Source organism: Haemorhous mexicanus, chromosome 18 (assembly GCF_027477595.1).
Source record: "Haemorhous mexicanus isolate bHaeMex1 chromosome 18, bHaeMex1.pri, whole genome shotgun sequence".
Classification (NCBI taxonomy): Eukaryota; Metazoa; Chordata; class Aves; order Passeriformes; family Fringillidae; genus Haemorhous; species Haemorhous mexicanus.
Genome location: NC_082358.1, coordinates 13,840,287 through 13,981,698, shown reverse-complemented (window position 1 = coordinate 13,981,698; position 141,412 = coordinate 13,840,287). Strand labels below are relative to the sequence as shown.

General features: G+C 47.8%; 3 protein-coding genes and 1 long non-coding RNA gene across 9 annotated transcripts; 1 reads left to right on the top strand and 3 right to left on the bottom strand.

Moving 5' to 3' along the window:
- Positions 1-13,183: 13,183 nt before the first annotated feature.
- Positions 13,184-21,141, bottom strand: LOC132335827 (uncharacterized). Its single transcript, XR_009488743.1, has 2 exons — positions 20,821-21,141; positions 13,184-13,636 (listed from the first exon to the last, which is right to left on the bottom strand). It is a non-coding gene; the product is annotated as an uncharacterized LOC132335827 (long non-coding RNA).
- Positions 21,142-50,650: 29,509 nt separating this feature from the next.
- On the bottom strand, positions 50,651-84,778 carry BCAS1 (brain enriched myelin associated protein 1). 6 transcript variants are annotated; one of them, XM_059862881.1, is made up of 13 exons: positions 84,624-84,769; positions 83,998-84,107; positions 80,687-80,795; positions 80,514-80,595; positions 77,389-77,882; positions 72,299-72,451; positions 71,750-71,794; positions 68,911-69,051; positions 66,527-66,562; positions 66,104-66,304; positions 62,404-62,571; positions 56,181-56,429; positions 50,651-51,776 (listed from the first exon to the last, which is right to left on the bottom strand). In XM_059862881.1, the coding sequence occupies exons 3-13, from the start codon at positions 80,753-80,755 to the stop codon at positions 51,702-51,704; spliced, it is 1,713 nt and encodes a 570-aa protein (XP_059718864.1). In that variant the 5' UTR covers positions 80,756-80,795; positions 83,998-84,107; positions 84,624-84,769; the 3' UTR covers positions 50,651-51,701. The 6 variants fall into 6 exon arrangements, with proteins under 6 accessions (XP_059718864.1, XP_059718862.1, XP_059718863.1 ...); XM_059862879.1 differs by having other exon boundaries at positions 80,687-80,760; XM_059862880.1 differs by lacking the exon at positions 83,998-84,107 and having other exon boundaries at positions 80,687-80,760; positions 84,624-84,778.
- Positions 84,779-104,761: 19,983 nt separating this feature from the next.
- Positions 104,762-116,746, bottom strand: LOC132335892 (1,25-dihydroxyvitamin D(3) 24-hydroxylase, mitochondrial). The gene is made up of 11 exons (XM_059862852.1): positions 116,567-116,746; positions 116,212-116,305; positions 115,461-115,557; positions 114,256-114,347; positions 113,226-113,337; positions 111,784-111,929; positions 109,934-110,100; positions 109,676-109,754; positions 108,460-108,654; positions 107,878-107,989; positions 104,762-105,882 (listed from the first exon to the last, which is right to left on the bottom strand). The coding sequence occupies exons 1-11, from the start codon at positions 116,719-116,721 to the stop codon at positions 105,869-105,871; spliced, it is 1,263 nt and encodes a 420-aa protein (XP_059718835.1). The 5' UTR covers positions 116,722-116,746; the 3' UTR covers positions 104,762-105,868.
- Positions 116,747-124,968: 8,222 nt separating this feature from the next.
- PFDN4 (prefoldin subunit 4) lies at positions 124,969-127,452 on the top strand. Its single transcript, XM_059862755.1, has 4 exons — positions 124,969-125,122; positions 126,107-126,214; positions 126,641-126,784; positions 127,042-127,452. The coding sequence occupies exons 1-4, from the start codon at positions 125,099-125,101 to the stop codon at positions 127,171-127,173; spliced, it is 408 nt and encodes a 135-aa protein (XP_059718738.1). The 5' UTR covers positions 124,969-125,098; the 3' UTR covers positions 127,174-127,452.
- Positions 127,453-141,412: the final 13,960 nt, after the last annotated feature.

Genomic DNA, 141,412 nt, shown 5'->3' with positions numbered 1-141,412 from the left:
AGAATAGAACAGGAAACTGCAAATGACACCAGCGGGGTGGATTGCACGATTAAGTAACTGCCCTCCTTTTTAATGAAGTCACTGGAGAACAGCTAAACAGCAAAGCAAAGCAGGAAAGTCAATAGAGTTAAAGTCTCTCCGCTTTAAACAAGCCCGGCCAGTTTTACGGCTTCTCCGAAAATTGCATTTCCACCCCGCACGGGAGATTTCGTTCCTCGGAACGATTGGAACAAAGAAATGCGAGCTCAGAACGGGCTCGGTAAACAACCGGGGGGTGTAAATGATCACGTCTGGGATGGTTAATAAACAAACAAAATAAACGGAGTTTCTGTGCCCGAGGAGCGCAGCTCTGAGCGCCCTTTGTGCGGCCCGGGCCAGCACCTATTCTAGTCAGGGATTTCTCACCTATTGAAAGCAGCATTTGCAAGTGACTTACCCTTTGAAACCCTCAGCTGCTGAGGGGACTGATGGGCTGGCACCTGTCCTCAAACCTCTTTTATCTATTCACCGAGGCCTGACTGAATTAACCCTTTTCAAGGCGAGTTTTGGCATCCTGGGTTAACCCATTAAAGGAGCAAGATCCCCGCTCGCCGCCCTCCCTGAGCCTTTGCTGTTTTTAATCTTTCTGCATCTCTGCAAGAACCGATGCTGTTCAAACCCCGAGTGTTTCCAGAGCGCTCTGTGCACCACCCCGGACCTCTTTATTCAAAGTAATTCTCGCTCGCGTATTCCTCCCGTGCCCTGATGCAAAGAAATAAAGAAATTAGACGGTGACCTTTCGTCTGGGCAGCGCGGTGAGCAGATCCTGTCTGCTCCCACTGTCTGCAGCGAGAGGGACGGCGGGGAAAGCTCTGATAAAAACATTATTTATATATGTTCAAGGAGATGCCGTGATAAGAGGCCAACGGAAAAGTACAGGCGTGGATTTTATTTCATCTCTTATTATTCTGCTCCTTCCGTGGAGGATTTCAACTAGCCCATGGTTTTACAGGCAGCAGAAAGTCTTTAAGTTGTTCTGGCAAAGCAGGAGGAGCTGGCAGCCATAAAAAGGAAGTTGCATGTCATATTAAAAGTGAGCTAGAACTGTCTGGGGTATTAATAGACAAACAGAACAAGGGGAAACAGCAAACAAAACATTACCCGGAAAAGAGAAAAAAGGAAAAGAGCTCTCGAAGCAAAAGCAGAACTTTTGAAGGGTTGGACCCTCAATGTGCAGCCATGGCTAAGAAACGGCCAAGCAAATCAGTGAACTGATTGATCCAGGAGCAAACTGAACCTTGTCAGGGACTTGGGGCTTGCAAAACAGGCCGGAGGGAAGGCAGGCAAGAAAAAGGAGTAGGAAGAAACCCTTCCCTTCTCAGAAAATCTCTTGTCGGGTCTGAGGTGGAAATCATACAAGAAACCCTGCTTCCACTTCAGGAAATAGAAACATGATTTCTTTCACTTAGATTAAGATCTGGACTCATTTCTGTAGGTACTGAAGCTTTACTTTACTATAAAAAAATAGAATTATTAGTCTGCTGCAAGTTGAACTGATGTAATTCTTAACATTCAACAGAAAACCTTCTGTTTGCTGGAAGGAAACAGGAGAGACACCAAGCTGGGCTCTACAGGTGCAGCGTCTCTGATTATCAACGATGTCCTGATCTAAAGGCACAACTGCACAGAAGGGCAAATTCCCAGCCTGGAAATGTGCTCAGGGCACCCAGACCCCACCAGGAATGAGCAACGAGGCAGCCACAGCCAGCAGAACACATGGATCACTTTACAATAAAATTTGCATTTTTGTTTTGCCCCCATACAGCGGAATAGCAGCAGCGGTGTGGGATTCAAACTGGGGGGAAATGGGGTGTGAACTGCAGAGGCCCCAAATCCCCCAGCAGGGATTCACACGGGCTAATCCTGATTTCAGATCTCCTGGTTTTTGCTATTTCATTTGGGAAATTCTGGGGAAATCCTGACTCCTGTGGCATCAGTAGCAAAACCCATTAATTTCAAGAGGACGGGGAGATTATTCACACCAAGCCTGATCCCCACAGTTGCCAGGTTCCATCCTCAGGGCTGTATCTCCAGGATGATGAAATTTCAGCTGAATTCAGACATGTGTGATGTTTATTCAAACCAGATGCATCAAATTCCTTACAAATGCTTACAGTAACTATTAATCAAGTATTCCAACTGTGCTCTGTAATCAAGTGCTCAGAGCTGCACTCTGCTTCATAGATCAAGAAACAGGGATTTTTTTAGACCTTCTTTCACCAAAAAGGGATCAGAGTAAATGATGGTGAATGACCTGGAGCTGCCATGAGCCACCCCACAGAATCAGCCTGGAAAATGCCTACATGGAACACAATAACAGTGCTGATGTCTTCCATGGTTTGGGTGGTACAGAGGGATCCCAGAGGTGAATGACAGATGGGTTTGAGTTGGAAGGGACTTTAAAATAATCCTGTTCCACCCCTGCCATTGCAGGGACACCTTCCACTGTCCCAGGCTGCTCCAGCCTGGCCTTGGGCACTGCCAGGGACCCAGGGGCTGCTCTGGGCACCTGTGCCAGGGCCTGGCCACCCTCACAGGGAAGGATTTCTTCCTGAAATCCAACCTAAATTTCCCTTTTCCAGTTTGACAGTCCTTGTGAGAATCCTAACACAGATTAAAGAGCTCCTGGCCAAGAGGCACCACAGTTTACAAGGCTCTAAATATAAAACTGCTTATTGAGGTGTGCTTTCTTCAGCAGACAGATAAGAAAAGAGCTCCTACAAGACAAACACGTGTTCTTTCCACCCCCCAGCTCACAGCTCCATGCTGGAGGGAGCTGTGAGGCCGAGGAGCTCAGCTGAGCAGTGTAAATACACCCTGCCAGGCTGATCAGGGCTAGCACACCCCTTGCTCAGTGTTTGTGCAACCCTGAACTTTACAGACAAGGCAGAGCATGACAGCAGGCACAGGCACAGGGGAGAGCCCTGCCAGGGATGCAGACCATGGCAAACAACCCAGCTGGCCTGGGCTGCCTTTGCAGGAATATGTCAACAAGGTGGCCCTAAACCCCCCGAGTTTACCTGTGCTATGTATTTACCTGAGCACCTCTGCTCTGGAACAGCCAAAGCCCAGAGCCTGCAGGAAATCAGAGGGGTTTTTAACAGGATGTTATCAGAAGGAAATAAAAGAACTCATTTTGTAGCCACTCATTCTGGTGGTTGCTCTTAATTTTCGTGAATTCACCCCAGGAAGGTTTGGCCATCAGCCTTGAACAGGATGCTCTGACACACTCCTGATTTGCTTTCAGGCCAAACAGGTAGTGAGTCTATTATGGGGCTAATTAGTGAGCTTAATTGTAAAGCAAGCTGTTTACATAAGGACACTTCACCCCAAAGCAGGATGAATAATAGTCAGTGATATCCACCAATTCTTTAACTCAGATAAAAGCCCAGAGGAGCTGAGGATGCTGAAAAACTCCTTATTTCCTCTCAGGCCTTGGCCTCTCTTTGGAAATGTGGAAAATCAGATTTCTAGGTGAATGTCTGTTACTGCAGGTGATTTCATGAGTTTAGTGGTGCAAAGCCCAGGAGCAGAAAGAGGAGGTGCCCGTGTGGGCTGGCTTTCATCACATGCATGAAAGTATTTCTTGGAATTTAGCTCTGCGTGAAGAAATTCAGATATTTCAGATATGCCATTGATCACTGCATAGCTGAATCCAAATCGTTACACCAAGGGATTTCTTTATTCTAATTAATTTGTTGCCTCATTGTTACTCCCAGTTTTTGTACTAAAAACAGAATAAAAATATTTTTGTTCTGCTGAGGTTTCTCTATGTGACTCTTTACCCTCGGGGAGATGATTTGGTGACTTCTATTCAGTGGATTTGTTTTGTTCTGGTTTTGTGTTTTGTTTTTATTTTTGTTTTTTTTTTTTTAATTTTCACAACTGAAACTGAGTGCATGGGCTGGTGCAGCCTGACTCAGCTGCCAGGTATGTACCTTGGGTGTGACTGCTCTGCAGTCAGTCTGGCAGAAAATATAAAATCAAACCAGAAGTGAGTGTGAAGGGCACTCTGGTGCAGAAGGAGCCCATTCCCAAGGCTCCATCCCTGATTTCCCAGCAGTGCCCCTCAGCCTGGCAGGGTCACCCAGGTGATCACCCAGACTCCCAGACAGAGGATTTCTAGTAAATAACCTGCACTGGGACAAAGTGTGATGTTTTTGGGGGTTCCCAACGAAGGGAGGAATTGATGAACCTGACTCCATGTTCTCAGAAGGCTAATTTAATATTTCATGATGTATATGATATTCAAGAATGCCATACTAAACTACACTAAAGAACAGAGAAAGGATACAGACAGAAGGCTAAAAGATAATAAAGAAAACTCATGAGTCCTTCCAGAGCCCCAGCACAGCCTGACTGGGATTGGCCAAGAAGTCACAACAATTCACATGAAACATGAAATTCCCAGTTGGTAAACAAGGTCCCAACCACATTCCAAAGCAGCAAAACACATTAGAAGCAAACCAGACAATTATTATTTTCCTTTTTCTCTGAGGTTTCTCAGCTTCCCAGGAGAAGAAATCCTGGACAAAGAGATTTTCCAGCAAATAGGGCAGTGACAGAAAGGAGCAGAGAGAGCAAACCCTGCTGAGGTAAACAGGAATAACCTGCAGGAGGTCAGGGCTGGAGCAGCAGCCCCAGGGGCTGCCACACTCTGGGTTTGGGGTCGTTTTCAGCCCCTCCCAGCAGTGCCCCACTGCCTGTGCTCTGCTGGGACACAGAGGGTCTCCCTCACTCCCACCCAGCCCAGAACATCCTGGGAGAGGCACTGACACCCTGCAGCTCCTGCTAAATAATTAAGGAAACTGCTCTTCCTATGAGGCTCGCTCCAGGCTGTCAGAAGAGAATTTAAAAACTTTTAACAGCACAAAAAAGTGAGAAGAGCAAAATCTCTCTGAAATGATTTTAACTTAGACCTGCTTTGAAAGCACACAACCCAATGGGATCACAACTTTTCACTGAATTTGTTGCTGAAATTGTTCCTGAATTCTGGGCTGTCATTGCTCGGGCCCCTGAAAATTTGGCAGCAGGAAGAAGTCTCAAGGATATAAATTTCCACTTGCAGCAGGGCTGTGTGTGCTGCCCACAGAGAGCCCAGCCCAGGGCTGGGAGCACGCTCTGCATTGTCACTAGACTGTCATCAGGGCTTGCACTGGGAGCTGAGTGGGGAGACCGTGCCAATTATTCTTTTTTTCATTATTTTATTTAAAGCTAAGCACGTGTTTCAAGTGCTCAGGGAGACAGGACTGGCTCAGTGTCTCTGCAGGGCAGGGTTGGTGGGACAGATTGCAGAGTTACCACAGACCTGACACAGAAATGGAGTGAACACTTCAAAAAGGTTTCTAAACTCAAACCAGCTACAATACAATCTTTGTCTACACCAAAGACTCCTGGCTTTGTAACAAGCAAACTGGATTTTTATCACATGCATTTTCTCCAGAAAGTTAACCGTGCCCTTGTAGCATTTTTGTTTGCTCTTCTGAAAACAAATCATAACATTTCACTGATGTGGTTGTGACAGTCTTGGTACAGAGCAAGTGGTGACTTTAAACCACTCCAGTGACATCAATATTGAGAGTCATTGGTGACTCCTCACTTTGGAAAGCAGTCAGCTCAGGACAGCTGTGTAATGGAATTCAGTAAAGCAGAAAAATTGCCTGTGTAGGCAAATCCGGGTGGTTTCCACCCTGGCACATCACCCCAGGGGCTGGCACACAGGACTTGTCCTCTCCTTTTGGCATTCTGCAGTGTCTAGCTCAAAACTCCTGATCTGTGATGCATGGGTTAATCAATATTAATAATTAATATTAATATTTCCATCATTGGGAACATTATTAATTGGGAAGCTGCAGCCTGTCCCAGGTTATTTCTCCCCTGCAGCCTGTGTGGCACATTCCTGAGGGACAGGAGGGGGCAGGAATACACAAAAATGAGGGAACAAGGATCACAGGATCATTCAAGCTGGGCAAGACTCCAAGGCCATGGAATCCAGCCTTCAAAAGAGGAGCAGAAAAGGAGAAGCCTCTGACCTAGACCAGGCTGTCCTGACTCCCTGGCTGTCCTTCCAAAGCAGAAATGAGATCTTACAGCACATCCTGGGCTTCCCTGGAGATGTGTGAGCTCAGCAGGGCATTTTGTGGGGGGGGTCTCCAAATTCCCTGCCCAGTATCCCAAACCACCCCCCCTAAGGAAAGAAGCAGGTCGGGAGTGGCCACCGGAGCTTTTAGTGGCCAAAAGAGAGGGAACAGCAGCCCCTGGCAAGGATTCCACCAGCTCAGCCCCAGCCAGAGCAGCACATTTGTCCACAACCCGAGTCCTCCTCTGCTGCCAGCCCAAAGAGAAGTCAGTAACTAAATTAGAGGTTGTTGGGCAGCTTGGCTACATTGCTTTCCCTCCCCAGCACTGTGCTGCTTCCTTAAGGGAACAGCCTTCCTCTCAGAGGGCTGTTGGTTTCCATCCATCAGTGCCTCCCTCCCTCCTGCAGCCCCACCATGGCAAACACCTGTTCCTGCAGCAGCTGATGGCAGAGCCCAGGGCTGTGCACTGTAAATAGTCAGCAGCTGGAAGTGGTGATGCAAATCATACCTAAGTGACTGAAAGAGCTGACAGAGCCTGCTCTGCTCTCGTGGCATTTCACTTCTCACAAGCCTGGCTTTGCTCAGGCTCGGGGCTGGAAGTAATTCCTCATCAGATCTAAGAATCTGTAACACCTTATTGCTGTGGTTAGAGCTGGAGAGTGATCCTCTGATAAGGATTGCTGCAGCCTGGCTCCTGTCCCAGCCCTGCCAGGGGCTGCAAGGCAGATTTGCAGTTGCAGTGGTAGAAGATCAGTGGAGCTGCCTGTTCTACCTGAAACCGGTGCCAGAAATGTCTGTGGTAACACCAGGTACCAAAACCAGCTGGAGAACAGATCAATGCAGGCTAAGGGCCTCCCCAGGAGGGGTTTGGCTCAGTGCTTGCTGGGCCAAAACAGGGAACAGCTTCAGGGGAGCACACAGGGGCACATCCCTGCCCGGCAGACTGGGGAGGGAGCTGCTTTTCCAGGGAAATCCCTGGGGTTCTCAGGGAGCTGCAGCAGGGCTGCAATCCTGGCTGTGTGCCAGTCCCAGCTGTGTGCCCCATGCCAGCTGTGCTCCAGTCCCAGCTGTGCTCCAGTCCCAGCTGTGTGCCACTGTCCCAGCTGTGTGCCACCATCCCAGCTGTGTGCCCCATGCCAGCTGTGTGCCAGTCCCAGCTGTGTGCCCCAGTCCCAGCTGTGTGCCCCAATCCCAGCTGTGTGCCAGTCCCAGCTGTGTGCCCCAATCCCAGCTGTGCCCCAGTCCCAGCTGTGTGCCACCATCCCAGCTGTGCCCCAGTCCCAGCTGTGTGCCCCAGTCCCAGCTGTGCCCCAGTCCCAGCTGTGCCCCAATCCCAGCTGTTCCCCAGTCCCAGCTGTGTGCCCCAATCCCAGCTGTGTGCCAGTCCCAGCTGTTCCCCAGTCCCAGCTGTTCCCCAGTCCCAGCTGTGTGCCCCAATCCCAGCTGTGTGCCAGTCCCAGCTGTGTGCCAGTCCCAGCTGTGCCCCAGTCCCAGCTGTGTGCCCCAATCCCAGCTGTGTGCCAGTCCCAGCTGTGTGCCACCATCCCAGCTATGCCCCAGTCCCAGCTGTGAGCCCCAGTCCCAGCTGTGCCCCAGTCCCAGCTGTGCCCCAGTCCCAGCTGTGTTCCAGTCCCAGCTGTGTTCCCCAGTCCCAGCTGTGTGCCAGTCCCAGCTGTTCCCCAGTCCCAGCTGTGCCCCAGTCCCAGCTGTGTGCCAGTCCCAGCTGTTCCCCAGTCCCAGCTGTGCCCCAGTCCCAGCTGTGTGCCAGTCCCAGCTGTGTGCCACCATCCCAGCTGTGTGCCAGTCCCAGCTCTGTTCCCCAGTCCCAGCTGTGTGCCCCAGTCCCAGCTGTGCCCCAGTCCCAGCTGTGCCCCAATCCCAGCTGTGTGCCCCAATCCCAGCTGTGTGCCAGTCCCAGCTGTGTGCCCCAGTCCCAGCTGTGCCCCAGTCCCAGCTGTGCCCCAGTCCCAGCTGTGTGCCAGTCCCAGCTGTGTGCCAGTCCCAGCTGTGTGCCCCAGTCCCAGCTGTGTGCCAGTCCCAGCTGTGCTCCAGTCCCAGCTGTGCTCCAGTCCCAGCTGTGTGCCCCAGTCCCAGCTGTGTGCCAGTCCCAGCTGTGTGCCCCAGTCCCAGCTGTGTGCCACCATCCCAGCTGTGTGCCAGTCCCAGCTGTGTGCCAGTCCCAGCTGTGTGCCACCATCCCAGCTGTGTGCCAGTCCCAGCTGTGTGCCAGTCCCAGCTGTGTGCCAGTCCCAGCTGTTCCCCAGTCCCAGCTGTGCCCCAGTCCCAGCTGTGTGCCAGTCCCAGCTGTGTGCCCCAGTCCTAGCTGTGTGCCAGTCCCAGCTGTTCCCCAGTCCCAGCTGTTCCCCAGTTCCAGCTGTGCCCCAGTCCCAGCTGTGTGCCAGTCCCAGCTGTTCCCCAGTCCCAGCTGTTCCCCAGTCCCAGCTGTGCCCCAGTCCCAGCTGTGTTCCCCAGTCCCAGCTGTGCCCCAATCCCAGCTGTGCCCCAGTCCCAGCTGTGTGCCACCATCCCAGCTGTGTGCCCCAGTCCCAGCTGTGCCCCAGTCCCAGCTGTGCCCCAGTCCCAGCTGTGTGCCCCTCTGGGGACGTGGGGAGGGCGGGCTGGGGCATTTCCCTGGGTTCCTGCTGCCTGCAGCCCTGGCAGGGGCTCTCTCTGGAGCTGCTGAGGCTCACAGCAGTTCCCAGGCAGCTCCTCAGCCCTGGGCAGCTCAGCCCTGCCAAACTCCCCACGTGGCAGCCCCTGGGCTCACCTGGAGGGATCCCTGCTCCCAGGGCAGGGAATGGGGCTGGCAGTGGGGCACCCCCTCCCTGCCCTCCTGGCACAGCAGGGATTTGAGGGTGAGCACAGCTTTGTGCCAGGCTGAACCCCAGTGCCACCCAAGGATGTCACCCCCTGCACTGACAATGTCCCTTCTGAAGCCCTGCCCCAGACCTTGAGAGCACCACACGTGAATTAACTAAACTCATCTCAAGCTGGAGATGGTGTCTCTGCACCATTCACTGCCCTGATCAAATATTTATGAGCAGGGGTTTTATTATTGCATTATTTGTTTTTATAAGGCCTAATTTGAAGAAAGCAACCCATAAAATAGGAAATTACATTTTTAGGCACACTCCTTTAGCAAGGACTGTTAAAAGCTGGAGAATTTTACCTTTTAACCAACGATCCATTATCTCTGACAGCACAAAGCCACCTAAAACATAATTACTGGCACAGCATTGCTTGCCATCCTTTTTACACTAAATATTGTTAATTTAAACGCTGCTTAATTAATTTAAAGTCATAAAATTCATGCTCTAAATAACTGTGTTGTCTAACATCTTTAAGCTGCACGTCTTCTTCCTTGTGGCTGCCTCTTCCTCCTCCTCCAGCAGTGTCAAATTGCATTGAAGTCAATTAAGAGCTGCTCATTTATTATACACACCTTGTTAAAGCAAGCAGCAGAGCTGAATGCCGAGCCTGCCTTTCCCTCACGTCCGTGCCTCAGAGTAACACGATAGGTAATAAGGATTTTTGAGATTAGGTGGTTTATAAATAGATGCATGGAGGTTTTTTAAAAGGCCCCATTGTCAGAAGTTCCTTTGATTTGAGCTATTGGAGTGTGCCTTAACCTGTGGGGCTGATGCTGCAGGGACAGGGGGATTAGGGACTTTTCTTTTTTCCTGAGTTTCTCCAAGTGGAAGGTTTGGTTGGTGGAGGAGAGCAGGGAGGGTGGCAGAGGCAAAAAGACAGCTGGGGGATGAATGATGAGCAGAGCCCTTTGTGCCACCATTTGGTTTCTGCACGGGGCTGCTGTGAAATGGAGGCTGTGGCAGCAGGGAAAGCTCCCAGCTGGGATCCCTTCTGCTTGGAGGGGTGGGGAAAGGACAGGGGAACAGAATCCCCCAACAGCTTTCTGATAATGGTTAAAACTATCAGAATACAGAGTTAAAAATGAACTTCTCTTTCTCTCAGCCCACCTGTGCTGTGCAGACCCAGAGCACCAGGGATGAGCCATGAAAAAGTCTCACACGTCACAATTCCAGCTCAATAATTGCATTATTATTGTTCAGTAATGACATTTCAGGGATTCTGGAGTGGTACCTTGGGCCCAGACAGCCAAATTCATGGAAACAACTTTGGTTTTAGTGGGGAGCAAAGGCACAGCCCTGGTGGGATGGGAGAGCTGCTGATGGGTGGGCATGAGGAACCATGACATTTCTATTGAAGTCTCCTTTTATCAAAATCCATTTCACAAGTACCTTTTTCCAGAAAAGGGGAAGGAATTTAAAATATAAAATATATAAATAGGCATTTCCTCCCTACCAGGGCCCATTTTCATTCTGCTCTTTCAGACCACTTTCCTATGATGCAGAAATCACCTGCTCCCTTTCCCCTGCCCAGGACCTCCCTCCCTCTGTGGAAACATCTCCTCCAAGGTTCCTTCCTCCCCAGCCTCTCTGAAAGCTCCCCCAAGGTTCCCTCCTTCCCAGCTTGGCTCCAGGTGACTCATGGAAATACCAATTTAAGGCAAAACCAATTTAAGTCATTCCTCTGCTATTTGTGAGCTGAACACAAAATCCCCAAACAGAGTTGGACAGCCACGACCCCAAACTAGAGGAGTTTGTGATGCACTCACTACAGATTTGTTGTGCTGCTGCTGAGAGTGGAAATGTGCTCCAGAAGTTTTCAAATATTCATTCTCAGGTGTAGTAAAAATTAAATGAAATAATAAATGGAATATAATAATAAATGTAATAAAATAATAAAAATAAAAGAATTGAAATAATGAAATAAAATAAATTAAATAATAAATAAAAGAAATTAAATAATAAATAAAAGAAATTAAATAATAATAAATTAAACAAAATAATGAAATAATAAAATAATAAATGAAATTAAATAAGAAGTAAAATAAAATAAATAAAATAAACCCCAACCCTCTTGAAGACCGTTTGCCAGTTCCACATATCAGCTCTCTGGTAAAGTTAAATAAGTTGGATTCTTTCCAACCAACACCGAGCAATTAGGCTCGATTGTGGTTTAATGATTCTCCAAATGCCTTTTTTTGTTCTGTCCCTTTGTCCTGAGGGTTCTTCCTCTCACTTCAGACCCAGCCAAGGGCGATGATAAAGTGCCCAGGTTTGATTGGGAGATTTGAATAAAAACTCCTTCCTAGCAGCTTCTTCTCCTCAAGGAGAAGAAAGAGTGGAATGAAATAAACAAACAAACAAACAAACAAGCGGAGTTAAAGAAACTGCTTCTAATTTCATTGAAGCCAGTAGAGCTGATTGTTATTGTTTGAAAATAAAATAAAATAAAATAAAATAAAATAAAATAAAATAAAATAAAATAAAATAAAATAAAATAAAATAAAATAAAAATAATAGTAATAGTAATAGTAATGATAATGATGATGATGATGATAATAATAATAAATAATAAATAATAAATAAAACAATAACAATAACAATAACAATAACAATAACAATAACAATAACAATAACAATAACAATAATAATAATAATAATAATAATTTCCCTATGGCCCTCATCGCGGCCAGCCCCTCCTGGGCAGCAGGACGGTGTTAAAGGTTTCCAGCGCTGCTGTTTAAATGTTTAAATGTTTCCCAGGAAAATGCTAATTGCCGTGGCCCAGGCTCCCGCCCTGCCGAAGCCGCAGTCTGCGCACGGTGTGTTTAGCGGATCCTATAAGGCGATGACAGCTCACAAGGAGTTGATAAACGCCATTCCTCGGGAAGATAAATGTAAACCAACCCCTCAAACCTCCGGCAATTTATCCACAAATCCAATTATTTACACCAGCGTTTTAAATGTAAAGGGATGGGGAATTTTTGAAGGAGCAGCAAGGACTTGGGCTCGGGATTTATTTATTAGCGGGGAGAAAGGAGAGATGGAAAAGGCAGAAGTGACACAAAAGGAGGTGGGGAGGAAGGCATTAATATTCCCTCCTTGCGAGGGTCCTGGCTCCTGCTGGGAGGGCTTCCCTGCTCGGGGCTGCAGCGCTCACAGCCAAGGGAATCCCAATCTTTTTCCAGCCGTGCCTTTAAGGGATGTGCAGGGCGGATTTCAGAGCTGCTGCAGCTCCGGGGCACTCACAAACTCCTGTCCCAGGTTCCCGGATTTGGGAGCCCAGGGCTCCCACCTTGTTGGGATACTATTTTGTCACGAGTTTGGAAAGAGCAAACACTTATTTTCAGGAATACTCTCCCTAGGGAAAAGGCCCACTCTGTAAATAAAGTGATCTCGGAACGATATTCCTAATTTTAAGAAGGATAACTGTGGTTTGGGATACAGAACTTAGGAGCTGGGACATCAGGAATGAGACTGGGAATAACTGAGACATGCAATAAAGGCTCGGGGTACCCAGGAGAGTGTCCTGAGCCACGACAACACATTTGATGAAACCAAAGAAATTCCAGCACAGGTAAATCTGGCACTGGGAGGATCCATGCAAACTGTCCCACTGAAACGCTGGCATGTTCCACCTGCATACACAATTCACCACCCCAGCATCCTCAGATTCTTCCTGGGCTGGTTTTTACTATTTAAAAAAAAATTTAAATACTATTTTCACTCTTTATAAAAATCCCTGGAGCTGCAGCTGTCCGTCAGAGCCGGCTGGGACAGCAGTGACACGGCGCCACCCCAGCCCAGAACACTCCCACCATCCCGGGGTGAAATCCCCCGATATCCCTGCTCCTGCAGGGCTGTCCCCAGTTAAAACACGCTTTTTTACTGATTCCCCAAACGGACAGCTTTACAGAAGTGCCTTTATCTGCTCCCGCAGCCACCACGTGAGGCTCAGGCAGTGCAAACTGTGGAAATTGATGAGCTCCATGGCGAGCTCCCTTGCCAGGCAGAACCACATCAGAGGCAGAAGCGTCTCCCCGGGGTCCCCAGGAGGAGCGTGTGACACAGAACCCCATTCTCCCATGGCAAAGCCTCTCCTTGGGCTCTCCAGGAGCCCAGACAGGTGAGAGCACCTGCCTCTGCTTCCTGCAGATCTCAGCCAGCATTGTCTGAAACCTTTTAGACATTCAAAACTTCTTGGTTTTGTTTTTTCTTTTCATTCCTCCCCCTCCATCAGCATCCTAATGACTCATCTGGAGCTCTGGCACACAAAGCCCCCGGAGCCACGACTGACAGGAAAATGTTTGCGGCATGTGCCAAGGACTGCAGAATGGGCGCATTATAATTTGTTAGGAGAGGCTGGGCAGGATTTCTGACTGGGACGGACTTGCCACTAGCTGAAATATTTTGGGGTATTTTCGCTGGGAAAATTTGCCGCGTGTTATCACCCCCTGCATCTTCCCAGGGAAGGGGAATTTCGTCGTTCCCACCGATGTTCAATTCGTTCAGCTGCAAAGAGCGTGAAGAGTGGGAGTTTGGTTTGGCCAGAGCTCTGCTGGAGTTCAGCGGTTTTATTCCACATCGTTCCCCCAAAGGTGCTGCGCTCTTTGCTCGGGAAGGGTTTGTGTCCTGGGAGGCACCACCGCCCTGCAAACACCACGGAAAATGCGATTTTCTCAACCTCACGGCGTAATTCGGTGTCACAGAGCGAGATAAAGACTGCCCGGCTCTAGTTACAGACTCTGTGCAGCAGTGTATTTTAAATTCTATTTATTTGGTGTGTCCCAAGTGCAGTGTTTATATTCTGAATAGGGTGTTCTCCCAAATTGCAGCGGAATATTTTGTCACACTCAGGGCACATTTTCCTAAAATCCACATTCCTGCTCAGATCTGCTCCTTTTCTAAATATCCACCCTATTTCTTTATTATAACACCCAAATTCTCTGTAGCTGTAACCACCCTATTTTCTAATTATTTTTTCCCCCACATATTAACACTTCAAACTAATGGGACTTCTGGCAAAAATTAACATTTACACCCTGATTTATATTATATCCTTTTCTAAATATCCACCCTATTTCTTTATTATAACACCCAAATTCTCTGTAGTTGTAACCACCCTATTTTCTAATTATTTTTTCCCCCACATATTAACACCTCAAACTAATTAACACCTCTAGCAAAAATTAACATTTACACCCTGATTTATATTATATCTATTTTACTGCAATATTGCTAAGAATGGAAATAGAGAAATAGCTACATGCCAGCTGTAAATTTTACATTTCTTTGCATAAAATCGTTATTTATGATTGCCCAAAACTTCCCACACATGAAAATATTTCTTAGCCCGACTGTGCCTCCAGAGAATATTTATGGAAAAAGTTCATTTTCGACCTGGGAGTGATCCATGACTTTTGTTTCCTGCCAGTACTGTATGGAAGACTGTGGCTGTTCAGATCCTGGGTGATGGAAAGGAGAGAAAAGGAGATATTTCCATATCAATGGAACGCTCTCCTCAGGAGTCAGGCCACGGGAACAATATTTGCATCTACAGTTTGTTAACAGCACAGGCAAAACCGCCAGTGAAAATTCTTAAATTAGGGTTTAATGTGATGGTCGGTGCTTGCAAAAGAGAAACAAAAAGCCACCACAAGCCCCATGCGCTCAGGAGCGGCCGGCTCTGTGTAAATACCTCTGTAAATCACCAGGAGAGAGCTGGACCCCTTTTGGCCGGGCCCAGAACAAACTCCCGGGATAAAAAACTCCTCCAGAGCTGTCCCTTGCACTCCTCCCGGGCTTCCAGAGGGAAACGAGGCAGCGACACGGGAGTCATGGCTCAAAACGCGCTAAATTGGGGCCATCACTGAGGAAATTCCTATTGCGTGGGGGGCCAGGAGTCAGCACCCCAATAAAGCTCAGCAGATAAACATCTCCCTAATAAATATATCCCGAATAAACATCTCCCGAATAAATATATCCCGAATAAACATCTCCCCAAGGCTGGCCCCTTCCCAGTCCGGGACCCTGTAAAGAAAGATCCCATCTCCGGCAGAGCTGTTTCCTAACCCACATCTGTTCCTGGCTCTCTCGAAGCTGTAATTCCATTTCTTGCCCCATGGCTATTTCTGATACACATCTAACTTTTTCTCTTTGGCTTCCAGAACATCTTGTGATAAGGAGTCCCGTGGAATATTTGTGTTGCACTGCAAAAACAAATTCCTTTTATCTGTTTTACACGCGCCACTCATCTCTCAGCCACCCTTATTTATGGAGAATTTCTGGCTGGAATGGGACTGAACCCGGTATTCCAGCTGACACCACAGCATCAGCATTTTGTATTTTATTTTCTAGCACAGCCCTTATGCTAATATTTAAAAGAATAAATCAAAGTCTAACATTTTAAAGAAGAAATTGAAATCCTGAGTGGTGAACACAGATCCCTTTAAACTGCCTCAGTAATTCTCCTGTGCTTTTTCACACTTAAGAACTCCCTGGAAAAAAAATAAAGAGACCTTTTCTGTGGGACCACATGTCAGTGGACCTGTTAACATACTTGCTATCACTAGTTATATTTAAAGATGTTGTGAGAAGGAGAACAAAAATCAGAGTTTTTCACAAAGGGAACTGATTTCTGCAGAGCCTTTGTCTTCCAAATCATGACCCCCTCCTCAGGACCAAAAAACAACAGCAGCTGAAGGAAATCCACTCTTTCTGAATACAAATACACAAATTCAGGAAAATAAATGCAGAATTAAGGGACTGTGCAGTGCCAGAGGTTTCTGAAATCCCTTGATTGGGTGATTTTATGTAGTGCCAAGAACACAGCTAAAATTGAAACTTTCAAAGCATGAGTTCAGGGCCCAGCTCCCAGAGTGATGAGCACACTTTGCTTCTACAAAAGCCACTGTGGACTATGGCACTTTATAAAAATCAGGCCCCACGTTGTTTATTTAATTTATTTTTAAAAGATTTTCTTTGCTTTAGTCCACTAACAACTAATTAAGCTGCCTCCAGATTAAGAGGCCGAGCCAAGAATTACAGGATATACCACATGCTTTCTCAAGGCAAATATTTACAGTTGTTTGTTGGGCTGATGTCTTTGACATCCATCTTCTACACACAGGCCATGAAAAAAAAAAAAAAAAACAAAACGCAGCATCACAAAAATCACCACAGGACATGATGTGGAAGATTTGCTTTTTGAAAAGCAAGATGCACTCGACGCCAGCTTTGGGAATTGTTTTGCAGATGCTATTTCTATAATGCTGGCATGGCTCCTCCGAGTCAGGGGGGCCAGGGGGAGAGCAACATAAAAGACTGAGATCAAAGATTCTCCTTTGGTAGGCAAAGGCTTCTGGCTTCTTTTTCCTAATAGGAAAAGTTTGTGATATCAGAGGAGACCGCCCATCAAGCAGGGTTGTGCAGCCCAGCTTTCCCAGTGCCTTTATTCCTGCCTGCCTCTCCCTTGCTGCTGGGCTGGTGCTTCTGGGGCCTCTGGGATTCAACAGGGCAGAAAGTGCTGCAGAAACTCACACTGGGTGATTTGTTTGGCATTTCTGCATCACAAACCCGGCACTGATCGCTGAGAGGCTCCCAGGCCTCCTGAGGGAATCACAAATTCTTGCCTGAGGGTCATCAAGGCAGCCCCGAGGGGCAAAAAGCTCTGCCTGAGCCTCCCAAAATCCTGCTGGTGTCTGGAGCCAGCAGAGCTCCCAAGGGCTGGCTGCTGGGGGAGAGTCAGGCAGGTCTGGGGGGAGGAACTGAAGGGGAGCAGGTACAGAGCCAGGCCTGCCCAGAGCATCCCTCAGTGCCAGGTGCTGCAGCTGGGATGGATCTCCCATCTGGGATAAATCCACTTTGGGATGAACCTCCCTTTTGGGATAAATCCACTTTGGGATGAACCTCCCTTTTGGGATAAATCCAGTTTGGGATGAATCTCTCATTTGGGATAAGTGCAGTTTGGGATGAACCTCCCTTTTGGGATAAATGCAGTTTGGGATGAACCTCCCTTTTGGGATAAATCCGCTTTGGGATGAACCTCCCTTTTGGGATAGATCTCCCATTTGGGATAAATCCACTTTGGGATGAATCTCTCATTTGGGATAAGTGCAGTTTGGGATGAACCTCCCATTTGGGATAGATCCAGTTTGGGATGAACCTCCCATTTGGGATAGATCTCCCATTTGGGATAAATCCACTTTGGGATGAATCTCTCATTTGGGATGAACCCAGTTTGGGATGAACCTCCCTTTTGGGATAAATCGAGTTGGAGATGAATCTCCCTCTTGGGATAAATCCACTTTGGGATAAACCTCCCATTTGGGATAAATCCAGTTTGGGAAGAATCTCCCATTTGGGATAAATCCAGTTTGGGAAGAATCTCCCATTTGGGATAAATGCACTTTGGTATGCTCTCCCATTTGGGATGCTCTCCCATTTGGGATGCTCCCCCATTTGGGATGCTCTCCCATTGGGGCTGGCTCTCCCATTAGGGATGCTCTCCCATTAGGGATGCTCTCCCATTAGGGCTGGCTCTCCCATTAGGGTTGGCTCTCCCATTAGGGATGCTCTCCCATTTGGGATGCTCTCCCATTGGGGCTGGCTCTCCCATTTGGGATGCTCTCCCATTTGGGATGCTCTCCCATTTGGGATGCTCTCCCATTAGGGCTGGCTCTCCCATTTGGGATGGCTCTCCCATTTGGGATGCTCCCCCATTAGGGATGCTCCCCCATTAGGGATGCTCTCCCATTTGGGATGCTCCCCCATTAGGGATGCTCTCCCATTGGGGCTGGCTCTCCCATTAGGGCTGGCTCTCCCATTAGGGCTGGCTCCCCCATTAGGGCTGGCTCTCCCATTGGGGCTGGCTCTCCCATTGGGGCTGGCTCTCCCATTTGGGATGCTCTCCCATTGGGGATGCTCCCCCATTAGGGCTGGCTCTCCCAGTGCCCAGTGCTGCCTGAGGAAGGGCTGGCAGCTCTCCCAGCAGGATGCAGACCTGCAGCATGGCTGGAGGGGCAGTTCCCAGAGCCAATCCCCCGGAGCAGGGAGCTCCCCTCACAGCCAGCCCAGCACGTGGAGCCTGCCAGAGCAGGAACTATTAAAGCACAAACCTCAAACCCCGGTGGGAAGGAGGTGACCAAGGACACCAAGCAAACCCAGGCTGACAGTGCAGACCTGGTTAGGAGCTGGAAGAAGCACAGAGAAGATTTTTCTCTCGCTCAACCCCAAGATTTTCAAGTGAAGGTCTTTGAACTCCTTTATCTGAGCACTTTTATTTTTATTACAGGAAATTAAGAGGCTGAATGATGTGTGATTCAACTGTGGATCCCTGGACATGAAATGAAGCCATAATAAAACATTTTCATATGAAATCAAAACCAGAAACTTGACTCTCTCCTACTTCTGACCTCTGCTCTATGGCCATGGCAGGAGCCAACCACTGCTCCTTGTGGGGTTGCATTAGTAAATATTTAGATGGGTTAAATGTTGCTTTAAATTATATTCTTGACCATGGGATCTCTAAGAACAGACGCCTGAAGGCCTCCCAGGGGTCCCTGGCCATGACAGGGCTCTCCTTTAGCACCTTTGTGCCTGGCTGCATTCAAGCCCAAGGCTGTGAGTCCCACTCTGTTTGTCTACTTTGCCTCCTCCTTCCACACCGAGATCCAGGTCTGGGTTTATCCTTTAGCAGGATAAAGCCAAGAAATGAGGCTGGGCCAGAGAAGGTTGCTCAAAGATGGTTTTTGCTTTGAAAGCTGCTGCTCAGGAGGAACAAATGCAGGCACTCAGTGTCCTGCTGCTGCTGGCTGAGCTGGCAGAGACAAACATGTGAGAGCTGGAAGCACCAGGCAAAGAAATCAAACTGATGCTCTAATCAAGTACAGCTCAAATCTGTGCTGCCCAATAAAAGACAATCAGCACGGCTGGAACTGTGCCAAACAACCCAACAAAACAGGTTTAGTTTTCCAGGGGTGGCCTCTCGTATGAAAGTACAGAAATTAACAAACTGCAGTCAGAGGTGCACCCGTGCAGGGCGTCACCCCTCTGCTGCCACCCCCTTCCCTGTGCCAGCTCCTCCACAGGATCAGGGCCAGGGAGCTGAACCAGCCAAAGCCAAACCCTTTTCTCTGACACTCAGGCTCCACGAAATGACCAATGCTCAGGGGTGAGTCTGGGGGGAAGGAAAAAGCAATGATTTCCTTCAGACCCCTCCTGGCAGTTAAAGAGGACACATCTCCCTGCTCCTCACTCTCCTGGCATCCCTCATCCTCCACGGCACACTTCTGCTCTGAGCTGCTCCACATCAGGGAGCAGGTCTTCAGGGCAGCCCTCTCCTCACTTTGGTGTTAAAATGGAAATAACAGCAGTGTTGGACCAGCCTGATGCCACCTGTGTGAAGAGTCAGCAGTAATGGTTCCAAAGAGCCAGAGCAGCCCTGGCTGTCACTGTGACATGGAGCTGTCACCTGGGCACAGCAGAGCTGTGAGTGCAGGGGTTGTGGGGACACCTGAGGGACAATTCCACCTTACACAGAGCTCCCTGTGAGGGAGGGCACACTGCCAGCCCTGCCTGAGCTGCTCAGAGAGGCCACAACACCTGGGTGTCACACCTGGGTGACAAAGGTCCCTCCCCTGGGCTTGGGGAGAGCTGGGTCAGCCCTGGAGAGCGATACCCAAACAGGGCAGAGCCAGCACTGGAGAAGGGGCACAGAACCAGAAACAAGGAAAACAAAAATGAAACAAAACCCCCTGAAGGTCCCCTGAAGCTGCTCAGACCTGAAGTGAATCTGCTCTGGTGCTGTGGGGTCATCACAGGGTCTGCAGCACTCAGAATCACAGGCAGGAGGTGGGAGGATGACAAGGACAGGGGACAGGGACTGCTGGCTTGGGGCAGCACTCCAGCAGGGTTTGCTGGTTTGTGGCCATGGATCTAAGCAGGAGAATGGAGCAGCTGATCCCCCAGCACCTCTGCCCTGCTGCAGAGCCAGCTCCTCCCTGCCAGCCTTGGCTTCCCCCTCACTTTTGGGAGGGTGTGAAATACACAGGGACAAAAGAGCATCAGAGCAAGTGAGCCCAAGGAGGAAAGCAAAAGAGGAAGTGAAAGGTTTGAAAGAATAAAAATACAACACAGCATTGGACTCTGCCAGTATTGCTGAGACATTCAAATGGAGATGGTGCAGTTTCAGTGGAGGCCACCCCCATCTCCACTGGGAGAAGACAGCAGGACCTAGGAATTCCTGGGAGCACCACCTGGAAAAGGCTGGGCCATCACCAGCACACCTGGCCTGTGCTTAGGAACCCACAGCTTCATCCACAGCCTTGGCTGTGACAGCCCCCAGAACCCCTGGACTTGGCTGAGCACGGTCTCAGACATCCCAAATCCTTCACAAAGAGGACTTGGGGAGAAAATTCAGGTACCAAATGTTTGGGGAATCCTTCTCAGTTCATCAGCAAACCATCTCAGCTCAGCCCGGGTTATTTGGGTTACCAGGGCCCTGATCTAATCAAACCTCAAGAAATAAACAATGAGCATTGTGACGGTTGAAATAAACAAGTTATTTGCCCTGAATTTTCATGGATACATGCAAGATACACGGGCTTTTTACCAAAAAAGCTACATTCACATAAATATTTATATTTATATCAAGGGGTGCTCTAATTTTAGTTACAAATGCAACTCCCAAACACAAGCACAGACAGAGTCAGCCCTATGAAATAACAGTGTCACCATAACCAAAAGTTGAAGTCATGAAGGGATTTTCCCCTAAGCAACAAACAACAAATGGTGCTTTTTTGTTAAACATTAAAAAAAATGCGTCATCAACTCACATGTTAATGGTGGGACATTCTGGCACCCTCCAGACTTTCCTGCCTCTTGGGGTGATGCAAGAAATTACAGGAAAAGCTTTCACACTTCTTCAGAGAGGATAAAATCCCTGTTGCTGTTCAAAAGAAAATCAAAACAAAAAGAGGAACAATTAAAAGCAAAATACTTTTGGAAGTGCCTGTTTCTCAAAAGAGACACAAACTAAAGCTCAACAACTCTCCTTTGGCCACTTTTAAAAACTGATTCTTTCTGATTATAAAATTGCAGCCTTGGCTGATCCTTTCAGAGTATTTTCAGTTATGCTGTATAAATCTCCAGAACAAATCTCCTGCATTACCCAACGTCTTTACTTAGGAAGCATTTCTGAGGTTATTTCTAGGAAAAAGAAACTAGGAAATTACAATATTTGCTGTTGTTTCAGTACTGGTTTGGTTTTTTTTTTGTTGTGTTTCCTCCTTCTCCTCATGTGGTCATCCTGAGATGACTGGAATGTACAGGAACACCCCAATACCCAGAAGAATAAAGTTCAAAAACAATTTTATGACAGAACTCAGGGGGAAAAAAAATGCAAGGCTGGTAATTTTTCCTAATTCCTCCTGCCACGAAATAGAAATGCTTTCTGGTTCATTGAGCAAATTGGTGGGTCTGAATTCCAGAAATTCAGATTTCCTCACAAAGGCAGCATTATGGCCAGACAGGTTCTGTGCTGGCAACCCTGGCCGGGTGCCACTTTGTTAATAAATACAAGTGTTGAATTCAGCTGGATTTAAAGATTGTGTTCTTTGCTTGAGCAAGCCTGAAAGTGCCAGAGCTGTAAAATTATCCTTGAGCTGGAGCTTTGAAACTCAGAGACAGCAAGGCAGAGAAGAAGAGTCTGATCCTGCAGGGAGAGGGAGATGGGCAGGGCCAGCAGTGACCAAACACTGCAGACACAGAGGCTGAACAAATGAATCACTCAGATAACCCACAAAACACATTTCATTTGGCTTTTCATGGGTTTAGTTGGAATTTTAGTGACTGAAGACAAAGCAGCAAAGAGCAGGATTAGAGATCAGAGCTGAAATTGCTCCTTTTTGGGTCTCCTGTGCTCTTCTTCATTAAAAAGAATTTACTTTGCTTCAATAAAATGGGAAATATTCCATTATCAGCAACAACAACCAACTGGATTTACAACAAAATGGCCCAGCATTTCAACAAAAATGGCCCAGCATCTGGGGGGGGTTTGGGGTTTGTTTTGTTGCTTTTTGTTTTAGTTACAGTTGATTGATTGCTTAAAATAAATTATATCTTAATCCCACAGGATAACATTTATATTTTATAGGTAGAATGGCAGCTATCAGAACTGAACAATTCCAGGCACGTGTTTTGTCATCCTGCCTGCTGCAGTTCATCACAAAAAATCAGAATAATTACTCAAAATATCTCTGTTGTTCTGAGTTAAGCAGTAAGCACCATTTCCAGTGGCTCATAACTAGAAAGTTGTGGTTTTTCCCATGTTTGCAGATTAAAACCTGGGGCACAGGGAGGCACCTAAGGCAGCCCAAAGCCAGCAGCACCTTCCACCTTCCACAGGTGAGGACGGGCAGGGTCCCTGCAGGTGCCCACCTGAGCACTGCACACCTGGATTGTGTGCAGGCACAAACATCCACCCAGGGTTATCAATTTCTCCATGTGCAAAGCTGCTCACAGCTCCATTTTGGGTTCATTTCTTGTTTTCCTACAAGAGAGACCCAAGGCTGTGCCTGCACTTGAGCAATTCCTCCTTCAGAGTCCAGGTGAGCTGGGCCAGCTGCTTCACTCTCCTTTTTCTGAGCATGGAGAGTGAGCTGGTGTGAGCAAGGAAGAGAAACTTTGCCCCTTCTCTCCAGTTCTGGTTTTAGATTTAAAAGTTTGACATTTAGAGCCGAGTGAAAGCCTTGTTTCACGAGAACAACAATGATTTAATTTGAAATTACTCAGCTGACGAGTCAGTTCTGAGTGGTTTGGGGACAGCTCTTCACAAAATCTTCTTGTTATTAGCAAGGAGAGTTTATAATAAATAAAAAACGAGCCCAACAAGCAACACCTGGACTGTCACTGTGTGCCAGAGGTGCTTGGCACTTCTCCCTCTAAGCCCTGGAGAGCTGGGACAGTGGGAGGTGTCCCTGAGGGGGTGGGCTGGGATGAGCTCCATCCCTCCCTCCATCCCAAACCATTCTGGGATCCACTTGGGATCCATCCCCTCCCTGCTCTGACCCCCCCGGCCCTGGGGGGGGGCTGAATGCCACCTTTGCAACCTGCACTGCCAGGTGCAGACAGGCACTGAGGGGGTGTTTAGGAATTCCCTATTTTTCCATACCCTGAAATTGCTTAAACATGGCAAGGAGAGATGCTGAGCATCTCCTGGAAGGATAAAGTGAAACCTCCAGTGTGGAATGGGCCCAGAAATAAGGATCTTGCTTTAATTAATTAATTTAAAAATATAAATAAAATACGTAATATATAAAATTATCTATGAAAATAAATTTTCTACATATTCATATAAATTATAAATACAATTACTTAATTATAAATAAAATTTATATAATTTATATTTTATATTTATAGACATATATACACGTATACATATATATGCATATACATATACACATATACATAAATCTATAGAAATAAATATAGAAATAAATATAGAAATAAATATAAATATAAATATAGAAAATGTACACAAATATACAAATCTATAAAATTATAAATATAAATATAAATACAGATATAACTATAAATAAATAAATATGAATATAGAAAATGTATACAAATCTACAAATCTATAAAATTATAAATATAAATATGAATATAAATACAGATATAAATATAAATATAAATATAAATAAATATGAATATAGAAAATGTATACAAATCTACAAATCTATAAAATTATAAATATAAATATGAATATAAATACAGATATAAATATAAATATAAATATAAATATAAATATAAATAAATAAATATGAATATAGAAAATGTAGACAAATCTACAAATCTATAAAATTATAAATATAAATATAAATATAAATATAAATATAAATATAAATATAAATAAGTATGAATATAGAAAATGTATACAAATCTACAAATCTATAAAATTATAAATAGAAATATAAATACATATATAGCTATAAATATAAATATAAATATGAATAAATATAGATAAATAAATATGAATATAGAAAATGTATATAAATATACAAATCTATAAAATTATAAATATAAATATAAATACAGATATAAATATAAATATACACTTTTTAAAATTTTTTTTTTCCTTCCCTAGAGGTGTTGCAAGGGTTTAATTGCAGCAGCTGGATGAAGCTCTGCCATGCCCCCTTGCTTCTCCCCCTGGCTGCGACACACAGGGCTAGGGAGGGAGGAGGAAAAGCAGGAAAACAACGCTTGGCTCGCTGCTTTTCACGGCACTGTGCGAGCCAGCCTAGTCAAAATAATCCAAAATATCCCGTGCAAGGGAGGAGTGACTGCACACGGAACCTGGCAGGACCCTGCCTCTCCCCTCACCGCCCCCTTGGGAGATTTCCACCCTTTTCCCCAAGGCAGCAGACTGAAATCACAGCCCCTGCAGCTCCCTGAGATGCACACGTGCATAAATTCAATGGAAATGCACCAAGCAGCCCCGTGCACGCCGTCCCACGCTCCCTGAGCCCTGCTTGCAGAAGTGCAGGCACGTGTTTCCCGAGCTGCTCTTTTGCTTCTGTGTTTGTACAGCTCAGAAAAGGAGCAGGGCAGCTCTGGGGGGGTGTGTATGATTTGGGTTTCAATCCCCGGGAGATGTGTCTTACAACATCTCGTGGCACACACCTTGTACTGGCATTTTCATCCATTAAAACGTCACTCTGGAGAGCGGCCTCACCGAAGTGCTCTGTGCTCCTCAGTGAGATCAGCCACAAATAAAAACTGCTCTGGTGTTTAATCAAGGCAGAGACAGCCCCGGGTGTTGGTGCCTGTCCACATCGGGGTGAGAGGGATCCATTCCCACGTCAAAAACAGATGGGGAAACTTCCTGGCTCAGAGCTACAACAAAAAGCTTTCATTGCCTCTCAGCTGACTGGAGTGCACACCACAGGTGTGGGCAGCCACAGCCCCGTGCCTGCTTCTGCTCTCACATTCACCTGCAGGGCTCAGCTCTTCTTCTGCACCTCCAAATTCGCCTTCTGCTGCTCGTCCTGGCAGAGCTGAGCAGGGAATCAGATATTCCAGACAGGCTGGGCAGCTCTGCTATTCCAACTCTGCTGTGCTATGCCTTTAGATGCAGCTTTTATGGCTAACCTTGAAAAATCTCTCACTTTCTCCCCAGTTCTTATCCTAAATAACATTTTCAGTCTGAGCACCGCTGTGTTTAATGGCTGTAGTCAAAACAGAACCACAAAGATCTTAACAGAGAGCCAAAAGAATGGCTCTTGTTCCTCCTCTTTCCTCAGCATCTAAGTCATAAAATGTCCTTAAACGAATCAAAGAGCGTTTTTAGGGATGCAAAAATGTCCTGAGCAAAAATACCTTTTGAATTTAGAAGGTTTGGATCAAATTATTTAAATTCACTGTGAGAAAAAGGAGTTTTGCAATGATTACACAGAGCTGAACCTCTTCCCCAAAGAACTTCTCACATCAGAGCAATCTTCAGCTCCAGCTGCTGCCTGACAATTTCTTGTATTCTCTTTTTTGCTCTTTCCCTCCACCTGCTGAAGTTGTGCCCACTAAAGCCACACAAAAGGAAGGAAATTATTGAAGTTTTGAGAGTTTTACCAAACAGAATGTGAGATTAAGCTGTCAAACGTTCAACCCCTTGCTCAGCTGAGCACCGAGCTCATTTTCTGCTACTTTTTCTTCAGGAAGTGCAGATTTTAAGCTCTGGCAGATAATAATACACAGAGCCAGAGCTGTGTTTTTTACCCGTGGTACAAAGGAAGTGGTTTTGTTGCTCGCAGATACCTTGCTTGGGATATTCAGATAATGAAAGTTCATCACTGCAGACAAATTGTAACTGCAGCCCATCCAATCTGACCTCAGGCCGAGTGAGTGAATGAGAAAAGTGCATTTGTAACAGCCCTAAACCTCCAATAAATCACCTTCACCTCCCCAGAGCTGTTAGAACTTCGATAGACACAGATTTAGAGCAGGAAACAAACAAAAAAAAAATCTGCAAGAAAGAGAGGTCTCAATGGTGCTATCTGCATGCAAATCAAAGGCCAGTTCAAACTTTAATCTCCTTTAGCTTTTCTTTCCTCCAGCCATTGCTCCCTGATTTTAACAATCACGCTCTAGATAAGAATGCACCGGGAGGGATATCAGGAGGCAAATTTACTCCAAGAGCTCGGAAAGATCGCACACTGACCTCTCATTCTGCAAGGCTGGTCTTTCACCGCCAGAAATGCAGATTTTAAAGTGGTGTAGGAAATACAGAAATATGAGCGTGTGTTTTAATCGCGGCAGCTGAAGAGCTGGGCTGAACAAATACCAATAAAGGCACTCCCAGCTCTTGCAGGCACATCTATAAAAGCTCTTCCCTGGTGGTTTTGGGGTTGTTTCCCAGTGCTCAGAGGGGTAAAACACCCTGCAGCACACCCGGGTCACCTTGCTAAAGACACTTTCCCTCCAAGCTGAGATAGTCACTCTCCCCGATTAAAACGGGCACAAAAAATAATTTATGTTGGTGCTTAGAGATTAAATAGTCTGCAATGCCTCAAAAGCCTGTTTACCTGTGATTTAAAACCAGTACCTTCTGATCAAAGAGATAAGCTGTCTCCACGCTGTCTGCTGATCACTTTCCTAAGGTCTTTCCCCCTCCAGGTAACTTTGCGTTTTCCTGACGTTTGAGAGGATGCAAGTTTCAGATTTGTCCCCGTGCATTTGCAGACACTTTTGCCTGGCTCTATCGTCCTGCACGGGAGATAATGTTTCAGCAATTTAAGATTTAACAGCTGCTGCCAGGAGCTGCAATTGGATAATCTCGGGGCTGCTGCTGCTGCTGCTTTGAAGTTGCCAAGTCCCAATAAACCCCCCAGCTCTGAGTGCTGCATTTGGGATTGTTACCACTTAATTGGGAGGTCTTTTGAAAATATTGAGCACGCCAAGATGCACTGGGATAGATTTCTGCTAAAGTCAGCTGGAAACAGCAAAGCAAAACTTTATTCTTAAGGCCAGCGTGGCACAGAGAGGGAGAGAGGAGAGCCTGACATGCTGAGGTGTTTGCTGCTACCACTGGAGCAGAAAGGAGCTCAGGGCCTGGCAGCCACTTCCTGAGAGCAGAAAAAATAACCTACATTTTCTGCAGGTTGTGCTGAGATGGGGCAGCTCTGATAGCCCCCCTCATTCCCCTGGGCAAGTGCTGGAAAAGGGACGTGGGACAAATTCCAGCAGAGGAGACAAGGAACCCAGAGCTGGGAAGGATGGAGTGACATATTCCCTCCTTGAGAGAAACCCTTCTCTCTGGCAGCAGCAAAGAATTTGTTAAATACAAATATAAGAAAGGCTGAGGCTGAGCTGCTGGGGGGGCATCAGCACGGAGAAATATTTACTTGAAAATATCATCAGAGTAGAAAGTGAATTGAAATGCTGAAGCTTTGTTTGCTTCCCCTTCCAGCACAGCTGAAACAACAAAACCAGTCAGGCAACTTTGCTTTTTTTTTTCTTTCTTTTTTTTTGGTCAGGTATGTGCTGAATTACTGACAAAAAGCTTTGGGGTTCTCAGAGCTGCAACACCCCGGGGACTTCTCCAGGCAGTGACTTCATTGAAGATCCTGGGTGCTCTTTGTGTGCCAGGGTTCGGTGTGGAGACCCTGCAGGGACCCTTCCCAACACACCCAGAGCTGTGCAAACAGGAGTTGGAGGCTCTCAGCTGTGAGGGTGAGGGGCCTGGCTTTGTTTTTGCTGCACACCTCCCCCCTGCAGAAATGAGGAGCGTGGAGATAAAAATTGTGTGCTCTCTGCTCCACTCCCTCCTCTGTTTGTCTTCTGGATAAAATGAAATTTCTGAAATTCCACGGTGGGTTGTAACATTCTGTAGAATGCTCATCTTTAGTAACTTCGGGTTTTTACATATTTAATTTTTTTTTTAAATGCTTTTTACGGAGTAGCTGCAATTACAGAAGTGGAATTCCATGAAGTGATTCCACACCTCTTCTGCACAAGGGTTAGTGCTAAATTAGTGCCACAGCCTTCATTTTACAGCTGGAAAATTCAGCACAGACCCTGCAAGGCACCTGGACATTTATCTTCCCACTGCATCCCAGCTGTGCTGCAGGGCTCAGGAAAGCCTCCCTGAGCTCAGCCCATCCTCCTGGCCTCACCTGGCTCTGGAAGCAGAACCCCAAGGACACAGGGGGAGGAGCAGGTGTAAAGGAAAAGGAGCAATGCCTTGGAATATCCTGAGCTCTGAGGATTTTCTTCCTGCTGACTCTGCACATTAATATCAATTTACCTGTGTTACTTGAGCTAAACCCAGCAGCAGCTGCTCCATCCCATAATACTATCCCCTCACTTTGGTGTAAATGCAGGTGAAGTTCATAGTTAAAATCCTGATTGTCTGGGCCCAGAGTGATCCAAACAGGACAAAGCCCAGAGGTCAGTGAAGAAACCTGAAGAAATGAACTGCTCCTGTTCCAGGGGGTTGTGGTGGCAGGGAAAGGGGGAACGGTTTCAGACCAAAAGAGGGGAGCTTTAGGTGGGATTTTGGGAAGGAATTCCTGGCTGGGAGGGTGGGGAGGGGCTGGGCTGGAATTCCCAGAGCAGCTGGGGCTGCCCCTGGATCCCTGGCAGTGCCCAAGGCCAGGGCTGGAGCAGCCTGGGACAGGGGGAGGTGTCCCTGCCATGGCAGGGGTGGCACTGGGTGGGATTTAAGGTCCCTCCCAACCCAAACCATTCCACAATTCCCAGTATTCCCAAAATCTTCCAGCTGAGGTGAGGGCAGAGAGCTCTGACCCTGCTGAGAAAGGCAGATTTTGGAGAAGGCTTTGCTCCCACACTCAATGCCCTGAGGAGCATCCCGTGTGCCACAGACAGCTCTTGTTCAGAGAGGTTTTGTGCAGGACTTTTCCAGGACAGGTCTCTCAGCCCCCCTTTTTTCAGTGGAAATAAATGAAGCAAATAGAAATGATTGTGTTTCTGATGACAATAAAGATCCTCTTGTGTTTCACACACAAAATGTGGCGATGCAGAGCAGGATGTGGGTGACACAAAGGTTAGTGCTCATAGGCAAAAAATACCTGTGAGCGATGGGGAAATGAAATGGACAGAAAAGACACCAAAAAATTCCTGAAACTTTCATGGGAAATCCTCACCCACGCAAAACCAGACAAACATTCCTGGTTTTTTGCCTTTTTTTTTTTTTTTTTTTTTTTAAGTAAAGAGCTTTTAAATGGCTGAAATAAGAATAATCAGCAGCACCCAGGAGTGTCTCTTTGATTGCTGTTCCATGAGGTCCCAGGTAAGGTTTTCCCAGTGCTGCACAAAGGGGCCATTCAGGGCCCCACACTCAGCACAGACCCAGGCAGGAAACTTTGACCCCACAGCATGAAATCATAAATTGATAGCATTTGGGGACAAATGTAGCATCTTATCCCACATTTACTGCCACCAACTGCAATAAAGTAAAGATAAATGGGAGGGATGAAAGGCTCCTGGTGGAGCTGATCATATCAACACCTGAGTGTTAGAGAGAGTCCAACAAAGCAGAGTCCAAAGAAAGCTCAGCCAGGGTGTGCAGGGACAGGCATGTGTCATCTGCCTTCTAGACAAAGCTCTCAACATATTAAAACCACTTAATATTCAAAAGAAGAACCCTTTCATTCTCCTTCTGAGGCTTCCTGCTAAGGCAGATCTACACGCTGAAAAGTGAAACTGCAAGATTCACGCTGTTTCTGGGGCTGTTTTTCAAGAACTCACAGCTTCTTCTGGGACACAACAGAAACTCGAGACCAAATCTGAAGAGCTCTGAGTTTCTCAGGTTGTGTTCACAGGAGGCTGTGGTGCCTTCAGAAAGGGCCTTGGCGTTTTGGAGAGAGGCTGTAGAGACCTCCTGGCGTTTTGGTTTGCAGCATGCGTTTGCTCTCTGGCTCAAAGTGCTCCAGGATTTCTGGAAGGGTGGGAATGGCAGATTTGTGGTGCATTTTTGGCCAGAGCAAACCCCTCTTTTCCATCTGGGTAGCGTGGGGGGAGATTCTCCACCTGCAGGTGAGAAACTCCAAGTAATGGGTGGGTGGAAAACTCTGTGGGCACAAAGCTGCAGACCAAAAAGCACCACCTCAGAGGGATAAACTGTGCAGTCAGGAAAAACTGTGCTGTAACAACTGATTTTAATGTCATGAAGACATCAAGAACGGAGGATGAGGAGGGCACCTAATGATTTATTTTCCTAATTTCAGAATGTCTCTTGTACCTTCTTTTCCCCTGGTGAGAATCCATTATTAATATTTACAAGCAATTCTCCTGTAAGCAGGTGAAGGCTCATCATCAAATCAAATTACTGTGCTCCTGATGGCACTTCATGAGATGAGCACTTTATTAGGGAACAAAGGCTTCCAGAGAGATTATTTAATGAGAAGTACATCAGTTTCTTTAATACTTTAATGGTAATTGCTAGTGAGACAATTATTTTCCTTGCCCAATGATTCCTCCTCCCCTCGTGAGCACTGTGGTACTCAATGCTTAGAGCATGATATAATTATTCAGAGTTCATTAACAGGCAATATTTCTTGTCCTTTCATTAAAGCAGATCTGTGCATCTGTTTGAGTAAGAATATATAAATCAGCAGGCGTGCAGCACAGTGTATATTTATTATTATTATTATTATTATTATTATTATTATTACTATTTAACTGGTAAGGAAAGAACAGTGTGAGCCTGGCACTCTCCAGTAAACTGAGGAAACCTGACCCTGCTGGTGTGAGCAAATCTCTGTCTCTCAGCACCTCTGCTCCACTTCACTTTCCCACCAGCCAGGCAAGGACAATTATTCCCCAGCCTCGCAGGGAGCTCTGAGAGTTTAGAGCTGAGCAAGAATAAATTACTAATACTCTTTTCCAGCCCCTGCCAGGCAGCAGGGAGCAGTGATAAGACACCCTGATAAGGCCAGAGGGACTCTGGGGTGCCCCTGCAGTCCCAGGGGGTTTGGGGTGCCAGGAGGGGAAGGGCTGTGGCAGTGACCATCACTTTGGGGTGTCTGCTGCCAGTGGCACCCCTTTCCACCACTCCTTTGAGACTTCTGATCCTGCTGCTAAACATGAGCAAGGACTGCTTGGAGAAGCCTTTCCAGCTGGAGAGCAGCAGCTCCTGCTGGGTTTGGGGGGATGGAGGCACCAGGGAAATGTCCCAGCCCACTGCAGCCACCCTCCTGCTGGGTGAGGCTGAGGAGAGCCATGTCCAAAAAAAGGGAAAGGGCAAATCAGGGAGGTGCTCCCTGGGAAACAGACCCAGCATCAGCTCCAGAGGGAGCTCAGCTGCCCCCTGAAATACCAAACCAGCCTGGCCCCTTGCCTGAGCTCTGCAGGTCAGCAGGATCTTCATCCATCCTGTGAGTAAAGACTGTGGGCACCAACTTCTCCAAAACCTCTTCATTCCACTTAGGACAAACATCCAGCTCTGAAGCCCCTGGAGCCTGTCTGCCCCAGACCTTTTTCAATTCAAGCAACCAGAATGGTGGGAGGAGCAGAGCTGATGCTGGGCAGGAAAACAGGGGAACTTCTGCTGAGTGTTCCTTGTGGGAGCAGGACTGGCTGCCAGGAAGGAGAGAGGACGAGGTCCCAGCTCCCTGTGCAGCTGATCAGTGCCCAGAACACTCCGAGTTTCCCCGGGATGGTTTTGCATGCAGGGGCTGATAAAGATCTTTTCCTCCAGTTTCATGTTTGCCTGCTATTCTTGTGTAAGGGCCAAACCTGTTTGGTTACAGATTCCTCTGTCTGGCCTGATTAATGTCCTCCTCTCTGGACCCCACGAGGGAATCTGGGAAGCTTTTGGTGCTTTTTAGGCCATTTGTTGCATTGTCTGGGCTGTCATTCTCTATTCTAGCTCTGGATTGCTCAAAACCCACTGGTCTGTGCATTGCTTAAGGTTTTGCTCAGCTTCTCTGTTCTCCAGAGCAGCTTTTCTTTGACTTGCTACTGAAACCAATTTCAGCAATAATCAGCTGTTACAGGAGTTTAACAGAGATATCCCAGTGCCTCTTCAGCCAAGGATTTCAAGCCCTGCATGTGCAGGGAACCAAGCAGAGCACAGCTGTTACAAACTCCAGATAATCTGGGCTTGTGAATTCCCTGTCAGCCTCGCAGCAGTGAGCAGGAAAACTGGGATATTTGTCCAGTTTTAAAAGGAGGAGACAGCACCCAGCACCCAGCACAGCGAAGAGCACAGTGTGCCAGCACGCCCAGTGTGGCAGCAAAGTCTCTCCTGGGGGACAAAGCCACTCCCAGAGTGGTTGGACATTCATGAATTCCCCAGAAGGTGAGGAAAAGTCAGCACAAAGTGAGTCACACCTGTCCTGTGGAGCCTGGAGAACCTGGGCACACAGGGCACGGAAAGGTGATTAAATAAAGTCACTTTATGTGACATCCCCATGGGGACTGTTGCTGCAGCAACAAGACCTTTAGTTCCTCAAGTCACTTTAAGATAAATAATAGCAGGAAAAAGAGATTCTGCTTGGCAAGCCCTTGTGAAATGTTCCAAAAAAGCACATTTCACCTGAGAAGGTGAGGGTGAGTGTTGCACACGTCCAGCAGGTGTACAGCCCTGCAGGGCTGCAATCACCACCTTCCTCCTGATCCTTATTCTGAGGCAGCTCATCATCCTCTCCATCACCAAAAAACACCAGAGGAAAAGCAACCAGTGCATTTGGCTACAATGTACTGCTTGAATGGCTAATAGAGAAATGGGGGTGGCACATGAAAAGTGTATTTATTGCTGATTCTCACTATGAGATTTGACAGATAGCATTTGCCTCCAACCTTTCAAGCCAGAAGTGGAGCAGATGTTCATGAAAAGCCAGTTAATTTCCTGCCATTTGTGAACTGATTAGAAACTGAAACATTAACACGCTGACGCTTCTTTATTTTTAATCTTGCTCGTGTTTTGAAAGGAAAAGAACCACCAGGAGCTAAGGTCTGGCTTTCAGATAGGAATAGCTGCAGAGTTTTATTTCCTCTTTTAACCCCAAACCTCCTCCCCAAAAGGAAATGGGAAAAGCCAACCTGAGGCTGCACGGGCAGTGCCAACTCAGGGCTGCCCAGTGTGCCCTGGCACAGCTGTGCCAGGGAATGAGGAAGAGGAGGCTGAGCTCCCACACACCCCTAGCTCTTGTTACAGCTGCTCAGTGCGAGTACAAAGGCTCTACAACCGGTTTCCAACAGCTAGTAAATGGGCTGGTGTGCTGGTACAGGGCATTGTCAGAAAGGAGGAGCAGGAATGAGGAACCCTCCCGGGTGAGTTTCCAGCAGTGCCCTCCCTGAGCCCCTGCCTGGAGAGCTCCCAGAACAGATTTCAGGCCCAAACACAAATGTGGTAGGGGCAGGTTTGATTCCATTCAGAACTGAATGATGGATCTAACTCAGGGAAGCATTTATGGAGTGCTGCTGATCCCAGTGGGAGAACTTTGGGTGTGCATTATCAGTTTTTCATACTCTCCTGCCCCTAGAGAGACGATTTTACTCTCTTGGGTCAGATGGAGCACGTTACTCAAAACTAAAGCTGGGCAGAGGGATTCTGACAAAGCCGGGTTTTGTTGGGCAGTCACAATTGGCCAAGGCTGGGATGTGTTATTTAAAACATCCTGGCTTTGACGAGCAGGCACCCAGGCTGGGGCAGGTCCAGCCAGGCCTGGGGCAGCTGCTGGGCCACTCCAGCTCCTGCCTCTTCCCTGCTGTCCTTGTCAATATTCCTGGAGGGCTGTGGAGCTGCTCTGCGGCCAGATTAAAAAACTTCATCTTCCCCAAAGCAAGCTGGAAGTGAGCAAGCAAACAAAAAAAGGAAAAGGAAACCTTGTGAATTGCAAACCCTGCTTTTCAAGGCAGCTGCACTCAGGAGTAATGACAACCAAAGGAAACCAGAGCTCTGTGCTTAAAACCAGGATTTAAGAGGAAAATCAGGAGAGGCTCTGCCCCAGGTCAGCACGCTGGTCAATACAATATATATATTTTTCCTGAGCTGCACTTACATCCACAACTGGAACAGGACATGATTGCAAGTGTGGGATGCAAACTTTGCTTATCAACAGCCCCAATGTGCTCAGAGGATGCAGGAGCAGAAATGAGCAGCCCAATGTGCTCAGAGGATGCAGGAGCAGAAATGAGCAGCCTCAATGTGCTCAGAGAGAGGATGCAGGAGCAGAAATGAGCAGCCCCAATGTGCTCAGAGAGAGGATGCAGGAGCAGAAATGAGCAGCCCAATGTGCTCAGAGGATGCAGGAGCAGAAATGAGCAGCCCCAATGTGCTCAGAGGATGCAGGAGCAGAAATGAGCAGCCCCAACGTGCTCAGAGGATGCAGGAGCAGAAATGAGCAGCCCAATGTGCTCAGAGGATGCAGGAGCAGAAATGAGCAGCCCAATGTGCTCAGAGGATGCAGGAGCAGAAATGAGCAGCCCCAATGTGCTCAGAGAGAGGATGCAGGAGCAGAAATGAGCAGCCCCAATGTGCTCAGAGGATGCAGGAGCAGCCAAGGCTGGGCTCAGCCCAAGCGTGTGTGCTCTTGTGTCCTCACACGTGTGTGTGCACCAAGGCAGGGTGTAAAATTCACAGGAACGCAGAGCTGGCACCTGGGGACAGCGTGCAAGAGTTGGGAAAAGCAAAGTTTTGTTCCCCGACCAAGCCGATCCTCCATCCTTCCCCCGAGGTGCCTCGGGAAAGGCTGGGGATGTTTGCTGCCGAGTTTCAGGATTTAGTAACAGGTGGTTGGGTTAATCCCCGGCCCAGAGCACAAAGGCAGGCTGGCTCTGCTGTGCCCCTAAATCAGCACACACCCAGCTGGAAGGTTATGAAAGCTCGCTGAAACTGCGCCGTGTGCGAGCAGCAGGGGATGTTACACAAACCGGCTCTGCTCCATCCCAGACCTGCGGCCACGCCTTGCTCCGATCGATGGACAACGAGCTGCTGCCAGCAGGACAAGGCTCCTTCAATTAAAGTCAATTCCAATTAAAGCAGCGGGCTGGCTGAAGGCAGAGCTGCCGCTGCCTCCCGGAATCCAGCCCTCCTGCTAAAACTGTGCAGTTCCCCTTTAAATTCCTCTCCTTACTCCACTTTCAAGTTGTCTTTACTTTTTAATTCCTTTCTTCTTCCTACTTCTGCCACCACTCCTCTGCTTCCTCCCTCTGCTGGGGGAGGGGAAGGGAAGAATAAACGCTTTGTTGCTGCTCCCTTCCCCCAGCCTGTAAAGTTTGCCTCTCGCATCCCCCTGGAACACAGCACTGGGAGAAACCTGCCCTCTGTGATCGACAGCTGGGTGATGGGAACACAGACAGGAAGGAAAGGCAGATTTTAAGGGGTTTTTGGGGGGGCTTTTTGGGGTTTTTGGGTTGCTGGGCACGTGATGGGGAGCGGGACCCCCATCCCTCCCAGCGACCCCGAACCCCGCAGGGGGACAGAAGCGGCTCCATCTCCCTCTCTTGGAGGCCTCCCGAGGAGCGTTTTGCCTCTCCCTGCGGCAGGAATTTCCTATTCCCGGCTATTTCTGGAGCGATCAGCTGCTAAACAATTCCCAGTGACAGGAAACCCCATCACTGCCCCGACAGACACTCGCTGTTTGTTCCACGCGGAGGAAATACAGGGCAGCCTCCCTGCCCGCCCAAAAACCATCCCAACAGCAGGTAAAATTCCAGAAATTTAGGGAAAACCCCCCTCAATTTGATCTGAGGTCCTTGTGCTTACAGCTGGTGTGTTTTCACCTCTGGCTATCAGAGTCCAGCATTATCTGCCCCCTCCTCTGCCAGCCCCAGCTCCTCTCCCGAAGCCAGGCTATTGTTTGGAAGGAGCAATTTATGGTCTCACATCAATCAGAGGTGTGCTCAAATTAAATCACCATCGGAGAGCCCGGGGAAAAAATTAACACAAGTCACTGACTAATTTTAGAACCTTTCAGGAGCTCTGAAGTGGCAGGGAGAGGATTGTTTGTTTTGTGTTTTTTAAACAAACAAAATCACACAAAAAAACCCCCTCCAGGATTAATTTGTGCAATCTTTAGACAGAATTTAAACCCCCATTCTCAATTCTTTCAATTTAAAATACTCCTAATATTTCTATATGAACTCAGTTTGATTTTTAGAATTCCCCCTTCCCTCCCCTTAATGCCCATTTGTTAATAGAGCTCTATTGCTAATTCAGGGAATAGAAAGTAAATTAAGTAAGTTAATATATTAAAAAAGAAGACAACAAGACAAAGGCTGAATGAGTGTGATTTGAGCAAATTATGACTAAGGGAGGACATGACAACAACCTAAAATATTTGATGTGTGTCAGCTTTAGAGGCTGGCACAAAATGAAATAAGGCTGGGAAGCAGCACGAGGGTCCCTGGATCCCCCCAGCAGGAGATGAGGGAGGTGCTGACAGTTCCCTCCTCTCCCAAAGTGCACCCAGCTCACTCCAGAGAGGGAGGGAATAAAGCAGACAGCACCCAGCACATCCCAGAGGCAGCTTCTCCACAGACACAGATCTTATCCCAGCCCAGCTGTGATCCTGAGGGGCAGAGATGATCCCAGGCTCTGGGAAAGCCTGCAGCTCTGCTTCTGCACACTGACCTCAGGGCAAAACTCCTCTCCCCAAAAGGGGACCTCGTGCAGCAGAATTATTAAATAAATATTTTCTAGATTTATTTAATAATTCTGATTTTCATGTATAAATACTTGATTTTCATGTATAAAACTTGATTTTCATGTATAAATAATGTCACAGGTTCAGAGCACTTGATTTTCATGTATAAAACTTGATTTTCATGTATAAAACTTGATTTTCATGTATAAATAATGTCACAGGTTCAGAGCACAGAAGAATCCTGAAATGACAGGGGAACCAAGTTGACCATTTTCCTAACTCATCTCATTTAAAATTTACATACAGAATTTTAAAATTGTACCTACAGTCTATTTAAAAATGCTACTTAAAATCAGGGTATTGAAAGAACAGGAACTGAGGCGTGTACTGATTGACACCAAGTCTGTGTTTGTGTCACAAAATCAAAGTTTGCTGGCACTGTTCTGTTATATTTGTGTTGCATAAATCCAGCCTAGTCAGATACGTTTATTTTAGGCACTGCAGTTGTAAGGGGTTGTATTTTGTTCTAACCGAAATACAACAAAATTCAGTTTGTTCTCCCCCCCTTCCCAGATACACCAAAACCACAAAAATAAAACTGCAGTTCTGCAGGAAGTTTGACTGGATTAAGATACTGAATTGCTGGATCTATTCCAAATGTTAAAAAAGTCTCACATACCTAGACATGAAAACTCTGTTTTAGTTTTTAGCATTGATAGCACTGTAGTCTAAACTACAATAAAAAATTAGACAAAACCAAATACCATGGGGGGGTTTCATTGCTAAAATTCACTTTACTGTAACCTTGTCCAACCTTTGTGGGTTTGTCCTGGGCAGAACTCTGGTTACATGGTGTGATTTCATAGAGCATTTCCCTGCAGGAATTCAGCTCCTGCTTTCCTGGGGTGAATTACCCACCTGGGGTTCCAGGGCAGCCCGTGGTGCTGAGGGGGGGCACAGGGCACCCTGCCTGTCCCTGCTCCCTGCTGATGGGTCCCAAGCAGGATTGGGATGGCTCTCTAGGATTGTTCTCATTGCTGCCATCTGCTCTCCATGGTGGGTTTTGCTTTGTCTCCCCCTCCCCTGAATTTCCAGAGGCACCTGGAAGTGGGCCACGATCAGCAAGCCCAGTTTGGTCAGATGTCAGACCCTGCCTGAACAGTGGCTTTGGCTAAACATCCTTTATAAAAATGTCTTTTATGAGCAGGCACTGAGTTAGTTTAGTGCCCCTCCTTTTTAGTGTGACCTCTGCTCTTTCACTGCAGTTTGAGGTGATGGCAAATGCTGTGGCTGGGCTCATTGAAAGCAGGGTTCTGTGAGCTCCAGGGCACGAATCTCTCCCTCAGCCATCTCCCATTTGTGCTACTTTTGTCCCATTCTGGCTCAATTCATGATGGACAGGCATGGCAGGGCCCCAGCAGCCTGTGAGTGAGAGGTGCCAGCTTGGCATGAGATGCCCCTGGGGCTTGGCTCCAGCAGCTCCCTGTGAGCTGGAATGGGCCCACCTGGAATCCCCACCCAGCCCCTGCTGGAACCTTTGCTGGGAGGGTGGGGAGACCCTGGGATGGAATTCCCAGAGCAGCTGGGGCTGTTCTGGATCCCTGGCAGTGCCCAAGGCCAGGCTGGACAAGGCTGGGAGCACCTGGGATGGTGGGAGGTGTCCCTGCCATGGCTGGGGGGTGAGAAGATCCTCAAGGTCCCTCCCAACCCAACCCAAACCCATTCCAAGATTCCTCTCTGGTGTGTGAATTCGGTGGCAAAACAGCCCCAAATGTTCATGGAGCTCCTCAAACTGCTTCTGCTCAGGGAGACAAAAGGAACTGGGCACCAAATGAAGGTGATAAATCAAATAAACCTCTGCTCAGATGGAACTTCAAACCAGAGGTGTAGAAATACAAACAGGTAGGTCTGTGAATGCTTTGTATCAACACAAAAGAGCAGAGATGCATGAATACTTGGTATGGATGCAAAGAAGGAGGGTTTGTGCATTGCTGTTCCCCAGCACACGGAGGGAAAGCAGCTCCAGCAGGAGCTCCTGAAGTCAGCCTGGTGTGGGGGGAAGAGGGGCAGGGAAAGTGCTCCGGGGTCAGTTCTCTGGGGTTTGTTCCCATAACAGATCAGATAATGTGCAAGACCTGCAAATCTCTTATTCCTGTCATCAAACAGGAAACAGAAATAACAGACTGTGACTTGTGGCCAATCATGTGACAAAGAACTGAACAATGTGAAGCTGCTCCTGGGCCCTCGACAGAAAAATCACAGGACAGGCCTTGATTGTAGCAGTTATCTGACCAATCATGGTGAAAAAATCAACTTGAATCAGGTGATTTTAAATGAAAAAAAGGCTAAATCAAATTATTCATTATGATTGTGGTCAATTCTAAGTGCTTTATCTTGTCTTACTCCACAAAATGCTGTTTTTCATCTAAACAACCCAGTGCCCAAGTTAAACTTGTTCAAGTATTAAATGGTAAAGAGAGACACACTGAGTGAGACTTTAAGTGAAGAAGAACAAAGTTTTGAGCCTCTTGCAGTTCAGATTTGGGTCACTTATTTTACTCAGCCCAGCCTGCTCATTCTGAACCCAAACCTGGCTCTCACTGACATTAAAAATTAAAAATGTCACTTCCCTACTCCAATACTGTGAGGGGGTTTTGTTTGTTTGTTTTGTTGGTTGGTTTTTGTGTGTTTTCTTTTTTTTTTTCAATATATATTTTGTTTCATTTTTGTTTGTTTGTTTTCTTTTTTGAGCACACCAATCTCCAAACATCTCCCGTGAGGAACCAAAATCAGCAATTTCTCTCTCTGTAACTGCCTCTGACACAGCAAACACCAACAGCCTCTGGCCCAGCCGGGCAGGAACCAGTGGGACCCCAGCAAAGGCACCACAGGAAAGCCCAGAGAGGCCCCAGCAGTGCCAGCCAGGAGCTCTCTGGGCCAGGAGCTGGGGCTGAAGCATGCAGGGGCATTGCTTTGTCCTGCATCAGGGAGGGGAGGGCAGCAGGAACCTGGGCAGAGATCACCCAGAGACACAGCCTGAACTGCACACGCTGGAAAGCACCAGAGTGCCCCAAAAGAGAGATGAGCAGGGAGCTCAGAGCCTGGCTGGGGTCAGCCCTGGTTTTGCTGAGGCTGCAGGAGCCCAGTGACCCCGAGCTGGGCAGAGCTGCTCTGCCCACAGCCCGGAGGAGCTGCTGGAGGAGCTGCTGATCCTCCTCCCCCAGGAGCAGGAGCACCCTGCTCGGGAGCAGAGCTGGGGTCCAGCACAGAGGGACCCTCAGGGCCACCCCAGCTCCTGCCGGGGCTCCAGGCGGGGTCTGGGATCCCAAACTGGGATGAGGGGCACGTTTGGGATCTGGGATCCCAAAGTGGGATGAGGGGCTGGTTTGGGACCCCAAACTGGGATGAGGGGCTGGTTTGGGATCCCAAAGTGGGATGAGGGGCTGGTCTGGGATCCCAAAGTGGGATGAGGGGCTGGTTTGGGATCCTAAACTGGGATGATGGGCTGGTTTGGGATCTGGGATCCCAAACTGGGATGATGGGCCGGTTTGGGATCCCAAACTGGGATGATGGGCCGGTTTGGGATCCCAAACTGGGATGATGGGCTGGTCTGGGATCCTAAACTGGGATGATGGGCCGGTTTGGGATTTGGGATCCTAAACTGGGATGATGGGCTGGTCTGGGATCCTAAACTGGGATGATGGGCCGGTTTGGGATCCCAAACTGGGATGAGGGGCTGGTTTGGGATCCAGAATCCCAAACTGGGATGATGGGCTGGTTTGGGATCCCAAACTGGGATGATGGGCTGGTTTGGGATCCCAAACTGGGATGATGGGCTGGTTTAGGATCCCAAAGTAGGATGATGGGCCAGTTTGGGATCCAGGATCCCAAAGTGGGATGATGGGCTGGTCTGGGATCCAGGATCCCAAAGTGGGATGATGGGCTGGTTTGGGGTTTGGGATCTGGGATCCCAAACTGGGATCACACGGGTTGGGATGATGGGCTGGTCTGGGGTTTCTCAGGGGAAAAAAACCCAAAAAACCTGTAAGAGCTCCTGCTGAAGAGTTTTAGAGCCTGAACCACGCAAGAGATTAAATCCAAGTGCCCTCTACTGGCATTGGAGAGAGAGCTGGGGCTGGGCAGGGGCAGGGAGGAGGTGAGGGGAGGGGAGGCAATGCTCAAAGGGAGCTGGGGCAGGAACCAGGGCATGGCTGAAAACCCAGCAGGGCTGTGAGGGGCTGGGCTGCTGCTGCCAGGCTCGGGACACGCCAGAGAACATGTGAAAGAACATACTAAAGAACATACTAAAGAACAAAACATGCCAAAGAACATTTTTCTGTGTGAGAGCAGGGCCAGCGAGGCAGGGTGAGGAAATTGCTTCTGGGTCAGGGGCAGGGAAAGGAGATAAAACTCTTTTTGATGTCCTGTCTGTGTTAGGACAGAAGATTGCTCTATTTTTTACATAAAAAAAAAAAAAAAATCAAATTTAGAGTTTCTCATTGGAAAAATTAGTGGTGGAGGCAAGGAAGAAGAAAGTTTTTTGATGATTTAGCACTTCATGTTGTTGTTTTAAAGTGAGTTGTGTAACAATGACACGAGCACACGAATTGATCCTGGAAGGAATTATATCACCCATGCTTATGGGAACTGAATCCCTGAGGTCCCAGGAAGGCTGGGGTGGTGAGTGTGTGACAGAGCACTTCATGGAAAATCTGCAGGCACTTCTGCACAGGACAGCTCATCCCTGCCCTGCTAGAGGAGAGCATCGTGGTTTTATTGCTGACATCGAGTGTGCAGGGTGGGGAGGTTCTGTGTCACACAGGACTGTGGGGCACTGAGATTTTACTGAGCTCAGTAATCCACAGGGTGCTCTCAACTGCCTCCATAACACTTCAACCAAACTAACATTACTGTAGGGTAACTGCAGAAAAAACATTAACTGCAGAAAAAATGTAAAATAAAAATTTAAAATAAAAAGATAAATAAAATAAAGCAGCAAACTTTGACAAACTGGTGGTTAAAAATATCTGTAATTCTAGGGGAATCATTTCCCAAGCGTGTAATAACAGCAGTGATGGTTTTGAGAGTTTGTGCCCAGAATTGTCACCTCTCAGGTAATTCAGGGAGCATCTGCAGCATTTATCAGCATTTGCAGCTTCTGTTCTGCTGAATCCAGCCCAGGAATTCTCAGGTACACCCATTTAATGACAGTAAAAGCAAGGCACTTTTTGACATCTAAATTATCCTGCCACACACTGAAACCTGCCTGAAAGGGCGACAAGACTGTGGGAGCCCAGGCTCATGCATCAGACTTTTCATGGGGGGAAAAAAAAAAAAAAAAAAGACAACTCTATTTTGCATTTGTGAGACTGGAAATTGTGGGAGTCACACAGAATTCCAGGTAAATATTTTACATTTGTCAGAGTCACACAGAATTCCAGGTAAATATTTTACATTTGTGAGAGGCACACAGAATTCCAGGTGAATATTTTGTATTTGTCAAAGTGGAATTTGTGAGAGTCACACAGAATTCCAGGGAAATATTTTGTATTTGTCAGAGGCACACAGAATTCCAGGTGAATATTTTGTATTTGTCAGACTGGGATTAGTGAGAGGCACACAGAATTCCAGGTGAATATTTTGTATTTGTCAGACTGGGATTTGTGAGAGTCACACAGAATTCCAGGTAAATATTTTGTATTTGTCAGAGTCACACAGAATTCCAGGTAAATATTTTACATTTGTGAGAGTCACACAGAATTCCAGGTGAATATTTTGTATTTGTCAGACTGGGATTTGTCAGAGTCACACAGAATTCCAGGTGAATATTTTGTATTTGTCAGACTGGGATTTGTCAGAGTCACACAGAATTCCAGGTGAATATTTTGTATTTGTCAGACTGGGATTTGTCAGAGTCACACAGAACTCCAGGTGAATATTTTACATTTGTCAGAGTCACACAGAATTCCAGGTGAATATTTTGTATTTGTCAGACTGGAATTTGTCAGATTCACACAGAATTCCAGGTGAATATTTTGCATTTGTCAGACTGGAATTTGTCAGAGTCACACAGAATTCCAGGTGAATATTTTGTATTTGTCAGACTGGGATTTGTCAGTCACACAGAATTCCAGGTGAATAGTTTGCATTTGTCAGAGTCACACAGAATTCCAGGTAAATATTTTACATTTGTGAGAGTCACACAGAATTCCAGGTGAATATTTTGTATTTGTCAGACTGGAATTTGTCAGAGTCACACAGAATTCCAGGTATCCAGCCCTGAAACAGCCCAAAAAAGCTTCCAGCCTTGCTCACTTTGTGATACCAAGATAAAAGCAGGAGCTGCCCTGCTCAGCAGAGAGCTCAGGCTCTCTCTGTGCCTGGAGCTGGGCTTTGATTTCTGCCTTGAACAGCGTCCATCTGTGGCAGGGCTGCCCTGCCACACACATGACAGCAGTAATCTGATTTTCAGCAGCCAGGATGTTTGCTCTGCTCACTCTTGGGTATTTCAGCAGCTCCTGCAGCAGCCTGTGTGCATCCAGCCCAGGCTGGCCCCCTCCCACCTGAGCTGAGCTGGGCTGCAGGGCAGCACCTTCACCTTCACCTTCCCCCTGCTCATCACCTGGGCCCGGCCTCACCCCCCTCGTGGGCTGGACTGTGAATCAGAAACAGCTCAGGACTGCTCCTGGCCGTGGAGGTTTGATGTGCAGCGAGAAAAAGCAAAGAAACAGCAAAAAAGAAAAGCCTGTCTTGCCTGAGCGTGGCCATCTCTGACCTGAATGGCCACGGGGCAGTCTCGGGTACCAAAGCTGCTGCAGAAACAGCTCAGGTGTGATAAACAGCTCAGGTGTAATTAATAAACGGCTCAGGTGTAATTAATAAACGGCTCAGGTGTACTAAACAACACTGGGAAAAGGGAAATTTAACAGGGGATGGAGCTCTCTTACTGGGTGTGCTCTGCCCCTCTGCCTTGAATGTAAAAAACCCCAAAGACACCCAAGGAGTGTAAACAAATGTAGGAAGAATAAAGAATTCTCCTCCTGGAGGTGGCTGATTTCAAGTCAACACTGCATCAACTTGCAAAAACTGACAGTTAATTTTAATTTTTTTTTTTTTTCTACAGATGGTTAACAGCAAAATCTAAATTCAGGCTAACAACTGGAATAAAAATCTCACTTTAAATATCTGAGATGGCTGTTGGTGACAACAGCTAGGCTGCTACATTAGCTTAAACTATCTCAGATTGCAAATCGAGATCTTTCAGTACTTTGTGTTCTGCTGGCAGGGCAGAGATCAACTGGATTGGATGTGTAAGAAGTCAGATACAAAGAAGTATACTCAGATAAATGTGGTTGATAGGTGGAGTCCAACAATAAATTGAAAATAGACAATATTCCACAAAAACAGTGATTTGTCCCCAAACTTCTAAATCCAGTTCCAAACTAACAACATATTTTTCTGCTTTTATAGGAACTAACAGTGCAGTATTGTGAAGAGTCAAGGAGGAGTGAATTTGAGGTAAAGGAGAAGTTGCAAACGAGCTGACAGTGCCAATTTGGGGTGACCTCCACAACATCTCACTGCCAAGGAATCAGCATTTATAAAATCTTCAGTTCTGGGAGAAGTTACAAGCAGAACCCCCGAATAATCAGGAGTTGCTGAGGGAATTCTTGGCAGCCGTGTGCCCGCAAGAACAAAGCTACATCTGTGAACAACAAGCCTGAGGAACACGTTCTGCAAACCCCCAAACTCTATTCCCAGCCTCCAGTGCAGACATTTCCAAGCAATTCTGCCAGGAACCAGCAGTAGTTTTAGTGCAATGTTTGTTTCCAAATTCTTGAAAGCACCTACTCTGTGCAAGGGACTGGGAATAGCAACAACCATCTTTACCCTGTCTGCAGCAATCCCATTTCTGCTCCCCTTGAAGCTCAAAAAAAACGAGGCACAGACTGGATGGAAAGTGAGGAGATTTTTCTGAATTCTTCCCCTTTCAGCAGATGGTTTAGTTTCAGTTTTTTCCAAGCTAGAACAATGTGCTGTACAGGAGACAAGATGATGAATGCTTCGTTTTGGGCTCAGTTAAAACAAACAACTTTCCCTCTGAGCACATGCTTTGTCTCAAAGTGACGTTTGGTAAAAGCCTCGTGTCCATATTATGTTACCTCACTGCAGGTCAGCCCTGTGACTGACACACAGGACCAGGGAAAAAGGAGATTTCCCTTAACCCTAGCCTTGCCACAGCCCCCGAGTGCCCTGGAGGCAGAATTCAGGCTCCTTTTGCACCATTCCTTAATCTCCCTGCACTAATCAAGGCAGTTACAAACTTAAGAGATGCTGAGGATTTTTTTTTTGTTGTTGTTGAGGATGAACACAACAGACACGATTTCCCACCAAGATCAACTCAAGGAAGAGTATTTCACAATTTCTTTCACCAAGAAAGCTTTTCTGATGCTGGAATTCAGGCTCCTTTTACACCATTTCCTCATCTCCATGCACTAATCGTTACAAACTTGAGTGACGCTGAGAATTTTGTTTGTTGAGAATTAATAAAACAGAAAAAAACCCCCACCAAGATTAACCCAAGGAAGAGCATTTCACAATTTCCTTCACCAAGAAAGCTTTTCTGATGCACCAAAATCCATCATTTTTTCCCATCAAAACTCTTAATACCAGCCCTGTTTGGGTCTCTCAGAGGCTTTAGTGTCACATCCCCTCCTTCCCAGCACATTTTACAGGGAAAAGCAGCTTTAAATCTTGTTATTTCTGTGATAAATGCTCCCCTGTACTTCCAGGCTCCACTAAACTCACATTTTAGCATTGCCATTCACCTTTAAATAGACATTTAAGGAGGTCAGAGTTATTTATGCTCTCAGGGTTGAATGCGGTGGCCAAGGCCACGTTTTGGCTTCCAGCAGAAAGGTGGGAGGGCAGAGGGATGTGCTGGGCTACAGGTGGGCAGCACCCCCCAGACAGTGGGGTTTGGTGGGGCTGGAGCCAGGGAGCTGCACAGCACTGCCAGGGGAACCACCCCACAAAATCCAGGGGAACCATCCCACAAAATCCAGGGGAACCATCCCACAAAATCCAGGGGAACCACCCACAAAATCCAGGGGAAACCACCCCACCAGCTCCAGGGGAAACCACCCCACAAACTCCAGGGGAATCAGTCCGGGGGAACCACCCCACAAAATCCAGGGGGATCAGCCCAAACCATGGGGAAAACACCCCACAAACTCCAGGGGAATCAGCCCAAACCATGGGGGAACCACCCACAAAATCCAGGGTAATCAGCCCAAACCATGGGGGAACCACCCCACAAATCACAGGGAAACCACCCCACAAACTCCAGGGGAATCAGCCCAAACCATGGGGGAACCACCCCACAAAATCCAGGGAGATCAGCCCCAACCACTGGGAAACCACCCACAAAATCCAGGGGGATCAGCCCAAACCATGGGGGAACCACCCCACAAATTCCAGGGGGATCAGCCCAGGAGAATCACCCCACAAACCAGGGGGAAACCACCCCAAACAATCCAGGGAAATCACCCCACAAACCATGGGGGAATCAGCCCAAGGGAATCACCCCAAAACCCATGAGGGAGCCACTCCAAATCACAGGACAACAACCCCACAAACTGCAGGGGAATCAGCCCAAACCATGGGGGAGCCACCCCACAAACCAGAGGAGAACCACTCCACAAGAAGCTGGAACCATCAAACCTTATCAAGCACTGCTGTCTCCTTGGGAAGCCACAAAAAGACTGGAAAACACCAAAAGCCACAAAGGCACCCCAGACTGGCAGGGCACAGCTCTTACCTGCTCCTGGGGAGAGCCAGCCCTTCCTCCAGCAGCTCTGCCTCCCTTGCCCATCCCTTTCAGGGGATTAAACCTGCTCATCACCTCCCAGATGATCCCAGCTGGGCTGACCCAGTGCAGCCCTTAACCCCTTCTGTGCCCCGTGGCACCTGCAGACCCCCTCAGCTAAATCTGATTTTTACTCAGCAGTTTTACTGTGGTAGGACTGTGTGGAGGCAACCAAGTGAGAGAAGAGAGCAAAACCATTATTTTTGAGTGTAGTCCCAATGGCAGTGAAAGCCTTTGCATGGATTTAGTCTCACTGGAAAGGAATTAGTGTGGTTGTGTCTCTGGCAGGGCTGCTCCACTCACTGCTGGAAGCACCAAAGTCCTTCTGGTGTGGCCCAGTTCTGGGTTCTTGGGGTAAAGAGAATTTTTTCTATAATGTCTAAGACTGGTTCTGCTCCGTGGCTGGGGCTGTGAATGTTGATAGAGCATTTTGTGGCAATAAAGTTATCTAGCCCTGATCACTGAATTTGATGAAGGGTTCCTGGACAGGACATTTGATAATTATATGGCTTTTCATTATGTGAAGCAGTGCTTAAAAAAAAATTAAAATATTTTTAAAAACAGGAAAAAAAAGATTGGTTCAGCTCAATTTTACAAGCAAATTTTTCACAAACAATTCTTTTCCTTCACTCATGGCAGCCACTGGCAGGGCTCAAAAGCTGCAGAGAGAAAATCTTCCTGTGATGATGGAGTCCCCCCATTCTGGGATTTCAGATTCATTTACCAAAGTAATAAAATCTCAGCCTGTACCAGCTCAGAATCTCTTTCTCCAATGGACTCGAAACTGCTGACAGCAAAAAAAAGGGGAACCTCTGCAGCTTAATCCCCACTTCCCTTCTGTTTTCCAAACAACTCCAATGAAGTCATCACACACATCCCTGAAACTGCTGTACAAAGATGAGTCTGCAAAATTCTAACGGTGGTTTGGATGCCATCGGTGAGGGGCTGTCCTTGTCATCCCTGTGCCCTGTGACCAGAATGGAGGAGTGGGACCAGAATGGAGTGTGACCAGAATGGAGGAGTGGGATCAGAATGGAGGAGTGGGATCAGAATGGAGGAGTGGGATCAGAATGGAGTGGGACCAGAATGGAGGAGTGGGATCAGAATGGAGGAGTGGGACCAGAATGGAGGAGTGGGATCAGAATGGAGGAGTGGGATCAGAATGGAGGAGTGGGACCAGAATGGAGTGTGATCAGAATGGAGGAGTGGGATCAGAATGGAGTGGGATCAGAATGGAGGAGTGGGATCAGAATGGAGGAGTGTGACCAGAATGGAGGAGTGGGATCAGAATGGAGGAGTGGGATCAGAATGGAGGAGTGGGACCAGAATGGAGGAGTGGGATCAGAATGGAGTGTGATCAGAATGGAGGAGTGGGATCAGAATGGAGTGTGATCAGAATGGAGGAGTGGGATCAGAATGGAGGAGTGGGATCAGAATGGAGGAGTGGGACCAGAATGGAGGAGTGGGATCAGAATGGAGGAGTGGGACCAGAATGGAGGAGTGGGATCAGAATGGAGGAGTGGGACCAGAATGGAGGAGTGGGATCAGAATGGAGGAGTGGGATCAGAATGGAGTGGGATCAGAATGGAGGAGTGGGATCAGAATGGAGGAGTGGGATCACTGTGATCTGAATGGAGGTCTGTGATCAGAATGGAGGATTGTGATCTGAATGGAGGAGTGTGATCACTGTGATCAGAATGGAGGAGTGTGATCAGAATGGAGGAGTGTGATCACTGTGACCAGAATGAAGGAGTGTGACCAGAATGGAGGAGTGGGATCAGAATGGAGGAGTGGGATCAGAATGGAGGAGTGGGATCACTGTGACCAGAATGGAGGAGTGGGATCACTGTGACCAGAATGGAGGTCTGTGATCAGAATGGAGGATTGTGATCTGAATGAAGGAGTGTGATCACTGTGACCAGAATAAAGGTCTGTGATGACAATGAAGGCCCTTGCTGTGTGCAGAGGCAGGTGAAGGGGCACTGCTGGGCTCTGCATCACCTGCTCACCCTCTCTGGATGTGATAAAGGAGGAATTTGGACTTTGTCCCTTTCCGGTCTAAAGTCCAATCTCTGGTGTTTCCTGTGCAGGAGGTTCTTTCCTCTGCCCTTCAGCAGGTGACAGATTTAATAGGAAATGATGAAGTCAAAGCAAAGAGTGCTGATAAGAGGTTTATTCTTCTTCGAGGGTTTTGATAATTTGTTTCCAGAAAATGACACTTCTTTAAGGAATTCGTAAGCATCTTCAGCCTCGTCAGAGCTGCTGCAGAATTTCCTGTTTTTATGTTCTCAGAACTGCTGAGCTGCTGAAATTGCCAGTAAAGCCCAGGGTGTGCTATCCAGAAGAGGTGGAGTCTATACCAAATCCAGATTTCTCACTGATACTCTCAGAGATTGTGTGACTGTGCAGAATTCAGAGCCATTCCACCCCAGCCTGCCGTGGGCTCAGTCCCACAGCCAGACCCTCTGTGTTTATCTCCTGTCACACCATCCTTGCTCCAGGAAACCATGGCTTCTGTGGCAGGAGTGGCTTTAAAGCCACATTTACATCCCAAAATGTGTCCAGGGGCTCTTACCACATGTTGTGGGGGCAGAGCTGTGAAACACAACCCTGCAAGTCAGGTCCTGGTCAGTGTGAGCAGACTCAGCTCCTCAAGTGAAGGACCTTAAACTTCCAAGGGCAAGATCCTGGTCAGATTCCCTGCTCTGAGGGTGGAGGGGTCTGGCATGGTCAGCAGGGAGGGGGCTGGAGGAGTTCATGGCTCTGCAGCCCTCCTGGGAATGCAGAGTGGGAGCTGAGCTCAGCTCCTGGGATGGACACTGAGAACCCCACAGGGAACTGCTCCTCCTGAGGGGCAAATAAACCCCTGTGTGCTGTAAGCCAGCATTTCTTGCACAAAAACCTGCAGTTTTGATCCATTCCCTTTTATATACATTTATATACATCAGATGCCTAAAACCCTTCCAAAATGCCCCATGAAACACATGCTGAGACCCCTGATCAGTGTGACCTGCTCCAGTTGTGCTCCAAAGCACCAACCCAGAGCCTGTTTGTTGGCAGCGGGCTCCAAATGCAATGTGCTGCCTTGGCTGCTCTTTTCCTTTGTCCTGGGCTGCAGCCCTTCCAAAGCTTTGATTTCCAAATGACTCCTTAAGCTTTCCTGCACATGAAAGCTGCATTTAATGTTCCTTATATCCCTGTGGAATGTGGAAACTCCCTGAGCTGGGGATGCTTCTCCTAAGACCTTCCTTCCTCTCCTTCCACGTGTGGCTGCGGTATGGGCAGGATGAGGGGCTTCTGCAAAGCTGCTGCTGGCAGCAGGAACCCAACAGAACCAGGGGAGGAATCAGTCAGAACCAGGGGAGGAATGCAACAGAACCAGGGGAGGAATCAGTCAGAACCAGAGAAGGAATCAGTCAGAACCAGAGAAGGAATCAGTCAGAACCAGAGAAGGAATCAATCAGAACAGGGGAGGAATGCAGCAGAACCAGGGGAGGAATCCAACAGAATCAGAGGAGTCGTCAAAGAGAACCAGAGGAGTAATGAAGCAGAACCAGAGGAGTAATGAAGCAGAACCAGAGGAGGAATCAATCAGAACCAGAGGAGGAATCAATCAGAACCAGAGGAGGAATCAATCAGAACCAGAGGAGGAATCAATCAGAACCAGAGGAGGAATCAATCAGAACCAGGGGAGGAATCAAGCAGAACCAGGGGAGGAATGCAACAGAACCAGAGGAGGAATCCAACAGAACCAGAGGAGGAATGAATCAGACCCAGGCAGTTTCTGCCAGGAGCCAGTGCCAGCTCTCAGAGTGGTTTTATTTCCTCTGCAATGGGAGCCCTGTGCCGTGGAGGGCACCCCCAGCCACCCCTGGAGCTTGTTTCTCTGCCAAGAGCGTTTCCTGACTCCTCAAATCAGCCCCTTTGCCAAGGGCTGGGGTCAGGGCACAGCAGCCCCAGTTCCTGGGAGCAGAGTGCCCTCAGCACAGGCTGCTCCCTGTGAATTTACAGAATTCTCCCCTGCTTTCCAGGTGTGATCTTCACTCAAATAAAGAGAGAATAACAACTATTCCCTCCACAGGCAAGGTTTATCTGTGTTGGTTTGATTTATGCCTTAATGTCACATCAATCATCAGACCACGGGGATGTAAACTACAAACTTGGTTTGAAAATTGAAACAGCAGCTGATTTTTTGTTTCAAAGGATAAGTATTAGTTTATTTAAAGAGAAGGATGTCAAAATATACAGTATTGCATCATTAAGAGCAGTGTGGATTAAAACGTCAGGCCCCTGGTTCCCTGTACAGGCTAGGATTGAACGAACAGAAATCTCAATTTTCTGTAAAATTTATTAACTACAGTTATTACAGGAGTCTTGTGAAGCAGAGAGCTGCCTGGGCAGCTTTGATTTTGGTTTTTATTAGGATTAATTACAAGTACGGATATAAACAAACATCGGGACGAACAACTAAGTTTCCTATGATCTAAGGAACATTAATTCCGGGCTGGCAGGCACAGCCCGGCGTTAGGGGACGTGGCTGCCCTCTTGTGTCCTATTAGAACCTTAAATAGCTTTTAATTTGTTATCCCACCCCGCCCGGCCGAGACAGGAGCTGCCCAATCTGGTCAAGCCTTTGCATTTTAGCGTTTTAATTTACATTAATAACCAAGAGGAAGCAGGACTCGATCACCACGGGCTCTGCCTGGCTGAAGGGCTCAGCTCTAATCCCAGCTCTGTCCAAACCCCCCCAGAAGTGACTCGGCTGTTGTTGCACTGGAGCAGGATGTTTCTCCAGGGATTTGTGTTGTCCTGGCTGCTTTCAAGCTCTCTGAAGCAGAGGATTCCCTGCCCGCGCCTCGCTGCCCTCCTCTGCCACCTGCTTGCTTTTTCTGCCATTTATTGAATTCTCTGCCACCCTCCTACCTGCCTTACCCTCCCCTCTGCACGCCTCAAACCATCCACAGCACCTTACCTTAAACACATTTCATGGGGATCTGTAGAGCTGCTTCCTACAGGTGAGGAACAAACCCTGCCAGTGACAACCTGCAATGGAACCCCGTGTTTGCTTCAGCCCCGGGGTTTGTGACAGCCGTGGGAAGGAAGGAAAAGGAGCCATTCCTGCTGCCAGAAAGGAGCCATTCCTGCTGCCAGGAAGGAGCCATTCCTGCTGCCAGAAAGGAGCCATTCCTGGAGCTCCCAGAGAGCTGCTGAGCCTCCCTCCAGCAGCCAGGGCTGGGCACTACTTGGATTTCCCAGCAGGGAGGATGGACACGGGATCTGTCTGCACTTCTGCATCCGACATCCTTTTGGAGCCCTGTGGAACAACAGAGACACCTTTAGAAACATTTCCAAGTATTTCTGAATGGTCAAGTCTGGAATTGTGTCCTGGACTTTTGCTGCCAGCTGTTTCCCACTGATTGAATCTCCCTGCTTTTCTTCATTTAATATGCACAGATATATGAGCACCACGTGCATCACGAGAGCCACACAAAGCTCCTGCCTAAACATGGGGGTTATTTTAATAGAATTGTCTCAACTGGCATGGAAACAATTGTTGTCAGCAGCTGGGCTCACAGGCCAGAGCCAGGCTGCTGGGTGTCAGTAGTTCTGGAGTTTTGGCATAATTTCTCTGACATTTCCCTGCCCTGAACGCTTCACTGCAGCCCTGCTAGGAGTCCTTCAGGCATGATGAATGGTGTATTATAGCCAGCTCTGCTCTAGGTTAAAGGAACATTAAATACTTTTATGCATGACAGGTATTCGACAATGTTTGAGTGATAAAGCTTTTTTTACACTGCAAACATGATTCTGGGTTTGGAACCACTCCAAGACACTAATCCAGCTTAGATGAAGGAAATGTATAGCTCTAACTATCCCAACTACATTTTTCACTAACTGATAAAAACTTGGCTCTGGCTTAAGGTGCTTGACCCAATTTTGCTGGCCTTGAAGCTGCCAAAACTTCAGCAAAACAGACCCAAAACCAGTGTTTGAGGTCACTGTTACTGCTGTGGGGTGTCAGTGCTGTCTGTAACCCAAATCATGCCTTGCTAAGCAGAAAATCCAGCATGACAAAGCTGAAGGTGCCTCTGTGCTTTCCCTAGGATAGGAACCAGGCAGAATAATGTGTGAATTGTCCCCTCCTGGAAACCTGAGTGGCCACTTCAGGAGATTCTGTGTTACACATGGGCAGTGAAAGGTCTTGACTTCCTCATCCCCTTCAGGGAAGTAAAACCAGCAATGTTTTTACACTGATAAGGCTCCACCTCACTGATCTTCTTTCAATGTTTCACCTTGGAGGATCTAAGTATGAAAAAGAGCAGCCAAAAATCACAGTGGACTGAAAGATCCCATCTAAAGCTGACTGTAACCTTGTGCAGCTGAGCTGGCTGCAGTGGCTTCGCTTCTGCTTCCCCTGGCGTTGAGTCTGGAGGATGCCCTAGAGCAGAATGAAAGGGTTTGGCCTTTACAGGTAGCAGCAAATCCATCTTTTATCCATCAACCAATACTAGGTGAGCTACTCATTCCAGATTTACCCAGAAACCCTGAAAGCCTCCCCACCAGGTGAAGATTTCCCACACAACAGGAGCAATGGGCTCTGCCAGCTCCAGCTCCTGCCTGAGCGTGAGGAGGTCCCTTCTAAACTGATCAGGGAATGAGATGATACAATTTGCCTTTTTTCCTAGAAAAGGGTGGAGGAGGAGGCAGGAGAGGAGGATTCTCCTTGGAGATAATCCCCATCTTGCACAGGTCACTCTCTCACTGCAGTCTCCTGCTGCACCAGTTTTCAAGGTGGTTGCTGATTAAAGCAGGAAGATCAGACTGGCTGCTGATTCCTGTTGAACTGGAATTTCCAAGCCCTCCTTTCTCGTGAAAGAAAGAACTTTGTTCTGCCTTTTTTAAGGGACAAATTCCAGCTCTGCCCTGGGATTCAGGAGCTCAGGTACCACCAGCTCATGGCTTTGTCACAGCGAGGTTGGGACATTTGGGCACACACAGCAAACCCGTGGTGCTGGAGTATTTTTTCCCCCAGATTTTGCCTGGGAGAAGCCTGGGTTAGTGCAGCACATACTCTGATCAGAAAAAATCCGAATACTTTCCACGTGCTGAGCACTCCCAGCTCCTGACAACTGGACTATGAGTTATTCCAGCTCAGGAAACAATGTTATTAATTTTTTTTCCCCCCTTTCTTTTTCTTTCTAATCTAATCTTTCAAAGACTCCCTAAATACATTTGCTCCAGCTTATAAATTAATCTCTTTTACCAGAGGAACAACCTTATCTGTGCTCAAACCCTGCAGTCGGGCACTGGTGCTGTTTGCTTGCATCATTGGCTCCAGTTGTAGCCAAAATTTCAGCATTTGTAGCCAAAATTCCAGCCTTTTTAGCCCAGCTGGGAGCAGAGGCTGGAGCTGCAGTGTTTAATCTGCATTCCTGCCCTGTGACATCCTCCTGCTCTGTGCCATTCCCAGGGGACTCAGATCCAGGAGAGGGGGGTGTTAAAATCCAGAACAGGAGCTGCTGGATTCCTCTTCAACATCTCCTGCTCCCTTTTTATCAACAAAAAGCTGAATTGCTCTGCTGAGGTGGTCCCAGACAATCCAGCTGTTACCTTGGGATGGCAACACTGGCATTGGTTGGTGTGTGTGATCTAATATTTTAGATCAATGAGTACACCTTCTGATCACCTAGGAGATGAGGAGATTATTTCTTTAGATTGCAGAATGAGTTTCTTAGCTCTTGGTAATCCTGAGGATATTCAAAGAGGGGTAATAATTTTCCATGAGACTTTTCCCATTTGCAGACCTCACTGTTATGTGGTTTGCTGCCACTTTGAAGCACAATAAACTGACCAAATCAACTTTACTGTGGTCAAAAATTTCTTTTTTTTTTTTTTTAGTGTTAATAGGAGAGGGAAGCTGCAGGAGCCCTCTCTATAACTGCAGCAGAAGATAAGGAACTGCACAGCCAAACTGTAAAAATAAATCCTGCAGAACATTTCTACTTCCTCTCCAGTGATTCTGTTTTATTCCTCAAATGGTCTTTTTACCTCTCACAATCTTCTCCCTTGATCTAAAAGCTTTTCTTGCCCTTTCAATCTGAGCCACCTTTCCTGCCTCTCTCTTTCATGAATTTTGAAGGGGCTTCCTCACTCCTTCAGACCTCCTTTTCTTGAAGGATTCTAAATGTGTGACTCTTGTTAAACTCCAGGAAGGAGTTTTGATTTTGATCACCTCCCTTGATTTTGAACTTGCAGGAGTTTTGTTCTGCAGGGATGGCCCAGCTGCACCCCCACGGGGGCAGGCAGCTTCCTCTGGTACACCAGCCCCACCTCCACCTTCCCTTAATGAACTCCCTGTAATTTGTAGGAACATTGAGTCATCCCCACAGCCAAGGCACGAACCCCAAACCCAGCGCTGTGCCAACAATTCCAGCTCCTCTGGGCAAACCACCCCTGCCTCAACCAGCACCCCAGGGCAAACCACCAAACCACCCCTGCCTCAACCAGCACTGCCAGGGCAAACCATCCCTGCTCCAACCAGCACCCCCAGGGCAAACCACCAAACCACCCCTGCCTCAACCAGCACCCCAGGGCAACCACCAAACCACCCCTGCCTCAAACAGCCCCCCAGGGCAAACCAGCAAACAATCCCTGCCTCAATTCCCTAAGGGCAAACCACCAAACCACCCCTGCCTCAACCAGCACTGCCAGGGCAAACCATCCCTGCTCCAACCAGCCCCCCAGGGCAAACCACCAAACCACCCCTGCCTCAACCAGCACCCCCAGGGCAAACCATCCCTGCTCCAACCAGCACCCCAGGGCAACCACCAAACAATCCCTGCCTCAATTCCCTAAGGGCAAACCACCAAACCACCCCTGCCTCAACCAGCACCCCCAGGGCAAACCATCCCTGCTCCAACCAGCCCCCCAGGGCAAACCACCAAACCACCCCTGCTCCAACCAGCCCCCCAGGGCAAACCACCAAACCATCCCTGCCTCACCCAGCACCCCCAGGACAAACCACCAAACCATCCCTGCCTCAAACAGCCCCCAGGGCAAATCATCCCTGCCTCAACCAGCATCCCCAGGGCAGACCACCAAACCATCCCTGCCTCAACCAGCACTGCCAGGGCAAACCAGCAAACAATCCCTGCCTCAGTTCCCTAAGGGCAAACCACCAAACCACCCCTGCCTCAACCAGCACCCCCAGGGCAAACCACCAAACCACCCCTGCTCCAACCAGCACTGCCAGGGCAAATCATCCCTGCCTCAACCAGCATCCCCAGGGCAGACCACCAAACCATCCCTGCCTCAACCAGCACTGCCAGGGCAAATCATCCCTGCCTCAACCAGCATCCCCAGGGCAGACCACCAAACCATCCCTGCCTCAACCAGCACTGCCAGGGCAAACCAGCAAACAATCCCTGCCTCAATTCCCTAAGGGCAAACCACCAAACCACCCCTGCCTCAACACCAGCACCCCCAGGGCAAACCACCAAACCATCCCTGCTCCAACCAGCCCCCCCAGGGCAAACCACCAAACAATCCCTGCCTCACCCAGCACCCCCAGCCCTGAATTTTCCTCCCTTTCCCAACACCTTGCTGTTCTTTGGCCCAAGTCCTGCTGGTGAAAGTGAAGCACAAATCCCACGTGGATTGTGCCTGCGTGCCTAAACCAGCTGGAAAACAGCAAAACAAGGAAGAGAAATGAACATACAAGGCCTTTAAAAAACCCTCCCAGGGACTGCCTCTTCTCTGTCTTCTTGTAGGAGTGCTCCTTGGCGTCGCCGCCGTTGTGGATGGAGTCAGGCTCAGCTGCTGGCTGCTCCCGGGGCTCTGGCTGCTCCCTGCCCTTCTGCTTGCCCAGCTCCAGCGTGGACTTCTTGTCTTTGGAGCCCTCTTTGCTCCTTGGGCCCCCAGGGTCGCTCTCAGATGGGGCAAGAGGCTTCTCCGTGGCGTTTAGAGTCTGCAGAGGTTTCAAACAGGGGTTATTTTTAGTGGGGAGCAGAGAGAGTTCAGAAGGAGAGCCATAAATATGTTAGGGAAAAAAAAATAATTATAAAAATGGAAGGCCACCTGGCAGGAGGAGTCCTGCTGCCCAGCAGGTTTGCATTTCCAGAGGCTGGGATGAACTCCTGCAGTGTTGGCTCAGGGAAGGGCTCCCAGGGAGCTGATGGAATTCCATGAGCAAAGGCTGCGGGATCAAACCATCCCTGCCTGGAACAACTTCATGGATGGGCCTGCTGGGGCTGCTCGAGGAGGCAGGGAACACCACTGAGAGTCACTGAAATACCCCCAGAGTTTGCACCCCAAGCAGGGAAAGCGCCCAAAAAGTGCAAGGAGAAGATCTGAGAGAGGACAAAAATCAAAGGACCCCATAAAGCAAAGGGTGGAAAGAAACTCCCTGTGAGTGAGCAACACTCCAACCAAAAATTCTCAACACAGGTTTGGGGTGTGGAAAGCCAGAATATCATAGAAAATTTCATGTACAAGTGCAAAAGAAGAGACAGAAAATCTTCCAAAAAACCACAGTCACAAAGCACCTGTGTAGAGTAAAGGGGAAGATTCCGGAACTCAGAGAAGTTCAGGATATATTTGAAGTTCTCACAAGAAAAATCATATCTGGCAAACAAAGGATCAGACCGTGAAATCGCCACTCTTTGGAAAGTAGTAAATGAGGGTGGTTTTGCCAGGAAATCTGTTTGCAAATAGGATTTTTTTTAATGTAAAAAAAGAACTCCAAACCCATATGGCTTTATTTATTGCCATCGTTAAACCAGCACAAATTTGCCATGTTGAAAAGCTGGAAATCTCACATCTGCCCTCAGGCCATGGCCCAAGCTTAATGCTGTGTGTTTTTCCAGCTTTGGGAATTTTACCATTAGTCTTGAAATATTTGGTGTTCTTCTGAAGGCCTGGGGTTGTGTGCTCACACGCCAGGCCTAGCTTTCATTCAAAACAAAAACATTTTTAGATATCATGATTTCAGAGAAAACTCTGAAAGCAGAAACTTTAGAGAAACAGAATGCAAATGCACCTCCTGTATTTAAAAATAAAAAATGTTCTAATTTTGGGGAAACAAGAATGAGAAGGGACAACAATCCTGCTGGTTTGCCTTCTTCACTCAATTCAGCTTTTCTCACTACCCAATCTTTAAATTTAAAGTTCCATGTTTAAATCACAGAACCCATTTAATACAGTCAGGCTTGACCAGGAGATTCAGCTCCTCCTCTGAATATCAGCTTTTGGAATGATTTCTTTTTCCAGAGATTGATATATGTAGCAAATATTTCCTCACACCTGGATTGCTCTGCTCTTAGACTTAAGAAAATCCAGTCAGCAGCTTGTCTTTGTGCAGGAGAAGGTGAAGGAGGGGATCAGCAGATTTATAAATGTTCAAAGCAGGCTCAGTGGGGTCAGAGGAGAGCAGAGTTGGGGTCTGGGCTCACAGACACCACACACCCCACCAGTGTCACCTCACCTGGGAAGTGACACTGCAGTGCCCAGGGGATCAGGAGCTCTCCCAGCACAAGGATGGACACAAAGCAAATGGAAAGTTGTCTCTGGCTCCATTAACTCTGGGAGCTCTGAGCTGCTGCCCCAGCAGTTGCTTCCCAAGCCCCTTCTCACTGGAAGCAAGAAAATGATTCTCAGGTGAAACTGCAAACGTTCACCTTCACTGCAGCAACAAGCACAGCTCTGGGACTGCCAGCCAGAGGAGCCTGGAAGCCTCAGAAACACTCTGTGAAATCTGTGGCTTTGCTCTGTGGGTGTAAAATTAGAGTTTTCCTCCCCACACGTGCCTGAGACGGCGCTGCAGCCGAAGCAGAACCGTCCCCATGGCCCTGAGCAGGTGGGGCCTTTGATGTCAGGCAGAGTAAACACTTTTTAAAAAATATTCATAATACATTTTCCAGGCAAAAAATACCCAACTCAAACCCTATCAGATAATCTCTTTGAGGTGTTTCATATTAACCTTGAAAGGCAGGAAATTGGCAGATTTGATATTGATGGGAGCAGCTCAGGAAATGCGGCGTGAGGCCAATGAATAATGGAAGATGTTAATGCTCCTCATTCCAAAGGGGAGCTGCTCCTGCCAGGCTGCTTTGCCTCCCTCAACACCAGCAGTGCCACTGAAATAAAAAAAGAAAAATGGACAGCATTTTCCCCCTTATCTCACAGGAGACCTTGGGCCAAGGCTGATTTTTAAGCCCAGGGTTTCTGTGGTTTTGGAGCAGTGCTGAAATTTCTGGAGGGTGCAGAGCGGCAGGGGTGGGAAGGGGAGAAGAATCACAGCATTCCAGAGACACTACAGCATAATTTAAGGAAATCCTTTCAAAGAAATCCCCTAAAAAGGAAGAAGTCAGCAGCAGATCCAGTTTTCCTTGGGCTCCTCTGAGGAATAAAACTGTTCTACTTTACACCAGGGCAAGGGAGAGAAGGAGGAAGATCAATAAACTGATTTACAAAAATGGAAGGAAGCTGGCTGCTCATTAAAATAATAAAATAGATCCAGGGCTAAAACTTTTGGTGTCTTAGCCAGATCACTTCGCAAAGCTCTTGCATGAAATAAGGATTAAGTGTCACAAGACAAGGCCCTGCTATATTTGGGATGCCTTTAGAGACATAATTCATGAAAATTAACCTTGGTGTCATCAGACATTGTGAAAATAGGAAGAGAGAGATATAATTTTACAGCTATTTAAAAAAGGAAATTCTGAAATGACAGTTTTGAATACAACTTCAGTTTTCCTCTTAAAGGAAACTGTCTGTAGACAGAACCTTGTTTTAGTTCTCATTACTGAGAGGTGAATTCTTCTGGATAGCTTCACTTGCAGCAGATGAGGGTTTGACTCTCAAATTAACAGAATTTGTATTTCTAATAAAAATATGATTTTTCTGAAGCATTTTGAAAGCCATGAAGAATAGAATGAAAATACCACACCCAAAGGTTGGGGTTAGATTTTATGAACAGAGAACGAAAGAAACAAAAACAGAAAAAGAAACAAATATTTTCATGGCTTTTGTTACATTGCAGTGAACAGTTTTCATTCTCATTTTCAGTTCTCTTTTGGAGAGTTTCCACCTAAATGATTCTTTCCTCAGAAGACAAGTAAATCAACAAAGTAAAAATAATTCTGCGTGCATTTAGTTCCACTGCCTGAGCCAAGGTTCTTGCAGAAAGTCAAAAAGCAGCAAGAGAGAGGAAGAAGACTGAACACAAACCCACTGGTTACTTTAAGAAAAAGAACACACCCGGAAAAAGCTTCTTTGGGAAAAAAAATATGTTGACTCTTTAAAATCTTGTTCAATGTTATGAAGAGATAAAAGAAACAGAGAAGTTATGTGTAAATACACGGAGCTCAGTGAGTGCAGCACTTTCCTCTCAGTGACTTTTCCATTTCAAGAGGCAGAGCTGTGTGGGAGCAGGTGACAAGAACCCATCACCAGGGGATGAAGGAGTCCAGGCCAAAACCACCAAGTCCACTTAGGTGGAGCTGTGGCTGGGGCCATCTCCCTCTTCTGAACGGGGGTCCCTCCATCGCCCTTCCCTGACTGAAACAACGAAGGCTCCTGTTTGAGGCCTTCCTTCAGGCTGGCAACTCCCAGGAACCAAGGCTTGAAGGCATTTCAGCACCTCCCCTTTGCAAATGCCCCCATCTCCAGGGGATTTGCTGCCTCTGTTCTGTGGGATTGTCTCTTGCCAGTCAGGTTTCCCATCAAGGCCCGAGCAGGGATCATTTCAGCCGCCAAACAAGCACCTGCTGTCAGCCCTGCTGCTGCAATTTTCTAGGAAAGAGCTTTTCTTTGCTTTCTAGAGCCAAATCTGTCCTACAAGACCTAGTGGGACTCGCTCTCTATTTATCCACCCTACTAAGTGCCTGTGCTGTGAATAATTAAAGCCCACTCAGCTTTAGAGGGATGTTTGCATATTTTGTCATCAGCATCCATTTAATCCTGATTTTTGCTTTCCAGTTTATTCCTGCAGCCCTTAAACCTCTAAATAATAATCCTCCTTGCTTCCCACACTTCCCAGCCAGGATGATCCAGGCAGAGCCTGAGGCTGCAGCACTGGAAGGTCACTCAGAGCAAACCTAGACACTGAAATATCTTTTTAAGGTAAAGACCCATTTCCATCAAGATTTAAAAGTGAGAAACCCCGGTTTGACCAAACTGAATAAATAGGACAAGCTTTGTGAGAATTAGGTTAAGCTTAAGTTACAAAAAGGGACAACAGGAATGAGCATTTCTGTTTAAAAATGTGTTGGAGGGCTCAGTGTGTTCTCCTGGGTGCCACAGAATCCACAGAGCTCAGCAGCAAAACGTAAAATAACCTGCAGGATTTCAGAGTGCCTAAATTTAAATGTCACTTTTCACTGCAGAAGTTCAATGAAAACAATGAAAGGATGTGACTTTTGTTCTAAATTTACCTCCGGCGGAATTGTGGTTTGCTGCAGCTCTAGGTTGGTAACGTGGAGCACAGCAGCACCAGCCTGCTCCCACAGATGGCCTTACTGCAACCTGACTTTCCTACCAAACCACAGACAGGAGAGAAAACGAAACCACTCCCAGACAATTGATGGCTTTTGTGGGGAAGCCCTGTCCCTGGAAGGTGCCGTGCTGAGCCTGGCACGGGTTTGTGCTGGGGAGCTTTATCTGTGCAGGAGGCTGCAGAGCTGCAGGGGAGGAAGCACAGTGTGGTCTGTGTGGGGACAATCCCACCCAGAGTGCATGAGGATGGGCTGTGACAAGATCTGCTCTGCATTTGTGTTTTAGCAAGTCCTCAAGTGCCTTTAGGAAAAAAAACCCACTCTAACAGCAATCAGTGTTACCTTTTCCCCTATAAACATCCCAAACCCAGATAAAAATAGCCCTGCTTTAGCCAACCTCTCTGATCCACCTCGTATTTTTATTGCTATTATTATTTTTAACCAAAAACAGAGTTAAGACCTTGAGGTCTAGACAAAGCTCCCTCTTGCTGCCAGTGAGATGAGGACAAAACAATCCCAAGGATTTCTCTCCAGAGCACTGCTGACCTCTTATCCTTGCCTCTGGTCACTTGGGCTTGCTGCTGGCCAAGGCTGCCCACAAAGTTTTCTGCAGAGGGCAGGGTGGGTTGGGATGTTTTTAAATGGAGGAGGGTGGGGACAGCCAATCCCCTGCTACATTTTCATCAATAGTTTTGACAACACCGTTATTCTCAATTTCAAAAGCTATTTATTACTTAAGTTTGATTATATGGGGAAGCAGGGCAGCACAGGGACTGCAGATGGTTTGGGAGCAGTTTTCCTCTGGGAAGCAGGAGGAGATTCTACTTTCTGCCTTTCCTCTTTCCCACCCGATGGACCTTTGCAGAAGCGACTGCCTCCTTTCCTTTCACGTGCCAGTTTCCCTAACCTACATTAACTGCCAAAAAAAGTCGTGCCACCAAAAACACAGCTCCCCAAAGGCAGTGCAGGCCAGGACACGGCCCAGGGGGACTGACAGTGCCGCGGCCAGCCTTGGAGGTGGGGTTGGAGACGGGCTCCTCCAGGAGCTTCCCACCGGGGGATGCTGCGGTTTGTGAAGCGGAGCATCCTCGGTGTCGCGACCCCTGGAGCTCCCTGGGCCACCTCGGCGGGGAAAGGGCCAGCGGAGCCCTCGGGACGTTCCGGGAGGAGCCGCGAGAGGGAGATGCAGGACGGGGAATATGCGGGGAGAAGTCCCAGCCCCGCATCCCTGAGTGCCCCTCATCCCCGAGCATCCCTGAGTGTCCCTCATCCCTGAGCATCCCTGAGCATCCCTGAGTGCCTCTCATCCCTGAGCGTCCCTGAGTGTCCCTCATCCCCGAGCATCTCTCAGCATCCCTGAGCATCCCCACGCCCTCCCAGACAAAGGCAAAGTGTTTTCCAAGCCTCTCCCCAGCCCTCGGAGCTCCCGGAGGGCAAAGCTGCTCTTACCAGCTTAAAGAACTTCCTCAGGTTTGCCTTGGGCGTTTTGCTCTCCGCCCCTCGTGGTTTCACCTCGCTGCTTTCCGTGCTCTTGTTCTCGTCCCTGTCGGGAGCCACGGCCTCGAGAGCCACCTCTGCCTTCTCATTGCTCACGGCCTCTGCTTCTTCCGAGGAGTTCTGGGGTTGGGAGTAAAGTGGAAGAAACATTCTGACTCAATCAGTGAGGAGTTGGTTGATTTCTTAAAATTTTACAATCAAACAGGGCATAAAAGCATCCTCAGTTTCACTGTTCTCTTTGTGTTGCTTCAGGAATTTGATTAATGCCAAATGAAAGGAAGTAAATAAGTGTTAAAATCCCACCAGTTTATATGAACAAAAGAAATAACCTTTCTTGAGTTGCTGGTTCCCAATCACAAGAATCTAGCTTTGATTACAATGGAAGAATGAAAATGAGATCACACACAGCAATGCTGTTCTGAGGAGATGAGGCACAAGTAATCCAGGAAATATGAGAAAAATCATACTCAGGAATTTGCACTCAAAAGCAGAATTAAGATTATTTGAAACACACTATGGACACCATAAATTGCTGCAACCTGGCCTTGGACACTTCCAGGGATGGGGCAGCCACAGCTCCTCTGGGAATCTGTGCCAGGACCTCCCTCCCAGGGAACAATTCCTTCCCAATATCTCATCTAAACCTCCTCTGTGCCAGTTTGAAGCCATTCCCCTGTCCTGTCACTCATTTATTCCTATTTGTCACCACATTCTTTCATTTGGACTCTGCCACTTTCATTGTGAACGAGGATATTTCCTGTTCCCCTTTAGAGCAGTTTTTCTGAGTGCTGTTGTCATCTCCCTTTCTGAGCAGATAAAACCCAGTTTATTTAGTCCTTCATGCAGAAGCCAATAGATTTACTCAGTATTCCATCACACCTTTTAGTTCTGTCTATTTTTAAGTTGCAGGGAACTCCACATTCAGGAAGGGGACTCACCATGGACTCCTACAGCAGCAGGAGAGATTTTGCTTTGTTCCTGACTCCTCTTTTGTGGAAGAAACAACATTTTGGGGGTGGGACAACAGGGAGAAGAATGATGAGGGAATAAATATTCCTTATCCCCTGCTGCCTGAGATGGCTGCAGCGCATCCCACTTCCCCATGGAATTGTAGATTTAATTTATATTTATGAACGGCTTGGAGATAATCAATCTATAATAGTTTTACTCTGGACCTCTGCCTATTCACACATCCATATCTTCAATTCCCCATCTATTTGCTGGAAGGAAATGGTTCAGAGCAGAGTGGAAGCAGTGGCTCAGTAAGGCAGAGCTCAGCTCCTGGGATCTCTCCACTCCGAGGGGGCAGGTTGGGATCACTCTGCTGTACCCCAAAGGAGTTTTGTCTCTGCAGCTCTGGCTCTGCACTGGAATTGGGGGCACAACCAACAAAAGCACCCAGGGACCAAATGCCAAGCTCCAAAAAGCACTGCCCAGTTACATCAGGGTTAGGCAGCTGTTCAGGGATTGAGTTGTTTCAAGTATCAGGGATTTTTGCACATTTCTTCAGGAAATTTTTCTGCAGGACAAGGGGGAATGGCTTCACACTGAAAGAAGGGAAATTTAGGTTGGATATACAGAGGAAATTCCTCCCTGTGAGGGTGCTGAGCCCTGGCACAGGTGCCCAGAGCAGCTGGGGCTGCCCCTGGATCCCTGGCAGTGCCCAAGGCCAGGCTGGACACTGGGGCTGGGAGCACCTGGGACAGTGGGAGGTGTCCCTGCCATGGCAGGGGTGGCACTGGATGGGATTTAAGGTCCCTCCAACACAAACCATTCTGGGATTCCCTGTTCTGCTTCACCCAGTAATTAACCACTTTGCTGTTTGCACATCAGTAAAAAGAGCATGCTTTTCCTGCAGTTGCATGGCAAGAGTTGCTTAAAATTCAAGTTTTTAATACAAACACATCTGCTTTTAAAGACAGATCCCAGAGCAGTGTAAATAATGCTGCCTTGATCACCTTCCACCCTGGCCTGGCCTGCTTTGATCAGATAAATGTAAAGCATCATGTTTCTCTGCCCTGATCAGATATCTACAAGGCCTTGGAAGCAGCTTTCCAACACAAATATTGGAAATTGCCCACTGTAATTCCCTATTAGTATTCCTTCTGAAAAAAAAAAAAAAAGAGAAATGCTGGCACAGCAAATATTTGAGTAACTGTTCTGAAAATTCTTGTGAAGACTGATCAGGAAATGGGGCAAATACAAAGTGGCTCCCAGCTGAGAAGCTGAATAAGGAATTTTTCATTTTCCCTTTCCATATTTATTCATCTGCAGGCAGAGCAGCAGCATTAACTGCCACGTGTTGACAGGCACTTCATTAGCTGCACTTTGAAGTGAAAGCTCATCAGAAGATGGATATTTAAGAGACTGCCTGGAAAGAGAAGCTGGAGCTGAATCCTGCATCCATTGAGTGTTGTGGTTGCTGTTTGTGACTTCAAAAGCAAAGTTACTCCTGACTGAATTCTCCACCTACTGGAGCTTGGATTCTCTGTCCTAGCAAAAGGACAGTGCATTCAATGTGCCAGAAAAAGATAAATTCATTGCAGAACACCCCACAGAGTCTTCAAAGCAAGCTGAATTTGAGGCCAACCTGTTGTCTTTTGGTTTTTTGTACATCTCCTCGCTCTTTTTATTTTTTTAATCCTTGATACTTCATTAAGAAATGACTGAATTCGGACTGGATTTATTGCTGTTTTACACTGGAACTACACACAGCAGCCTGCCAGAAGGTCTCTTCTTTCCCTTATTTCATCCTGATGTTCAGCACACATCCTGCTTCCCAGCTCTGTTTTCAAACAGGCCAGGCTACTCAGAGGAGGAGGTTTCTGTAGCAGTAACAAGTACAGAAAAACCTCCCTCTCCCTCTTCTTCCCAACTTTCCTCTCATTCCAAGCACCTGATTCCCTGTTCCCCAGGAAATTCAGTCCCAAGTGGCAAATGTTCAAAGCTTTGATTATTTTCAAGCATGTTTACTTTTAAAATATCTAAACATATATATTTTTTAAACATAAATAAAATATCCAAACTGCATCTCCAGTGGGAAAACCCAGCTAAAGAAGCTGCAGGAGCAGCAGCCAAAAAGGTGCATCTGGGTGTTTGGAAGCAGCAGATTTCTGGGATCTGAGCTTGAGCAGAAGCCCAGAAAAGCAGTTATTGAACATCCAGTGACTCAGTAAAGTTTCATACAGCCCTTCTATGAAATGAAATTAAGAATGAATAAACTTCAGCTTACAAACCATAAGGGTGATGGAAACAGGAACTGTGTTTTTAGAGTTAGCCCTAAATTTCGTTAAAATCATTATTTAACCTGAGGAACAATGTCTTCCTAAGCAATTGAGATCCCAAACTGAAGCCTGATCTGCTCTGTCACAGAACATTTTCTGCTGAGTAAGAGCAGACCCCCCCGATCCCAGCTTTTCAGACTTTTAAAGCAAAGAAATGAAAGGAGGTTTTAGAGCTTTATCTCTATTAATGATTCATTTGAGTAAAGAACTCTGTGATCTCTGGGGGATATTCAACAGAAGCACTGAATGGAGAGAGGATAACATTCCTGATTCCATAAACCCAAGAGAACGACCACAGCTAAATTCATGTCCCTGCTGCTGCCCGTGGTGGGTTTGGCAGGAGTGACCTGCAGCCCCAGCGCCAGTACCTTTTTCCAGAAGAGCTTGCTGAGGGGCAGGGGGGTGGCTGAGCCCTTGTCCTTGGGGCCCTCCCGGGGGGGCTCTGTGCTCACGCCCTGCGGAGGGGCCGCGGCCTCCGGCGCTTTCGGGTTCGGCTTGGGCAGCGGCTCTTGGCAGGGAGGGACATTTCTGTCTGCTTTCACACAGGGCACAGGAGGCTGCTCAGGGCTCTGGGAACAAAAGGACATGCTGATTGTGGGCAACAAATCCAGCACGCTCAGCCATCACCTGGGCAGGTGAGCACTGCCTCTCCCCGTTCTCCCCTGCCCTTCCATCCCTGCTTGGCACAGCAAAGTCACAGCAAAGCCAGAACACAGATAAAGAAATTAAAACACCTAAAAACTGAGCATGCCAGTAAGAACTCCCCTTTTCCTGCATCCCCTCCTACTCACTTTGGTGTTGGTTGTCTGCTGGGTTTCTTTCGCAGCCTGCAGGGAAACAAAACACAAAGATGAGTCTGTCTGAGGCAACGGCAGCGCTGCAGTTCCACAGGCCAGCAATTGTCTGTGTCACCAATTATTTTATTTTTAGTGAATGTGTGTGCAAGTCCTGGCTCCTGCAGCCATGGAAACTGATCCCTGGAAGAGTGGAGGCTGCTGGAGGGAATGCCAGGTCCCATCCTTGTACCTGCACCAGCTTGGTGCAGCACTCTTTGTGCTTGTAGTCTTCAACTTGTTCTTTAAAAATATGTCTATTTATATATGCATTCCCATATCCACATTCCCATTGAGCTCAGGTAAATCACTACAGAGATTTTAAAGGTATTAACAGATTTTTCTGTGTCTGCAGCTTCCAGTGCTCAGGGACACAGAGCTGGGTGTTTTCCGTGGGAATCCCACACCGTCCCCAGGGATGTGCTCCCGTGACCTTCCAGCAGGAGGCTCGGATGCCTGCGATCCAAAACAGGCAGCACACGAAATGCTGGGCACGCCGGGCACGGAACAGCCCTGGCTCTGGAACACGAGCAGCAGCTCTGCCAAGAGCAGCTCTGCAGGTGCTGGAGGTGCTTCCACCCAGCCTCTCGTACTTTTGGGCATGAGGTGGGATTTCCTCTAGCACAACCATTCAGTGATGGGGCTCCTGATTTCATCAGGATACACAGAGCCAGGAGAGGCCAGTTAAATTCCTCCTTGGCCAGGGATGTTGGCTGCATCTCTTACCCCTCTCACTGAGGAATGACCTGAGCTGAACAAACACCCACCCAGCCACAGCCCGGGCCAGGCTGCAGCAGCCTGGGCAGGCTTTGGGAAGCTCTCCACACAACAGGGGAGACATCCTGCAGGGCAGGTGAGATATTTTGCAGGGCAGGTATTCTGCAGGAGCCAAGAACTTTTTATTTGTGGTCAGCTCTGACAAACAACATCCAGAACGGGATGAGGTGAGAACAAGGGTGAGGATGCCACGGGCTGGCTTCAGCATTAGTGCTGCAAGGGAGGGAGTCACCCTTCTCTTCCTAGGGAAACTTCCATAAATTAGCACAGTTATATGCAAAATTAGCATGGGATGAAGGACAAATATGCATGGATGGAGCATAAAGAGCATCACAAGCTGCTTTAGAGTTAGGATTTTGTAACACAGGAGCCTGAAAAACAATGTTTCTGTTAACTCACAACCTCTTTAAACTTCCATTAAATATTCCAGGGACTCTTCTCACTAAAATTTATCACAAGATTAATTATTGGAAGGGAATATTAAAAAATGCCAGTCAGGTTTGGGTTTTGCCAGGAAATCTTAATTCATTATGAACAAGTAATTAATATTTTAATTTTATCAAGAAATGAAGCTGAGATATCAAATTTAAGGTTTGGGGAAGAACTACACACTTGAATTCATTTGGAATACTATTATTCCTTAAGTAATATGCAGATGACTTTTTTTTTTTCCCCTCAAAAATGAGATAGTGGAAAGAACATTTTTGGTTTTAAAATGTATTAAAGAATGCCCTATGCCCTGGATTATAAAGCCCCCTACTCACCAGAAATTCCACGTGGGTGTCTGGAGGGAGAATTAAATATTAATTATGTTCCTCCCCCACTGGAAGGGTCTCTGCTGCATTCTCTGGGCTAAAAAAGCTGCAATTCTCTGCTTGCCTGCCATGATCATCTTCAGAGAGTTCAGAAATCTTCAAACACAGAACTTGAGACCTAAAGTTTTTGGTAATTTTTGTTTTTAAACATAAAAGCTCATGTCCTCTGAAACAGCCATTTTCTTGACTGTGCATTTAAAGCCCTTTAAAGTACTCATCAAACCCAGATTTTTTTCAACTTCAAACTAAATCAGAACTAAAATTAATTAATTTTCTTGGTTGCAGGAAGAAATCTCTATTTCTGCAGGAAATTCCACATTCCAGCCTCCTCTGTGCTGTATCAGATGCCCCAAAATGCCAATTTCAGCCAAGTTCTGGTGTACAGTAATGACATAAAACCTGACCTGTGGCTGGGCTGAGCTCCCAAACCTCTCTGGTCTCAGGCTTTGGTCACCTCTACACAATTCATTGTTTGTCAGCACCTCTGATTTTGGTTTTTAGTGGCCAGGGGGGTTTAGTCCGTGTTAGTAACTGGCAGGAATTATTGCTGCAGGGATTGCTGCAGAACCCCGAGCTCACAGAGGGCCCAGCTCTGGATGGTTCCCATCCCCCCGGCACAGAAATGCTCCCCCAGGGACCTCCACAGCTCTGCACATCTGGCCAGATGTTGGGAAAGAGCTCCTCTCTCTCTGTGCCAGGAGCCAGCTGTGATTTCTCAGGGTTCTGCTGCTCCTGGAGCTCCATACCAACCTTGTGCCTAAAGAGTTTGCTAAAGGTGCCGTGGCCCAGCTTGGGGCTCTCTGCCTTCTTTTTCTTGGCTCCTTTGGAGGGGGATTCTGCCGCTGCCTTCGGGCCAGGCTGTCCCCCAGGGCCCTTCTCCGCCCTGGAGCCCTTGTGCACAACAGCAGGTGCAGGTGAGTGCTTACTGCAGATATTTGCTTTATCAAAGACAGCATTCCATCATCACACACGTGGCATTAAAGGAAAATATTCCCTCTTTGCTCTGGATAAATTGTGGATTTTTTCCCTGAGTGACTTCTCAGCTCTCCTCAGAGTTTCTTTCACACGAGCAGCAAAATAAAAGCCAAGGCAATCCACTCGATTCCAAATTAAACCACAACTTTCCCTCTAAAATCTCCACTAAATTGAAACCTAAATACCACAAACATCTGCCTTTCCAAGTCACAAAGAAGCAATTTCAGATTTATCATTTTAAAACAGGCAAATATATAAATCTTCAGAGGAGCATTCAGTCTTTTTACTGAAGCATAATAGGGACTTTAAAATGTTTTATAGAATGCATTATTTAGGAAAAGGGCAGTGTGAATATTCATGATATACACTGCCTAAGATATTTCAAGCTTGCATTAATGTCTCTGAAATTAATTAATTAACTGTCTGAGGTCTCAGGCTTTAAAGCAGGAAGATGCCTTTGATTACCTGGCCTGGAGGAGAATGAAGGATTACTCCTTACTAATTCTCACAGCCAAATTGACCCTTATTCCTGCAAGTTCTAAATTCTTACACTTCCTGAACACAGAGGGACACAGGATCAGCTCAGGGCCTGCCACAGGAGGGTGAGGTCAGTGACCAGGGCAGACCTTGTCCAAACAACCTCTTGGTTTGTAGGAACTGCCTGAGCAGGTGTGACCCGGCTCTGGACTGGGGTGGGCACAGAGGGAGGGACAGGCACTGAGGGATGGCACTGAGGGATGGCACTGAGGGATGGCACCGAGGTGATGCCCCAGGGTTCAGCTTTTCTATGTTTCAAGTTCTGTGCTGCTTTGGTGTGTGGGTCTGGGTTCATATTATGGGATGGTGAGCTCTGTGCACAGAGCAGGGAGACAAAACAATTCCTGCTCCAGCTGGGCACCAAGGACAAATGAGCCAAATCTCAGCCCAAGAGCACAAACCCCGTGGGCTGGAGAGAGAAAAACAAGCAGGGTGGGACTGGCTGGGCTAAAGCTGGGCTGGGACAGTGAACTGCAAGGTGCAAATGGAGCAGAGCTGATCCCAGGGAGAGACCCCGTGCCCGGCCGTGCATTTTGGGGCCATTTTGGGTCATCTTGGGTGCAGCCCTGGCTGGGCTCTGGTGCTGCCCAAGGTGGATCCATGGAGGAGATCCTTGGAATCAATCCCTGCTTTATTCTTTATCTCCATCCATCTCTATCTAGGGCAGCCTGTACAAGGCATCAGAGGGACAGCCAGCACTGAGGGTGTGCCTGGCTGCTGGCAGCACACGTGGCCCAGCAGCTGATTAGAGCTGCAGCCAGCACTGATAAGAGCCTGACCCTACAGAAACAGAAAGTTCTTCTCCCCCAGAGGGTGCTGGGGCACTGCCCAGGCTCCCCAGAGATCATTCCCTGCTCCAAAGCTTCCAGAGCTCCAGGAGGGCTTGGACAACACTCTGGGTGGGATTGTTGGGGGTCTGTGCAGGGTCAGGGCTGGATGAACCTTTGGATCCCTTCCAGATCCAGGATATCCCATGATTCTATCATTTGAAGGCACAGCAGCCACCCAACAGCCCCACAGTACTTGGGAAAACTTCACTTAGCAAAGCTTTACCTTTAACACACTTCAGTTGTTTTTTTTTTTGGGGGAAAAAAAAGGGCCATTATTTCCTATCAACCAAAAAATCTGCAGTTTTTCTACCTGGGAGCTGATAAATTAACCTCTTCAACACATTTCCCCTTTACTGAAGTACAAATGCCATATCAGATAAAGGAACTCCCAGTAAAAGAGAACTCCCACTTAATCTCCTGTAAGGAGTTTGCACATCCTGCAAGTCACCTGGGTTTGTTTGCCCTGCCAGGTGTGCCAGCAAACCAAACCCACCCAGAATACTCCTGTCCAAATGACAGCAGCACCAGCAGTCACCTGGCACAGGTGACAGAGGCAGGGAGGGAAATGGGGCTGTTTCCATCCAAACCAGATTGTTCACCACCTCTGGGAAGAGCTGCAAGTCTGCCTGAGCCAGAGCACTTTAATAACTGCATTTTCTGCATAGCTTGGAAAAGCTTCACCCTATTTGATGATTTTCAGAGTTATTCAGAATTACTGAGAATAATTTTCAGAGTTATTCAGAATTAAATACCCCACGTACTCACCAAGCTTGCTGCAAAGACTGAACATTGAACAGGACAAAAGAACAAAAAAATAGGAGAACACCCAAAAATGTTGTTATTTTGGCTAATATCTGCATGGAAAAAAACACTTCCATTTTTAGGGTTTTATTCCTTGTTTCTTAATAAAGTTTTTCATGGCACAAGGAAAACTGTTCTATGAGCAAATGGAACTTTTTTCGTGGACTTAAAATTTTCATGGAAATTTTAGATCAAAGACAAGTCAGAGAAACAACCAAAAGCATCACCAATCATCACCAAGCCTGCAGAAAGCACAACAGATTTTGATTGAAACAGATGATATTAAAAATGGCACTGTTCAGTCTCTTCCTTTTCAATTTATCCAGGGGAAAAATATTTCAAATTACTTCAAACGATGACATCAGTTTGGGAAAAAACCCAACAAAATGAAGAGGAAATCCCTGTGTGAAAAACACCTAATGACCAGTGAACAAGCAACTGCCTACCTTGTCTTCAGAATCACTTTTGGCTTCAGCTTTGCTTGGGGAGACCTTAAAAAAATTTGAGAACAAACAGTCACTCAACCCAGCCTTTCAAAAGATCGAAAAGATCAGTCTGAAATCAGCAGGTTTTATTTGCACAAAGGGAAAATACAAATACTGCTTGCCTCAAGTGGGAAAACTGATAATGCAAATATTCCTTGAGAACACATAATGGCTATGGTAAAAAATGCCCAGATCGAATATTTACTATTCAAGCTTCTAATCAATTAATAAAAATGAACTTTTAGAGGTGATACAAAAGGAATACCAAGCAGAAAGTCTTTGAGACAGTTCAAGAGCTGTATCTGTGTAGAAGTGGAAGTTTGCAGAGCAGGTGGCACTCACTTGATCATTTCAGTGTCCCCCCCACACCCCTCCTCATCCCCCCAGGACAGAGAACATTTTACATTTATTTATACATCTTTACATTATTTCTACAAATTTTCCAATCCCACAGGGGATTTTTGGAAGCAACTGAAACCCGAAGAGATGGAAAGGAAAGGCAGAACTTACCAGTGTTCTGAGGAAGCTCATGACTGAGCCCTGTCCTGCAGCTGCCTGGGGACTGTCCCTCTCTGCCTGTGCCCTCCCAGGTGCTGCAGCAGCCAGGTCTTGCTCACCTGCAGAGTCCTGCCCAAGCTGCTTTTGGCTGCACTCATCTATCTCCTAAAACATAAAAGGGGGCACAGATTGCTCAGTGCCAGCTTGCCTGATTCCCCGTGGAATGCAGAAGTGGCTTTTGTGACTTGCTGGGAGTCACAACAGCAATTCCAACCATTCCTGCCCAGCCCACGGGCAGAACAATCCAGCATTTATCCCTCTCCTTCCCCTCTCTGCTCAGACACTCAGCATTGCTGCTGCTTGGGGGAATGCTCTTCTCAGCCACAACAAGCACAGGGCGAGCCCCAAACTCCACTTTGGTCTTTCCAAGGCTGAACTTGTGTAAAATGGGAGCAAACACTGAGATTTTGGCCCTGCCAGCTCCGTGTCTGAGTGCACCATACAAAGATGGCTTCTGGTTCTCTATTTTGCCATGCCAGGAATCATTTTTATCTACCAAACACCAACGTGACACACATTAAATGAAGGAAAAAGGCAACAAATCAAAGTAATTCCTCTTAGCCAGATGGAGCTGCCTCTTCTCTTCATGGAATTACACTTCACAGAGCCCCAGAACATTTTCCAGGGCTCTAGCACTCACAAAAGCAGGTACTATTAAGGTACTTGTTTTCTGTTTAGACACCTGTTCAAGGGTCTGCTTCTAAAAAAACATTTCTTGTACCAGTTTTGGAGAGTTTGGCACCTCTCACACTGAATTTACCTTCCATTTTGTCCAGCTTTGCCTTGAACCTACACAGGAAAGCTCAACAAGAGTATTGTGCAGGAGAGAGTGACATCAAAGAATGCCTAAGTGACATCAAAGGTATTTTTCCCTAACCAGCCCATTATAGCTCAGTGCTTTTTTTAGTGGGAAAAATTAGAATAAAAGTGCTCTGAAGAACCTTACCCTGTGCTGGGTGATTAAAATAGCACAATAATTGTGTAATATGGGTTTCTTTATGTCACCAGTGGAAGGAAGAGACTCTAAATGGTTTAAGTCTTCAGAGGGATCAGGACAGCTGGGTGTGGGGTGGGCAGTGGCAGCAGTCTGCAGGGAGTTAAAGTGTCCATTGAAATGCCAGAGGGGACTCCAGTGTCATTCCCCACCCACCCAGTTCTGCAGGATGGCCCAGAGGCAGCAGAGCAGGGCTGGAATGCTCAGCAGGCCCCTGAAGGGTCTCACACAGCACTCTGTGCAGCTGCCAGCCCCAGAGTGGCCCCAGGAACAATCTGTCCCATGCAGGACACGCGTGGCCACGCCAGCCCGGGGTGGCACACACAGAGCTCTGGTGCCATGGAAAATGCTGGCTCTGCTCCAGGAGTTCAAGGGACAACTGAGGCAGGAGGAGGAGGAGGAGGAGGAGGCTGATGTGCTGCTAAACAAAACCAGCTTCACAGCCCAATGCTTGGTGCCACCACACTCTGTGGAGCTGGATGCTATCAAGAATCAGATTTAATGACTTTTTGGAATTACAGACAAGCCCAGTGCATCCTTTGGGATGCATTTTGGGAGAGAGATGCACACAGCTGTTTCCAGCACCTCTGGCTGATCCAGGACATCTCCCTGATGAAGTCACACTGAAGAGAGAAAGCCACTGCAGATCCTGAGGATTGGGGCCATCCCAAAATCCCTGAACTCCAACCTCACAGCTCAGGGGTGCCCCATTTGGTGTGCCCATTTCAACTGCCTGTATTCTGCTGGCACTGCCCACACCACACCCAGCTGTCCTGATCCCTCTGAAGTCTTAAACCATTTAAAGTCTCTTCCTTCCACTGGTGACATAAAGCAACCCATATTACACAATTGTTGTGCTATTTTAATCACCCAGCACGGGGAAAGGTTCTTTAGGATGCTTTTATTCTAATTTTTCCCACTAAAAACGACCCTGCCCAAGCCAAGGCTGCCCTGGGTTCCAGAGAATCACCCCAGCCTGGCCTTGGAGAGGGGCTGTGCTCCATCCTGTGCTCCCCTGGGAACGCTCCTGCAGGAAGAGCCCAGGCTGGGGCCATCGGCACAGAAATCAGGCACGGAGAACACACAGCCCTGCAGCATCACGTTTGCAGAGCCACAAAATCACCACAAAAGCCTCTGTGGCAGCTCCCTGCTCAAAGCCCTGGGGGTAAATAATGAAAGAAACCCCAGGAATAACAGAAGATCAGTATTAGGAGTTAATAGATGCTATGTAAATGTTCAATTCATGTCTTTGAGAAGCTAAATTTGGGGGTAATAAACACCTTAAATATACTGTAGTTTCAGTTCAGTCATCAGGAAAAAAAAAACCCCAAACATATCAAAAGAATGTATTCCTGCCAGCACTTTTGTTTGCATGAATCATGGCTCAGTGAAACATTTCAGGCATATAATTTATCTTTTCTTTGGCTTACATAGTAAATGCTTCATGAATTCATGAATTCTGCCCTTGTTTTAATTATGCTGCGCTCTGAATGTAGTTTTGTAGACCACAAAAATAAAGAGTGGCTCAGCAAACACAGAATGTTTGTGCAGCTCTTAAGCTACGACTGTGGAGCCTCTCTCTTACTCACCAGCAACGCTGTTTGTTTTGTCTTGGCACTCAGTGCAGGGAAACTTTGCTTTTAGCATTTACAGATACTACAAGTCATAATCCACAAAGGAAAAAAGAGAAAAGAGGAGCTGTTGGCAGCGATATCTTGATTTTTAGTATGATTATTTGGTAACAGTTTGTAGTTACTGCAGTAACAGTAATTAAATTAGGCCTGGTCATTCTCCCATCCAGCAGGAGAATTGGAACTTCAGAGGGAACAGAAGGCAACTGTGCTGCAAGACAGAGCCACAGCCTTTGTTTTAGGGATTGAGTTAAATTTGGCAACACATTGCAGTGTTTAGCTGATGTATTTTCCCCAAAAATGGTGCTTAACTCCTCTCTGCCCTCACCATATATTCCTTTTCATATCTGAAAGAGCCAAAGACAAAATTATAGCCCAAAAATTCAAGCATAAGTTTAAAATTCCTCTCCCTGTGATCCAGATCTGTCATTTATTTACCCAGTGAGCCCCAATTTGGTGATTCCTCAAAGATGTCCATGGTGCAGCTTAAAGCCCACACCTGGGAGGGGCAGAGGCATTTTTGATAACCAGACCTGTCCTCAGGAATGTTCCTGGGCTCCAAAAAGCTGCTGGGATCCTGCAGACACTCCCAGCAGCACCCAGGGCTCAGCAGTGCCTGGGATTTCCAGGTTATTCCCCTCAGGCAGCTCCAGGATGGGGATGGGTACAAGTGGACTGGGGCAGAACTGCCAGCCAGTGGGAATTAATGTGAAATCCAGGTGTTATTGGTACAATAAAGCTCGATCTGGATGAGCAGTGTTTCCCTGCTTGAACTGGGAGGATGATTTCATTTCCCTTCAGTCCCTGATCATGCCCTGCCTCACCTGAGCTTTCAACAGGACTGTTTGCTCCCAGCAGTGTTTAACTCTGAATTTTAGTTAAAACTGCTCCAAAGTGCTCTTTGCTTGGACTGTCACACATTCCTTCAGCAGCACCAGCTGTGACCTTCCCCAGTCTGTAAATGAAAGCAGTGTCACTGCAGTGACAGCAAAGTAGGAAATGAGAATTTGGCATTTGGTGGGAAAAGAGACAATTCCTGCAGGCCACGGGGAGGACTTGTTGTGTGTGACAGTCAGAAATATCTGCAGGAATTTGGGGTGTTGAAAAGCTCCATTCTAAGAGGCTGAACACAGAAGTGCCAGTGTGCCCTGAACAGAGGATGCATTTCAAATTATCCACCCTGTTCTGCTTAGGTGCTGAATGCCTTCATGGGTTCTTCAAATGTGCATCCCGAGCTGTCTGAAACACCAGTGATGGGAGCACTCCTGAGGGGCAGAGGTGAAAAATTGTCGTGGTTTGAGAGGAAATGGTTTTTTTGGGATGGTGTGGTCACGCCAATCGGTTGCAAAAATGCAACTGCTCCTTCTTAGAGATGAACCCTCAGGAAAATATTGCAATGTGTAAATTTATACAAGAAATGTGCTCTTCAAATATGAGGAAGTCTAAAGTAGAGAAGACAAAGATTAAAAATAAAAGAATTTTGGGGCAACTTGCAATGCTGGCAGTGTAAGCAGTGAGTATCCCATGAGTTAAATTCAACACTACCCAGAGCATCAGTGATCAGTGTTATTTGTAAGCCTGAAATGGCCAATAAAAGCAATTATTAAAATGGTATTTACATGTTGGTTTTTCCCTCCTGTTCCTGACATTAGACAGGGTTTCAATTTGACCACCAATTCCTGCAGAACTCCGAGTTACACCATTATTCCCTTTCACAGGATGGGCTTCTTCTGTAGCTAATTACCTGACAATTTTACTTTGGCTGACATCAGATCTGGCAGGAAGTACAAAATCTAAACTCATATTAACTTCCAGCTCCTTTGACCAGAGTGCACTTTCAGTAGAGCTCCATAGTTTCTTATATTGCATTCTCATCCTGTAAAATCATTTCTAATGAACCACTTTTCCTTGACTAAAACACCACAATAAGCTGGAGTACAAAAATCAATGCTGCATAATATTCCTTATTTTGTTGTACAGGGTAACCAGCAACTATTGCTGGAGAAGTAGGGCTATTTTAAAAATGGCACAAAACACACCAAAGAACTTTTAGAAACCCATCCAGTGTCAAACTCCAAGGTCCTACAGCACAAAAAATTGGTTTGGTTTCAGGTATTTTTGCTTTCATTTGCAGCTGGCAGCTGCTCCTCCTGGCAGTTGGAGCCGTGTTGCCCAAACCTTTCGGGGAATTAGAAACTGAATTAAACTGGAGGTCAGGATTTAGTCATGAGACAGAGCATCTCTCCTTGGCCACAGCTTCATCTTCCACACCTCTGTCCCGGGGAGTTACCTGTGGTCATTTCAAGGGGAACACTGACTCATTCCCACCCCCACATGGAGTTATCCCACCCTGCCAACATTCCCAAGAGGTTCCACCAGCAAAACAGAAATGACAGGCTACTGTAGGAAGCACTTGCCTTGCCCAGCGGTTCCCCGTGGGGCGCGCCGGCCGCGATGCTCCCGTTGGGAATGTCCAGCCCCTCAGGGTCACCTCGTGTCCTGCCCGTGCCCTTCTCCAGCCTGAAGATCCTGTCCAGGAGTGTCACTTGTTTGCCCCGTGGGGCGGCCGCATCTCCTCCCTCAGGCGTCCCCGCGAGCTCCACGGCCTGCAGCGGGGCCTGGCCCGGCCTCTGATGGCTCCCGTGCTGGGGGGCTGCCCCGGGCCCCTCCGCGCCCTCGCCCGGGCCTTTGCTGGCACCCAGGGTGGCCTCTGCGGGGGCCGGAGCCGCCGCTGGCTCCTCGGCAGGCGCTGGCACGGCCCAGGGGAAGGCCAGCAGGGAGCGGGGCCTGGCAGCTGGCAGGGCCCTGCTGGCAGCGCTCCCGCCGCTCTGCCCGCCCGCCCGGGCACCGCGGCCCGGCTCTGCCGAGGAAACGGCCGCGTCCTCCCGGCCTGCAGCCGCCCTGGCACCTGCTGCAACACAGGAGAGAGGGGATTACCCACGGGCACGGGCACCCTGGCACCTGCTGCAACACAGGAGAGAGGGGATTACCCACAGGCACGGGCACCCTGGCACCTGCTGCAACACAGGAGAGAGGGGATTACCCACAGGCACGGGCACCCTGGCACCTGCTGCAACACAGGAGAGAGGGGATTACCCACAGGCACCATGGCACCCACTGCAGCACAGGAGAGAGGGGATTACCCACAGGCACAGCCACCCTGGCACCTGCTGCAACACAGGAGAGAGGGGATTACCCACAGGCACGGGCACCCTGGCACCTGCTGCAACACAGGAGAGAGGGGATTACCCACGGGCACAGCCGCCCTGGCACCTGCTGCAACACAGGAGAGAGGGGATTACCCCCTGCAACACAGGAGAGAGGGGATTACCCACGGGCACCCTGGCACCCACTGCAGCACAGGAGAGAGGGGATTACCCACGGGCACCCTGGCACCCACTGCAACACAGGAGAGAAGGGATTACCCACAGGCATGGGCACCATGGCACCTGCTGCAACACAGGAGAGAAGGGATTACCCACGGGCACCATGGCACCCACTGCAGCACAGGAGAGAGGGGATTACCCACGGGCACCATGGCACCTGCTGCAGCACAGGAGAGAGGGGATTACCCACAGGCACCATGGGCATGGGCACTCGGGCTGGGGTGAGCTGGGTCTGAGGGCACACTGGGGACCCCAGTGCTGCTGCTCAGCCCCCAGAGCAGATTTCTGCCACCCCTCACTGACATCAGTGTGAATTTTACCCTCTGCTCATCCCCAGAGCTGATTTTTGCCACCCCTCACTGAAATCAGTGTGAATTTACCCCCTGCACAACCCCTCTGCAGTGTCCACATCAGGTACCAGCCCGGTTTGGCACTACTCAGCCCAGCTAACAGCAAATTAAAATCAGTGATATCCAAAAAAACCCCAAACCAGTAAAACTGGGGACAGTTATACATCAGTGTATCACCTGCTCCTCTGTCAAAGCTAAGGAAACAAAAGGAAGGGGAAGCACCAGGACTGATCCCATCTCCTGGCTGGCCAAACTCCCAGAAGGGAGTTGTGTGCAGTCAGAACTATTTCACTCATTTCTCTCCACCCTGCTGCCTGCTCTCCTCAGTGCAGCTCCTGCCTGCACCTCTCCTTTGCCTGTGGGTTATTTTGAGCCTGATTTGAATACAGATAAAGATATATAATAAAAATACAGATATTTTGAGCCTGGATGAATACATCCCAGCCAGGTTTCTTATCCTTACATTTCTCTTTACATTTTACATTTCTTCTCTCACAAACTGTGGCTCAGAATCACATTTCCTCCTCCAAAACTCACACAAATCATTCCACGTGTACACATGTGGCCATCATGCCTTAGATGCAAAAACTCTTTTGATTTAAAAGTATGTTTTATGATTTTATAAAACAATGGTGCTTTGATAACACAGCTGAGGTGAAAATCCCTGGTATGGGATTCACAGGAAGGAAAAGACAGCTCCTGGTTTACACAAGACAAAAGAAACAAGAGACAAAAGAAAAATAATCTTGCTTGGATCTGTTTTGTGGCCGGGAGGCAGAAGCACAGATGATGTGGTGTGAAATCCCAAGAAAAAAGGGTCTCGTGGAGAGGTAAATCTTACAGCTCCCCCTGAGCTCCAGCTTCTCTTCCCTGCTTGGGCTGGAATATGGATCTGATTTCCCTGTCAGTCATCACCACATTTCAAGGATGAATTTAGATGTATTTAATTATAACTGTGGAAAGCTGACAGGCTCAAACCGACTTGCTGAATTAGAACAGGAAAATTGTCAGTTTCAATGTAAAATTGAAATTAGTTCAAATTATAATTGTAATAGTCTAGTCAATATTATGCCTTTCACATTTTCCTTTAAGAGAAAGAAAACCCCAGACACCAAAAAAACCTGACTGAAACACATCTTCCACACAGCACAGATCTTCAGTGTGAAATTCTTTGGGATTAGGAAAACAGAAGGGCTCATATTTAAAAACGCAGAGGTGGTTTCTAAGACTTTATCAGAACACATAGCCAGGACATGGATTTTTTTATCCTTTTCCAACACATGAACTGCTCTCTTCTTGTAAAACATTTCCTGGTGTCCCCCAGAAACCCCAAACCTCTACAAGAGTCCACAATCCCCCTACACTGCTGCGCTTTGCCCTTTCCTAGAGCCTCCATTTGGGCTCCTTGCAGCAACAATTCCCTCAGGGTGTGTTGGAGACACAAATTCCACCCGGAATTCCCCCAGAGCCTGGGCAGAGTTTGTCCCAAACATGGAAGGGACCAGCAGCAGAGCACCCACCCCTGCCTGGTGATGCTGCAGACAAAGCCCTCCCCTGTAACTCCACTTTTTGGGGCCAGGGCAGAACCAAACCCCCACAACTACTAACCAGCATCCAGAGAACTTTGGCAAGAATTCCTTATTTTTGTTTTCGTTGTATTTAAACTTTGCAGCTTCTGCAGAGCCACATTTCCATGTCAGAGCTGGACCACAGGTTCATCCCCTAATTCCAAGCCACGCACGAATATTTATTGTTCCTTCAGTCCAAACCTCCCCCAGGGCACTTCCACCCCTTCCCAGCCCATACCTTCACCATTGACTGCCAGGGGAGGGCTCTGGACAAACACCACAGATCCATTTGTAATACCATCGGGAGACTCGGGGAGAGGCTGAAATAACAAAAACCAGAGAGTTTAGGACATGAAAAGGGTGAAAATTGCACTGGCAGCAGCCAGGGGAGGTGGGAGGGGGGCTGCTCACCTGGTAACTCTTCACTGTGCAGGTGTTGTCATCCTCAGCTTCCTCTGGCACGCTCAGGTTATTCCCCATAGCTCCTGTGGGGTGGAGGAGAGACAAACCCCAAAGAACCCTTTTCTGACATTAATATGAATGCACCAGTTAAGAGACAGCCAACGGGGGCAGGTGTTACAATCCCTAAAACCCCACCCAAGGCACCTGCCCCATCCTCAGCCCGCCCCAACCGAGCCCGTGGTGCTCAGGGCTCACAGCTGCTCCCCAAAATGGCACGAGCCAACAAACTTTTCTTGTTTGTGGAGGCAAACTGGCTGCAGCCCCACCTGCAGAACTCCCCGGGGCTCAGGAGGGAGCAGCAGAACAAGGCTAAAACCTGAGCAGAAATTACAACAGCTTGTGTGGTTTTCTTTGGGTTTTATTTAATAAAGAGCAGAGGGAAGGAAAGAGGCAGCATGGAAAGGCATCACACGTGGAAACTGAACTGCAGCCTGTCTACTAATTCACATAAACCTTCTGGGAGTTTATTTTCCTTCTCCTCTTAATTTCAAATACATTTAGGGGGCTTTCTTTTCTTGTCCCTTATTTTCTTTTACCCTTAATTTAGAATACATTTATGTACCCTCTGATCTTGCTCTGTGAGTTCTCTGGGGCCAAACACTCCCTGAAAAACGGTGGAAGAGCAAAGCTGACCCGAGTGAAGAGGGGAGCTCCTGTTGACTTAGGATATAAATGTGTGTTTGCTGTTAAAGTTCCCAAATAAACAACGAGGAGAAAGCCTCCTGAGCCACACCTGGAGAGAGGGAGGTGCCCAAGGAGAGGAGGCTGGAGCTGTGCTCACCCTCTGGGATGCCCTGCACAGCCACCACAGTTAACAAAGTTATTATTGCTCTGCTTCCTGCCTGGGGGAATCAGTGAAGCTGCAAAGAATGGAGGAGAACACCTCCTTTAAATAAATCAGATTAAATTTTAATTGAACCACTTTAGCAACCAGGGAAAAAAGGAAATCAGTAGTTTTAGGAAATGGCCTTGCCTAGGATTGGGATGGGAGAGCAGGGTCAGCTCTCAGCCCCAGCCCTGGGTCTGCTCTGATTGCTGAGGGTCTCACAGGGTTTATTCCTCAGCTGATATTCCCAGGATAAATCAGAAGTCCAGATTTGTAGTGGGAAACAGCCAGAGCCTCCCCGTGGATGCACAAAGAGCTCCTGCCCTTGCTCTGTGGCTGTTTCCTGGCAGCTTCCAGGGTTATCCATTGGCAGGAGAAGAAAACAAGATCCGAACCCAGGCTCGATGGTAAATTCAGCATCTGCTCGAATCTGGAGGATTTGTTTTGTCCTGCACTCCCAAGGCCTGGTTTGTGCCAGGATGGAATATTTGCAGGTTTGCTTCCTTTCTCACACGTGCAGTAAAATCTGTGTGAGAGAGAGAAGCAAATTCCTCTTTTTCTTTTTTCTTAATTTCAACAATTTGTAGCTGATTCTCAGCCCCTGCAGCTTCCTGTTGGAGCAGATTTCCTCACTCCAGGTGAGCTGTCTGGAGCTGATGCAGAGCAGGGACCAGAGGCTCAGATCTCTGGCAGACTTTGCTCTAGGGGAGCTCAGCCATTGCCTAAAATCCAGTTTATAATTCTCACTGAAATAAAACACACACAGCGGCCATGTGGAATTTCAAAACATTTTCACTCACAGGAACTCTCTCAAGGAAAGATGGAGATGAACAGGAGGGGCTTTTTGCTAAAAAATGGGAAAACTTGCTACACAATCCCAAATGTGATCCCAAACCACCAAACTGTTCTCTGCTGTGCACATGGAGAGTTTGGAGCTGTATCTGCCCCATCCCTGGCAGTGCCCAAGGCCAGGCTGCAGCAGCCTGGGACAGGGGGAGCTGTCCTTGCTCTGGCAGGTGTGGCACAGGATGAGCTTTAAGGTCCCTTCCACCCCAAACCCCTGCATGATTTAGAAAACATCCACGTGTGCTATTTCTGCTTTATTTTAAAGAAAAATGACAGGTCACTGCCACCTATAGACAAATGTGAGCAGCAGCAGTGAGGAGCCAAACACAAAATGAGTCAAACTGGCAGCTGATGTCACAGCTGTGCCCTTGTGCCAGCTCCTGCAGCTGACTGTCCCCGTGTGGCTCCCGAGCTGACAAACAGCAGCCCCAGCCCTGCCATTCCCATGGAATGGTTCTGCTTTTCCCAGAGTGCTCACAGCCATTTTTCTCTCATTTGATACACAGTGGCTTAAAGCTGGAGTTGTTCAACGTGAAGGCAAGTAAAGGCCAATGAAGGAGCTCTCCCGATGGGTTTGTGGGTCAGATAATCTGGGAATTGCAGCAGGATTTGCTTGGAAGGGCCCTTGGAGATCAGCCAGCCCAACCCCTGCCCAGGCAGGGCCACCTGGGGCGGGTGACACAGGAACTCAGCCAGGGGGTTTGGGGTGTCTGCAGAGAGGGAGATCCACACCCTCCCTGGAGCTGGGCCAGGGCTCTGCGGGAAGAACTTCCTCACTGTGTCAGAGAAAATGGGACAGCTTTTATGGGAGAAGATGGACTTGGAGGACTGAGAGGGAAAAGAGATTATTCTGATACAAGAACATTCTTCAAAATGAGAGGAAAGCCCCTAAAAGTCAGCAGGAGCTGCAGTAACTCCTGTCCTGAGGCTCCCTTTCCAGGTACAGGTTTTTCACCAGGTTCCAAGGGTATTCTCCTTGTGGGGGCTCCCTCAGGCCAGCTGGAATCCAGCCTGACTGGTTCCAAAAGGAACATGAACTACCAGCTTCTACAGCTCTGAAACAATCCCTTTCCCAAATCATGCCTCACTGCTTCCATTGTAATGCAGAAAATAATTCAAAAGGAAAATAAATGCATTTTTAATGGGTTTTAATGTTACGTGCACCATAGTGTGCCAAGTTCAAGGCTTGGGAAAATCCTCCTTTTTCACTCTCTCTCAAAAATCATTGGTTTGGTCCTGGCAGAATGGTAAAAGCTTTGGAAATATGAGAGGAAATTACTGCAAAATCTCTGATCTGCTGTGTGCTGCTAAAGGCAGCCAAGCCTCCCCTCCCTGATGCATTGACCAGCCTGGAATATTGCAATCACCCATGTCTGTAAATGCCAAAAGCCCACAATTAACTCCTCCCTAAAACTCAGCATAAGTTGCATTTAAACATCACAGAAAAGAATCAATTTCCCTGCCCTTGGAACCCAGGTGAGCCTGCAGACATGGCCACGTCCAGGTGGAAAAGCAGAATTTTCAGCTCTGATTGACGAGGAGCGAAGAAAGGGCTGCTGACAGCACAGAGTTCAGAAATTCTGCTTACCTTGAGAGCAGCTCTGCCTTGTCCTGCAGGGAGAGGCACCTGGGACTGGGGAGGGGGAGCTGGGCAGCAGCAGTGGGCACACAGGGACAGCAGGAGCTGGGATGAGTCACCTACAGCAAACAAGGAACACCCGGGAGCCAGCCTGGCAGGGGCTGGGCATGCAGGACATGCTGATTTACAGTCCTTATTGCTCTTGGGACACTTTAATACAATTCTTTCAGCCACTCCACGCTGGAGCCAAGTGGGAAAAGCAAAATAGTTCAAACATTCACACCCTGGACTCTCAGGGAGGGGACAGCTCCACAATGCCACCAGGTGAGCAAGGAGTCCCAGCGTGGCTGGGGAAGCTCTGCCACAAAGGTGTGCTCCCATTCTGCAGGAAAAGCCAGGGCACTGCTGGGGAAAGGCAGAGCTGGTGCTTGAAAACACAAATACAGAAAATGAGACTTGCAGGAGCTCCCGAGATCCTTGGGCAGGAGAGCACAGGCAGGACTGCTGGAGCAGAGCAGCAGAAAGCAAATGCAAAAAATGCTTTTGTGAGAGCAAAACCCAGGAAAAGCCAAACCAGCAGAGCAGAGCTGCACAGAGGGAAGGGAGGAAGAATAGGAAGGAGATGCAGGAGTTACCTGGGGGAGAGGGGCCAGGACAGCCTCTGGGAGCTGGAGCTGGTCCAGGTGATGGATGTGCTGCTCACCCAGCCCTGCCTGCTGTGCCACTGTCCCTGCCCCTGCTCTGCCCCACGGTCACGCAGGGAGCTCTCACAAACACTGGGTGCAAACACAGCCGGGGTGGGGCAGCCCCGTGCCCCTCCCAGCCCTCCCCAGGTGTTTTCTGTTCTCAGCTCTCTGGCCACCCAAACCTGCTCCAGGGCACTCGTGGGTCCCTGACCCTGGGGCAGCCCCTCACCACCCTGCTGTGGGAATGGTGACATTGTGCTGGAACCTCACCAACCCCTTCCCAACACGGGCTTTCCCCAAAATGCAGAAAAGCCCAAAGTTCTTTCACTGGCAGGGCTGTTTACTGTTGTCAGTGTGGTTCCTGAGCCCCCTGCAGAGTGTGCAGCCTGGGTGGCTCCTAATCCCCCTGCAGAGCATGCAGCCTGACTAAGTGCTGCTATTTTAAAGCCATTGTCACCATTTGCTGCTCCCCCAGGTGAGTCACAGAGCTCACTCACACTGGGGGTGGCTGCAGCAGGGAGAGCTTTTTGTTCTCAGTTTTCACAGCACCTCAGCCAATAAAACCTGCCTTTGCAAAGGTTTCCACAGGCAAGCAAAATAGCAAGAGAGAATTCCCAATTTTATGGTGTGGAAGGAACACCATTGACTTGCTTGCATCATCCAGCTGGCACTTTTATTTCAGAGTTCATTGTGGGTTTGGGTGTAATTCTGTTACTGATCATGACAAAGAGAGGAAAACAGATTTGTCAGGAGGGTTGTGCTGGCTGGGGAGGGCGTCAGGTGTTTCAGGGGTGATGAGGAACCTGCAAGGGTGGAACCAGAGCAAGAATCTGCATCCAGCTCCTCAGCAGGGAAGGGAGGGGACATCCTGATTCCCTCATTTCTTCCAGCCCTGGGTCAAGCACCTTTCTCATTTCCTCCTTGGTGCAAATCCCTGTCTGCTACAAGCTCAGGTGATATCCCACCACTCCAGTCTCAGAATTCCATCCACAGACAGGATATGATTTAGGAATGCTCCCTGGAACAGAATTTATCCCTGGGCTGAGGCACAGAATCCCAGGCTGGCAGTGAAACCAGTCTCCCATGCAATAATGCTGGACTAATTGTCTTTTTTATTTTGATTGTTTGGTCTTTCTCCCTGGTTAAAATATTATTGTGAAGTGGTTTTGAAATGCAGGATGTAAATATTTAATTCCAAAAATGCTTCATTTCTGTAAGAGGTCATTACACTCACTACAAATTTGAGCCATATTTTGCCTTCCATGGATCTATTTGCTCCTAAAATGTTTTCAAATTCAGCCTTAAAACCTTAATATTCATCATGAAGGAAGCAATTTGGATTATCATGTCCTTTACCTGTGAATGTAAGAATTGCAGTGCTCCTTTTCCTCCAAAAAAAGGATTTTCCTTGAACTGAGCCATCACAGTGAACTTTATTCTGATTAATTTTTCCCAGTTGTGTGGACAATGAGCCATCCATTCTTTGAGGTGTCTTTCAACTCTTCAATATTCTTTCCCAGTAATTTCAAAGCCATCCCATGTTTCCATCAAGGACAGATCAGAGGGACACACATTGAATTTTATTTTGCCAAACTGGGAATTATTTAGCTGGGTGGCAGCCACAGAAAATCTTCTGCGAAGCACAGGAAACTGTGCTGCTTTCACAATTTTTCAGCCCTCAAAATGCTATTTTTTCTTTCTAAAAATCTCCACTGAAGCTGTCACCAAATAAATCTTCCTCCCCTGCAGGAAATGCTCAGCTCATGCATCTGACAGCTGCATAAAACTTCCTGTTCATCAATGGCACAGAGCTCCCAACAATTATCAATGATTAACCAGCTTCTCTATGACTGTCCAGAGCCAGAGCCAAGAGCATTCAAATATTGACAGTGGAGGAGCAGATGACTCCTGCTCTGTGTTTGCCTCTGCCCCTGCCACACGTGCTCAGGAGATGGTGGTGGGTGGGTTGGAGGTGAGGGTTTCCATCTGGCTGCTGCTGCCAAGGTTCACCCAGCAGAGCATGAGGGATCAGCAGCAAAACCCCCCTGGCAGGGAGGGCAGAGGGAACCTGCAGGAGAACAGCTGAGCCAAAAGCAAAATTAGGCATAGCTCCAGTGGAATTCTGGCAGTTTGGAACAAAATGTAAGTGAGGTTTTGACTCAGCTTTGATGTTTCTCTCAGAAGAGGATGGATGGAGTGGATCATGGATTCTTTCAGATGACAGAGCCCAGCATTTGCATGGACTGATGGATCCTGGATCCTGAGCAGGGAGAGCTGTGGGAGCCTCCTGAATCCCAGATCCAGGCCAGCCCCTGGGCCTCTGAGATCCACAAGGTTTGTTCACCTGGAGCCTGCATTCCCAAGACACTCTGAGACCCTCTGAGGGTCCCACTGTCAGTTCAGCCTACTTAGAGGAGGTTCCCAAAAACCTGAGGCCGTGCAGTGACTGATGCTGTCACACCTGACAGACCCCAAAGTGAGGTGCTGGCACTCTGAAATTCCTGATATCCATTACAAACTCCATAATCCTTGGGACAGACAGGAGCTGGAAGGTCATCACCCAAACATCCCATGCCCATCACTGTGAACATCCTCCTCTCTGGGGGAGCAGCTGCTGCTTTGAACTGCAGAAGGAAAGCACACCTGAGCTCCTGGTGTTCCTGCAAACCTGAAAAGCCTGGCTCAGAGCTCCAGGGAAAACTGTTTCTGCTGAAGTTCTGCTGGAGTTCTGAGCTGGATTGGACCTGGCTGTGTACAGCTGGTGGTTCCTGGGGCTGCCCCAGTGATGTTTTCAGCCAGTCAGGTTTCCCTGCTGTCTCCCATGGAGTTCCCATTAATGCTCGGGTCTGTCTTGTGTTTCACCACTGTGGCCTGGTGGGTTGTGAGAAGGAGAGACTGACTGCTGCAGTGCAGGAGCCCTGGGAAGCAGCACCATCCCTAATTGCTGCCCTGCCTCTCAGCAGGCCCTGGGTCAGGCTGCAGCCCCTTCTGTGGTCTGGCTCTGCAGCAGCTCCAGCAAGCCCAGAGGAATCCCTGCAGATCCCCACGGGGCTGGGAGCAGCCTCTGGCTCACACACTCCAGCTGGAGCTCAATGGGAAGCATTCCCTCCTTCTGCTTCCAGAGACGCCTGAGCAGCGTTTTTAAATGATGTTTCAGCCTGGAGTTCCTGCAGACTGTGAGTCAGTGCTGATGTAGGAAGGGAGCTGCTGATCTGATTGTCTCTTCTTCCCCCTTCACAAAAATCCCCCAGGTTCCTGCTGCCACTATTCTTCTGGTTTTAAAGAGGGAGGGTTACAGACCCTACACAAGCTATTTCTCCACGTGGGAGCTTCTAGAACAGATGAAAGGTTCCTGTGTCAGGACTGAGACAGAGAGTTATTGTAGCTGTGCTGCCTCAGTGGGTGGAACAGGCATGTGAACCACAATTACTCTCCTGTAGGAGCACTTTAGGTCTCTATCAAATATGCAGTGATGATAACAATACTATGTCAAATATTCACTTCCTTCTGCACAGCCTGGGCCACCACTCTGCCCAGCAGGCTCTGCTTTGAACCCCCTGGCTCTGCTTTCCCCTCTCAGTGCTTCCCCTTCCCAAGCCTGAAATATGGAAAACTGGAGGAGCTGCAGCTACTAAAAAGAAGTAAAAAAAGTCTTCTTGTAAATTTTATATTTAATTCTTGCCTTGAGTGAGGAAGTAGCAGGCACATGAGCAGGGACCTGCAGCAGGGGTAGAGAGGTGCTGGGGTTTGGGCGGTGTTTGGCCCCTTTGGTCAGGTCTAGGATGTTCTCCTGTGCTGAGGAGGGGCCAGGCACGAGGCTGAGCCTGCTCTGGTGGGATGTGCAGGGTTGGGAAGAGCAGAGTGCCCACAGCCAGGTGTGTCCTGGCCAACTCCTGCTGCACCTGGACACAGGTAAGGCCATGGCCACACTCCTGCCCTTCTGTCAGGTGCTGCTGGGAAACCTTTGTTTCCCCACCCTGGTGGCTTTGGGCTGAGGGAAAAGTCCAAATTTTCTTCTGTTTTCTTTGGACTTCTGCCAAGAAAAGGCATCAATGGCCTCGGGCACCTTGTCCTGGTGCTTCCTGCTCTCCAGATCACCTGGGAGAGCTCTCCCTGCAATTCCAGCTGTGAATTCCTGCAGCTGCCCTGGAGCACGGGGTTAAAGCTCCTCTTCAGCACAGGGGAACCTCCTCAGGTCACTGCAGGATTAGGGCAGCTGCAGCCAATTTTTCTCCCTGGAAAAATATGATTTGAAAACTTCTGCCGAGTGGAAATGCAAGGATGGATATCCCTGGTGCAATCCACTGAAGGGCTAAAAGCTTTCAAGCTACGGGAGGAAAAATGACCCTTAGTGAGGGATAAGAATTTGATATCATTGTATTGCTGCTGCTGGCATATCGGGCAGGAGCTGTGCCAGCCCCTGGGCTGTCCCTTTCCCTTTCCCTTTCCCTTTCCCTTTCCCTTTCCCTTTCCCTCTCCCTCTCCCTTTCCCTTTCCCTCTCCCTTTCCTTTCCCTTTCCCTTTCCCTTTCCTTTCCCTTTCCCTCTCCCTTTCCCTCTCCCTCTCCCTCTCCCTTTCCCTTTCCCTTTCCCTCTCCCTTTCCCTCTCCCTTTCCTTTCCCTTTCCCTTTCCCTTTCTCTTTCCCTTTCCCTTTCCCTTTCTGAACTCGTGTGAGCTCCGTGACCCCGCCGGATTACTCAGCACAGCTGAGAGCCAGAGCTTTATTCCAGGAGGATTCCAGGGCTCCCTGAGCAGCCCTGTCCTCCAGCGCAGCTCCCCGGCGAGCAGTGACCCTGCAGCAGTGACACTCCTGAGCAGGCCCTGACCGGTCCTCCAGGGCCAAGGCTAGCACTTACACTTCCCACAAAACCCTTCATTTCCCCCTCTATTTTACCCACTTGTAAAAAGCAATTAGAGCTGGAAACCTGACTGCATTCTCAGCATCAGCTGAGGGGTGCTCAGGGAAATTCAGGATGCTCAGGGATGCTCAGGGAAGTTTCGGGATGCTCAGGAAAATTTCGGGATGCTCACAGAAGTTCCAGGAAGCTCAGGGATACCCGTGGAAGTTTCGGGATGCCGGGCAGCCTGTCAGCAGGTGGCGGCGTTAAGCCGCGCTCAGCCAGGAGATGCTCAGTGCGCTCAGCTGAGCCCGGCGTTCACCCCAAAACTCCCTTCCCTTCCCTTCCCTTCCCTTCCCTTCCCTTCCCTTCCCTTCCCTTCCCTTCCCTTCCCTTCCCTTCCCTTCCCTTCCCTTCCCTTCCCTTCCCTTCCCTTCCCCCAGACAATCACCCTCAGTTCTAAGTTTCTGAGCATTTGGGACTCCAAATGAGGTGCTCTCAAGCAGCCTTGTGCCCTCCAACCCTTTCCAGGTACTTCCAGCCACTTCCCCCTCCCACAAAGGAATTTTCTGTCTGTCTGAATTTTCTCCTCTGCCTTCAGCCAAGGACAATCCTGGCTGATGAACTGCACCAGTCTGTGCACGTTTGTGCAGCTCAACCTGGAAGTGAGATTTCTTCTCTTTAATCACCTGCTCTGGAAAAAACAGTCTTTCCAAGCCCTCTGGGTTTCCTCCGTGCTGCTACAACACCAGCTGTTGTCCTTGTGCTGTTAAAATAGACTGTGGTGGCTGAGGGGAGAGTTTGGCTGCACAAGAGCTGTTCTTGTCGTGACAGACTCATGGGCAGGTTTGTTTTTAGCAGCTTGAGTAAAATCCTAAGTCCCAGCTGTGAAAATAACATGAGGGTGTCAACAGGCCAAGGACATACTCATACATCCTTTAAAAATTAGCTTATTGTGGTGATTGTCTTTTAAATAAAGAACTGCAACCCAGAGAAGCTGTTTTGAGCATTGATATTTGGGTAATTCAGAGTACCTTAAACATTTCTTAAACAATCAGATTTCTCCCTCTAGCATTAATGAACCAGCTGTTATTATTGACTCCTACTCCAGCCTCATCCCTTTGTTCCCATTCTGGACAAAAACCCCAATTTAGGCATGAGAAGCCTTCTGAAGATGCCTCTTGTGCAGGCAGAGGTGGAGGGGGGTAGATGCCAGCACATGACTCAGGCTGTGTCCCAAACAACTGCCACTGTTTGCTCTGAGCCAGGCTCATTCTAAAGTTATCTTTATTGTCTTTTCTCTCAGAACAAGCTTTTGTGTTGGTAAATTTGTTCCCTGGGGTCAGGGAGTCCGTGCTGGTGTTGTCAGGTGTGGTTAATGATTTCAGGTGACTCATATGTCAGGGCTCACTCACTCAGGCCTCCCAGCAAACCCACAGTGACTCAGGAAGGTTTTTTATCACAGCCTTGAGATGATGTGTGCTCACGGAATTCTAAAAGAAAGAGCAATAACAGATATTTTAGCGGGTTTTTTTTTTGTGTTCCCACAATCTGTTTGTGGCTCTGAGAGGGGATTAGATAGCCCTTATCAGGGACAGCCCACATGTCCCAGAGAGCAGCAGCTCTGCAGGCTGGGTTTACAGAGGACACCGTGGTTAATGTTTTTGCAGCTGGCATGTGACTGCAGAGGGGACACCCGAGGGACAGGAGAGGGGAGCTCTGCACGTGTGCCACTGCTGGGGTGGCTGAGTGCAAGAGGCAGAGCCACCCCAGGTCCCACCTGAACACATCCAAACCCCGGGGAAGGGAACCCCCCCTTTTTAGTCAGCTCTGGAAAGCACCTGCAGCGTGCACAGAGGGTAATGAGGGTGCTGTGCAGAACACAGAGCTGGCAGGGACACTGGGGCTCACCCCTCCAGCCCTGGGCACCTCGTGCTGCCCAGGCTGGGACACATCCAGGGGCAGCCCCAGCTGCTCTGGGAATGCCATCCCAGCCCCTCACCATCCCACAGGGAGGAATTCCTTCCCAGAGTGTGAGTAGGGATCGCAGAGGGAACGATTTCCCTGTGTCACTGTCACAGCACCAACAGAAGCTGAGTTATTTATGGTCAGAAATAAAGAATGAGCTTGAATGTTGAGTCAGAGCAGAAATCCCATAGGAAAATTGGGGGTGCATTCCATAAAATGAGACTTATTCAGCAAGGATTAGCAACAGCTGAAGTATTCTGTTACATAAATGTCACTTTTTGTAATGCTCCTGTGAGATAGGGACTATTGTTTTTCCCCCAGGAAAAAATTGGTTGGGAATTCTCAAAGCATCTTGATTGTATTTGTGTGTCCTGCAAATTCCACAGGCAAACACTTCCGAAGGGCAGTCCTGGCACTTCCCTGACCCCGGATTTGAGGAGTTATAAATAACTGCAGGAAGCACTGCACGTCCCACTGCTCTGGGTAATATTTGATGGGGGTCAGTGTGCAATGAACTCCTCAGGTAACGGAGTCCAGTGGACAATTATTGCCTGACACTTCAGTTTTCTATTTGGATAATTTGACCTTTTAATTGAGCACTTAACCTGAAAGTTTGTACAGTTTGAGGCCACTCTCAGAGGAGAAAAAACACCACTATTATATATATTCTTCTCCAAATTTCCAATTAAAGGAAAACCCTGGGCAATGGAGTTTTCCTGTGCCTGCTGGCTGGTGCTGGAGCTCACAGGAGGAGAGCAGGGGTGTTTGAAGCCCAGGGATTCTCTGGCAGGGCAGAGTGGGTCAGGCACTGGCAGGGCTGGGATGGGCTGCCCTCGTTGGCCTCTCCCTTATCACAGAGGGATTCCTGCTGGAGGTTTGCTCTGCCTCTCGGGGTCAGCTGGGTTTGCTGGGCACACACAGCATGGCTGTAAGCCGTGTTTTCCCCAAAGCTGGGGGGTTTTTGAAGGGCAGTTCATTCACTCAGCAAACCCCTCAGGAGTGGGAAAAGGCTGGGGAGGCACAGCCAGGGCTGGGCTGCTCCTGCAGGGTCCAGCCTGTCTGCGTGGCTCCCTGAGCATCCCCAGCCTGCTCCCTTCCCAGGGCTGCTCCAGGTGCTGCCTGAGGGCATTCCTGGGGCTGGGCCTGGTCCCAGAGATGCCTCAGGTTCAGCTTTTCTATGTTTCAGGTTCTGTGCTGCTTTGGTGTGAGGGTCTGGGTTCATATTATGGGATGGTGAGCTCTGTGCCCAGAGCAGGGAGACAAAACAATTCCTGCTCCAGCTGGGCACCAAGGACAAATGATCCCAATCTCAGCCCAGGAGCACAAACCCTGTGGGCTGGAGAGAGAAAAACAAGCAGGGTGGGAGTGCCTGGGCTGAAGCTGGGCTGGGACAATGAACTGCAAGGTGCAAATGGAGCAGAGCTGATCCCAGGGAGAGACCCCGTGTCCATTTTGGGGCCATTTTGGGTCATCTTGGGTGCAGCCCTGGCTGGGCTCTGGTGCTGCCCCAGGTGGGTCCATGCAGGAGATCCTTTCAATAAATCCCTGCTTTATTCTTTATCTCCATCCAGCCTCTGCTCTAGCTCAGTCTGCACAAGGCAATTCTGCTGAAAAAGGTGTTTAGAGAAGCCACACCACGATAAAATATATATATTTATACTTCCTTGTGAACTTTCTGCAGCTCTGGTGGATCACCCAGCTGCTAAAATGGGTTGTAACTCTACCAAGGAAGTAGCTCAGAGATTCAGAGACCTCAGGTTCCAGTGAGGATTTTTTCCCACCTTTAATAATGTCCAATAAAAGATAAAAGGTGGGAACTGTTTTCCTGCAGATCAGCAACTGCTGAAAGCCAGGGCAGTGCTCTTACTCATGGGCAAGGCTGATAATCCCACAAACTCACTCATCCATCCTCCAAGAGCAATTTATTCCAGCCCAGATCATGCAGTTCATTGCTGGTAAGGAGGAGGAACAACCTTTTGCAATATGTTCCTCCCAGCCAATCCTCCTTTGCTACTGGCTTTTTCCTACCAGGTTGCCCAAGAATGTTGAAGAAAATTCAGGGAGACTTTTTCACACCACTGACTACCCAATGTTTTTGCTGGCAGCAACAAACCCGGGCTTGAAAGTTTGTGCAATGTGGAGATGGGATGGGTGGGTGGGGGAATAACTGAAAATGAAAAAGCAAACTCAGGGTTTAGGGTGTGGGATTTAGGGTGCTTCTGCTTTGGGTGAGACAGGGAGAGAGAGGAAGAGAGAGAGAAATTCAACACAGAAGCAGCTCCAGCTGAAAATTCTCAGTGAAATTGAGGAGAAGAAATGGCTTTGGGAGATAATTTCTCTAAACATGTTCATGGCAAAGGAAAAACAAAGATTTTTTTGGCTACAAAGATTTTTACATCTCTGAATATTTTCAGTATCCTCTGTGCAAACAAAGTGGTCTTGACTCAAGCCCTGCTGAACAAAATGTCTGCAATTTTTGTTATTGACAGTTCTGGCTGAAAAACCAGCAATTAACACACAGCATTAATGACAGCTTCTCTGCTAGAACAAACTCCTCGAGGTAAAGGCTAATGGGGCTTTAATGATCTCTCTGGAAAATGGAAATGGTCCTTTCCAGCACAGCCAGCCATTATTCTCCCATTTTAACCATCACTGACAAACCAGGACAAACTGTGCTCTGAGCTGGTGGAAATCCTGCTCTGAGTGTGCCTGTGACAAAGAATATTTAACTTGTGAGAGCAGGAAAGAGCAACCAGTCATTCTGTTTTATTATTTGTCTCATTCCTGGCCAGTCTGGCAAATGTAAAAACAAAGAACACTTTATTTCTCAAGTCATCATAAATATGGATTAATCCCTCGAACCTTACAGGAAAGCTGAGGGTGCTGGGGGATCAGAAAGAGGGGAAATCCACATGAGCTTGGAGAAATGCTGGCATTTCTCACCAGTAAACACCACGTGGAGGGGGATGATCAAAGCTGCTGCACTAGTTCAAATATTGTCCCTGGAACAGAGCCACGAGCACTCGGCTCTGTGTCTCCCTTAAGCTCTCAAGGAAAGGTCCCATTGCTCATGGGCTGTCTCACCCTGCTCTGCTTTTCCTGCTCTGCTTTTCCTGCTCTTTTCCTGCTCCATCCCAAGGTCCCACAGCTGCAATGTGCTGCTTGCCCACATCTGACACCGACTCCCTCTTGCTGCATCTTTGGGTCACATCCTGACCCTCATTATCTTTATTAAGTGATTTAAAATTACCTTTATCTCTTCTGGCACCTTCATTCTGCCCTGCTCTTCAGGCTCAGAGCAGTTCCTAACTCGTAATATTTGGGAAATCTGGGGAAATGTGCAGCTGGGAGCTGCATCCAGCTGAGCCTGCATCCCTGTCCCGGGGGCTGCCCTTCCCTCCATCCCCTGGAGCCTGCAGGGAGCAATCTGGGGCAGTTTGGCCACAGCTCAGCCCAGAAAGGTTTGGGTTGAAGGAACCTTAAATCTGACCCCATCCCACACCTCCCACTGTCCCAGGTGCTCCCAGCCCTGCCCAGCCTGGCCTTGGGCACTGCCAGGGATGCAGGGGCAGCCCCAGCTGCTCTGGGCACCTGTGCCAGGGCCTGCCCACCCTGCCAGGGAGGAATTCCATCCCAACATCCCACCTAACCCTCCTCTCTGCCATTTGAACCCATTCCCTGTCTCCTGCCCCTCCATCCCTATAAATTCTCTCTCCATCTTTCCTGCAGCTCCTCCAGGCCACAGTGAGGTCACCCCAAAGCTTCTCCAGGAAGAACAATCCCAATTTTCCCAACCTTCCCTCCCAGCTGGGGTTCCCAGTGTCACAGTTCTGACACTCAGGCTGGGGACATTTCCCATGCAGGAGCAGCCAGCCCTGGCCGTGTCCCTCCTGCCCCCATCCTGGGCTGGATTTTGTGGTGCCTGGTTGAAAAGGTCTCTGGCTGAAGGTTTCCCCCTCACCCCATGCCCTGGCTGCTCATTAAACCCCTGCTATCAATAGCAGAGCACGGGGTGGGAGTGCAGGTTCAGCCAGTGCATTCTCCCACTGAGGCATGCCAAAAATAGACTCACAAAAGTCCAACTCTGATGAAACTTTAACTGTTCCCAGTAAAAAAACCCCACATACTATACTAACTAACTGATCCCTGACACTCACCTCCCAATTCCTCACAAGCTGTGCAATAAATGTGTTAAAAACCATCATCTGTTTTTATTTATTAATTTTTAAATATTTACATTATATTAACAATATATTTTTAATATTTACATTATATTTACAAGACCTCTTTTGCCTGTATTTCCAAATTAATATATATATATATTTTCTTTTCCTGCTTTTCAGCTGATAAAGTGAAATGAGGCTTCCTCACAAGCTGTGGAATAAATGTGTCAAAACCCCATCATCTGTTTTTATTTATGAATTTTTTAAATATTTGCATTATATTTAAAATATATTTTTAATATTTACAAGACCTTTTTTGGCTGTATTTCCAAATTAATATATTTTTTTTTTTCTTTTCCTGCTTTTCAGCTAATAAAGTGAAATGAGGCTTCCTCACAAGCTGTGGAATAAGTGTGTTAAAAACCCATCATCTGTTTATATTTATTAATATCTTAATATTTACATTATATTTACAGTATTTTTAATATTTACATTACATTTACAATACCTGTTATGAAAGCTGAGAACTCAGAGGAAGCAGAGGAGGAGTCCACCTGCATTTGATAATGACAGAATTAACTTTGAGTTACCTGAGCTTTTAAAGCTTTGATTATTAATGTTGTATTTATGATTTCTGTGCAAGCTAGGAGATGGTGAGGTCCTGCACAGGCTGCTGGCAGTGGCTCAGGAACAGGTTTTCCCCAGGACCAACACTGCCTAATTAGTCTGGCTCTCTGGCCAGGTAAGCAAAGCTCTATCCCTGGATTAACAACTGAAAATAAATCAGTTTTCTCTGTCTGCACAGACAAGAGCAGCAAGGCTGCACATTGCTGAAAATTTAAGAGCTATCCAGGCACCAAGAAGGTTCAGCTTTGGTCAGAAGTGAAGTTTTCCAGCTCAGACCAGGACTGTCCAAGGTTTTCTCACCATGCAGAGGTGCTGGCCTGGGCCCGCTGGTGCCTGAAGGTGTTTGGGAGGAGCTGCTTCCTAAAAATCCACACATGCCATGAGACTGAGGTGGTTTTTAATGAAATGCCCTTTCAAAATGAAAATGAAGAGTTGTTGACATAATAATAATGTTGAAAACTACGGGTTTGGAGCTTGACTGGAAGAAAAATCTTTATCCTGGAGGAAATTCTTGTAACAGCCCTGCTAATCTTAGAAAAACTCTGAGTTCTCCAGAAGATTCCTTCCCAAAAGATTTGCATCCAGCTGATGTGTTTTCTCTCCCCCAAACTTTTGCTAAAAAACCACCTTTGCTTCAATCAGGTTTTCCAGCACAGAAGAATTTTAAATTTCAGGATCATTTAGAAAAAGAGCAAACCTGGTTGCCCTTCAGCACAGCCAGTGTGGGGCATGTGGCTGCACAGCACAGCCCTGACACTGTGTGACCCCCAAAATGTTATTTCCACATCTCTGCCTGCCCAGGGGCTCTGATTCCCCCAGAAATTCCAGGTTTTTTTCCCTGGATGCCATTGACTTCTATAAATAGCACACTCCTCTCTCCCCATGTCACAAATCCTTTTGGATAAAAAATGAATGTTTTCCAGTCTGGCACTGCTCTGGGGGCCAAGCACAACCCCAGAGAGGCTGGGGGAGGCAGCAGCTCCCCCAGGGGATGCTGAACATGCAGAACTCCCCCAGAGCTCCGTGTTTGTGAGGGCACCTGCAGAGCCCTGCTGCTGGATCAAAGCACAGATCCAACATTTGGCACCAGCCACGGCCCTCCCTGCCCAGCTCCTCCTGCAGGCAGCACCATGTGCTATTTTTAAACCTTTCTTCCATTCATCTGCATCCACAGACAAATAAAACTTGCCCCAGTGCAGTGGTTATCTGTTGCCTCAGAGCTGACTCTCATTCTTCAGGCAATGAGTTTCCCTTTCAGTTCTGCCTTTGGGCAAGAGGAGCTTTGCAGGGTTATGAATCAACTGCTCTTGTCTGGAGCATGTCTTGGGGCACACCTTCCCTGTCTTCCTTGCCAGGCTTCCCTCAGAGCCTGGCCCTGTGCTGGGAAGTTGTTTTGCCACTGTTCAGCAACAAAAATGCCTTTTGCAATTTGCTCTTTTCTCCTTCCAACCAGAAGGGAAGTCCCCAAGAGGTTCTCAGGTATCCAAAGTGAAATTTTAGCGTTTAGAACAAAAACCTAAAGTCCTGCTGGTTTTAGGTGGCTTAAATTCACTTTAATATTTAAGAACCTGAGGGATGGCATCCCAAAAAAAATGATTCAGCACCTGAAGCTCTCTGAAGAGGGACCCTGGGGATCTTCCTGGTTCCTCTGGCTGCACATGGGGGTGGTGTTGCCCTTCCCAGCCCCAGGGTCTCATCCCCAGACACAAATTGACACCTTGATGTCTTAGATAGCAGGAGTTCTAACACCATTGTAGTACCAGGATTTCATGTCCCCAGAGCTCCAAACCTCCTGGATGTTTCCCACAGGCAGCTCCTCTAGGCACTGCCTGTTCCTGGTCCCTGCAGCAGCCACCTGACCCCAGATCCCTCCAACCCACTCTTTTGTACCACTTGTTCTTATTGCCTGCAGTGTGGCCTGCTCAGATCAGCCCTGCTCCTGATCTTTAGTGATTGCTCCAGCTGCAGCTCACTGGGGGATGGATTGCCTTCTGTACCACCTTCATGTACCCACCCTGCATCCCCCTGCACCACCTTCTGCTGCAGACTCCAGCAATTCTGCAGCCAGAGCAGCCCTGCTGAAACCAGGCCTGCACAAAAAGGATTTTGTCAGGATCAAAGTCCCAGGATCCCTGCTCACAAAGGGGGGGAAGGACGAGGGGTCGTAGTCTGTGTGTGAACCACAAAGTTCCTTTGGTGGAGGAGCTTTTTCCTTCCCTCTGGAGCTGCACAGGTGAGCAAACCACACCTAAAAAATTCCCCCAGCTCCCCCGTGCTTTGGGGTGGGTGTGGGGACCAGTTCTCTCCATTTCAAGAGAATTTCACTCCCAGTGACTCCCATTAACTGCTGCCCGTGGTGGCTAAATGAAATCATCATCTATAAACAGATCAATAAATAAAACATCCTTACAATTATGGGCTTGAATTCTTCTTGTAGCTCTATGGCTCTTTCTGGCCCCAAAATCCTTTTCAGTCTGCACACAAATAGGTATTGAACAGGCAGGTGGGATGCACCACTCATTGTGGAGCTAATGAATCTGATGAAATGATATTTCACTACCCTCCAAATGTTTCCCTCAGCCTGCCCTTCTCATCACCCCTTCCAGGAACACTTGGAGGTGAACTTTGAAATGTTCAATTTTTGTAGGAAAACCAAAAGTCTGATCTCTTATGGAGCCAGCTTCCCTTGGTAGGTCTCGAATCACAGACTCACAGGTTAATTTAGATAGGAACAGATCTCCAAGGGTCCAATCTCCACCTTGTCACCTAACCCAGAGCACTGAGTGCCTCCCCCAGTGGCAGTGGAAGCTCCCAGTAAGAGTGTCCAGGCTGTCCAACTACTTGAGAACTTTATATCATTGCCTGCACATCAGCTATCTCCTGGTTTTCCTCTGTGCTTATTTTATTTTAGTGGAGTGTGCTTTGAAAGTCTTCACTTGTGTTGAAATTCTGAATGTTACAAGGAGCATCAAAGCTTTTCCTTCCAGTTCTTTCAACCACAGCCACAGGGAAGACAGGATTCTTCCAGAGCTCCAAAAGCTGAGCAGAGCAGGGGGGGATGATCCCAGTTATCCTGGTTTTCTGCCCAGAATCTTGCTCCCAAACTCTTCCTTGTGCTCCTTCTGCTCCCATTCACAGTGACCACAGTTGGGGCCCCAGCTGGGTTTCCTCCTGAGCTCCGTGGTGGCCCAGACACCCAGCCCTGCCTGAGGAGTGGGTCTGGGGTCTGCAGGCTGAGCTTGGCTGTCCCTGCCGAGCCCCCCAGGCAGGGCTGGCCTTTGCCCACGGCTGAGCTGGCTCCTGGCTGACCCCTGGGCAGATTCTGGTACCTTTGCCCTGCAGAGAAATGGGACAGAGCCTGGTTCAGGCAGTGCCCTCACCTGCAGCACTGCCCGTGGCTCCTGCTGGTGGAACTGAGACAACAAGGGGGGTTTTTGAGGCAGATTGGAAGCCTGGATAAGTGAATCCTTTCTGCCTGAGGCTTCTCAAACATTTCCTTCCAGTATTTCCATTAAATCTGGAGAACCTTTTTCCCTTCTTCACCTTGAGCCAGCCCCGTGCTGCTGGAATCCCACCTGCAGTGAGGCCAGCACACCTGGAGCATTCCCTGCTCCTCTCCTGTCTCCTGTTTTCCTGTGCAGCACAGGTCACCACAGCATGGGTCAGATGAGACTCTGATTTCCATTCCCCTTTCAGGACAGCTGAGCTGATAGTGGAGGGTGAAGTGCCAGTGCAGATTCCAATTTGGGGTAATTTTTGTACTCCTGGCTCCCCTTTATTGCCCTGCTGCTGTCCCTGCCAGCAGCTGGCTCCCTTCCCTTCTCCCTTCCCTTCCCTTCCCTTCCCTTCCCTTCCCTTCCCTTCCCTTCCCTTCCCTTCCCTTCCCTTCCCTTCCCTTCCCTTCCCTTCCCTTCCCTTCCCTTCCCTTCCCTTCCCTTCCCTTCCCTTCCCTTCCCTTCCCTTCCCTTCCCTTCCCTTCCCTTCCCTTCCCTTCCCTTCCCTTCCCTTCCCTTCCCTTCCCTTCCCTTCCCTTCCCTTCCCTTCCCTTCCCTTCCCTTCCCTTCCCTTCCCTTCCCTTCCCTTCCCTTCCCTTCCCTTCCCTTCCCTTCCCTTCCCTTCCCTTCCCTTCCCTTCCCTTCCCTTCCCTTCCCTTCCCTTCCCTTCCCTTCCCTTCCCTTCCCTTCCCTTCCCTTCCCTTCCCTTCCCTTCCCTTCCCTTCCCTTCCCTTCCCTTCCCTTCCCTTCCCTTCCCTCTGCCTGGAGTTCACCCAACCCTTGGAAAATTAGAGACAAAGAGTTTGAACTTGTTGAGAGGAACATGCCCAAGGAAGCACAGGATGGTTTTCCCTGATTATTAAACACATTCCATTCCACACTTGTTTTGACATCGTCCCTCGGAGAAAAATATTTTGTTTCATGGAGAGGCCTCGTTGTTGCTTTTCCTGTCAGGAATTATTGCTCCATAGGTGCTCAGCTCCATCCAAAGTTCTTTAAAATTCCTTCTGGATCCAAGTCCTACAGCTGAGGTTTGACTTGTTAGGTTGTTCCAAAGCCTCAAAGATCACACAACTGAGATAAAAACCGTGGACAGGAGTTGAAATTCGATGTGGTCTGTCCTGTGGTAGCAAGGAGTATGGGAATATAGGAGATCAAATCCATACAGGAATTGCATGAGGCATTAATGAAGTTCCAGACAATAAAAGCTCTGGTTTTCAATTCTGATACTCAAAAATAGCCAAGAATAAATAGAAGGGAATAAGCACAGTGCTCAGTTTCATGATATAATATTCACACTTTTGTCCAAGCCTTGCCTGAAAGGAGATATTAAAACAAATTAGAGAGATATTAAATTAGAATGGAGCCACCCCCACCCTGGGCTGTCAATGCTGGGGCTCTCAGGGGAATTCACTCATTCACACAGGGGATCAGTGAGCTGCTGGCAGCTTCAATCCCAACAAACCTCTTGTTTCAATTTTCTGCAGCCAAAACCAGCTTTTTCTGCTAGAGCTACAACTCTTCCATGAATTTTCAAGAGATGTGCCACAAAGGAGTGAAAATTGTCCAACTTTCTCCTTTTCTAAGAGGTGATAGTGCATCAAACACCCACCCACCCACAGGCAGTGCCATTGAATTAAAAATGAAGTTTCACATCTTTAAAATGAGGCATGGGATGGATTTCCTGAGCATTTGTCCTGAAATGAACTGCAGCTGGGAACCAGTCACAGAATTAATTGTTTAGAATTTGGGTTATTTTGCACCATTAATTGAAGAATTGACAGAGATGTGAATTTGCCTCTGGCTGTTGAGCACCAAGGTCCTTCTGAGGCTGGAGGGCACCAACCTGAGCCTTGTCTGTCACTGATGGGAGCAGGGAAAGGTCTCTAAATCCCTCTGCAGGGACTGACTCAGAGCTGTGGCACAGCAGCGGGCCAGGAACAGAGCAGAGATCAAAACCTCCAGATTGCCAGGCCCGAGGACTGCCATTCTTATCCATGAAAACCATGGATTATTGGCTCCAGCTTTGCCTGTTAGCTCCAACACGCCCAAAGCCCAAAGAGAATTCACTTCCTTCTGGACAGGTGAACCTCACTCCCTGCCCTGTAGGGACAGGGAATGTGGAGGTGAATTAATTCCATGAAAGCTGTGATCCTGCTGCCTTCCTTCGAGGGGGGACTGCAGGAATTGATCCCGGGGAGGTGGTGTTGGGATGGAAATTCTGAACGAGGGCCTCGTTCCAAGGCAGCAGAGGGCTGCACTGGATTTATCCTGCTGGGCTAAAGGGTGCCCAGATATTATTAATATTATTATTAATATTAACATTAATATTATTAATATTATTATTAATATTAACATTAATATTATTATTAATATTACCATTAATATTAATATTATTATTAATATTAACATTAATATTATTATTAATATGAATATCAATAGTAATAGTAATATCAATAGTAATATTAATATCAATATTAATAGTAATTTATATTTATATTTATATTTATATTTATATTTATATTTATATTTATATTTATATTATGTATATGTATATGTATATGTATATGTATATGTATATGTATATGTATATTTATATTTATATTTATATTTATATTTATATTTATATTTATATTTATATTTATATTTATATTTATATTTATATTTATTAATCCCAGGGCATCTGCTGGGGTCCTGCTCCGGAAATAGAGGGAGAGGAAATCTCTGTTGGTGCCTGAAGTGGAAGCCTGCCTTGGTCATTCATTGTCTATGTAGTTTGATAATTACCTATTTCCTAAGTCAATTGCTTTGGACGTTTACTCGGGGGTAGGAGATTAATGAAGTTCTCTGCAAACTTCAGGAACCTGAAAAACTCCAAAGATTCCGGAACTGCATTTTCCAGGTCAGTGGCTGCTGGTCACCCAGCAGAGAGCACAGATTTGTACCTGGGCTCGCACAGAGCCCACCCAAAGCAACACCCAAAGCGTGGATCTCTGGGTCCACTGCCTTGAAACAGCAAACAGCCCGAGCAGTTCGGTAAATATCCACCTGTGCTTTCCTGCCCGGGAGCAATCAGGGTTTCGAAACAGCTGCTAACGAGGCAGTCAAGGTCAGTTCAACGAGATAGCAGCTCTTCTCTCTGGGGGTTAAACCATCAGAAGGTGTGTGAGCAGCGAGGGATGGCTGGAACCCAGACAGCAGCCCTTCTCTGTGAGGGTTAAACCATCACAATGTGTGTGAGCAGCGAGGGATGGCTGGAACCCAGATGACAGCTCTTCTCTGTGAGGGTTAAACAATCAGAATGTGTGTGAGCAGGGAGAGAACCCAGTTAGCAGCACCTCTCTCTGAGGGTTAAACCATCACAATGTGTGTGAGCAGCGAGGGATGGCTGGAACCCAGACAGCAGCCCTTCTCTGTGAGGGTTAAACCATCACAATGTGTGTGAGCAGTGAGAGATGGCTGGAACCCAGATGATAGCTCTTCTCTCTCAGGGTTAAACCATCAGGACCTTGAAACCATCAGAACCTTGGTGAGCAGTGAGAGAACCCAGATAGCAACACCTCTCTCTCAGGGTTAAACCATCACAATGTGTGTGAACAGTGAGGGATGGCTGGAACAGGGATAGCAGCACCTCTCCTTCAGGGTTAAACCATCAGGACCTTGGTGAGCAGTGAGGGATGGCTGGAACCCAGACAGCAGCTCTTCTCTCTCAGGGTTAAACCATCAGAAGGTGTGTGAGCAGCGAGGGATGGCTGGAACCCAGACAGCAGCCCTTCTCTGTGAGGGTTAAACCATCACAATGTGTGTGAGCAGCGAGGGATGGCTGGAACCCAGATGACAGCTCTTCTCTCTCAGGGTTAAACCATCACAATGTGTGTGAGCAGTGAGAGAACCCAGTTAGCAGCACCTCTCTCTGAGGGTTAAACCATCACAATGTGTGTGAGCAGTGAGAGATGGCTGGAACCCAGATGACAGCTCTTCTCTCTCAGGGTTAAACCATCAGGACCTTGAAACCATCAGAACCTTGGTGAGCAGTGAGAGAACCCAGATAGCAACACCTCTCTCTCAGGGTTAAACCATCACAATGCATGTGAACAGTGAGGGATGGCTGGAACAGAGATAGCAGCACCTCTCCCTCAGGGTTAAACCATCAGGACCTTGGTGAGCAGTGAGGGATGGCTGGAACCCAGACAGCAGCTCTTCTCTCTCAGGGTTAAACCATCAGAAGGTGTGTGAGCAGTGAGGGATGGCTGGAACCCAGATGACAGCTCTTCTCTCTCAGGGTTAAACCATCAGGACCTTGGTGAGCAGTGAGGGATGGCTGGAACAGAGATAGCAGCACCTCTCTCTGAGGGTTAAACCATCACAATGTGTGTGAGCAGTGAGAGATGGCTGGAACAGAGATAACAGCTCTTCTCTCTGAGGGTTAAACCATCACAATGTGTGTGAGCATGAAGAGATGGCTGGAACCCAGTTAGCAGCCCTTCTCTCTCAGGGTTAAACCATCAGGACCTTGGTGAGCAGCGAGAGATGCCCAGACTGGAACAAACGTTTCTCTTTGCACTTCTTCCACACTGGCCCAGCTCCCTTGGCTCTAATGCAGTAATACTAATTTGTGATGCTGTAAAAGGAGGCTTTGTGGGGGTTTTGTCCCCGGATTTTGGGTGGATGCCCCACATGGACCCACACCTCAGCACGAGCTCCCTGGGGATTGATTTCCCATCCTCTTTGCTCCCAGGGTCACCCTCACCCTGCCAGGAATGGGGCTGAGGGATGGCTTTTTTAAAATATGCATGATTTCTACTGATTCTGCAAAAATCCCAGCTATTTTCAGCTTTCCTCAGAACTTTCTATGGATTTTATCTTGTTCTCATGACAGAAATGTGCCAATCCTGTCCCATTTCATGCCAGGCAGAAACGTGTTCAGACTGGGCCAAGGGGACAGAAGCCTCTCTTGCAAAGCTGCAAAGATTGAAAAATAAATAATGAAAGAGTAATTCTAGAGAAAAAAAATAGAACTCTTTATTTTCTTACAAAACAGCCCAGAAATATTCAGATAATTCACAAATTGTTTTACACATTGTTAAGGGGGTACATTTACATGTCTGAGCATAACAGGGGAGAACAAACAAATGAAAAACAAGAGACAGACCAACAAGTACTAAGAACTTGCAGCATTTTGACATGTAAAAAAATAAATTCAAGGTTACATGGAGAGATAAAGCTGTACTTGAAACTGCAAAAGTGTAAAACCAGTAATGATGACAGTCAAACCCAGTATTGCATGGAGTGACAATTTGAACCTTTAGATATTGCAGCCTCCACGAGAAATAGACCCCCTGGAAATGTTTAGGGCCCTCATTTTCTGTGGAATTGTCCTTGGAAGCCTAATTTTCTGTTCTTCATCTCCTGTAACTATCCTGTCAGGATCCTCATCATTCTGCAGAGGCAGCACCCAGGGGTTCCAGTGGTTCCATTTCTTTTCATGCAGTGAAAGACCACGAAGCTTTTACAGTAGGAGGGGGATAAAATGGGCTGTGCAGGAGCTGGAGGGATGGAAATCCACGGGAAGAGCAGAGGGTGTGCCAGGCACAAGCTCAAAGCAAAGCAATAAATCCTGCCAGGTGCATTTGTCCTTGTTTCCCTCCTACCCAGGCAGTGAAGAATGCCAAGGAAATGCATTTCTTTCATTATCCCAATTTCCCAGCCCTGTTTTAGCCTTTTCCAGACTCCCAACTCCCTTCCCTGACAATTTGAGAAGGACTGGGGCAGTTTCCTCTCCCACTGTGAGCTCCCAGGGCCAGTCCAGCCCTGACTGGTCCCAAACTGGAGGCAGTTCTCCCCAAACTGGGCTCCTGGTCCTGCTCAGTCCCTCAGCTGCACTAAATCCCTGGACTTCCACAGCTCTATGACAGCACTGGCATTTTTCCTCTCCTTTTAAGCGCATTTTTCCCAATAAAACAGTCTGGGAGCTTTTCCTGGTGCCATTCCTGGCCCGGCAGTGGTGCAAGGGATGTGGTGCAGTTCTCCCCTGGAGCCTCCAGAGCTTTGGCTCCCACAGCTGATGTCTCTCTTTCCAGAGGAGGCAGCAGCAGGGCTGTCCTTTATTTTTTGCAACCTGTATTGAGCAAAAAAAGAGAATCTTTGTAGGGATTATGTCAAAGCAAACAGCACTGAACAAACTCCAGTTAAAGGAGTGAATATTCAGATTATACTGTGAGATTTTTTTCCCTGTGGTGTTGGCTGGCAAAAAAATATCTTCCCCAGCACTGAAATGTCCTGGGTTTCTAATTGGAGGATTTCATTCTAGGTCAGAGACTTGTTTTCTCATTTTAGGCTGTTGCACAAGTTATTTTGTTAGCTTGTTGGTATAAGCTTGTGAGAGAGAAAATTTTACATTCAAAATATTTAAGTTGCAACACTGCATAACTGTTTGCAAATGGATTTTCCTTTGTCCTCCTGCCTCAAATGAAGTTTTGTTATCTAAACTCTGCAGTGAGCAGTTCCTTCACTAAGGCATCTTCTATTTAATCTGCAAATTGCTGCTCAAGATCAAGTGCTCTTCTCCAGGAAATATCTTCTGGGGCTGCAGTGGAGGAGTTCTAACAAACCCTGGCTGTCATTTCCTGCAGCACTGGCTGTCTGTTGATTTCCCCCTTTTTGAGCTGCATCACACACAGAAAACATGGATATAAAATTGACTCCAGAGCCACGAGCTGTGAGAAACACAGGGCATTTCCTGACAGAACACTGAACTGGGACAGCATTCACTGGTTAAAATAAACTCAGGATGGCTCTGGCCCTGTGAGAATGAAGAGCAGACAGACAACACCTTTTTACCCTCCCATTGGCACAGAAATCCCAGCCCAGGTGCCAGCAGAGCCTGCAGTGTGCAGGAGCACAGGAAAACAGTGTGGTTTCATGCACAAGCAGGACAAAGGTGTGTGTTTGTACCAAGGCAGCACACAGGTGTGTGTGTGCTCAGGCAGAGCCCAGGTGTGTCTGTGTGCCCAGGCAGGGCCCAGGTGTGTGTGTGTGTGTGTGTGCCCAGGTGTGTGTGTGTGCCCAGGTGTGTGTGTGTGTGCCCAGGCAGAGCCCAGGTGTGTGTGTGTGTGCCCAGGCAGAGCCCAGGTGTGTGTGTGTGTGTGCCCAGGCAGGGCCCAGGTGTGTGTGTGTGCCCCGGTGTGTTTGTGTGTGTGTCCAGGTGTGTGTGTGTGCCCAGGCAGAGCCCAGGTGTGTGTGTGTGTGCCCAGGCAGGGCCCAGGTGTGTGTGTGCGCCCAGGTGTGTGTGCCCAGGCAGGGCCCAGGTGTGTGTTTGTGCCCAGGTGTGTGTGCCCAGGCAGGGCCCAGGTGTGTGTTTGTGCCCAGGTGTGTGTGTGTGCCCAGGTGTGTGTGTGTGTGCCCAGGCAGGGCCCAGGTGTGTGTGTGTGCCCAGGCAGAGCCCAGGTGTGTGTTTGTGCCCAGGTGTGTGTGTGCCCAGGCAGGGCCCAGGTGTGTGTTTGTGCCCAGGTGTGTGTGTGTGCCCAGGTGTGTGTGTGTGTGCCCAGGCAGGGCCCAGGTGTGTGTGTGTGCCCAGGCAGAGCCCAGGTGTGTGTGTGTGTGTGTGTGCCCAGGTGTGTGTGTGTGCCCAGGCAGGGCCCAGGTGTGTGTGTGTGTGTGCCCAGGTGTGTGTGTGTGCCCAGGCAGGGCCCAGGTGCGTGTGTGTGTGTGCCCAGGTGTGTGTGTGTGCCCAGGCAGGGCCCAGGTGCGTGTGTGTGTGTGCCCAGGTGTGTGTGTGTGCCCAGGCAGGGCCCAGGTGTGTGTGTGTGTGCCCAGGTGTGTGTGTGTGCCCAGGCAGAGCCCAGGTGTGTGTGTGTGCCCAGGTGTGTGTGTGTGTGCCCAGGCAGGGCCCAGGTGTGTGTGTGTGCCCAGGTGTGTGTGTGTGCCCAGGCAGGGCCCAGGTGTGTGTGTGTGTGTGTGCCCAGGTGTGTGTGTGTGCCCAGGCAGGGCCCAGGTGTGTGTGTGTGTGTGCCCAGGTGTGTGTGTGTGCCCAGGCAGGGCCCAGGTGTGTGTGTGTGTGTGCCCAGGTGTGTGTGTGTGCCCAGGCAGGGCCCAGGTGTGTGTGTGTGCACACCTGCTCGTGGCTGGAGGGCGATGGGCAGTGCCCTGCCCGGGACGAGGATCCCCGAGTGCAGCGTCTCCAGCGGCGCCCGGTCCGTGGCCAGCACGCGGTACCTGCGGATCAGCTGCAGGGCACAGGCACAGCCGTCAGGGCAGGCACCCCCGGCAGGAACAGCCTGCTCTGCTGCTCCCTCAGAAGGCTGAGTGATAGCTCCATTCAGCCAGACAACCTTGCACTATCCCACAGCCACACCTTATCACGATATATGCACTCTATCGTCACCCTTTCAGTCACCACACAGCTTCCACCCCACTGGCCAATCCAAACAACCACCACCGTGCCCAAGTAAGAGCTCACTCTCAATAAACAATCTCCATAACACATTCCACATGTGCCAAACACGAGCAGTGAACAGAGGTAAGAATTGTTTCTCTTCTCTGAGCTTCCTCACTGCCTTCCCCAGGAGGAATCCTTGGGAAGGCTGTGCCTGCTGCTCTCTGTGAAGGGAGCTGCGGCCACCACCAGCGTGCTGGGCTCTGCCTGTGCTCAGCTGGAGCACAGACCCCCCCCCAGTTCCCTTTTTGGGGTGCTTACCCAGCAGAGGGCCAGGTGCAGCTGCAGCTCGGCCAGGCGGCGCCCCACGCACATCCTCCTGCCGACGCCGAAGGGCACGTGGGAGAAGGGATGGATGGAGCCCCTGCGCAGCCAGCGCTCGGGCCTGAACTCTGCCCAGCCCCTGAAATAGTCCTCGCTGCAGCCCAGGGCGTGGCTGTTGATCATCAGCACCGTCTGCAGCAGGGCAGGACAGAGGACAGGTCACAAAGCCACCCCCAGGGAGGCGGCTCCGTGGTGGGGAATCATGGCACGTGGCATAAATACACATCATTGTATTGGCTTCTGGCAGATATGAAAGTGGATTCTTATGTATGAGGTTAGAGTGACTTTGTTATAAAGTTTTTATTCCTGTTGTTAGTGAAGCTCAGACATAGTAGTGAAATAGCTGTGCTTGGTTAAAATTCCTACTTAAATACAATAACATCCAGTGAACCTATGAAGACACCTACTACAAATACGCCAACTATCAACTCTCACAGCTGAAAAGTGCAGACCAAAGCCCAAAAACTAAAAGGAATAAAATAAAAGTAATAAAAATAGGCTAAAAACCACAACCAAAGAATACGCACGCTCTAAAAGAGTAAAAGCAAACAAGAGCCATGCCAAACAGTTCTTAAAATAGGTAAAATAGTTTAAAGAAAAAGTTTACCATGCATGATTGTTTATGAATATGTAACAAATGAATGTAATAGAAATAGTAGATAAAAAGTGCTCCCAAAATAACAAGTGTACTCTTAGCTAAGTACCAAGATACACCCAACCATAACAACCTTTCCTCTGTAGTCCTTGTTTCCTATTGTCCTTTAATAAACTTTTAAAATTTTCACAAGAAAGGGAATGTGTTTTTCACAGCACAGCAGCTTCCTCAGGAGAGGTCAAGGAATTCCCAAAAAATCAATTAGAATGTAGAAAAGGTTGTGGTTTCCTCAAAGAATCGTGGGAAAATTTGAAAAAAAAAAGCTGGAATAGCACATCAAAATTCTTTCAGGCAAATATTTCTGTCTAAGTCCAACTGCAGCGCAGGCAGGTGTGGGTTTGTGTTTATGGGAATCCTTGGGGTGAATCCCTCATTCCTTGTCCTGGGGCTGGTACTTTGGCAAAGCCAGTTTGAAACTGAAATATGAACAAATTCTGTGGCTTAAAGGGCAATGAATAAATTAAAAACCATCCCAATAACCAGAATTAATTGCCTTACCCCTTTGGGCAGCATGTAATTTCCCAGAACCATTTCTGTGTCGATGGTGCGGGTGGTGAAAGGCACTGATGGGGTTAACCTGCAGGGGAAGAGAGCAATGGCCTAAATTCCCAGCAATTTCCCTTCTTCCATCTCTCATGTTCTCCCTCTAACAGCAAGATGAACAAAATTCTGTGTGCAGGAAAATTCTTTTCCTCCCTCGTACCAAGAAGCTGGTGAAACACTCGGTGATTGTTCTGAAGGATTTGGGGATTTTACCTCATGGATTCTTTCAGACAGGCTTTTAGGTAGGGCATGTTCCTCAGGCTCTCAGCACTCGGGCTCTTCTGAGCAGCCAGAACTCTCTGGATTTCCTGGAAAAGCTTCTGCTGGGCGTGTGGATTGCGGGAGAGGTTGTACAGAGCCCACAGCAAACTGTTGGCTGTCTGGAGCAAAGCACAAAGAAAGGTGAAGCTCTCCTTTTGTAGGCACAGAAGGAAGAATTTCCCCAAACCTCAAAGCAACATTTCTGCCTGGGCACAGCTTGATGGAATTTTGGCAGCCTGAGGGGTTATGAGCAGTCCCGGCTGTCCTGCAGAATTAAAAATCCGGGGAATTCAGGTCAAAATCCATTTGCACTTGGGCCTCTGAGGCCACTTCAGGATGAACTCACTTCCAGGTGTTCTGGTGGTCAGGTTGTGGAAGGAAGGGGGAACTGGGATGATTTGAAACCCTTGGAAAATCAGCTTTACCATCTCCGCCTCAGTGATCTGCAGCTAAGGAGGGAATTGGGGGAATGTAAACCCTAAGGAAGGAACTGGGGGGAGTTTGAACCCTTGGAAAATCAGCTTTACCATCTCTGTGTGGGGGATCTGCAGCTAAGGAAGGAACTGGGGAAAATTTAAAACCTAAGGAGGGAACTGGGGGGATTTAAACCCTGGGCACATCCTGGTACCGTCTCCAGGCTGGGGATCTGCAGCTAAGGAGGGAATTGAGGAGGATTTAAACCCTAAGGAGGGAACTGGAAGGAATTGGAACCATTGGAAAATCAGCTTTATCATATCCACCTCAGTGATCTGCAGCTAAGGATGGAATTGGGGGAATGTAAACCCTAAAGAGGGAACTGGGGGAATGTAAACCCTAAAGAGGGAACTGGGGGAATGTAAACCCTAAAGAGGGAACTGAGGGGAATTTAAACCCTAAGGAGGGAACTGGGGGGAATTTAAACCCTGAGCACATCATGGTTACCATCTTCATGCTGGGGATCTGCAGCTAAGGAAGGAACTGGGGAGGATTTAAACCCCAAGGAGGGAACTGGGGAGGATCTGAGCCCCAAGGAGGAAACTGGGGGGATTTAAACCCCAAGGAGGGAACTGGGGAGGATTGGACCCTAAGGAGGGAACTGGGAGGATTTGAAACCCCAAGGAGGGAACTGGGGGGATTTAAACCCTGGGCACATCCTGGTACCATCTCCAGGCTGGGGATCTGCAGCCCCAAGGAGGGAACTGGGGGGGTTTGAACCTCAAGGAGGGAACTGGGGGGGATTTAAACCCCAAGGAGAGAAATGGGGAGATTTAAACCCCAAGGAGGGAACTGGGGGGGATTTAAACCCCAAGGAGGGAACTGGGGAGGATTTAAACCCCAAGGAGGGAACTGGGGAGGATTTAAACCCCAAGGAGGGAACTGGGGAGGATTTAAACCCCAAGGAGGGAACTGGGGAGGATTTAAACCCCAAGGAGGGAACTGGGTGGGATTTAAACCCCAAGGAGGGAACTGGGGGGGTTTGAGCCCCAAGGAGGGAACTGGGGGGGTTTGAGCCCCAAAGAAGGAACTGGGGAGGATTTAAACCCCAAGGAGGGAACTGGGGGGGTTTGAGCCCCAAAGAAGGAACTGGGGAGGATTTAAACCCCAAGGAGGGAACTGGGGGAGGGTTTGAGCCCCAAGGAGAGAAATGGGGAGGATTTAAACCCCAAGGAGGGAACTGGGGGGATTTAAACCCCAAGGAGGGAACTGGGTGGGTTTGAGCCCCAAGGAGGGAACTGGGGGGATTTAAACCCCAAGGAGGGAGCCAGGGGAGGGTTGGACCCCGAGGAACTGGGGGGATCTGAGCCCTGGGCACACCCCAGTACCGTCTCCACGCCGGCGATCTGCAGCTCGGCGATGGCAGCGTACAGCTCCTTCCTGGACAGCTGTCCCCCCGAGTAGATGTCACACAGAAAATCCCCCTGCGGGTCGGCCGAGTGCTTCTGCAGCCGGCTGTCGATGGAGTGCTTGGCTGAGGAGGGCAGGGATGAGGGAAAATCACTCAGAATCCCAGGGAAACAGCAGCAAAGCCACGTTTCTCACCAGGGGTTAAGGAAGGGCCAAGCTGTGCTCTGTTTGCAAGCAGTGGGTAAACACTGAGGGTATTTCCAGTGAATAAAGAATGGTGCTGTCACTCTTCAAACGAGCTCTGTCCCAAAAATGGCTTTTCAGCAGAGGAGGAGCTCTTGGGAATTCTACTCTCTTGAATTAGGGGAGGAAACCAGTGGCACCTTGAGGGAAATGTTCAGCAAACAGAAACACGAGTGTGTAAAATTTATTACCTGGGGTTTTCAAAGGGGATCGAGGTGTTAAAAATCAAAGGGATTTAGCACCCAGAACCCCCGAGGGGAAATGTAAACCTTGGGTTTACCAGGGGAAGGCACAAAGAGATGCCAAATTTTGACAGGCTGGGGGTTTTTAAATAAAAAGAAACAGGTTTTGCTCGTGAGTATCCCAGCTATTAAAACCAGTTCCTCTAAGGAATTATTCATTTTAAGTGAAGGTGTCAAACTGGTTTTTCTGAGCAAAACTGGTTTAAAGTGTCTTTCCTGAAGCCCATAAACCAAGAAGCAATAAAATGAATGGCAGGATAAAAAGCCCTGGGACTCAAATACCCAAGGGAAATATTACAACCTTCCAAAAACTTTCTCAACTTTTAGTTATGTCTCTCACTGTTTAAATCAATGAAATTTTAAAACATTAAAAAATACAAACTTCATATCTGGAGTTTGAGTAATTTTTAAACTTGGAAGGTCAACTCATTTTAAATAGTCAAAAAATGTTGTCAAAAAGCCAAACTGCACCTTATTATTTAAATTACTTCTGGTTTAAGATTTACAACTATGCTACAAGTTGTTCAGAAAAGCTAGAATTTCTTTTTTTTTTAGCAAACAGGATTTTGCTGCATGCACAATTTTTGTTCCTCAAGAAAACGAGTCTTTGAGGGAAGTCCCTTTTCATTTATACCCTTGCCTTTGAAGAGATTATACATTTTTAATTTCCTTTTAGGACAGGCTAAAGTGGTGCCGTGACTCTGCTGGCTCCCAGAATCCTGGGATTTCCCTGGGAATTGGCTATTGCCCCACAGCCTGGGTGTTAGTCACCAAAAACTGCTCCCACATGGGAATAATCCCTGTTTAGGTGCAGCAAATGTGTTTTAATCTGTGCTGAGGGCAGGGATTAACAGCAGCAAGTATGAAAAAATCAATTCCAGCCAGGAGAAGACAGAGATAAAGGGAAAGGAGATAAATTGGGGTTAAATATTGACCTGTTTTAAATATATCATCCCAGGCTTTGGTGTGAGCTTGCCAGACTTTGGTGTTGAGCCCCTTGTGCAGCTCCACAGGGGTCACCATCATCACCCCGAAGGTGGCCATCATCTGTGGGGGAAAATCCCTCTTTAATCTCTTTTCATGCCTCTCCCTGCAGCCCCTGGACAACACCAGGCTGGGAAGCAGAGGGAGGTTTTCAGGAAGGCAAAATTCTGGTGGATTTTCCATCCTGGACAGAGAGGATGGCTCTCAGTCTACTGAGGGCATATCCAGGTAAAAATCAGGGGCAGCCAGGAGCCTCCTTGATTTCAGGCACCTGCTGGGGTGGGACAAGGCCTTTTTTGGCAGTGCCTCCCTCTCCCTTGACAAGAGATGAGCTAAAATCCCAGGCAGGGCTGGCTGCCTGTGAGTGATGCTGAAGTGAGGCAGGTTTGGCCCCCAGAGCCCCACCTCCCCTGTCACACTGATGGTGCAGACAGGTAAAAGTTGTCATTAAAAAACCTTCTAAAGCACGGATTAGCTTAGCTACCTCAGCTAAACCAACAGCAGCTTGCAAGTTGCTGTGTGTAACAGCTTGAGAAAGGAGAGTTCATTAACACAGCAATTAACTATTCCTGGGGAGAAAAACAAGTGTAATAACCAGGGGTCTGTCTCGTGAGAATCAGCGAAAAAAAAAACAAAATAAACAATTCAAGAATAGAGAGATTTGATGGACAAGTGAAATACCTTTTACTAACCAATAGGGTAATTGGCAAGAAAGCTATTAACCAATTAAAGTTGCACATGAGGTCTGGGAAAACTGCACAAAAATGTGAATAAAAAGGGGCTTTTCCTGCATGGAGAAACTGAGTCCTGTCTGCTTTATTACAACAGACTGAGGCATTGCATAAAGGAGGCAGAAATTCAGGGGTAGCTGGGCACCAGTTGGGTACAGCTGCTTTTTCCAGCTGACTCCTCTAAATTGCTGCCTCTCATTAACAGCAGGGGTAAAAATCCTCCACAGCCCCAGGAGAGCCCCTTCCATACCGTTTTTACAGCCTTGATGAAGTTCAGACTTTCTTCTTCTACATCCTGCTGCAGGAGGCCAAACCTCTTCCCATAGAGCACCAGGCAGATACCTGTGGTCAGGTATAATTAAATTTATGAACAAAAGGCCGTGTGGATGCATCGTTTATCATCAAGGAATGGCTTGGGTGAGCCTTCTGAAAGTGTTCCCTGGTGCAGACCTGGCAGAGCAGCACTTGTTCAGCACCTCCTGCCTGTTTGCCCCAGCCCCAGAGAGGGTTCCAGCCTGGGGCCCTGGCAGCAACATTTCTGCCCAAATGAGGGGTGCCACTGATCCCCTCAGGAGAGCAGAGCTGAGATTTGGCTCATATTTGGTGACTGTCCTGAAGAAAACTGAGTGGCAGGAGGACAGGGCTTGAGGAGGCATCTCCCACAGCACTGCCCACTCCTCCCCACAGCCCCAGAGCACTGCAGGCACTGGCAGCATCCCACTCTGCACCCTTTCCACTTGTCTTTTTTTCCCATTTCTTTTCAAACTGTCACTTCCTATTGCTCCCTTTCCAAAAGCAGCCATCACCACCGACAATGGAAAAAAATAAAACCACTTTGAGGAGCTCAGCCCAGAGGCTGCTGAGAGGAGCCAGCCAAGAGCAGCTGGGTCTGGCAGGGCTGGATCAGTCACTACACCCAGCCATCCTATTTTTGGGAGTCACTGAGCCACTTTCTGCCCTGTGTCATCCCTGGCACACTGCTCAGTGCGCTCTGAAAGGTTCCTGAGGATGAGGCTCTGTCTTGGTAACTCGTTCCAGCCCTTCTCAATCCCAGTGTAAACACTGGAAATGGGATTCTCCAGGCTTTGCCTGCAGCCAGCACTCTGTTATGGGAATATTTCATTGATCCTGCTGATAGTTAACAAATATCAGATGGACAAAAAAGGCTGTGTGCTGTCTGATCCCACTCTAGATAAATGAACCATAACTCCCCCCATTTTTTGATTTATAAATCATTGGAATGTTTGATTTTTTGTAAGCCATGCAGGTAGCTAGGCAGAAATTTATATTTGTGCTGATGAATTTTGCCCTGACAGTCCCTGGCTGTTCTGCAACTCTCTTTCCATGATATTATTGCTGAGAGGTTGGAAATAATCAGCCAACACATTCATCCTTGATGGTATTTTAACTGCAATGCCCTGGCAGGTGCACCACGCTCAGGCAAACCCAACTCACTTTCAAAAGACCATTTGTTGAATTCTGAATAGACATCTTCCATCCGGCCATTGTGGTCACAGATTTCATCTATTCTGTACATAAAGTCCTCCAGGACCTAAACGGTGGAGAAAAGAGAGAGAAAAGAAGGGAATAAAATGACATCAGCTAATAAAAATCCAGTGTAATTCAGCATTTCAACTGCCTTTTAAGCAGATAACAATCTTGCATGAGAGGAATCCTCTTGTTCCCTGTTCTTTGAACAAGATTCAACTTCCCCCTGTGTGAACCAGTGTTTGGATGTGACACAGCTCGGGTGCTTCCATGAACTGTGCTGCCCTCGCAGGGATGCAATCCCTCACTCCGGGAGCGTTTCACAACTGGGGATTAAGGTGTTTATCACAGATGCTCCTCAGCCTCCCTCGGGAGCACAGAGGTTAAGGACAGAGGTGTTCCCTGAGGAGCAGAAGAACGAAGGGGTAAAGGCAAGAACTACTGCATGCAGGAAAAGCAGGGAAAAGCTCTCTGCAGGAGCTGTGTCCTTATGGAATAATCCTGGTTTTCTGTGGGGACACTCTCATCTCCAGGTTTCTGCGTGGTCTCAGACCCTGGCAATCAGTTTGTACTCGTTATTCCCTGAATGTTCTGAGTCTGAACTCGTGGTTTATCGCTGTGGAGTAAACAAAGCTGTCCAGATAAATCGGATCTGCTTCAGCTCCCCAGGCTTGCAGGGGAGCGGGAGAGAGAGAAAGGATTTCTCAGAGCACGGTACCTCATTGATCGTCGTGTCCAGTTTCACAACTTCCTGGGGCTTCATCAATTTCTTCTGAAAGGCACTTCTTACCCTCTGCCAGTCCTTTCCCTCCCTGCATGAAACAACCACAGCGAGCTCGGAGAGCGAAAAGCTCCGAGAAGAATGAAAACAGAAAAACCCCAACCCCGCACTGCTGATGCTGCACCGCACCGACGGCACAACCGGGGCATCCTCGGGACGGGGACGAGCCCCAGCCACGCTCGGGGCGCAGCCCGGGACCCCCGGGACCCCCGGTCCCCGCGGAGCATCCCCCGGGCACCGGAACCCCCGCAGCCCCTCCGAGCACCTCCGGGATGCTGCGGGCACCACTCACAGGATGAGCAGCCCGTAGGCCTCGTCGCGATAGTCGCGATATGCTTTCCAGGGCTTGATCTCGAGGCGCTGGGGGCAGGCGCTCTCGCGGCGGTACAGAGCCTCCAGCAGGCAGGGCGCCGCGATGTGCACGGAGTCGAAGGCGCCCAGCTTCATGCGGAAAATCTTCCCGAACCTGCGGTGGTACTGAGCCTGGGGAGAGCGAGAAACCCGCCGTGAGTGCGGGGCGCTCCGCGGCGCAGCATCCTCATCCCATCCCCATCCTCATCCCCATCCCATCCCCATCCTCATCCCATCCCTGCCGCCTCACCAGGGTCTCGTGCTGCCTCTTGAGCCCCCCCTTCCAGAGCACGTCGGGCAGGCTGCCCATCAGCGGCCAGCTGGGCGGCCCGGGCAGCGTCTCCGCCGGCCGCAGCGCGCTCAGCGAGGACGCGGCGCGGCCGCAGGTGCGGGCGGGGAGCCGCCGGCGGACGAGGAGGAGGGGGAGGATGCTGCAGCCGCCCATGGCCAAGGTGCCGGCCTCCGGGCGCGCATAGGTGCATTTATAGCAGCCCGAGGTGCTGGACTTTCATCCGCGCCAATGGCAGCCCTGGGTGGGGTGAGGTGGGGCGGCTGCCCTGGCCCTGCCCGCGGAGCCCGCGGGGCAGGCGGGTCATGAAAGGGTTCAGGCGGGGCAGGGAAGGCACCGCGCCAGCGCCTCCGCCCGCCGGGATCCGGGGGCGCGCGGGTCGGACCCGCTGGGATCCGAGGATGCGCGGGTCGGACCCGCTGGGATGCGGGGATGAGCAGAGCAGTCCCGCTGGGATGCGGGGATGCGCGGAGCAGTCCCGCTGGGATCCGGGGATGCGCGGGTCGGACCGGCTGGGATGCGGGGATGCGCGGGTCGGACCCGCTGGGATGCGGGGATGCGCGGATCAGACCCGCTGGGATGCGGGGATGCGCGGGTCGGTCCCGCTGGGATGCGGGGATGAGCAGAGCAGTCCCGCTGGGATGCGGGGATGTGCGGAGCAGTCCCGCTGGGATGCGGGGATGTGCGGAGCAGTCCCGCTGGGATGCGGGGATGTGCGGGTCGGACCCGCTGGGATGCGGGGATGTGCGGAGCAGTCCCGCTGTGAGCGCGGGGATGCGCGGGTCGGTCCCCGGAGGAGGGGACGCAGCGGTGGCCACGCCGCAGGCAGCGGCTCCGCTCCTTGCCCGGCGTTCGTGCGAGCGGTCTCGTAGCGCTCTCTCTCTTTTTTCTTTTTTTTTTTCTTTCTTTTTTCAATTTGTATTTTTGTCCGAACACCCGCGTGAGAGGGGAGGGCTGTGGTGTTCTTCCTGCAGAGCGCAGAGTAGCTCAGTTTTCCCGCAGCATTTGCACTTTAAAAAGACAGAATAAGAAAATGCAGGGAGCTGAGGAGCGAGAAGTTTTGGGGTGTGAACTGCCCTTACCCTCTCTGGTTGAGTATGCAGAAAAGGTCATATGGGCATCATGGGGGAAGGCCAAACTCCCCTCACTGTGAGTGTTGTTAGCTATTAAATCCTGACAAAAATGAATGAATCCCAGTCTTTTAATCAGAAACTGCACAGGAAAGCTCGATATGTTGAGGCTGAGAGGAGCAAGGACAGGTAAAGGTGGGAGAGAAGAGAAGAGAAGAGAAGAGAAGAGAAAAGAAGAGAAGAGAAGAGAAGAGAAGAGAAGAGAAGAGAAGAGAAGAGAAGAGAAGAGAAGAGAAGAGAAGAGAAGAGAAGAGAAGAGAAGAGAAGAGAAGAGAAGAGAAGAGAAGAGAAGAGAAGAGAAGAGAAGAGAAGAGAAGAGAAGAGAAGAGAAGAGAAGAGAAGAGAAGAGAAGAGAAGAGAAGAGAAGAGAAGAGAAGAGAAGAGAGAAGTTGGATCCTGCTTCAAGACAGAGCTACCTGTAATCCAGAGGATTTCCAGGAAAGCCAGCTTGGCTACAATGGGGATTTGATTTTCTTGCACCCCACACTACCTTTTCCCTTCTTTCCCAAGTGCCTTTTGTGACTCAGCTCTAATCCCCTTCATGTGAGGGTTTGGCAGAAGCAGAGTGTGCAGACACCCTGGTGTGTTGGACAGAGCATGATCAGAAGATGGATCTGACACATAAATAAACACGTCTCAAAGTCAAATTAATTACAATGCAAAGACCAAGGCAGCAGTGATCAGCAGAGAGAAAATGTACAAAAGAAAAGAAAATACACTGCAGAATTTTTCTGGGAGTTCTGTTCATCCTTCCCAAGTGATTTTCTGCAATGGAATCATCCTCTGTGGGCCACAAGGCCAGAGCACTTCCCAGGCAGGCTTTAAAGTTAAACTTGGTTCAAAGATTTTTAATTTTTTTTGGGGGGGGGGAACACCACAATCACAAATTCTGTGATTTGTCTGCTTTGAAGCACTGCTACTGAAACACATCTCCCTGCCCTTGCAGGCAGCTCAGGCTCCGCTCAGTGACGAGTTCTGAGAAACCAGACAAGAAGAGACAATTTGTGCACTCTGCCTAGTTAAGGAATGAGAATGAACTCATTTGAAGGGTCACAGCTTCGTGCCTGTGAAACGATGTCTTTGAAGAGTCTGCAACAGGCAAGTCAAGACTAAACTGGGCACAGGTCAAATTTTCCGTGTTCTTCACAGCTACAGGGAGGAAACCACCCTGTTAATGTGAAATCCTCTCTCTCTGAAGCTGTTGTTGAATGACAGAATGGAAAGGGCTGTGTTTCACTCCCGTGGCTGAGATGGAAGTCCCTGGCAGGGGAGTTGGAGTGTTGGGAGCTGGGACAGAAAATGATTCCTCAGTTCCTGCTCAAGTGCAAGTCCAAGGGTGTTTGCAGCCTCCCCTTCTTCCCTCCTTTTTAAGAGATCTCAAACCCAAGCTTTAATTTTCAGTTGTGACCTTTAGAACATACCAAGGGTTATCTTGATGCCTCAGGTTTTAGCTTTTCTATGTTTCAGGTTCTGTGCTGCTTTGGTGTGAGGGTCTGGGTTCATATTTTGGGATGGTGAGCTCTGTGCACAGAGCAGGGAGACAAAACAATTCCTGCTCCAGCTGGGCACCAAGGACAAATGAGCCAAATCTCAGCCCAGGAGCACAAACCCCGTGGGCTGGAGAGAGAAAAACAAGCAGGGTGGGAGTGCCTGGGCTAAAGCTGGGCTGGGACAATGAACTGCAAGGTGCAAATGGAGCAGAGCTGATCCCAGGGAGAGACCCCGTGCCCGGCCGTGCATTTTGGGGCCATTTTGGGTCATCTTGGGTTCATTTTGGGGCCATTTTGGTTCATCTTGGGTTCATTTTGGGTTCATTTTGGGTCATCTTGGGTTCATTTTGGGTTCATTTTGGGTCATCTTGGGTTCATTTTGGGGCCATTTTGGGTCATCTTGGGTGCAGCCCTGGCTGGGCTCTGGTGTTGCCCAAGGTAGATCCATGCAGGAGATCCTTTCAATAAATCTCTGCTTTATTCTTTATCTCCATCCAGCCTCTGCTCTAGCTCAGCCTGCACAAGGCATCAGTCCCTGGAGGAAAGCTGGACCAGTTCATTGTTCTTGAGCTGAGTTTTGGGTGCATCCCTCCACTGAGGCACCTGAACTGTGAGGGTGCCACCACCATCCCACAGGTGTCCATCCACAAGACTTCCCAATATTTTCCAATATAACAGCAAATGACAGCTGGGAGTGGGAAATGAAAATCCCTCTTCTCTTCTCCAGTATGGCAAGGAGGATTTTTGGGTCAAAGTCCAGGAAATAGCAGAAGATCAAAACTAAAGAGCTGGTTTTTCTGTGCTTCTCTTTTGCTCCTGGTTTGATTTCTGCTCTCTTGGGTATCAGGAGAGAATATTCCTTGAAAAACCATGTGCCAGTGGGATGCTTCTGTGGGAGATCTGCTGTGCAGGTGCACACAGCTGACTCAGATTTTTTCAGCACTAAATATTTAATTAGTCCACGTTGTGGAGGTGCTTTCTGAGCTGATTCAATTTCTGATCATACTTTTTGGGAAATAATTGTAACATATTTGACTAAAGGCTGGAAATCCCATCAAACTCAGAGCTCCTGCCCTGGGTTTCAGAGGCTGAGGTGGGATTGAGAAGCTCATTAAAAACAACTCCTGAATTCCCAGATCAAAACCTTGGAGCTCATGGAAAGTGACCTGGGTGATTTTCATGCAGTTCACTTCAAAGACATCAAATATCACCAAAATAACTCCTCAGTGGGAAAGCTTTGTGCTGGGGGTGGATTTTCTCTCTTGATGCCTGTAACTCCAGGAGGTTTGCTCTGTGACACATTACACAACTCCTGTCTGCTGGCCTCTGCTCTTTCTCCTGGTTGGGAAAAGCTTTTTGCTAATTTGGCCTTAAAATTTTTGTGGAATCTCTGAGTTTTCTAAATTAATACAAAGTGCTGAAGTGCCACAGGAGGAGATTAACAGGGAGAGTGTCACAGGAAGGTATTTCACAATGTGGGGAAGGCAAATGGATTGCAACTTGTGAGCTCTGCTTGTTATTGCAGGGTTTGGTTGTGTTTGTTTATACACCTTTAATTCCCTGTTAATCCTTTTAATTCTCTTTCCAGTTGAGGATCTTTGAGTTTTGTAAATATTGATGGGAAAGTACAGTGATTCCCATTCTCCAGAAGAGAAACTGAAATGGATTTGAAAGCTGAGATCTCCAAGTTATCCTTGGAGATCATGAATGTGAATCATTTCACGTTCGCCGTGAAATGAAAGCAAAAGGAACATTTATTCTGTTTTCACTCAAATACTGGTTTTTAACACCAAACTCCTCTTCTTATCTCACATTCTGGATGATTACTCCTCTCCAAGATGACAGTAGCAGTGGATGAAAACTCAAATTCCAGCAGCCCTGTGTGGAGATATCCACTCAGCCATAAACATTGCCACACTCCAGTACGGAGGGAGCCTCTAAATCAGTGCTTCAAGAAAATCAAGAGGCTTCTTGGCTTAAACCAAGCAAAGATTGCTTAAAAAAATAAAAACTGGGCCATCTTTTTGGTGAAGAAACATTTATTATCTGCTTTAGATGAGCAAGCAAAGCTTCATGCACGGCATCCTCTTACAGGGGATAATCAGGGAGAGAATGGTGAGAGCAGAGCAAGAAATCGAGGTCCAGGACAAGATGCTCTGACAGCCAGCTTGGAATTACTCAGGACTTGGCAGGTTTTGCATTTTTTTTTTCTGGAAATTAGAGTAAATCTCTGGGATGTTATATTTCTTGTGTCTTTTAGCAATATTGCCCTGCCTGAGCAGGGAGGGGAAGGGTTTGTGCAATACTTACTGTCCCAGGCTGAATATTTCTCTTTGAACAGGAGGCTGGAAGCTTTTGTATTTATTTATTTTTAAAAGCAGCAGCATTTAGGGACCCCTGGAAGTGTCCCAGGCCAGGTTGGAAGGGTTAGTGGAAGTTGTCCCTGAACCTAATGAAATTTAATGACTGGTGCTGGATAGGTGTGGATATAGAGGAGGCTGGAATGGTGAATGGTAAATGGTGAGGTTGCTTTTGACTAACACGAGGTGTTTTGAAAGAATGAGGGTAGAGAGGTGAGAAAATCTTCCCTCCTTCCCTCAGATTGCAATAATGAAAATATCATTAAAATAATGAATGTCGAATTAGCCATATAAATAATTAGGAGCTATCTCTTAAGGTCTTTTTTGGAAAAGATGAACATCCTTAGAAAAGGTTTTTTTTTCCTTCAACCTCCATTCGCCCTGCAATGCTGGTACAAGAAGGACAGACACAATAAATTCCAATTATTGGGAATGTCATAGCACTGCCACCTCCTTCACCATACTGGCAGAAATGAAACAGGACAAATCCCTGTGGCTTTTGCTCAAAGTGATCCCCTTCATGCAGGCTAAGCCTGGAAAAACACCCCTTCATCCCCATTTCCAACACACCTGGAACTCACAAAGTGAGTGTGTGGAGGTTCCACCATCACCAAGGTGAGAGAAAAGTCTGTGGAGCTTCAGGGAAAGGGGAGAAGGGTTTGGGAACTCCAGAGGTCTGTGGAGCTTCAGGGAAAGGGGAGAGGAGTTTGGGAACTCCAGAGGTCTGTGGAGCTTCAAGGAATGGGGAGAAGAGTTTGGGAACTCCAGAGGCTCTGTGGAGCTTCAGGGAATGGGGAGAAGAGTTTGGGAAGTCCACTCCAGAGGTCTGTGGAGCTTCAGGGAATGGGGAGAGGAGTTTGGGAACTCCACTCCAGTGGTCTGGGGAGCTTCAGGGAATGGGGAGAGGAGTTTGGGAACTCCAGAGGTCTGTGGAGCTTCAGGGAAAAGAGAGAGGAGTTTGGGAACTCCAGAGGTCTGTGGAACTTCAGGGAATGGGGAGAGGAGTTTGGGAGCTCCAGAGGTCTCCCTGAGGCAGCAAAGCATGGCAGTGCTCTTCCCCACGGAGCTGGGCTGCAGAAGGCTGCAGCAAGGCAAGAGAAAATTGCCAAGAGCCCCAGAGGAGCCGTGAGATGAGGGCAGGGCGTGGAAGGGATGCCAGCAGGGGAAGCCAAGCAGGAGCCCAGGGAGCAGAGCAAGAAGGAGCAAGTCCTTTATGCAAGGGGAGAGCAACGAGGGCACTGGGTTCAGCGGGTTCCTCCCGCTCCACGCTGGCTGCCTGCACTCCTGGGCTGTTTTCACTTTTATTTACATAAGAGAGCTCTGCACTGAGTTACTCCTGGCAAGGCTCACCCCACGGAGCTTGCCCGAGCATGTGGCAGAAAAAAGAATGCTTTTCAAAGCCTCGGAGTCATCGAATTCTTGTGAAATCCACTCCTTTCCTCTTGGGGGAAGTTGCACTGGCTCTGGGTACTGTGCAGTTAATGCAGCCCGGGAAATTACCACGGCTCAGGCTGTGTGCTTTCCTAGCAGGATCCTTCGGGAAGGATGGCCAGAGGGATGAGGGATGTTTTCTGAGGAACAGAGAGGCTGACAGCCGGGGCTGTGTTTTTATAGAAGTGAATAATAATGTGGTTCTCTGGGGAGAAATTTGGTGATGAACTTCTTCCCTCAGTGGGAAACAAGGCGCTGTGGTGACGATGATGCACCAAAATAAAATGTAACATCAGCCTGAGGGCCACCCAAAATATCTTTTATTATTCTGTCTTTCCTACTGGTTTGGAACAGGAGTTTTGAAGTGAGCAGCTATTTGGAACTAAAAAAAACAAGCCAAAAATAATTTTATTTCAGGCAATATTATAGAAAGAAGTATCCTATCCCATTATCCCATCCCATCCCAATATCCCATCCTATGCATCCCATTCCCAATATCCCATCCCGTCCCAAAATCCCAATATCCCAATATTGCATTATCCCAAAATCCCAATATCCCATTATCACAATAAATATCCCAGTAAATATCCCAGTAACTATCCCAATAACTATCCCAATATCCCAGTAACTATCCCAGTAACTATCCCAATATCCCAGTAACTATCCCAGTAACTATCCCAATATCCCAGTAACTATCCCAGTAACTATCCCAATATCCCAGTAACTATCCCAATAACTATCCCAATAACTATCCCAGTAACTATCCCAGTAAATATCCCAGTAACTATCCCAATAACTATCCCAATATCCCAGTAACTATCCCAATAACTATCCCAATATCCCAGTAACTATCCCAATAACTATCCCAATATCCCAGTAACTATCCCAATAACTATCCCAATATCCCAGTAACTATCCCAATATCCCAGTAACTATCCCAATAACTATCCCAATATCCCAATAACTATCCCAATATCCCAGTAACTATCCCAGTAACTATCCCAATATCCCAGTAACTATCCTAATAACTATCCCAATATCCCAATAACTATCCCAATATCCCAGTAACTATCCCAATAACTATTGCAATATCCCAGTAAATATCCCAATAACTATCGCAATATCCCAATAACTATCCCAGTAACTATCCCAATAACTATCCCAGTAACTATCCCAGTAAATATCCCAGTAACTATCCCAATAACTATCCCAATATCCCAGTAACTATCCCAATAACTATCCCAATATCCCAGTAACTATCCCAATAACTATCCCAATATCCCAATAACTATCCCAGTAACTATCCCAATATCCCAGTAACTATCCCAATAACTATCCCAATATCCCAATAACTATCCCAGTAACTATCCCAATAACTATCCCAGTAACTATCCCAGTAACTATCCCAGTAACTATCCCAATAACTATCCCAATATCCCAGTAACTATCCCAGTATCCCACCCCACGGATCCCCTCCATTCCCGTCTCATGGCGCCCCCTGGCGGACCAGCGCCCCGAAGCCGCCTCTCGCCCCTCCCACTGGATCGTACCAAGCGCTGCGGGGGTGCCTTCACACTCACTCCATGCCCCGAGGCCGCTCAGGACATCCCGCCGCGCTGCGAGCGTTGCAAATAGCGATAATCCCCGATTTTCACAGAGTTCCGGCCGCTTCCTGGAGTTTTCTCTCATCTTTCTTCTTTTTCCCATGCCCGCTGCCCCTCCTCTGCGCGGAGGGCGGATGGTTCAGCCCCTCATGGATGGTTCAGCGCCAACATGGCCGCCACCATGAAGAAGGCGGTGAGCGGGCCTGGGGCGATTCGGTCTTTTTGAACAGCATTTGGTCTCTTCCCGGCGGGGTTCCATCCCTCCCGAGGAGGTTTCAGCTCCTCCGCTGTTTTCCGGGCCGCTGTGTCCCGCTGCCTCCCGCAGCCCCGGACGCGGCCGGGTCAAGCCCTGCCCGGAACCGCGCTGCCGCCGCTCGGGAGCTGAGGGCGATGGGTCGGGGCTGTGGGATCGGGCTGTGGGACCGGGCTGTGGGACCGAGCTCTGGGACCGGGCTGTGGGATCGGGCTCTGGGACCGGGCCCTGGCACAGCGCTTGTCCCCCGGGGTCCGTGGCCTTGCGGAGCCTCTGCTGGTGCATCTCGTTGTGAACAACACGGGCAGGGTCAGGGTGGATGTGAGGAGAAATTGATTCTCTGGGAGAGCGGTTAGTTATGGAGTCGTCATCATCATGGATTGGGTTGGAAAGGAGTTTAAAATTCATCTCATTCCGTCATCCCACCTCTGCCATGGCAGGGACACCTCCCACTGTCCCAGGCTGCTCCAGGTTCTGTCCAGCCTGGCCTGGGACACTGCCAGGGATCCAGGGGCAGCCCCAGCTGCTCTGGGCGCTTCTCTCCACCCTCCCAGGGAACAATTCCTGCCCGATGTCCCATCCAGCCCTCCTCTCCGTCACTTTGAAGCCATTCTGCTCTGCATGTCACTAACTGCTCCTGTTCATGGTGTCTCTGCAGAGAGAACTCAGAGCAGGGTGTCCAGTTCAGCCACCAGGAAACCTTTGCCTTTAGGATGCCATGGCTGGCCAGTGTTTTAATTGGATGTACCCAGCTAAATGTGGGTGTTTCTGGTGTCCTTGAAGAGGCACTTTGAGCAGCCAGGTGCATAAGCAGAGTGTGGTGGCTGTCAGAATATTTTCCATCACTTTGTAGGAGTATCCTTGCAGGGAGACTCAAGTTAATGTAAGAACTGGAATCATCATCTTGACCTCTCCTCCTCGCAGGCTGCAGAAGATGTCAATGTCACCTTTGAAGATCAACAGAAAATTAACAAGTTTGCAAGAAACACCAGCAGGATCACAGAGCTGAAAGAAGAAATAGAAGTGAAAAAGGTATGTTTGCTTCAGATCTCATGAACTTTTCATTGGGTTTTCAGCTGGAACGTAGAGAATTAGCAGCAGTGAGTTACTGTGAGTTTAAGTAATGCTTGGGTTCTGATAGGAGGTTTCTGATACTTTGGAAATAGAGAATGGTAAAACATCAGATTAATTAATAAATGTCACTAATATCAGATATTAGTGGCATTTAAATCTGCTGTATTGCCCTTGCCTGGACAGTTAATTATTCTGTTAATGACAAATAATGAGTGCTGACTAGGATTTTCTGCTGGATTGGGTTGCTGAATTCCAGCTCTGAAAGTGATCTCTTGGATGGTGGGTGGGATTTGTTCCCAAAATCCAGCCTCTCTGGGTTCCTTCTCCAGCTGTGGCAGTGTGTCCACTGAAAGGCTTTACCTCTCTCTGTGTCCTGGCAAACAGAAACAGCTGCAGAACCTGGAGGATGCCTGTGATGACATCATGCTGCTGGACGATGCTGACTCCCACCTGATTCCCTACCAGATCGGGGATGTCTTCATCAGTCACTCCCTGGAGGAGACTCAGGAGATGCTGGAGGAGGCCAAGGTTTGTGTGGAGCTGCTGGGCTGTGCTGTGTGCTGGGCCCTGGGGTGGCATCTGTGCATCCTCTGGAGCTTTCACAGGCTGAAATCCCTGTTGGATTTGGGATTTGAGTCACCAAAGGCACTCCAGCAGTAAGTCCTGCAGCCAGACCCTAAGGGATGAGTTGGAAAAGAGGCAGCTCTTTGTTGGTTCTGTGTTGCTGACAAACCTGGCTCGGTTTGTTGCACAGAACTGATTTTTGTTTATTTTTTCTTTTTCAGAGGAGTTTACAAGAGGAAATTGAAGCGCTGGAATCCCGAGTGGAGTCCATCCAGAGCGTGTTGTCTGACCTCAAAGTTCAGCTCTATGCCAAGTTTGGAAATAACATAAACCTGGAGGCTGAGGACAGTTAAAGCTTTTCTAAACACCCAACTTTTCCTTAGGTTATTAAATGTTTTGATAACATTGCTGCAATTATATTTGAGAACAGAAAATCCATCCCTTTCTTTTTGTTGGTTTGTTTTTTTTTTTACTTTCTGTAAAGTTCTGTATATGTAATAAGAACTTTCTTATTTTGGTTTTTGCAGTTATTTATTTATTCAGGAAAACACTGACTTCACATTGCTGGTAAAGCATCAAGGTTGGAACATCTGCATTGTTTATGAAGGCAATAAAGCCAGGCATGTGTTGGAGTTTCCTGGGTTTTGTTTTCCACTCATGAAAAGGTTTAACACAAATGGAAGGAGGGAGTTTGGGAGTGGCTGTTGGATAAAAGCTGTGTGATGCAGGGGCCATGAAGAGGGAGTGATGCTGTTCAGGTGTTTCTAAGAGCCCTCCTGGAGCTCCTGAATTCATCCCCTGTGTTTCACCCTCAGCTCAGGTGTCAGGAATTTGCCAGAGGACAAACAAGGGCTCTTTAAAGCTCACTTTGGTAGTGAGGAAAAGCTCTTGGAGCCCCCACATTCACTCATTCACTGCTTCGTATTGGGAATCCCAAAAACTGCTGCAAGTCACAACTCTGAGTCTTACTTTCTAATTTTCCTGAACAGTTCCTAAATCCATATTTATGTAGCAAATTGATGTCACAGTTGTTCATAGCTTTTATTGCAGTGCCAGCATCAATCCCTAATCTGTGCCCCCATCACTAGGAGGAGCTGAATGTAATTTTAGAATGTCTTAATTGGCTTAATTTGTCTTTATATCCAAAGCAAACACGGAAGAGGGGTGGGTGTTTTTTCCAGGTGAAAACGAGGAGCACCCAGCAGATGGCATCCCAGATCTGGGAATCCCAGTGTTGGGCCAGCCCGTGCCAGGCTGGCAGTGCCCCTGCAGCTTGGAGTGGAGAAGCTTTGGCTGCAGGGCTTTAATTGGATGGTGGCAGTTCCAGAGTCACTGCTGTGCTGAGCATTTCACAGCCCTGCAGGGATTTCAAATGATTGCCACTTCCAGCTAGGCCACAGCATGGGTGTGGGGGGAAAAAAGGGGTTTGGAATGGTTTGGGTGGAAGGGACCTTAATGATTTTATGATATTTTATTTCCAACCCTCCTGCCATGGCAGGGTGTGGAGAGCTTGCTGCTCTTTGATCCTGAAATTGGGATTGGCCATAAACACAGTGCTGGTGTTCAGGGAAGATTGTTCAGTGCCACAGATCTGATTTTCCCCTTATTTCCTCTCCCTTTAGGGTTTTATGGGTGTGATGTATTTTTCCCGTTGGCTTAGTCCTTGCTACAGAAATGGGAGGGCTTTTTTGCACCTGGGCTGTCCAATTTCCTCATGTGCTCTGGCCAATTGTGTTTGCAAATCATTGCATCTCAGCGTTTTTCAGCTCAACCTCCGAATTTTTATTGTTTGCAGAGCTCCTGTGCCAAGCTATCATTTGGTATTTTTGTATGTGTAAAGCAGAACATGCAGGAAACACTTTTTTTATTCTGGAGTTGTCATTGTGCAAGTGACTGCAGATGGTGCCTCAGCTGCTGGGAAGTTTTTGACAGCATCCTGGTTTTGCCTTTTAATAACCTTTCTGTCATGAAGATTTGCAATTGTTTCTGAGCTGGCACTTACTCTGTTCAGCACCCGTGTTCTGAGGACTTTTTATTTTTGGCAGATCAGAATCTGTTCTCTCTAATAATGATGTTTCCTTTACCTGACCAAGAGAGCTGTGTCAGAAGCCCATGAACCAAACCCTGGTGCTCTGTTCTCCCCTGAACACCTGGTGACTGATTCAGGTGCACTGGGCAGTATGGATGTGGAAATGTCCTGGTCAGAATGCCAGGAGTTTGTTGTCCTTCTCTGCCTTGTCAAGGCAGGGACATTTGCAGGCACCTGGGGGATGAAATGTGTCACAAAGTGCTGTTCTTTCATCTCAGGGCTGTTGGAGCCTGGGCTGAGCATCCCTTACTCGTGCAATCACATTTTCAGCTTTATTTTTGTCTCAAAATACAATTTCAGTACAGGTTTTGTTTTGCAAGTCTCAGAGTCACCCATGGCTGGGTTTTCACTTGGCTGCAGCAATTAAAGCAGTAAAATACAGGTGAAATTCAGCTCCTTTTGGGGCCTGCTGTCAGGGAGCTCCCAGATTTTTAGAGCTGGGTAAAACCTCTGTCAAGCCCCGTGGGATCAATTCCTGCACTGAAGGGAATTGCAAGGCTGGTTTGTGATTCTGTACCTCTGATACAAAAATGTTTCCCACAGGATGATCTCCAGTGGAACCTTTATTAATCCCCATTTTGTAGAGCAGCTCTGGGCTCCCTTTACACTCCACCAGACAAATGTGGTGGATAATTACTCAGTAATCACAGGAAATGGTGTGTATCTGAAGCACTGATAATTTTGTGGTAATAAAATCACATCCAAGGGCAAAAAGAGACTGAATTCTGAATACTGAAGCCACATTTCTGGAGGAACAACAGAGCTGAGCAGTTTGGTTTGCATGAGTCAGTGGTTCAGATAATTTCTCTAATGTTATTCTAATAGCCTGATTCATGAGAGAGAAAAAATACGAATATATATAGGCATAATAAGGCCTGACAGAAATTATTTACAACCAACTTTGTCTTTATTTAGAGTGTGTGAGTCACGCAGAAAACCAAATTATTTTGTAATTAAACTCTGGCTGCTGGTGGGGCTGCACAGAACGCCAAACACAGGCCAGGGAGGATTCCCCCAGCAGGAGATGGAACAGGTTTGCATTCAGGGGGCTTTCATCCAGCTGGTAAAAGGTGGAATAAAAAATGGAATAAAAAATTATAAACATGAGGAGAGCATCAAGATGTGCTCAGTGTTGAACTTCAGGCTGGGCCAGGACTGCTCCCAGCCATTCCTTAAGGAAAAATTCCTGTGGGATTTCTCAACACAGCCCAGCAAAGGGAGGAAAAACCTTGTTCAGTGGAGTTTGAGAGTCTGCCAAGTTTTACGCTTCAAGCACAGTCCAGAATTCCATCAAATTGTCAAATTTGGGTGCTTTTCCTGCCTTTCCTGTAACAAACAGGGTTGTGCACACCACACTTACAACACACAGCGTTGGGGTTTTAAAATTCTGGTTAGAGTTTAAATTTCTGCTGTCCCTTGGGTGTCTGGGACTTGTCTGAATTTAACCAAGCTCCTGTGTAAGGCCTGGCCTTTGACCAACAACCTGCAGTACACAAATATGGATTTATTTATAAGATAAAACTGGCTGCCTTTGGGAACAACCAACTCAGAGAAAAATCATTAATCCCAACACACATGGTCAAGTGCTGCTGGTAACTCCAGCACTGCTTTTTATTAACACTTGGGGGGAAAATAATAAAACATTCAGTTCCATTGCTGCTGTGGAAGCATTTTCCCCTCCAGTTTTTAATGCTGCTGTTAAAAGAAGAGCTTTGGTTTGCTTCTGAAAATGTCTGCCAGCACCAACGTTGAACATGCCAGGGATCAAACAGCCTCTGGGAAGGGTTTAAAACTAAAGCTTGTCTCTGTTTGTAGGGGTCTGTTGTGTGTTCAGGTGTTTGGTATGGGTGCACCTAAACCAAACAAATCATTGTGCTCGTTTCAGCTCCTGAGGAGTCCTGGGTCAGCTGGAGATGTCCAGGATGGCATTTATAAGAGTTGACTTTTCCTCTGCAGAAAATGCTGCTGCAACACCTGTGCAGTTAAATCTAAATATTAAAAATCACTATTTTAAAGCCTCAATATTAAAAATCATCTTTTTTATCTGAAGGAACAAAATGGACTTGACTGTGGAAGAATTTTGGTCCCAGTGACACATTTTATTGCAGACACAATACTTGGTTTTAGACATGTGGTAGGAAAATCAACTGCAGAATTTATTCTACTCCTTGATTTATTTGTTAATTTGACAGATCTACAGTTGAAGATGTATTTCTAAATATCAAAATGCAAATTTGCATTTCCATCTACTGACTGCAAGCCCCAAAGATGGCCCACAAGGTGTGGCAGCTCAGGCCACGTTTTCATCTGGGTTTTTCTCTCACACCAGGGCTGCACGAACAGGAATGCCCACGGAGCCCTGGCGGCCTGGTTTATCTCCAGCTCTGAGTGCCAGAGCCCAGCTGAGCCCAGATGGATGGAGAAAATGTCAGTAGAGTGAGAGAAAAGGGCTGGGCTGGATCAGGGCTCTGCCTGCACCTCTGAGCAGCTTACACACCCAGATCAAGCCTGCTCCATCCCTAATCCAAGCCAAGCAAACACTTACAGCTGTAAAATATCTATAAATGGAGAAAAACCACCACAGGCTCCTCTGGGCAACCTCCTCAGCCTGAGAGGGAGGAATTTCTTCCCAAAATCCCACCTAAACCTCCTCTCTGTCAGTCTGTTCAGTGATTTGCTGAGAAGTGCCCCACCAAAAGAAGAACACACACACACAAAAACCCACAAAGCTGCTGCTGAGCTCGATTTGAGAGGCTTGGACTCGTGATAAACCTGGGATAGGAAACCTTTATCCCTGTCATTTTGCAGCCCAGCCTGTCATTAGTCATCTGAGCTCCCAGCAAATGTTAGCCAGGGAAATCTCTGCTCTTTGGAAATGCATTATTGGAGGCTGTTCTCTTGGACAAAGAGCTGTCAAATTTCATTAGCACAGCCTGTCCATCTCTCATGGGCTTTTTTAAGATATAAAGCTTGGAGCAATATGGCATCAGTCTGTAGATTAAATTAAAGGTTGCAAAGTAGATGCTTTATCTGATTTACCAAGAAGGCACAGATTTGCTGCTGGTAATTCATAGGGCTCAGGAGGGATTTCATCTGCTCATCACCCAGTGCATTGGAGAGGAAGAAGTTTTCCTTTCAGTCATGGTGAGGCACATCAGGATTCCAGGGAGCTGGAGCCACGAGGATCACCCCAGCATTCTCTGGGCTGCTGTGTGTGCACTGCAGGACAAGTCCAGGTTTCCAAATCTGAACTGCAAGAGGGAAATGTCAGCAGGGCAGGGGCAGGAGAATCCTCAAGGGAAAGGAGAAGCACAGCCTCAGGCAGGCTGGTGTCAGCAGGGCTGGGAATTCCCACCAGGGATTTCTGCTGGGCTTGCTGAGGTTGGGCTGACAGCAAAGCAAAGCTCTGAGAGCCCAGGGACAGAGGTTCCAGGGTTCCCTGGCTTCCCAGGAGAGGCAGGAATGCTGATCCCACCTGGCCTTGGGGGACACAGCACAGCCAGCCTTGTGGGTGACTCAGAGGTCTCGTCTCTGTAATGCCAGATTGCAGAGAAAAGGTCAAACCCACCTTCATTTATCACTCCAGTTCTCCCCTGCAGCATCAATTTGGGCTTGGTGGCAGTTAAGCCAGAGGAGGAATTGATTTTCTGGGGGTAGAGTGCAGAATTTAGCTGGATACAGAAGCAAACCCATTGCCACTGTCAGACACGGGGTTGGATTGTGTCCTTCATCCTCTTTTTGGGCAGCCTCCAGACCAGCCTCATACCTTTGGATTATTTACAAAAAGCTTTTAAAGTTTTGCTGAACAAATTGCTTTCCAGTGAGAAAAAGACAACTTTATCTGAAGAAGAGAGATGTATTTTTACCCAGTTCTAACAAAGTGATTGGAGCTGGCAGCTCAGTTATGAAGTCAGGGTTTCATTTTTCAGAAGTTACACAGCCACCAAAGGACTGGAGGAGGAAGTGTCAGGAACAAACCTGCAGCAAGAATCATTCTATTGTCTGTGGACTGTTTTCAAATCTGCTTTTGACTTTTCTCAAAATAATTGTGCTGCAGGAGATCAGGCACTGAGACAGGAATTGCAGTGCTGACATCTCAGCATCAACATCCCAGCTCCCAGTTTCAGTTCATTATTTCCCCAGCTGTGTCACCTTCATTTCCTTGGTGACTGAAGTGATTTAGCAACTTCTTTGAGACTCTTGAAATGCTGGGTTCAGAGAACCTGTAGATAGGATGGATCTTCTGTTTGCAGTCAAGTGTTGTAATTATCAAGTTAAAAATCTGTCTTTTCCTTCAAACACAGAACATTTCTTGTGTGGGGTGAAGATTTGCTGTGCAGAGCTCTAAAAGAGCTCAGCCAGCTGCAGAAAAATCTGAGTCCAGAGCTCAGTTTTTTCATTTTTAGTGCTTGAGTTCAGTTGATGGCCGTGTGCCCTTTAGAGTGCAGGTAAACAGATAAATTTGTAGATAATTAGTTCCAGCAAGCACAGAGCATTCAGCAGCACAAAGCTGATATTTCCAGGAACCTCATTCCACCATTGGCTGAAAAACACATTTAACATTTTCTGCAAACCAGGAAATGCCTTCTTTTCCCTCCCTCTGCTGTTGGATGTGCTCTGCTGTCTTTGCCCACTGCATTTCCCATCCAGCTTCCCCGAGCCACGCTGTAACTCTGATGATTAAATGTGCAATTAAGGCTTAAGCACAGTTAGCCCGGGGGATTTGGAAATGAGGATGAGACTGTAACACTGCCATCAAACTGAAATGGCAGCAGGGCTGGAGCAGCAGTGGGACTTTGCTCTTGCAGGGAAGGGCTGGGTGGCTCTGCCATGCAAATTCAAAAAAAAACTGGGGAGGCAGCATCAGGACCCCTGGAGGCAGCAGCAGCCTGGGATGGATTTATCCTCAGTAATTCTGGAATGATGTGCTTGCTGACAATGTACCAATGGCACAGTGCAAATGGCATTGTTTTAATTGTTTATCCACTTGTCATCCCAGCCCTTTTCTTATTCCCCCCCAGTGCAGCGGTGTAAATCTGACTCATGCAGAGAGAGTCACAAAGATGCACTGGCCTGCCTGGATTTCCAGCAATTTTATTATGAGAAATGCATTCATTTGTCTGCATGGAAAGGATTTAAAGGCTGTTGCATTCATTTGTTACCAGAGCCTGAGCACTTCATCACACAGACTCACTGCAGTAAGAAAATTATCTCTTCTTCTCAACTCCATTACCAGCACTTTTACAGAGTCCTGAAAAATATAAATACTGGAGGGTGTTAATGGAAATGACACCTGTAGATGAGGTATTGGTGCCAGGAAATGTGATTAAGTGCCCTGTTAATTAACACTTTGCTCTGGTACTTGTAAAAGTGGAGTCATTTTTTAGAGCTGAACTGCCTAGAAAAGGGCACTGCTCACATCTGGGGGATGTGGGGGCTTTACCTGGACAATTTCACCTGCTTCTGATTTTAAATACTTCACTTCAATTGCACACCTGATTTCCAGGAGCCCAGCAGAGACATAAAGCTGGAAAATCACTTCCAGGACCTGGCTCACTGCCTGTTGGTTCCCTTTGGTTGAAATAGCTGAAATACTGTCAGGATAATTAAAAATATCCCATCACTCCCCATGTAAAAATACTGAGATGATGGTTAACTGTTAGAAATGAGATTGGTACCATCAGGATTCCTCTTTCCTGCCCCTCCTCTGGCCCAAGCAGGCTGCAGGGCTGGGGACAAGTGCCCCTGACACTCGTCCTTGTGTGTGGCTGTTTTGATTTGTGTAACTGATTTTTCTTTCACCCTTGGGCACAAATCATGCCAGCTTTTCCCCAGGTTTTTTTGCCCGAGCTCTGTCCGTGTGTTTCAGAGTGGAGCAGCCTTGGTGAAGAGACACAGGGGTTTTTTCTGTATTAAAGCAGAAAAGAGGGCACCTTTTGGTTCAGGAAATTAGAGCCACCAGCACTGTGAGCTGTAGCTTTCAGGACAGCAATTTGTTGGCTATTTAACAGGGCAATATTAATTCCTGCCAGCTTTCATTTTCGGTTTTTGGAGCTGCTTGTATTGACAGAATCACTCTAATAACAGCAGTTGTAAAAAATTACCAGCCCAGCTCTGAACACTGCTGACAACCACAGGGACATTAACTCGCCTCTGGTTGCTCTCATTTGCATTCTGAGCTGTTAATGAGCTAATGACGGCGCAGGTTTAATGAGCAGAGCATCACTGAGGAGACAGGGGAGCGGCTCAGAGCTCATGAAGTGCTGAGCGAAGCTTTAATTACCCCCGTCCCCAGGTCATTAGCTGCACAGCCACCCTCTCGGGATGAATCTGGGGCTCTGTGGCTGGGGGGATGCTGAGATCCTTCCCAAGGTCGGTTCAGTGGCTGGGTCAGAGGCTGAGCCCGCTCTGCCCGCCCTCCTTCCCCCTCCTTGGGCTGCACGCTGCCTTTCGTGACAATTCCTGACTTCCAATCCACTTTGCTGCAGATGGGCAGGACATCTTTGTAGGGCCCTGCAAAAAAAATTAAGCAAGGAAAATTTAATTTTTCATGAAGAAGTTGCTCCTTTAATTTTTAACAGAGGAGTTTCATACAGAAGTGACAGTTTCTAGAGGCTGACCCTGGCTGTGTTGTCCTTGAACTCAGAGATGCCTCAGCTCCCAACATCACGTGCAAACCAATGTCTCCTAATCCCTACCCCTGACAATTTTGGAGTGGATTTTGGCAACTGTAATACACTTCTAAAATAAATAGAATTTTACACTTCTAAAATAAATAGAATTTTACACTTCTAAAATAAATAGAATTTATTTCAGCTGCTGTGAAAAGGGTGGCTTAAAATGTACATGGGGTAATTTTTTTCTGAGAGGTTCCAAACCTGTTTAATCCATTTTCCTCTGCACTTTACATGTGTAATTGCACTTGCCTGCAAAGAGCATTTGAGTGAATGCACAGATCAAAGGAGCTGACAGCTCACATAATAAATCCTGTTTGCTCCTAATAGAGCTACAGGGCTGAGCATTTGCATGCACAGATCTGGAGAATTTTAAATATCTGAAGTTACACAGCAATCAAGTGGTATCAATCTCATTTCTAGCAGTTAATCATCATCTTAAGTATTTTTATATGGGATATTTTTAAATTATCCTGACAGTATTTCAGCTATTTCAACCAAAGGGAATAAACAGGCAGTGAACCAGGTCCTGGAAGTGATTTTCCAGCTTTATGTCTCTGCTGGGCTCCTGGAAATCAGGTGTGCAATTGAAACATTTAAAATCAGAAGCAGCTAAACTTCTCCAGGTACAGCCCTGAAAGGTAAAGAACCTTTACCAGTGACAGTCTGCAAGTTCCCTCTGGCTTGCACAGGACAAGGACACGGATTTAAAGCACTGAGTAACCCCCTGGAGAGTTTCAGAGGGACTGAGGTGAATGTTCAGTGCTGCACATAAAGCCCAGGTGATGCTGAGGATTGCTGAATTCCATGTTCTGCCCTTCTGTTTCCCATTTCCCTGCATCGATCCCCAAACCCATAATTACCCCAATGAGCCTCTCTGCCCACTGCTTGTCTGACAGGGAAATCCCTTTCAGACCCTTGAGGAGCCAGCCCAGGAGTCACTCAGCTGGCTAGCAGTTTGGATCTGAGCTGTCCCTCACTTCTAGGAAGGCTCTTGAGGGAATATTCCAGTTGAGGAGAAGCAGCAAAGGAAGGATGTCACAGACATGTTCTATGAAAAATCCTTTCCTTAGGATTTTTCCCTCCTGAGGAGCTGAAAGGCCTCAGGAACAAACTAAACAATGATTCTCTGCTCTCTCTCTCTTTTTTTTTTCTTTACAAGCAATGCCAGTGTAGCTTAATTAGAGGAAAGCAAGGAGGTTCATAAAGCACTGCTGTATTAATTACTGCTGAAATATTACAGGTAGCATGGGGAGCACAAATCTCATGGAAGAATTTCACCAAAATCTGTGACTTTCTCCATATTTTCCATCTCCTGTTCCTAGTCTGACTGAACCCAACCCAGAATTTCATTTTCTGATCACAATATTGTTTTTCCTCCCATTGTTTGTAAAGCAGTGAACTGTACAGCATGTTCTGAATATTAGAAAGCATCTCCTTGCTTGGTCAGGAGCCAGTAATAAAATAAATTACAATGAGCTCATTTCAATTCCAAATGAACTCATTCCTCTGCTGGCTGCTGAAAATGCAGGAGCACAAGGAAAACACTGGCACAAGGAATTGGATTCTCCCTTTTCTTCCTGCATGCCCACAGCAAACATCCAGGCTGGAAGAGCTCAAAAGGAACAGCTGGAGAAGAGAATCACCACCTGTTACAGCCCTGGCATTGTCCTGCCTGGCTTGGGAGCTCCTGGTGCACCCAGAGAGCTCCAGGGAAGGTTCATGGCACAGGAACAGCAGTGTGCTGCCTTGGGCTGGGCAAAACCTGAGCAGGGGGAGAAAATACATCTTGTATAAAATCCTGCTGCAGGAAATCCCAGCAGGTTGTATGAAATATATATTGTATAAAATATATATTGAGTAAAATATTGATGTATGTAATACGAGCAGGATGTGTAAAATATATATTGTATAAAATATATATTGTATAAAATAATGATGTATGTAATATGAGCAGGTTGTATAAAATATAGATTGTACAAAATATATATTGTATAAAATATTGATGTATGTAATATGAGCAGGTTGTCTAAAATGTATATTTTATAAAATATATATTGTATAAAATACTGCTGTATGTAATACGAGCAGGTTGTATAAAATAGATATTGTACAAAATACATATTGTATAAAATATTGCTGTATGTAATACGAGCAGGTTGTATAAAATAGATATTGTACAAAATATATATTGTATAAAATACTGTTGTATGTAATAAGATCAGGTCATGTAAAATATATATTACTGTTGTACGTAATACAAGCAGGTTGTATAAAATATATATTGTACAAAATATATATTGTGTAAAATACTGTTGTATGTAATAACAGCAGGATGTGTAAAATATATATTTTACAAAATATATATTGTATAAAATATTGTTGAATGTAATACAAACAGGTTGTATAAAATAGATATTGTACAAAATATATATTGTATAAAATATTGCTGTATGTAATACAAACAGGTTGTATAAAATATATACTGTATAAAATAATTATTGTGTAAAATATTGCTGTATGTAATATGAGCAGGATGTATAAAATGTATATTTTATAAAATATATATTGTATAGAATACTGTTGTATGTAATAAGATCAGGTCATGTAAAATATACATTGTATAAAATACTGTTGTATGTAATACAAGCAGGTTGTATAAAATATATATTGTGTAAAATACTGTTGTATGTAATAAGATCAGGTTGTATAAAATATATATTGTATAAAATATTGCTGTATGTAATACGAGCAGGATGTATAAAATGTATATTTTATAAAATACATATTGTATAAAATATTGTTGGATGTAATAAGATCAGGTCATATAAAATATATATTGTATAAAATATTGCTGTATGAAATCCCAGCAGGTGTATAAAATATATATAGTATAAAATATTGCTGTTTGAAATCCCAGCAGGTATATAAAATAGATATAGTATAAAATATTATGGTTTAAATCCCAGCAGGTTGTGAGGGGTGAGCAGGATCCTGCTCTGTGCCAGCCTGGGGTGGGGCTCACCTGCTCTGTTCAGGGCACAGAAAGAACAGGTGCAAAAATCACTTTGGCAGCTCAGTTTGGGTTGATTCAGGTCTGAAGCTCCAGAATGAGGGGCATAAAGGTACTTACACCCCTCTAAAACACCTTTTGGGTACTGGTAGCTAATCCTCTTTAAATTAAGTCCCTGAGCAAGCTCCTAAAACCCCAAAAATGTCCCCCTGCTCTTGTCACAAATTGCCAAGACTGAGGTTAAAAGATACTGACTCTGTTTGCTGCTCCCATATTTCCAGAGTGTTCCAAAGGATTTTTTATGTCAGTATTCAGTGCTGCCTCACAGACCTTAAATGACTTGAGCTCCTATAAGAGGGATTTCATCTTTGTTTTTTACTTTGGGAAGTCTTGTGGCAATCAAACTGTGAATCTGCTGAAATCTGTGGCAGCACAGCCTGGGAAATGTTGACAAGGCTGTGGGGGAAAAGGAGCTGGAGCTGGTTCAGCTGGAATGTAATTCCAACCAGCAATCAAAAATGCAGAATATTCTGGTGGAAGGCCCATGGCAGGGGGTTGGACTGGGTGGTCTTTAGGGTCCCTGCCAGCCCAACCCATTCTGGGATTTGAGGAGTTTTTCTGAGCTAAAACCCCACCAGGTTTCTCTGTGTTTCCCTCAGTGCTGTCCCTCCCCACCTGCCCTTCCCATTTACTCAGAATGCTTTCAGACAGACACCACACATTTATTTTTCATTTGAAACCCCAGTTCTCTCTTCCCATCAGCTCCAGCTTCTCACGCTCAAGCTGGGACAGACCTGATGATGAGTCAGCCAAGCCAGTGACTGGAAATGTGATTTTGAGCCAGCAGCCTCAGTGTCCTCTGCTCAGGGAGGGGAAAATCGACCTTTGTGCCTGCCAGGAGCACTGACCCACTGCTGCCAAGCCAGGGGCACAAAGCAGGGCTGCCAACCCCTCCTCCTGCCTCGGTGCTTCGGGGGCTGGGGGCTCCTCCTGCCTCATCCAGTCACTGCCCAGCTCCGGGATCAGCCAGGAATGGGGGCTCCAGACAAACCTCAAATGAACCCCAAATGCTGCCCTGGGAGCTGAGCTGGGATCCCAGCTGGAGCTGGGCTTTGGCCTGGGGCTGACTGGGAATCTGGGATTTATCCTGGGGCTGAGTGGGAATTTGGGATTTATCCTGGGGCTGACTGGGAATCTGGGATTTGTCCTGGGGCTGGGAATCTGGGATTTATCCTGGGGCTGACTGGGAATCTGGGATTTATCCTGGGGCTGACTGGGAATCTGGGATTTATCCTGGGGCTGACTGGGAATCTGGGATTTGTCCTGGGGCTGGGAATCTGGGATTTATCCTGGGGCTGAGTGGGAATCTGGGATTTATCCTGGGGCTGAGTGGGAATCTGGGATTTGTCCTGGACTGAGTGGGAATCTGGGATTTGTCCTGGACTGGGAATCTGGGATTTGTCCTGGGACTGACTGGGAATTTGGGATTTATCCTGGACTGAGATCTGGGATTTATCCTGGGACTGACTGGGAATTTGGGATTTATCCTGGGACTGACTGGGAATCTGGGATTTATCCTGGACTGAGATCTGGGATTTATCCTGGGGCTGACTGGGAATTTGGGATTTATCCTGGACTGAGATCTGGGATTTATCCTGGGACTGACTGGGAATTTGGGATTTATCCTGGGACTGACTGGGAATCTGGGATTTATCCTGGACTGAGATCTGGGATTTATCCTGGGGCTGACTGGGAATCTGGGATTTATCCTGGGACTGACTGGGAACCTGGGATTTATCCTGGGACTGAGTGGGAACCTGGGATTTATCCTGGACTGGGAATCTGGGATTTATCCAGGGGCTGAGTGAGAATCTGGATTTTATCCTGGGATTGACTGGGAATCCAGGCTTTGTCCTGGGACTGATTGCAAATCCAGGCTTTGTTTTGGACTGGGAATCTGGGATTTATCCAGGGGCTGAGTGGGAACCTGGGATTTATCCTGGGATTGACTGGCAATCTGGGATTTGTCCTGGACTGAGTGGGAATCTGGGATTTGTCCTTGAGTGGGAATCTGGGATTTGTCCTTGAGTGGGAATCTGGGATTTGTCCTGGACTGGGATCTGGGATTTATCCTGGGGCTGACTGGGATCCAGGCTCTGTCCTGGACTGGGAATCTGGGATTTGTCCTGGGGCTGACTGGGATCCAGGCTCTGTCCTGGGCTGGGAATGTGCTGGCACCCATCAGCAGAGCCCCCCTGGGCAGTGCTGGGGTGGGCCCAGGTCCCTGCCTGCTGTCCCTGATCCCCCTCTGCCTCCCCTGGGTGAGCAGGAGGCAGAGGGGCAGGGAGCTGAGGGATGCCCGTGCTTCTCCTGTTTCCCTCTGGAGATTCTTCTCAAGACTCAAATTGTGCTTCTGGCAGAACTGGGTAAGAATTTGGGCAAAAGCAGCAGAGAGAACAACTCCTGCTGGCAGCACACGCCCAGAGCAATCCAGAACTTCCCAAGGATGCTCTGGCACCTCAGTTTGGATTCAAATACGGTCTGAAATAGAAAGCAAAGCAATTAACCTGCAAAATTCACTGCTGGGGTTATTCAGGGGAGTGATGCAGAACCTCCAGAGGATGAGGATTCCACTCCCTGCTCCATCTCCAGCTGATCCCAGCAGAACCTCCTGCAGGGTTTGGGATAGGAACGCTCTGAAAACATGGTTCTACAACACTGAATGCTTTGGTGAGCTCACTTTCCCTCAGATCTGTGATTTAAGTGTGACTGGACAATGTGCTGAGGTAAAAACTCCAACTCCAGCCAAGGTGAAG

Coding starts and splice junctions, on each gene's coding strand:
- PFDN4 (XM_059862755.1), top strand. CDS start 125,099: ATGGCCGCCACCATGAAGAAGGCG. Junction 125,123..126,106: donor CCGCCACCATGAAGAAGGCG/GTGAGCGGGCCT, acceptor TCCTCCTCGCAG/GCTGCAGAAGATGTCAATGT. Junction 126,215..126,640: donor AAGAAATAGAAGTGAAAAAG/GTATGTTTGCTT, acceptor CCTGGCAAACAG/AAACAGCTGCAGAACCTGGA.
- LOC132335892 (XM_059862852.1), bottom strand. CDS start 116,721: ATGAAGCTGGGCGCCTTCGACTCCGTGCACATCGCGGCGCCCTGCCTG. Junction 116,306..116,566: donor GCCTACGGGCTGCTCATCCT/GTGAGTGGTGCC, acceptor TGTTTCATGCAG/GGAGGGAAAGGACTGGCAGA. Junction 107,990..108,459: donor TGCACCTGGCCCTCTGCTGG/GTAAGCACCCCA, acceptor TGTGCCCTGCAG/CTGATCCGCAGGTACCGCGT.
- BCAS1 (XM_059862880.1), bottom strand. CDS start 80,755: ATGGGGAATAACCTGAGCGTGCCAGAGGAAGCTGAGGATGACAACACC. Junction 77,883..80,513: donor CCTGGCAGTCAATGGTGAAG/GTATGGGCTGGG, acceptor CCTGTGTTGCAG/CAGGTGCCAGGGCGGCTGCA. Junction 72,452..77,388: donor ACGGGGAACCGCTGGGCAAG/GCAAGTGCTTCC, acceptor TTTATGTTTTAG/GAGATAGATGAGTGCAGCCA.